This window comes from Cyclopterus lumpus, chromosome 19 (genome assembly GCF_009769545.1).
Source record: "Cyclopterus lumpus isolate fCycLum1 chromosome 19, fCycLum1.pri, whole genome shotgun sequence".
Classification (NCBI taxonomy): Eukaryota; Metazoa; Chordata; class Actinopteri; order Perciformes; family Cyclopteridae; genus Cyclopterus; species Cyclopterus lumpus.
Genome location: NC_046984.1, coordinates 6,301,058 through 6,434,293, shown reverse-complemented (window position 1 = coordinate 6,434,293; position 133,236 = coordinate 6,301,058). Strand labels below are relative to the sequence as shown.

Here is a 133,236-nt window from a genome sequence, read left to right as displayed (position 1 = left end):
TTTGGAAATTCACCAGAATATTTGTATAATTTTATCTTAATCTTATGCCACAAGTTTTTATTTTTGCTTCATCCACCATTGAGCAACTTTCACAGAACTGAAAGGAAGCCCCACCTCCAACACAGTTTCCACTTCTCTTTTATAAGTCATGGTTGCAGCCCACATGCACATCAGTCCAACAGCCATTTGGATTTGAGTCTCTGCACCTCAGTGGATCTGCTACTAGGAGAACACACCATAATCTATTATTATTATTATGATTATACAATACATGTGCTTTGATTTGTACCAAACTGCAGAATACATTTTCCATATTTGTGGCCCATTTGTTTGCACATAAGTGGGTCATCATTCAATACATGCTGAAAGGTCTGAGGTCCCTTGAAGCTTTTATTAATTATGTGATAAACTCTTTGGACCAGATCCTCTTCCCTGTGTGCCGATACAGTCTAATTCTCTGACTCTGTCCAAGGTCCCCTGCAAAGACACACACACACACACACACACACACACACAAACACGCCGACACTTGAGGGTGTGTTGTGTTATTTGACTAGAGGAGTGTGTGTGTGTGTGTGTGTGTGTATGTGTGTGTGTGTGTGTGTGTACAAGAGATACCAGAGCAGTGTGTTTAAATAATGAAAGTGGGAAGATGGCTGCATCATAATCACACGCTTGGCCGCCCCTCAACCTGGCAGAATGAATACAGTCACCCAGCCAGACTACAAAGTTATTCCCTCTCTCTGTATGTGTGCAGGTCTGTCTTGTGTTTCGATGTTTTTTTTTTCAAAGACGTGCTGGAGATGAAAGCCAAAATTAAGGATAAGCGAGAGAGAAACTTTTGAAAGAGGATTCGGCTGTGCGGCCATCTCGGTCTTCGCTTCCCTTTCTCTTCAGATGTAAACACCAGCTGTCCACATGCACACCATTACCACACGTACACGGCCAACACACACACATGCCAGTGGTGTGGCGGTGATGATAAAGGAGGTGTCGCAGAGTTCTCCCCCCACGGCCGCTTCCTACAGGAAATGAAGCAGATTCCCTTTTCCAATCTTGAAGCTGCTGCAAGTGTGTCCGCTAGGTTGGGTGAATGCTGCCATCTTGACATCTTGACACTGCTGTGCAGTGGAGTGTGTGTGGCAACAGGACGAGCAGCGCGACATGGCCCCAGTATGATGTGATGATGGCAGTAAACGGGGTCTCCGGGCCACTCTTGTCTCATCCAGACCATCCATCCCCAGGCCTTTTATTCAAATGACACAACAAAAAACTACTTTTTAAACCACGTGAATGAAAATGCAAACGGGTATCAATAACGTGTCACGTGTTAGTATGTTGCACAGCGATGCTGCTCTGTTCAGTGTATCTCTGCGTCACACACAAAGCAGGGCATTGTTTTCTGGGTCGCTGGATACTGTGGACACAACACAGCCCACCCCCATTACACCTGTCTCTGTGTACATGTGTACACACACACTGTAGGTCACTCGGGGTTCACCACTGGTCCGTTGGTTTGACCTTAATTTAGACGTTAACTCTTTTCAGTAAACAAAGGAGACGACACTTGAGAAGATTTCAAGCCCCTTTGAACTTTTAAAACTAACGCCATTTTTAAGATACCGGACTAGATTTGATCAAATCGGTGCACAAATAATATAACTTAACAAAAAACAAAACAAATTCCCATAAAGGTATAAAGGTACCCTGTGGAGCTTTTGAGCACAAGTTTAGTCTTCATGGAGCGCTACTCATGGTATTCTGTTGACTGGAGCGCGGCACAAAGCAGTGAAGAAGAAGACTGCTAGCAAGCAAACATGGACATAAACAATGCATTATTTCAAACATTTTAAAGGATTATTTTTTTTTTAAATGGCAACGATTGTCCACATATATTTACATTTTAAAGCTCAAGCTAAGCGCAAAGAAAGCCGGGCAGGTGTACGTTGAAAAGAGGCTCGTGTGGCGGCCTAAGAGCTAATAAAGTGTGTTGTTGATGAATGCAAACAAAAGTAACATGACATCATCTTTGTTGAGAAAAATAATGAGGAACTCAAATGTGTCCATTAAGCCAATATTATGTTCCAGCTTTCCAGACAGGCCGAGGCTATAGAGAGCAGATGCATGTTTAAACACTGTGTGATGTATTGTTGGTCCCATTACAGCCTCCAAGTGTAAATAGATGCTCCCGTTTGGACTTATTCATCATTTTCAACGCTTACAAGTAGGTGTCCCCGGCATGAGGCCACACAATGTTTATTTATAGGCATTACATTAGCGGGTACACTGTTCAACACCACTGTAGAAATGTACAGGGGGCGTGTAAAGTATGCAGGGGAGGACAGAGGACACTGCACACCGTGTGGAGGTGGCCAGGGGAGCGGAACGGACAAGGTGACATTGGGTGTGTTTGTAACCCGGCACCTCAACTTCCCTCCTGTTCTCTCTACAGGTGGAGGCTGCGTCCCAACAGCGGACAAGTGGGGAGGAAGGTGAAAGGGAGACGTTAAGGGGGAGAGACTGAGGAAAGGTTAAGTGAGGAAGGAAACAGTCGGTGTATATAATGGAAGTCAACCAAATGAAGGTTTCCTATCCATAGTGGACGACATTGTTACCTGGAAGGCACCAGGTGATGTTTTAAAGGGATTTGTGTCTTCTCAAAAGTAACACAAAAAAAGGAAAATATTGAGAAAACAGAGATAGAAAAAAGGAAAACCTGTCTTTTACTTGTCAGTTGGAAGGTTGTTGGACATGAGACATGAGAATAAATAAGAAAAAGCCCCAAAATGCAGCGAGAGTACGATGCATCGTGTCCGGTCAGCGGCAGTCAGAGCGAGTAGAAACATTCTCGGAAAAAGAGCATCTGTGTGAGAATGATGCCGCATCACAGTTCTGTCTCTGGACTCTCGTTTGATCCATCTGGGACAAATATATGCTATCAATTAGGGAATTATTGGATTTTAAGGTCATCTTTAAACTAAATCTCTGCTCACATGTGCCTTCTGTCATTGAACATGATCAGCATAAAGCCTAAATGTGCTTCATGTGGCATTCTGTAAGCACACAGGACATTATTATTATGTCCTGTATTATTATTATATTACTATAAAGTTAGCCATCGTGAAAAGATAACTCTGGTTACGATGAATAATGTACATTTATTGGCCTTCGGCCCCCTCCACCTCACTCACTGGCTACTTCGCCGGGAAGAGAGAGGGCGGGACTTCCCCGGACGGGTCAGCGAGTTCCACCGGTTCCAGCCAGACGTGATGCATGACTGACTGACAAGTGCACCGAGGTCGCTCCTTATTCTTCGCTCCGTTTTATGGAGTTAAGGCCTGGGTAATCTTTAAGAAAACCCACTGACGGAAAAATAAATAAATAAGGAAACCCCGTTAGAACACAGAAGAGCTCAGGCCAATTTAAAGCATGATTACATCTTATTTGTGCACACGTTTTTCCATTGAAGTGTACCTTAACATCACTCGCCATCATTTGTAGTAATTCTAACCATTTTGGGGCAGTGCCGTCCAATAAGCGTCCGTGTCATTCGACCACGAATGAATGCTAATGGCGTTTGGTGCTGTCGGGCTCACTAACACATGTTTAAGGTTCATTTATTGTCATTGTACAACACAGGGTTGCGTAGATTGTCTCATTTTGCTCCATAAGAAAAACAATTGTCTTTTAACTTTTCGCAGGCACCAATAACACAGACACTAGGCAGACGTTCAGGAGAGCCCTCCTGGCCTCGGCCGTGCATTAAGCACGCCAGATGTACGTGTTGCCGCATCAACTTCAGAGGGTGATCCAATGTTTTACTCTGCGTTTACAGCCTGTTCCTCAATCTGCCTTCAATTGGCCCAAAATCGTTGCAGCTTTAACCATCATAGAATAGCAGTCTTTGTATTTTCTTTTATCCTTCACATTTCCTGTGAAGGACGACACAATGGCCGCCAGTCAGTTGGGATCAATGGTCTTGTTTGTTTACAGTAATCATCTCAATGCCTCAAAAATAATATTGCAATGAGTCACCGATGTTAAACAGTGTTGCAATTGCACCTTTTATATCTGTGGCTTCAGCCAGTGTTGTTGTCACCAGCACTGTGTGTGTGTGTGTGCGTGTGCGTGTGCGTGTGCACGTGTGTGTGCATGGCCGCAGTGAACCTGTGACAATGGCTGTGTGCCATTTCAGCCACTCTGTAGCCGAGAGCCTGAGTGTGGCACAAAGCCGGCTTTATCTTTGCTCTCACTGTTGTATCAGTGCTGCCTGGCTGGACGCATTAGCACCGGACTTAGCAGCCATACTCACACACACACACACACACACACACACACACACACACACACACAGAGCGGTACTAAAACAATACATTACACCTATACTGGAAGCAGGGGGAGTTATATATATATATATATATATATATATATATATATATATATATATATATATATATATATATATATATATATGTGTGTGTGTGTAGACACTGTGTGCACCTCAATGTACCATCACTGTGTCCTATCGCTGTGTGTGTGCGTGTGTGTGTGTGTGTGTGTGGACTGCCTGATTCGGGTCAGAATGGCCTGGTGAAATCGTTATGCATCAAAGTGTTCCTCTCTGTATCTTTCTTTTTTTTTCAGCTTGGAATGTGGAGAAAAGAGATTTTTCAAAAGACACAGAGGGATAATCGGGCCATAAAACCCGTTTACAGGTGAATTAGCGTGTTGTTACACTCCAGGACGCCACAGGCACGAACAATGGAGGTGGCGCTTAACCCTTTGTGTTTCAGATCTATTCCATCGCTGTTCTGCTGCCTGGTAAATGGACACAATGGCATATGTCCCTGTGATTCCCTGACCGTTTATACACATGTGTGTGACTCAGTCTGAGCTTATCGCTGTCTGCTTTACTTCAAACACGATGTCCAGACTCCTGCTCCGCAGCTCTGCGCTGGTGTCTTGACGCTGAGCCGCTCGGTGGTGACAGCAGGAGTTCGATTAGATGAGATGAAACATTAATGATCCCTGTGGGGAATCGGGCCATTGCAGACAGTGTACATCAAAGGGAAATAGGTGTATGCAAACATGCAGCTAACAACTCCAGCACTTAGACATATGAATATATAATAACAATGCATCAGCAGTGGAATGAGAAGGAGCATACATTACTAAAATGTCCCTCCTTACACAGCTTTCATTGTGTGTGCCATCGTATGTATTCTGTGTGAGCACATATGTTTCATGTTTACACCCCAAATCACTTTATACCTTTCCCCTAATTTCCTGACTCACATCAGTAGGCCAACATGGAGGAGTGTAACAGACAGGCAAGGGAAGTTGGAAAGTATTGAGAAATGGACTACAATACTGTCTGCTTTTGATTTGTGTTGACCAGTGGGAACAAGACTAAGTCATGTGCTTTGTGTTTGAGCTTCAGGCTAATGCTCACGAGGACGGCGCTAACATGCTGACGTTGAGCAGGTATAATGTTCACCACGGTCTCAATCTTCGTGTGATGTGCCAGCATGCCATCGTTAATGATGAGTTCATAATAATAATGATCATTAAACACAAAGGCTGTGGAAAGCGTTGGGCAATTTTGACCCGATAATGGCGCGAGACGAATTGATCGCCGACGATTTTTTTACAATCCATCCCGAGAGGGACATGAACGTTTGTACCAAACTTCATGGCAATCCATCCAATAGTTGCTTCACTAAAAAGCCATTCGTCATACGGGAACCAAGAAGGTCCGTACAAGAAATCTGCTCGACGTTGAGATATCGCCTAATCAGTAGCAGTGCTGCTAGCATGGCTAAAGATATGAAATGGTGGCAGCACATTATCACTGGAAGAACAGAGCCCTTTGTAACCAAATGGAAACCAAACATGTCAGTGATAGCCTTAAAGGGGTTCACGCTGGGGTCACGCCGGGGGTCACACTCGGTGGGAAACCCCGTGTGCGTTGTCCCCGCGTGTTTATCTTTGTCGTGCTGCGTTCGAGGCACAACAATGACGTTTTAATCTCTGATTTTTCACAGCAGAGTGATGCTGCGTGGAGATTTTGAGGGAAGCTCCATTACACAACCCTCTTGTTCCCGACGGATGATTTAGAGCGGCGATATACGCGTGCAGAGAGGCGTCTATGGGGAAAAGGATGGAGCGTCTCTGATGCAGAACTGGATCCATCCTCTCTCGCCTGTCGCTGTGGCTGCAGACATCGTTTTTCATATTAGACCTGCATGCTGGCATCGTGCCTGACGCCCTCCCTCCTCTTCTTTTCTCCTCCCCTCCTCTCTCACCTACTTGTCCCCTTACACAAACACACTTACACTCATCGCTCTCTCTCTCTCTCTCTCCATCAGCCTGAATGGTGCAGGGATCTCGCTCGACTGCCCTGCCAAGCCCAACAAACTGTCCCAGTTTGATGACATCATGGCTGCCACTGGTGTTCGAGAGCACGAGTGGCAGCCACTGCCGTGAGTGTGAGAGTGCGTTTGTGTTTGTGAATTCAAAATTCTCCTCCGATTAGTCACCACGAGAGTCCAGCTGCAAGCTGCTGCACAGGAAGTGGTTCAAACAAAGGTTTTGTTCAGACGAGGGGAACCGGAACATCCACACACACACACACACACGGTCACAGCCCAGTTAGTGAGTGTGACGACATTCATCACAGGCACCCGTATTATCTCAACCCGATGCTAATCTTGAGCCTCAACACAAGTCATCGTCCTAAAGTAATGTGCTACTGAAATGAAGAACAAGACGAGACATTGTTGTAAAAATATATATTTAAAAGTACAATTTGAAAGACATCCCAGACACACGAGTTCGGTCCTCATAAGTACAGGAACACATCAACACACACACACTAATCCAGGCATGACGCAATCCGTTCAGTATGTCATCATCAGCGAGCCAGGACAACATGTTGCCTCATGGACACACTGGACAGCAGAGTGTGTGTAGAGTAGAGCATCTGTGAGCTATTGCAGTATTGTTCTGGTGAAAGATGACATTGTTATGTAACAGCCCGGTGCCATGCTTGGGAGTCACACTGGGATGTTCTCAAGGTTTCTAACATCAGTGTTGTGTCATTTACCAACTTACAGTATTCAGACCGTACGCATTTTGAACTCCACGTTTCTGTTCAAAATATGTACACGCCCTGTCAGTTAGCTTGACTGTTCTGAAAGCACAATATTGACATATTTCACCCACAGATATCATCTGACATGTTGAACAGGTTAGTGTGACGTCATTCCCGTGTAAGCAGGAGACAAAAGAATCAGCTCGCTCTGAGCTTGTCGAAACACAGCACACCATGTGTATAAACTTATGATAAATAGGCCTCAGGATGTTAAAAGATATCAGTACATTTAAAAAAGACATTTTTAGCATTGAATGTGAGTGTTTATAAGAAGTGGGAAAATGTATTTGTAGCTATCTGTGCAACTCAAACCTGCAATAATGTGGATACTCTGGCATATATAAGCCGGCATATATATCTCATAAAATGTATCGGCTTTTTTACATTACCAACAGTTAAACCGACATTAGCATTTATTTTGAGTTGTGCACCTGAAGAACATAAGTCTAATATTCACTTCATTTCTAGCTCCGTTTTGGTCTCCACCAATGTTTTAAAAACACATCTGTCTTTTTAGCTGCTAAGTGCTACACTATGTTCTCTGCTTAGTGCTGGGCAGATGAACTCATTAAAACTCTGTACGCTCTGTAAGGTCAAGGTGGTAACACTATTCTAAGTGTGAAACATTTACTCTATTACGGGAACACTTTTGTCTGAAGACGACGTGAGAAGTTTTTGTTGCTTAATAATAAATCTCTTTGACGATCAATGGGTGTGTGTATCCTGTGTGTGACTAATGCCCTGACAGGTGGTACTCACACATACTTTGCTGTTATTTGATCTGTGAGCATCTAAAACACACACACACACACACACTCATACACACACCGTTAAATAAGCAGAGTAATTAGGTAAGTGTGTGTGTGTGTGGGTGGAGATATATTGCAGTGTGTGGGGTGGTTCCATCAGCTGGAAGGAGAGGAAGAAAGACAAACATTAAGCTTGTGCACAGCTCCTATATTTCAGTTTGTAGACGCACTGAGGGATGAATGAAGGAATAGATGGAGGTCTTCTACTGCAGGACTGGTGACGTCAGCACTGTAAACTAAGGAGATAGACTGACATCTAGTGGTAAAATGCTGAAACAACACACACACTTTCAGTTTTGCTTCCTCCCTCAGACATTAAACGCATCATTTATTGTTTACCTCTTTGTGTCTGTGTTTATTCACACATAAATAACCAGATAACCTTCCCGGTGACCTTGAAATGTTGATGCCAACACCTTATCAAACTGTTAAATGGTATAAACTAATTTAAAAAAGACACATTGAAAGTGAAATAAGGTCAACGATAAGGCTCATGAGATTCACTCCTTATCTGTGTGGATGTAATCATTGACTGTTTGTTGGTGTTTTCACTGTTGGTGATTCTGTGTGTGGAATATGGGTCAGACATCATGTGTGTGTGGATGTTACAAACTGGCTCCGGCTTTATTGATGCTCCGGTGGCTGGCCGCTCTCGCACGGGGCCAACTGCCACATTTCACAGTCGAACACGTCGGTACGCTGTGTGCTACAAAACACCTCAAGGGTTATGTTATTATTAGATCAATAATCGATGAGCCTCGATGTGAGGATTGGCTATGACCTTTGAACTCAGCTTTTTCAGCATAACACCTAAATTCTTATCAGAGGATTCTGATGGCCTGGAAAAAAAACATAATTACGTCACATTATGGATATCCGATGTTAGGCTTAAAGTCCCGTTGAAGTACTCTTGGTATCTACTCTTTTTGCTCCACTGACTTTATTACAAGGTCTTAAAGCTGCACTGATGAACTCACACATAGCTATCATCCAACTCTACAGAGAAGCGTTAGCATCGTTAAGCTTTTAGCATCTTTAAGCTCACAACTTAATTGTCTTGTTTTGGTTGCGTTGCTTAATTTGGTTTATTTAGTTATATCGTTTAATATTATAGTTTGAATACAGACATGCTGTATAATTAATCAACCCAAGCTCCAAGTCTTCAATTAATACAAACAAGACTCTGGAGTTGAACTAAGCTGGACTTTGACCCTTTTGTTTAAGTCAACTCAGCTTCCACTGCTGCACTGTGTTGGAATTTTACAAACACAGTTGAAAAACACCTTGCCAAACAGAAATGTGATCAACTGTGGCAAAAAATACAAGTTATGATATTAAGATGGTATGATAGCCCTGCTTAAAAAGTACTTTGCCACACATTGTTAAATGCAGTCTGATGCTGTCTCCATGGTAAAGTCAGCAACTGTTCATTGTCCTGCTTGTGCTCCACGTTGTCAACATTTGCATGTTTTACAACCTCATCTGTGTGTCCACGAAGCCTTGAAAGCCAAACCTTCCCCAGAAGGACGTGAGCCTGCAGTCGGACTCTGGTTTTGATCCATTTTGACACCTGTTCGGGTCTCTGAGACAGGATGTCCCGGGTCAAGGTGGCTCTCCAGACTTCAGGGGGAATACAGAACTTTGAGATAAACCCAGGCGCTAGTTTAGAGCAGCAGGATGGCTCTGGGCCCGAGACCCAGTATGAATCCAACCACAGGACACCAGAGCCCCGGTCCGGACCCCTCACGCAGGCCCACATCGAGTTCCGCATTAAGGAGCTTCACAACAGGCGTTTCCTTCTGCTGAAGATGCAGCGCTTCAGGGAGAAGATCGAGGAAAATGTTGTCGGCAGCACAGAAGGAAGTGAGTCAATGTCCACTTAGATAATAATTCAGTGTTCTCAACAGGTCCATTGTATTCAATAAAAAAAATTGAGAAAAAAAAACCATCCCTGATTTATACTCTATTTACATTTCCAGGTTGAGAACTATGGAGCTCCAAATACACGCTATGTTATATGTTAAAATAAATATTATAATAATACTTTGAATTTCGCTTTTCTAGTCACTCAAAGACGCTTTAAGATAACGCTTTGTACTTTTCTATATATATATATATATATATATATATATATATATATATATATATATATATATATATATATATATATATCCAACACAGTTAGCTAAGTTGAACAAAAACAAAGTGTTTTCCCCTTTACCACCATTCAGTTGATGACATTAATTGATTGATTGATTTTACTCGTGTTTATACTTTACTTGTTCATTTTGTTTTTCAACAGAAAACAAAGTTAGGTCACATAGAAGCCTATTATTTATTTTCCATCTCTTTACCATGAAGGCTAATCATTAGTAAAAAGGGAAATGTAGTGTGGGGACAACATGGAATAAATGATTAATTATAATGTTAAGAACTAAGAAATACAAAAACCATGAAGGAACAAATTAACTGGAGTTCAAGAGAGGCCAATAGAGGAGTAAAATAAATTGAAGAGCTCTTTTCCCACTCCATTTTAGTCATTTACCTGACAATAGACATCATATTTCTAACTTGCCTAATCACTTTTTGCCACATTTGGTCAGTTTCGGGTCTCCATGAAGAACTGCTGCGATAGTTCAAAATGAGTCACAGGTGCGGTCGCATGCTTGTTAACGTGCTCTCGCTGTGCGTCAGTGACCTGCGTGGACCGCGACCAGCTGTGTGAGCTGGAGGCGATCCAGGAGGAGCTGCAGGAGCTGCTGCGGAGAAAGGAGGAGATGGAGAGAAACCGCTTCAAACTCAGAGCAAACAAAGGCACGTTTCCCTTTTTGTATCCTCATAATAGAGAGTCTGACTCCGTAAACGGGAGATGTACTTGAACATTGTTACGTTTAAAGTGCAGCATCACGCAACGTGACATCGTTTGGTAACGGCCCCGCTGACCTTTTAAGATGTTGCTTATTAATGTGTCTATGAAGGTCATGCTCATGTTTTAAATCAGGTCCACAAGGCTCCCATCCCACTGTTTATAAAACCGAAGCACCCCGTGGGGGCGTCTACATGCTGCCGCCTCCCCAGCTGGAGGAGGAGGACTTCACCCTGGAGCCGAGAGGGAAGAGGAGGCCTGGAGCAGGAACACCCATGGGATTAGTCATTCCAGGTGAGGCACACACATGTACAAACATGTACAAACATGTGTGTACACACACGTAAAAACATGTGTGTACACACACGTACAAACATGTGTACACACACACGTACAAACATGTGTACACACACCCCCACACACACATATGTACACGCTTATGTGCACATGCACACACACATATGTGCACACACACACACACATATGTGCACACACACGCACACATATGTGCACACGCACGCACGCACACATATGTACACACACACGTACACACACATGTACACACACACACACACACACATATATGTACACACACACACATGTACACACCCACACACATATGTACACACACACACACACATGTACACACCCACACACATATGTACACACACACACACACACACACACACGTACACACCCACACACACACGTACAACATATGAATCTCTCTCTCTCTCTCTCTCAAGTGGACTTTCTCGGTCCAACGGCAGCCGTCACCAAGTGTCCGTTCTGTGAAGAGGTCGTCGTCACGGAAACCCACAGCAGAGTGGGCGTGGCGACGTGGACCATCTCCTTCTTGTGCGTCTTGACAGGGTGCGTCTGTTTGTTCCAAAGTCATTTAGTTAGTATTGAAGACACGCTAGATGTGGGGGAAGAGTTCAATGACACCTCCCTTCCTCCCTTCCTCAGGTGTGTTGCAGGCTGCTGTCTCATCCCTTTCTGCATGAGCCGTCTGAATAACGTCCACCACCAGTGTCCCGAGTGCCGAGCCATCGTACACACCTACCGCCCATTGTGACAGGGAGGCTACTCACCAACAGCCCCGGGGCGACGAGTCGAGTACGATCCACCGGCTTCGATACTCGAGTGACCACTTCCTGCCGCCTCGGAGCCGTCTGGACTCAGCTCGGCTTGGTACCATCTGCACGAAGGCCCCGATGACCTAAAGATCTCGTGTGTAGTGATCGAGCGGCGAGGTTGCAGATTGCAACTGACTGAAACTTCTCCCGCGAGCCATACTTCTTAATATTATTTGACATTTCTGCCAATTGATCCCCCTTGAAACCTTTATCTTTAAGGAAAATCAACCGTTTGAAGTGAAAGACGTGCTCGGTCATCTGCACAACATGGCCCTCCTTAACACAAACAGGACTGACTTCATTAAATAATGTCTAGACTAGTTTGAGTGTCAGATACTAATAACTCAATTTGAAAGGATCAAGGCTGATATTAGGATGCAGCTTTTCGTCAACCCTGGAATGACCTTTATGAACGCATTCTTAGGTATTGAGGCAATATATCTGGGACCATCCGTTATCTCAAGAGGGAAATGCAAATACTAAACATATGCAAATACGGGCCTGTAAACCGTCATGTCTGACAAAGAACGATTTACATACACGGAAAGCAACAACACAATTAAAATGTTGTGCCAACTACTGTAAATATTGCAAGAAATGTGTATTATTCTGTAGAGGTGTTCACAGTACACCACATTTATTGACACGGAAAAGGCATACAGTACTTATATACATCTTTTTGAGTATTTACATTATAGAGACCCCATGGATGTTACACATGTAGAAAAATATGCATTACATCTATATAAATATGTACACAATGTGCAAAACATATGGCATACAAAGGACAAGAGGCGTAGCGTGGGTGGCGGAGATCTACAATGGAGGATGGAAATGTTCCCGAAAGACATCGACGGAAATGAAACGTCTCGTCTGCGCTTAAGTTCCACTTCTCAACCGGCAAATGTTCCACGTCTACACGATGATACCACAGACCACACACCTCTAAACTTTAGAAGGTTATTCAAACCACTCGGTTCTTAAGTGCTTTCCAACTTATAGACTGTATTATTCTAAAGGTTCTACGAACAATACAAACTTGAAGCTGGACCGGGTGTGTGTGTGTGTGTGTGTGTGTGTAACAGACACCTTGAAGCGGTCCCGGTCCGGCCGACGGTAAGTGGTGTAACATCGAGCTCTTGTCACATACGTGCGAGTAGAGTTACCGCAGCCAAGTCTGATATGGGAAATAAAATAAAAACAACTCCGCTAACCTGAATTATACACTTGAAAATCCTTTTTTACAGATTTTTTTTTACACAGGCATGAAAGCAAGATTAAATGTTTAGTGTTTTTTTTTTCCTTTTACAATTTTCACCCTACAAAACAAAGTGAAAAAAATACAAAAACATGGAAAAACAACATGTGATAATATGTTCGACTGCCTTATTCAGGTAACAAAATATCAAATGTGTCAGCCTTAAAGCTGAAAATCATCTCTTATAGGAAACACAGGAATCAATAAGTGATTGTTATCCTCGGGGGTAGTCGGGGTCCCAGCACCCCGACTCAACGGAACCAAAAGGTGCACCAACCAGCGGGGAACGACAATGAGGTCCTCATACAATTCTCTTCGTAGGAGAAAAAAACAAACTCAAATACAACAGAGCCCAGGAGCATGTCTGTGAAGTACTTGCCGGAGCTCCTTCAGGTGGTCCGATGTTTGGGCCCATCCATCTGATACTGCAGCAGTAAGAGCACCACACACACAAAGAGGGCTCTTAATCCGTCACCCACCAAATGTTTGCCGATAAGCAGCAAATCAGTAATTACACAGTCGTAAAAAAACAAAACACAAAAAAACATTGGATTTAAAATGCAAGAAAAAAACCGGCTCATTTCAACGTTTTCGTGCTAGAAATGCCCCTAAACATGTGCCACAGCAGAAGAAAGGCAGCGCCCTCTAGTGTCCACGGACGCAATGACAGATTCAAGTTAAAAATGCGATTTCGCTGGACATGACTGAAAAAAAGAAAAGATTTTTAAAAAAGCCATCTTATTTCAAAGTGCCATACGGTGAGACTGCATCAAACCCAAAATAATATCCTCGACCGAGACACTGAATCAGTGACTCGAGGTTTAGCTTTGAAGCAATCTGCTAAAAACGGGTGATCTAGAATTCAGGGCGGCTTTAAGAGTAGCCACGCCCACTTCACTGCGTATCGCGCCGCGTGACCAACAGATACAAACAGGAAACAGCCATCAGAAGCCTTTTTGAAGAGCTTTGTTTTGAATAATGTCAACCGAATGATTTGATCTCGTAGATATTGGTACATTTCTTCAGACAACAAGAGCTCGAGGCGGCCCGTGATTTCACACAAATACAATCATGCACACAGAGTCACAGGTGCACATGCAAAAGACAGGGAAGACAAATCGACATGCGCACGCGCACACACACACACACACACACACACACACACACACACACACACACACACACACACACACACACACACACACACACACACACACACTTCTCTCACACTCGGTCAGACACCAACTGATGCGTCACGATTGAGACTATTTCCTCTGCCGAAAAATCACATTAGAATAGTGCTGGAATTAATATCTTTGAGGTTTTAAACGTCTGTCGTCATATCATAAGGAGAAACGATGAATAACAGGATTGTTTTGTCATTGTGGTTATGTATAAATGTGAGTTTTAGATTGCTGCCAGACCGCCTCATTAACACAGGTGCGTCCGGGAGAGTAAATTGTTTTAGACCACAGTGAAAATGTTTCATCTTGTTTTTTGTGTTATTGCATTCATCTTCTTTTTCCCAAAAAATGTTTCTTGTTTAATAAACGTTTTTCTGACTTTACAATGCTGTCTGGATCACACGACTAGGAAACAATCCCATACAGCCACCAGTGGAGTCTCATTCTACACATAGCAGACCATAATACTAATAATGTTAGCGCAGCCTAATCTTTGAAATACAGCTGCAAGAATTTGAATGTCGACATTATGAATTAAACTTGAAACTATTTGGCACAGCCCAACTGAAGAGTATTCTGATTCATCCAAATGACGGTTGGTCACTCCATCAATGGGCTGTGTCTGTCATACACACACACACACACACACACACACACACACACACACACACACACGCACACACGCACGCACGCACACACACACACACACACACACGCCTCCTCCAAAGACATTGTCATTCTTTGATATACATTGCAGTTCAAAATTATTCTGGATATGTGTCTGCAAGTCTTAATAAACCGATATTTGTTCCCTTTCCACCGTTTTATGTCAGTTTACTATCACAAAAAGAACAAAAAGAAAAGCTGCCAACCTTTGTTGGGAGTGAAGTCCCATTATTTTTCTAAAATTACATTCAAAGTAAGATACTTGGACAACTGCAGCATCTGTGGAGCAATTGGCCACACGATCTTGAAGTTGATCACAATCATATTGATCCCTTCATAGTAATGATCCCCTTGGATATGCACAGTGTGCATTCCCTTTGTTCCGAGGTGAGTGAGGTGCATAGCTCTCACGTAGAGGAGCTCCCCCCTCTCGTCATGGGACCGAAGTCGAGTCTTTGTTCTTTAGAGTCATTGGTTCGTCGGCCTGAAAAGGTCACCAAAGGTCAGAAGAAAACAGTCGCGCCTGATACAACATGCCAGATAGGTCAGCACACATGTGATGTACAGTACGTGGTACAGTGTGAACGGAGGCTTGACCTCCTCTCAGTTACCTTTGAAACGCTGTGCAGTGGCCGACTGAGCTTGTGTGGCTTCCAATCATAAAAGGGAACAAGCACCTCAGACTGAAACTACTTTAGTCTGAGCGTTGGCCCGGGGGAAAGGCCAGTAGTTGACGTCCCAGGCCAAGCCTCATATGTATTGTGTTGAGAATATAAATCCCTATCAATGTGCAGACTACATCTGCAGCGACACATTTATTGTGCTGCAATGACCAGCGTTTATAAGCTAGAACGCGCTCCAGTGGAACACACGTCCCACCACCCGCCACCCTTTTACAACCCGTTACTGCGCTTGCACGGTAAAATAGATGCAGTGCTCACGCTGAAAGACCGCCAGTCGAGGCTCTCGGCCGTTAACGCCGTTCTTCATTCAAGTGAAGTCGTTTCAGTGTGGTTTAAAGAGTATTTACAAACAGTCCATGCTACTAGGATTCATTCGGCTCCATCTCTTGTCTCTTTAACGCTGTCGGACGTTTTTTTAGATCTGATATGATCGGCCATGTTGCCTTCGTGATGATGTTATTCTGGCTGTTCGGCCATATGAGGCCCTATTCTCTCTTTTAAAACTGTGCAAACTCCTGCGTGTAGTTCAACTTGAATCAGTGCCTGCAGCATTTCTAACTGTAGTAAAGTGGGAATATTACAGAGGGTGAGGATGTAGTAGTGAGAGTGGTTTGGCACAAAATGCCACATTTTCTCCTAATTAAAAATGTTGAAACTCAACCTCTTTGCAAGGCTGTCGATTCCTTTCCTCTTCTCTTCCTTCCTTCATCCATCCATCCGTCAATGTCTCCCTCCTGGCTCTGCTGCTCTCCCTGGACATCCACCCCTCCGTCAGTCCCAGTGCAGCTGCAGGTCTTGTGAATCCAGGAAGTCTGTCGGGATTCCCAGAGGTGTGAGTGCCCCAGCAGGACCCGGTGGCAAGGAGAGGTCCATCCACTCCATGTTGTCCAGGCCCGGGTCAGACAGGCCCATGTTGAGCGAGGAGGGCGATGAAGAATCACAGAAGGACAAGTCGGACGTGTCCATGGGCGAATAGGGTTGCTGTTCCATCAGCTGGGCCTGCAGCTCCTCCATCAGGCCCCGTGTGCGCGGGTCTGACGCTGGTGCCGCGTCGGCCAGGGTGCCCTCCAGAAAGGCCTCCAGCTGATTGTCCGTGGCAAGCGAGGAGAGGCTGGACAGGCCGAGGCCGATGAGGGGGCTCAGGGTGGGCGGAGGGGCCGACTGGATCTGTGGAGGCGGCCTGGAGAGCGCCGTGTTGACCGACAGGGTAGAGATGTTTGCCGTGACTGGGAGGGTCTTATTGTGAGACACATGAGCGTCCTGCTGGATAAAAGGAGTGATTTCTGGAGGAGGGGGATAACAAAGCATGGATTATTAAGAGTGTTCAACCACTGAGGGACTGGCACCGGTAACGACAGAGACTTTAAAATTGTTTTATAAATTATTATAGAACTTTTCCTCACAGTGGGAGACTTTTAGTTTTCTAGTGTCACCATATCCTTCATGCTCCAAGAAATTAATTGAAACAGAAACTAAGTGAACTTGATACCGACACTATTAATTATATCAAAGGTAATATTGTTACAATAATGTTTTTCATGTAATGGTTTACATTTGTACGATGTTTATGGTTAGGCTTCTAAAAGGCTTATCTCATCCATAATCAATTATGTTAACATAATCTGCAATGTCACCAAACTCAGAATGTTCCGTCGGCGTCTTTACCTCCACTCTCTATGAGGATGTCGAACAAGTCATCCATTTGCTGGCTGGTTGCCGTGGGAACCTGAAAAAGACAGTGGACAAGGTTAAGGGACTGAAGGCTGCTCATCAAGAGGAAAGCGGAACAAGAAACACTGAACATCGTGCGTGTTGTGTATTTGTGTTTGTATTCTGTGGCTGGTGCGTATCGAACCTGTGACACACTGTTGACGTGCAGGTTGCGGCTCTGCTTGATAGCCTCTTCGTAGCGGGGAGGCTCTCTCGTCTTGGGAGGCCGAGTAACAAGGGAGGTGGGTTGAAGGATGAAGGTGGGCTGGGGAGAAGGACACTGGAAGAAAAAGAGAGAGAAGAGAGAGAGAAGGAAAATATGGGCAGAATTAAGGAAATTGTTCAAATTAAATAGTAAATGATCTCTTCCTGAAGGTAGCTTAATTAATCTGAATGTCGGATAGGGATATATAGGCACTACAATTCTGCCTATGCCTTTTCTGTCTTATTGTATACTAGATTGTAAATAAGTTATACTTATTGTGTTGTGTGCGATAGCTGAATTAAAACACGACTCCTACAAACACTACTTCCATCTCCCGTTAAGCAGGATGGACTGAACCAAACCGGACCCCACTCCCCTCCAGTTTGAACTCAGCACTGATACCTTATTGAGGGGTCCGTTGGAGATGCGATGGTTGGGTGAAGCTCGTGGAGAGACCCTGTTCTCCGGGCTATGTCTCAGGAAACACTGTGGATTCATCTCAGGCCGAGTCTGGTTCTCCAAACCAGCGGTGTTATTGCACAGAGTCAGAGTCTGTCGAGGCACAAGGCAGATTCAGACACATCAGCGTTTTTTAAGAGGGAACTGGAAACATGAGGGACATGCACCCTCTCACTAGGCGTGAGACCATATGAAAATGTCTAGTCAGAATTATCACGGCCAAAATCATTTTGGTTCACAATATTATGCAAATAATCTTCTTAAGAAAAAAGGTACTAAAACATACTGGAATCACTTGACACTTGTGTTAATAGGACACGTCTTTCTTTAGTGAACATAATTCTTTGTGTGAAAAACAATGAAATACTCTTAAATAAGGTTACCATAGCTCATAAGGACCCAGCCCCCTCATGGAAGGGAGGGGCCGTCACAGCATACATCAAGGATCCATTTAGAAATAGCAACATTGTGGGAGTCTGTTCTTTCATAAATGATTTGCCTGTGTTTCCTTCTGCCTTTTTAACTGACTCTATTTTCCACTTCTCGACCACGATAGTTTGTTCGACAGCTTTTTTAGGTCACTATTGAGGATATTCACGATTATCCTGATAATGGAAATTCAGCACAGTCAATCAATTTATTGTGTTTATTTATCACGATCTGCAATAAACTCCAATATTGTTCCATCCTTAGCTCTCACAGACAATTATCTTGTGGTGCAACCGACCCACTGGATTTCTGTTAAGCTAAATCTGAAATGAAATACATTTTGACCAGAAGAGGAGTCATACAAAATAACCTCATACAGGTTAACAACACTAGTGCAACAAAACAGCATTACATGTGGACTCCAAATGCTACAGGCTCACTGAGAATGACACTAGACTCGATAGCCCCACTGAAGAAAAAGACAGTGAGGCAAAAGGAGGTTTGCGCGCTGGGAGATGTTTTATGTTTTAGGATACACTGAGCTCCTCTCTCCTCTTCTCACATTGAATTGAATTAAACAATAAATCAATTTGATAACAAAGTTGTACATGGAGGCCCTGTGCACATCATCTACAGCAGTACTTCTCCAGTTAACATAATTTCAGGGCACATACGCATTATTGTTTTAGGCAAGGCAAAAAGTCCTTGGCACGTTTCTCAGAAATTCAACTAACTACGGGGCGTGGCTGACCTGAAGCAGTGGGTTGTGGTTGGATAACTGCTGGTTGGGTGCGGTCTCCTTAGTGGTTTGTCGCTGAGGAACTGAGGCTTGGACCAGGCCTGGATTTGAGACTGTGGCTTGAAGGACAGGCTGAGATAAGGGGAAAGGGTGTAAGAACATAATTGTGAGTCTATACATGCAGTTTTCTAATTAGTAAGCCTCTTAAGCAAGCTCCATCACCTCTCGAACAGACACTACAACATATGATGTCACTCTCCTTTTTAGCAATCTTACCTGCAGGCTGACATTGGTGTTTGGCAGCTGGATTGCTGTAGCGCTGTTGGGTAGCGAGACTGGGAGGAGGATCCTCCCAGTCTGGCCTGTGGTGGTTAACAAGGTCTGAGGCTGACCCAGCACCTGGGATACCCTGCCAGTGTGGCTGATGAAGAACTGCTGCAGGCTTGGGGCTGCAGGTTGGGACTGGGGCTGGGTCTGGAGTTTGGGACTTCTCTGTGACTGGGAGAGGAGGTGAGGGCTGTTGATTATTTGGGGCTGAGCCTGGATCTTGGTAATAATCTGGGTTTGGGTCTGGAGCTGAATCGGCTTGCCAGAAGAAACAGTCACATCCTCCAACTTGACTACTGTTGGCAGGGGGGAGAGAGCCTGGGATCCAAACATAGAGTTGGGGATTGTACCAGCAGAGGATGAACAGTTTGACAGGACTGAACCCTCCATTTTGACTACATTTGAGCTTAGGGCAGTAAGAACAGGGTTGATGGTAGGTACAGAATTTAATTTTGGAGATGCAGAGTCAGTGGTGCAGCCCCCCTGGCCTCTCTTCTCCACCTCCAGCTGCATCTTCAGCTCCTCCACCAACCTCTGCTCCTGCTCCAGCTTCTTCATCAACTCCACGATCTGCTGCTCCTTTTCATGGAGCCGCCGGTCCTTTTCCTCCGGGACTCTGAAAGACGAGAGAGGGGAGGACTGCGAACCTGCCCAGCCAGAGCTCAACATTTGTGTTTCAGACATGCCTAGATCCTGCTGGAGAGTTGAGCGGTCACTGGTAATGGGTGAGACCGGCGGTGTCGGGTTCATGTTCTCTGGAGCCACCTGCTGGACTGGAAGGACTATGGCGGGGCTGCTAGTGGTGGTGACATCCATGGACATGGAGGAGAGGGTGGTGACGGGAATGGTGGTAGGGGCCGAGGTGCAGTGGTTGTCCTGGAAAGGCTTCAGTCTTTCTATCAGATCAGTCTTTGTCCCCGACACAGGGAGACCACGCAGCTTTAGCTCCAGTTTTAGTTCAGCCACCTAGACAAAGACAAACATGATCACATAAACCAGGTTGGACTAGAGCTGCAGGAGGCGTGCAGCTGATGCCGATCAGCTTTGCACAAAGACTGGAAGCAGGGACCATTAGTTGAGCAACCATCACCAACAAGACAAGTAAAATATATACACCACAACGTTTACACTTTCTGCACGAATTACACAGCAAGATACTGTATATGTCTGTATAATTAATGTGTGTTAAATAGTGAGCTTTAGAAGTGCTGCTAGGCAGACTTAACTACCTTTGGACAGAGCAGGGCCAGCTGCTTCTCCTGCTTTCCCCTGATTATTTTGTTTAATACAATGCAACTTTGAGAAAAAGAGATTTGAAGTTGAACAATATATTAAGTCTGTGCCCTCAAGTTATCTTTGTTTTATCAAACTTCCCAAATGACTAAACCTTGTTTGAACTTATCAAGAGGATATACAGTCCTACTACTGGCTGTGGAATAATATCTCAACACAGATCAATTTCAAGTTGTTTCGAGTCAGCCTAAGAACACAACAACAATCATAACTTCAGAGCTGCTGGGGTCTGCTTTTCCAAGCTACAAGGGCGAGCGGTTTGCTGGTACCAGTGAGTTTCCAAATACCTTCATCTCCTCCAGATTGGCAGGCAAGACTCCTGGCTTGCGGTTTGAGAGCGAGTTGCTTGGACGAGTCAGAGCTGGAGTTGCAGAGGGAGGTGGAGGTGCAGTGGGCAAAGACACCATAATGGAGGTCGGCAGGCTCCCAGCGCTGCCGCTCTGACCCTCAGTTACAGGCCTTCAGTGAGAATGAGACACAAAAACATGAGGTCATTGTTGTATCCCAAAATAATTCACAATACTTGCATATCACATAAATGAGAAACAGAAAAGAGGAAGGGGAGGTGGGAGAAAGAGGGGAGGTGGACAAAGGAGTATTAATGGAGATCTCAGAGAAGAGAAAGAAATAGGCAGGAAAAAGAGAGAGAGAGGCAATCTGTTCCTAGTATGAACAGAGCATCCATCCTGTGCCCTGCACCTCACTAACAAAGCCAGTCAACCAAACCACAGTGCAGTAGTTCAAAGGGGAGCTTGGTCATGCCGCGGCTGTGGGACATTTGTGGCGACAGCAGCTGGTGAAGCAACATCTTGGTAGTTATTAATATGATTAGATGCAGAGTTGTTATTGGAAACCAGCTAATGGCCCTCTGGGTCTTTGAATACGTGGCTTGTTTTTCAGATACGTGTTATGCAGACAAGCCAAAAAACAAAATGAAACAATGCAATTACTGTATTGCTATTGCGAGTTCCAATGTTTTATAAATACGTACTTGAGTGGTGCCGGTAATATAGTCTGGTAGTTGTAATGCTGCTGTTGCTGGCTCAGGATCTGCAGCTGGAGGAACAGCTGCTGTTGCTGCAGCAGTCGGGCGTAAGAGGAGTCCATGGGGGCTTCACTGGCCTCCAGCTTCTGGTCTGGGGGAACATACTGGTGGTACTTGAGCTTTTTCACCCGGGACTTGGGCTCTTTGCCCTTCTTACTGCGACTCTTCTCTGAGGGTGACTTCGGCTGACTTTGCTGTTGTGGGAGGAGACAAAAGAAGAAGAATTGCCATTTTGTATTCAAATATTACAAAAATATATGACATTTAGCGGAGGAAATAAATGCTCTTACTTTCACCAGCGTCGGGCCTGGTTTTAAAAGAGCAGATGTGGTGAACGGCTGTACAGGAGTGACAGCTGGGCGGCTGGCAGGTTGTTCAATCACAGAGATCACTTTCACAAAGTCTGTTGCTGCTTGTGTAGCAACTGGGAAGGCCTGAGGAAGCAGAACAACAACAAAAAGACCAATAACTGCAAAGCAAACACTAATCTTCTAATAAACACTTATGTTTGAAGACCTGGGGCAGCCATACACAAACACTTGTTTTACTAGTCCAGTATCTGACCTGCAGCAGGGTGTTGGGTGTTGGTGGTGCTGGGACTAGAGAAGGCGTCTCTGGCACTTTGCTCTCCGCTGGAGAGGCGACACAGCTCTGGGGCTCCTGGCTGGCTGGGTGCTCTGGGGACAGAGCATCGCAGCTGTCTTCATCCAACACCTTCGGATAATTCACCTGACCCACTGACAAGACAACGAAAAACAAGCCCAGCACTCAATCACTCGCCGTTTTTTGCACAACGTGCCTTCTTCTTTCCACGAGGCTCTAAAATGTCTAATATGGCAACATTAAAAGTTTAATCTTCACCGTTTCTCTGCCCCTCACCGATGATCGCCTTTTTAACGCTGGAGTCCACAGGCAGGATGTTTTTCTCCACCAGCTCCATGGGGCCGGGCCTCTGGGCGAGCTTCTCGTTCAGGTTGTCGGCCAGCCGCGCCCTCTTCAGTTTCATCTGGGTGGCCTGTAATGAGGGTTCTGCTCCGGTCTCTGAGGAACAGAAACGATGTCACTGCAAGAATTGTCAGCTTGAAGATTTCTTAAATATTGGTTTGTTTATAGCATCATGTCTGGTGCCAATTGGGATTCTACGATGCTTCAAAAAACAAAGTCCACAAGGAAGACTAGATAATACAATACGGTGTTTGTAGTGAGAAGCAGAGACTCGCCAGTACCTTGCAGGATGTGCATCCTGACCAGCTCTGCTCTCTCTGGACGACTACGGATCTTGTGCTTGAGGAAATTTTCAGTCTACAGAGACAGACAGGCAGTCAGTTAATTGTCTAAATGTTCACACCACACAACAGACCCGGAGAGTGTCTCCTCTGCTCCTCCAGTCCACAGTTAGCACTTTATTTCCAACATACCCTGGCTCTCTCCAAGCTGCGAATCTGCCCATGGAAAGCTGCCGGGCTCTTCAGAGCTGCAACATAATACATTTTCATAAATGCACAAGTCTGAGCACAATTTTAAAAAAGACAAACAATCTGGAAAAGGGCAATCGTGTTTATGATCTCAACCATCTGGATCCAAGTTTGCTATCATGCATCTGTACACAGTGAGTGGCGGACGACTCACGCGGCATGATGCCCTGGTCCACCAGCTGCTCCCGGGTTCGCCTTTGCTGAAGCCTCAACTGCAGGACTGCAAATAAATTAAATATTATAAAAGAAAAACAGAGGGATTTTGGATTGCAATATAAGTTTGATAAGTAGAAAAACACGAGAAGAAAAATGAGCAAAGTAGAACAATAGAGGAGGTATTGTGCCGAATAAAAAGGGAAAATAAAACAGGAAAGTAAATGACATTAAGCTGATAAGGTAGCCACTTACTAACCGCTCCCCACCCCCTGATACATCACCCACATCCTGTTTGTTAGTCATTAGGTTCACAATATATATTAACATAATGATATGGGCGCCATTTTGCATTCAGGACATAAGTTACCCTGCCAGTCGACCACATTTCTATAAACATTGGTTGCAATCATAAGTGCATGGTAGTGTGGCCAAACTATACCAGCTATTCCGGTGCCGGCAATAAAAGCCTGAAGAGGAGACTTCAGGCAGTCTTATCCTGTGGGATTTTACAGAATTTCACCCCTGAGGGCGTCCTAGTGCAAGTCCTCAGTAGCCGTTTCAGGACGTGATGTTGTTTCATTCCGTTTCCCCATAAGCCCGTTTACCAGGGTATGACATTTCACATGCCGTGTACGTGTGGACCAACGCTACACCACAATCAGAACAACGGCACAAGAAGCAAAGACGGATAGCCGGCATCCAAATATTAGATATGGTTTCATTATTATTTAGTTCATCCTTTTTAGTTCCATCCGTTAACAAAAAGGTGGACATTTAAGTGATCATTTTGACTAACGCCTACTCGAGTGGAGGAATTAGCATGAGAACAACAAAGAAGAGGAGTGCTCACCTGCTCTGAACCTAGTGCAGCGGTCACTGGGGGTCTCTACCTCCATATAGGCCATTGTCTGAGGCTGAGAGTCCTGGCCTGTAGGGCAGTCCAAAATACAATGAGTGATTAAGCCATTTGATCCCAAGCCTTGTACTAAAGCCTAAAATATGTAACTCTTCGTCATATCCTCTCGCAGCCGCGGTACAACATGATCAGCCGAATGGTTGGAATCCACAGCTTCTAAGAATTAGAGAAGCAGCATTTGCCCCCGTCCTGCACTCCTCCCCAATTTTCTTTCTTTTACAGCAGGGACACAAGCCCCTCCTACCAGCCTACTCTTACTTCCCTCTCTCACTCAGCCAGTTTGGGATGCCTTGTTTTCTGACTGTACGTGATCCCAACACACACTGGTTCCTCGTAACTTTTGAGGACCAGTCAAGAGTCCGAGTCAGCACTGACTACGAACATGTTGTATAGCTTTAGTGTTGCTTTGTTAGCGGGGCCTACAACACGTGGATGCGTCACATTAGGTAGGAGGGGTTGTAGATTAGCACAAATAAATAAAGTCCATTCACAGGAAGGGATGCGTCAAAACTCACAGGGAAACACTCGCTCTCTCGGTCCAACAGGAAACAGGTGGAGAACCCAACATCACATTTTCAATCTCCCCCATCTCTTTGGCGATAAACATAAACATGGGTGCAACTCTCCCAGGGTCCGCCCCTGACCATGGATTGCATCACCTTGAGGGCTATGCAAAACTGCCATGCATCAATATGTCATAACCTTTTGCATACATGGCTAGGACTGAGGTTAAACAATTACAGAAAGAGTTAACAGATAATCAACTCTAGCTCCGGCTGTACAGACATTTTGCAGGGCTTGTTCGAAAGGGGCTTTACATCTCTGAAAGAAATTATCAATTCAGACTAGGGTGGGGCGATCGTTTCTATTTTCACAACGACCAACGGTGGTTACATAAAATTGCTGATTGGCGGCGATTCGAGAGATTATATCAGTTCTGATGGTGACATGTCGTTGTTGATTTCCTTCATCCACATAGGAAAAACAAACTAACAACCATCCCTTAAATTGTCGATATACCACTCGGCAAAGAGTTAGAGAAAGACATGCAGAGGAGGCACGTTAGCCTAAGGTGATATTTATAGACTTCCAGTCAGTGGCATTGTCCTACATTGCTACAGGAAATGCTGCTCGGCCTGACAAGCACATGTTGACCTGTGAACTAAGCAGACGGAGGAGAGAGGTGGATGACATGACTGAGCTGTGGACGCACACAGGGACAGGCACGCAGTCAGCAGGGCATCACAGGCCATCATGAACATGGGTCCGTTTCAACAAGGGAACTGTTCATTTAAGTCTAGAGGTAGATTCAGAGGGTTTAATAATATATAACTTAGACACAAGGAAAAACATAGCTGATGATGTGTGGGAAACAAGTGGCATAAAAATAAACAAAAATGACATGTACATTGACATGAAGCATTAATAGATGTGAGATAGGAAGATGGACACCGCTTTCACATCTGTCTGGTCAATGTGAAGGACAGACCAGCCTTCACGTGGACTTTGCACCATTTTTGTCTTTATTTGTCGTCCTTCCTCTTTATTTCTCTAGCGCTAATGCCATATGACAGAATACAACATTTATTATCGGCAGATTTTTTATTTTTACGACGGTCCTCGAACACACCATGTGTGAGGAACGCTGACGTCAGAAAAAGCAACCGCAACTAAGCTTAAAATTGTGATATTTAACATTTCATTATACGTGTCTCGTTTTAAAATCTCGCCACAAATAACTTTCTTTAATTACAGACAACATTCGTTATTTATGAACTTCTCCAAATGCTGCGGATGTAAAGTCGGCCTCCCACTTTGAGAAGTAGCTCGTAATCATTTGGAGATCCTATTTTAGTCAAAAACCTTTCCGCTATCTTTTTTGCAGTGCACTTCTTTATCCTCGTAGCCCATTATGTGAAATCAATATTATTATTGATGACAGCTAAAACCTGCTATCTCTTTCTGGCCAGACTCTCATTCCCTGTCACAACAAACCCCTAACCCAGAGTCTTCTCTCCTGACAGAGCAGGTGTCCCCTCCCTCCCTCCAGACTCCCTGAGCTACAGCTGTACACAACTGGAGTGGCCTTAGACACTCAGACCAGTCACCATGGTAGAGGGATTAACACCTGCATGTTAAAACCAATATGTGAGAGGGGGTACTCTGCGGTTGGCTCAGAGGGGTGGAAAGTATGAGGTGTGTGTTCTCACTGGAAGGGAAATGACAGAAAGCCAAAATGATGAGCGGGTGCCGCTACTGTTGACATTCCACAGAAATGTTCCACCGTGGAGTCGTTTTCATTGTGCTCTCCTGCAGACGGCAGCAGCAGCCGGCGTGCACGAAAGCACAAAATCCCACAATTATCCCCAAAGGGTTTAATCCCCGGCTCTGCAATTTGGGGACTGTATCTTGACAAACGAGATTTGTAGAAGCACGGTGAGCAATATCACGGCGACTGCACTGAACCGATCTCCGTAAACCGTCGATACCGCGATTAGGAACTGGCAAAGGCAGCAGTGGCTCTACACCACTCCTCAAGCTGGGTAATCGCATATCCATCCATCAGTGTCTGAGTCAGTCCCATGTGGCTGCCAGAACACCGCCAACGTCGAGAGTTTAATGAGAAGCCAACATGCCGGCCGGCTCACATCACGAAGATAATTTGTTGTAGAAATAATGCACAAAAGAAAAAAGCTGATGGAAGTTTCACTCACTTTTATTGCCCAATTTGAACTTAACAGTTGATTAATGCAGTACGTGTCTGTGTGTCTCTGTACATGCATTAACAGTGTGTGGGCCATATAAGTATTGAGGCTATTTAAGGATAGTACGGGGCTGCCATAAGTGCCACCATGCAGAAGGAGTTGCAACACAGGCAAGGTCACAACATAATGTTATGTATATATATACATATATACATATATATATATATATATATATATATATATATATATATATATATATATATATATATTTTAGCAGTCAAGTTTGCGTTTGACGTATGTGGAATTCAATTTCAGTGGATGCGTTTCGAGAGACAGTTCCTTTTTACCCCGAGTCACTATGTTTTTGGACTATTTTGGTGGCCTGCTTGATGTATCTTTGGTCTTAGCATGCCGTGACGGGCTTGTTCGGAAGTATTTCCTCACCATTTTTGCGTTTATTCAGCGGAGGCAGAGGCTGCAGCGACAGCTCCTCCATCTCGTGGGTGACCGCCTCGCTCTGGGGACTGGGCAACAGCAGACTCGACATCTCGCAATCCCCCTCTGCTCCCAGCTGCCCGTAAGACGCCTGGAGCTCCATGTTGCCTCTGGAGGGGGAGGAAAGCAACAGTGGGGTGGGGGGCGTTATGGATCACTGCCCCTTTGGTTATGTTTCGCTGCTACCTGTGTGGATACAAGAAACAAGAAGGGAGAAGGAGTTTGAGGGAAGTCTAGTAACGCCGTTGCTCCTCTCACTGAACAACTCGACGGGACGACTACACCAGGATATTGTGTGGGCTCCTCATCAGTACTTCATAATAATAACAATCATCATTCTGTCGGTACGATAACTTCACTCAACTGGTGAAATGCGAAGGGTGGCATTTCATTTGGGCCATCTGGAAGAGCTCAGTCACACTCGCAGCCCAAATCCATCATTAAAACAGCCGGGCTGGCCATTACACTGAATAATCGCTTCAAACCGCTGCTAGAGAGAAACAACGCCAGTTCGTCCATGAATGTTCTCTCTGTTCAGACATAATCTGCAATATGACGTCGTCGTGGCGGTTTCAAACAGGGGGAACGGAAACATTTCGGGGAGCAAAACAAACAGTTTAGTATCCATGGCTTCCCAACAGCCTCTTTTTAAGCCGACGACAGACTGCGCAGTCTGGACGTGAATGCTATTTATCGCTCTTCAGCAGCATCCACAGGACCTCAGCACTCTGCACTAACCAGCCTGATGTGTTGCTCTTGGCTGAGAAGCACTTTGTTCCTATGGCTGCTTTCGTTTCTCCCCGGAGGTCCTCAAAGTGCCAAAGACATTAGACGGCAGAGGGAGACTACGGGTTGGTACCGAACTGGACTCAGACACATTTGGTCTGAGTGTTGTCCATTCTGGTGGCTGAATGCTGATGCCACAAGTCCCAAAGCCCATGTTTGATCATCTCATGTTATGCTTTGAAAGATTGTATGATAATCTATAAACGATTCAATAAATTGTGATGTCGGCGAGTGCAAGAAACATACTCTTTGCCATAAGCTCTTTGATTTTCCGCTGTAGGGATTTTCTCTGACTATTGATTGCTGCTGTTTACACTGAACATGGTCTTTCTCAATGAAAGTTTATAATATCTCTGTGGTAATAAAAAGTAAAAACATTACAACCAAATGAGCTGCTAGATTTCCTTAAAGTGAAAGGAAGAGTTTTTACACTGCAGATAGTATTTTCTCAAAAATGAATTTGTTATTTTCACTATTTATTTTAACACCAATGACAATCAAACATATTTGTTTTAATCTATACATAATTTACCCTAGCGATACATGAATGTACATGTCACAAGTAAGTGCATAAAACTTCAAACTTGTATTAACTAGAGACCATCTTACAATGGTTCATACCAGACAGACGCAACTCCAAATAGGGCCAAGAGCATTAAGTTGAGGCGCCCCCTCCCAACGTCCTCCCCCCTCTTCTTCCGCAGCCCTTAACTCGGACCACACACACACACACACATCTTCAAACTCAAATGTCAACGTCAACTACACACCTGCAGAGATTTGTGACTCCAAATCGAGGCCACAGAGTGGAGGGGGCAATGGCCCGGTTGCCCCCCTTTCTCAGACCACGCCTAACTTCATTTTGATCTCAACTACACACCTGTAAGGTTTCGTGACTGCATGCTGTCCGCAGGCAGAAATATAAACACGGTCCCAGATGGACTTTACATGATGAACTGGATTATTTCACAGTCAGTTTCAGGTGCGACGCACCTGTCTTAAGGACTTTCTGGTGTACTTTGTAGTTTCAGACCAACCAATCAGACATCGAGTCTTGACATGAGGGTCGAACACAGTTCACTTGGCATCGACTGGCAATCTGAATTGGTTCATGTTGGATCTGGCGACCACTGCAGAACTTCCCTAAAACTTGGTTTCTGACCTGCAACCACTTTCTGGCACCTTAATGATGAAGTGCCACTGACACACTGAGCTTCAGACATTACTCGGGCCTTGATGGTCAACCTCAGTTGTTCTCTGTGACTGAACTGCAGCAACAGATCTCCAGTGACCAACCAGAGACCTGCTCTGTAGCATGTACTTCCTTCAGATAACAATCAAAGGATGCATCCTGTGCTCTGAGGCCTTTTGCTTAGACTTTTCTAGGCCAAAGCCATTAGAAGGGGACTCTGCGTGCATCAGCTCTGGTCAAGAGTCCTCTCTCTCAGGCTGTCTTTCCGTGGAGGTCATTAATGAAATGCATCAACCGTTCAGATACTGGATTTCAATCTTCACCGCAGAATCATCTTCCTTCAGTTTCTCTAACAAAGGAGGTGGAACAAGAACTGTGATGGAAAGATAAATAGCACTTGATTTCCCTCTAGGTTTCTGGCCCTTCATGCAGAACTAATATCCTTGGTTAAAAGTCTGCGTCGTCCACATTTTTATTGTGATCTAATACCAACTTTGATGTTTGATGCGATGGGATGAACTGTACCTGGCTTCACTCACATTTACAGATTTTGAGTCCAACCTAGTAGGACAGAGAGAAAGGATTGTACCTCTATATGTATGTTCAGTCGTGTAATGTCTTAATTTTCTGTAAAATATATCCATAAAATATATTTTACAGAGTACAAAAGGAGGGCCGACTACAAGAAACTGATGTGATATTACACTAACCACTTAATAAATAGTGAGATAATAATAATAATACACACAGTGCCGAACCAGACACCACTGTGTCTGAAGATAAGTGGAGAATAAAACAGATGATAAGTAACACTAAAAGATGCCTGAATAAAACTGGCTGACACTCAAGACTGCATCAAGGTCGGAAAATTGATGTTCACGAGGTTTCTAGGAAAACCTGCAGCGGTCTCTATGACAATGGAAGTGGATCGTCCATGCAGAGACAATGGAAACTCTTAGTACTGATGACTAAAGAGCTGTAATACAGCAGCACACTGCAGTGAGGGAGAGACTCTCAGAATAACATTTTAAAACATCCATCAACTGCGCACACAGAAGCTTTCAGGACTCTTGAAATGTGGTTAAAAATAAATGCATTATGGTTTTATTGATGTGTCAATTTACTGACACTCAGGGTGGATAATGGTCCTGTACTACATATCTATGTATTTATTTGTTTATGAAGGCTCTTCTTTGACCACATCATAAATAGTGTGTTAAAAAAAATTCTCCGGAAGCTGTTTTCGAACATTCCCTGAAGAAATACACTATTATCACCAGTAAAACACATCTTGGGCTGGGGGTGGGGAGGGGAGGTTGACTCCTTGCAGGTTGATTGTATGGAAGTAGAGCAAAATTATCACATATTGACCGAAAAAGTGTGTATTACTGAGTGCCAAATACAAAAACCACATCAGTCGAATTAATTTCAATTGGTGGGAATGAAAGACGAGAAAAGTCCGGCAGGTTCCAACAGTCAGAGCCCGACATGCTGTGTCTATATGCGTTGGGGGGAACGAGGGAGAGGGAGAGAGAGAGAGAGAGAGAGAGAGAGAGAGAGAGAGAGAGAGAGAGAGAGAGAGAGAGAGCGCGAGAGAGAGCGCGAGAGAGAGCGCGAGAGAGAGCGCGAGAGCGAGAGAAGGAACAAACAACTGTCACGGCTGACGGGGCGTCGAGGGATAAACGGCAGAGCTTGCCCAGCAGAATCAAAGAGCAGATCCAGATGGCAGTAGAGGGTCGAGGGTTTGCGTAGGTCAGCGCAGCACGATATATTGTTCTGCTGCGAGGCAGCGCGGCCCTTTTCTGTTTGGTATTTCAAACCCGACACAGGTGATCAAATGATCAACATTAGACTGTGCAACCACAAACCAACAGACCCATCCCTTTCCTGTCGGCACATAGTCTGCATTCTTGCTCAAATGTGTTGTCAACAACCCTCGACATGCCATTTAGACACACAACAGGAAGAAAGTGACCCACGTTGCTTTTATTATTCTTGAAACAAGACAACACTGGAAGGAGATGACAGCGCCACACAGACAATGATTGTCAAAAGGCAAACAAACGTTAATCTTCAATCAGTATTTGAACAGCGAGCGAGGAGGCTGGAGTATCGGTCAAATAGGACCTGCTACACACTCAACCAGAGGAGGCAACAAACTGACTAGCCAACCCATCTTCTTATCCCCGCACAGTCACTGCTATAGCTAAAAATACTTTCCCGTTGACACTGCCATGATCCAGACTTCAGTTTGCTGGCGGTTTGAAGGTATTCCTCCTCATTACCGATGCTCATTGCGGAGCTCAATGGAACGCTAGAGTCTCAGACTGTGCCAAATTAACCGGGGTGGATTCAAGGATCAACTGAAAACAAAAACGGGTTAATATCTGCACTGTTTTTTCTGCTGCACTAGAGGATCAGAGTTCAACTAGGTAATGATTTGAGTTACCACGATGACAGTATCTGGTTGTGTTTACCCCCTGAGGCTGTTCTGTCTCTCTCAAAACCATATAAAGGGCTTGGCTTAAGTCATATGAAGTGCACGCGAAAGGTTTTATGACCTTCTACTGCAGTGCGAACATCCACCTGATTGTCTTAAGGCTGACGGGATTCAAAGAAAAACATATAACCTCATATGTGGGTGTGGATTCAGGATGTAAAACAATACTCAAAGTCAAACCAGTATTTTATCGTTTCTGTTTGTACCATGCAAAAGTGCATTTGAGTACCTTTTAAAGTGCTATGCAAATAAAATGTATATTACTATTATTAATATTTCACAATCCTGTTTTCAGAAAAACAATCATTGAATAATTTTGAAGCCAAATCAATGGAATAGATAGTATGCATCTCAGTAAGAAAAACACGGAGATACGACCCCGTCTCTGCAGACTACGAGATGGGTCAACTTTACTGCAAAGAGGCCGGGCTTTGAAGCCTTTACGTGATAAAGTACTAGGGCTGCACAATTAGTCAAATATTAACCGTGATCACGATTTTCACAAATTAAGCACTTCCTAAAGTAACAGGAAGCCACCAGGTGGGCAATTGAGATCTTTTAGCTTCACTTTTGGGGAGCTGTCGTGCCGTTGTGTGTGCACTCTTCGTATTAACCTGTAAAGAGCGTTCCTGACTGCTGCAAAGAAGAAGAGTAATGTACAATAGACTACTTGTTTCGCCAAATGAATTTGTGTGAAGGAGAATCTTATTTCAAGTGTCATTTTGAAACAAATACATGTTAATTAGCAGGAATGTAGCGCAAAGCAAAAGTGAAATCAGTGCTCTGTTGAGTTTAATTATTAAGAGAAAACAGGTTTTACAATTTGATTCTGCTTCTAGGAGAGGCACCGTAAAACACAGCAGGAGATAACTGAAAACTGCTGCCTTGGTCCAAGAGTTAATAAATCATAAAGCACCATGAGGTCTGGTTTTGGTAAAAATGTAACGTACCACTGACAACCGTCTATGGAAAAAAAAAAACGTGATGAAACCCTAACACAGCACATTTTAAAAAGACAATTAGGCCTACCTTCTTAAAAAGGCAAAACTTGTGTCTAAAAACAACATATTATGACGGGGAATCTTCTTAGAAAAGAAAGTATAAGATAAATATAACTTGCCTTATTAAACGTGTTATTATTAACTAACCCTATAAGCCATTCATTCTGTAATTAAGGGAGAAATGCGAAACAAATGTACCACAAACACACGCACGAGAGCCACTCCGTGCCAAACTACAGCTCGAGTGCAGTGTTCTGGGCCTTAAATAGACCACGTCTGGTTCCAACAAAAATGTCCTCTTTTATCCCCGAGATAAGACAGAAATGATGTCATCACTGTTCTACTCTGTTCCCACAGACACACGTGTGGTGTCGTTTCCTTCGCGGCTGTATTTGTGGACTGAACTGAACAGATATCTTCTAAAAAGCAGAACAAAAGAACAGCAATGGCTGGAAGCCAAACCCCATGGGACAGTCTCATCCAAGAAAGGAAGCTACATGACCAAACTTCCACAGTGAGTGCAGCCTGCAATGAAGAGTTATGCAAGTTTGATCATGTAAAGTAGTTTCTGGGAGCGTAAACAAATCCGAAATGAACTGCGGGGTGGCAATTGCTTTTATGGGTGGAAGTAACTCAAGCATGACATTGCTATTAACTGCAACTCAGTCCAGTCCGATTGACCACAATCACTGCAGAGGGAAGGAGAAAAGATAAGTTGCAACATCCTAAAATAAGTGGGCAAAAATAAAATGTTTATTTACTTTTTCATTTAATTCGCCACGGGGAGAGACGTGGAAACTCTAGTCTGAAGTGATCCGAGAGGACAGTCCTGCAAACTAACATCGCACCCGGGGACATATTGCTTACAGCCTCGGGCATAATTAACTCACCATCCGACTATAAGCACAGGGCTTAAATTAAATAATAATTCACACGTTTTCAGTGACAGGCTTTGCCAGCATGGGCCCGCCTCTGAGGCCACCACATCCCGGCTTGACTCACACGGACCGCGACCCGTTAGGATTTGCTGCAGGGCCACACCACCTCGCTCCAATCGATCGGGAAGGGCAATAAGAGATCACGTCACGAGCGCCAGACGAGCCTCGGGACACAGCGCGCGCGTGGCGGATGGTTTCTCTCGAGTTAACGCGGCTGCCAACTCGCGCGCTCCACCTGTAATGCCGCAGCGTCCAGAGGAGCATCCCGGCTTTAAGAGGAAGATGTCCGCAGTAAAAACACACAAACACCGCACACGCGAATAGTAACTTGACAACAAGCTTGAACACGTTTCCCCGTCGGGAGGGAAAGTTATTATTGACCGACATGGCCGTTCGGCTCCAGCACAGCCACCGTTCCCACGGTGGTGGAGGTGGGTGCGGGGAGAGGCTAACGACTGCTAGCTAACATCACTTTAAATCTGACAGGTTAGTGAGTTGCGGACAGTATCGCTACCTGTCATAAATGACGACGATGACGTCTCTCCTCGGGGCTAAAAAGGAGGTGCGACCCTCAAACCCTTGTTGTCCACGCGCCCCCGTGCAGCCTCGTCTGCAATGCGCGAACAATTCTTCAACAACAACCTCCTCACAGTTCCGCCAGTTAGCTCGGTTTAGCTCCCGTGGGCTAACATACTAACAACATGACCGCGCCGCGGACTGTCATCTTACCGAATTGCGAAGACTTGAAGCCCAGATATGTCCGCGCTCTGGTTCACACCGGACTATCCATTGGTGCCAGCGGGAGTTATCTTCTGTGTGTTGTTTTGTTCCCCCCCCTAGCTGTGAGATTGAAGTTTATTTCGCGGAGTAAAATGGCTGCGACTGGTCTAGGTTCGGCTGCGGAGTGACGTGTTGACGCTGACGTTCAGGGAAAAAAACTAAAGCGATCCCCAGCCGAGTCACTAACTACAAGTTGGCATTTTGAAATGGACACCTGGTATTTCCCTGCTATTTAAACAAATGTTACTAGTGTTAGTTTACTTAAAGAATGTAAATGTACGAGGTAGAGCCAGATTACTCCTGTGTGCTTCACTAACGGACTATTTTCTGAAGGGAAAGTACTTCAAACTGAAGAGCACTGCCATGCTCTGGAATGGGAGATGTCAATAGTTCAGCACTTCAGGAAGAAATCCTTTTAACATGACTACTTTAGCAAATACTCACAAGCAATGGTAAAAGTAGGCAAGTAAATTAAAACAGTTTGTAAAATACAATTAAGATCCAGTATGAAGCACCGGTTTGTGTGGGTCCATAAAGTCAAACTGTTATGGTTCGTGGACAGCCACCAGTTATATAAACCAATTACAAAATATGTAGACATTTATATATTTATTTTTGCAAAGTAAAAAAATAAACTTCTAATAAATATCATTCCAGAGTAGTTTACAAAATACAATAGAAAAAAAACAGCATTATTTCAATTCATTCTGTACAATAATATAAAACACATTTCACTTTTGCTGACAAATGTTAAGATGTGAATTCAGTCTACAACGTTCAACATCAACGCCATCGTCCTCTAGCTTTACAATACGAAACTATTCCTGACAACAGGAAAAATATATTTATAATCATAAGTCGGATGCTTCAGAAGAAGAAAGCATGCTATATAAATCCCCCATAGGGAAATTCATGTCGGTTTGGCCTTCTGCACAGGAGCAGGGACATCAGCGACATTGTGCAGAAACTCATACAGCAACTTAGCGTTGTGAGCATTCCCTAGGATTTCTGCTAGCTTGTCCTGGCTAAGTTTGCACATATCTGCCAGGCTGTCTGCATTTTTTATGACAGCCCTGTAGTTTTTTATATTGACCCCAGGCATTTTCAACAGGAAGTCATAAGGTCCGGGGTTGTAGAGTCCTGCCGATTCAGCCACCATGTCTGACTCGGCTGTAACAGCCTGAGCTGCTGCGGCATCGGGTTCGGAGCGACCTTGCTTCAGATCCAGGAAGAGCTCCGCTGTGGCGTGTGGGGAGGGGCACCAGAGGATACGGAGCCGGGGGAAATGCAAGGTGAGTAAGGTGAGTTTTGAAGAAACATCAGTCGACGATATCTCATGACGGAAATCGGATCGGGCCATTAGGGAAAACGGTTTTGCTGGGTCAAACTCGATGAGGAGCACAGGCTTCTTGTAGTACCGGGTCATGGAAAGACACTGGGTGTATAGGCGCCCGCTCTGCAACGAGCCAATCAGGTCACTGACGCTCTTGCGTTCCACGCATGTGTCCGGGGTCAGGATGTAGTCACCTACGTCTAAGGTGACGGGCTCGATGTCCAGCCCACGACGGTGCAACAAGGAGGGCAATTCACTGCGGAACTCCCGCATGTCCACAATGACTCGTGAGGGCTCCTTGGGCTGCTCCTGGCCTCCTGGTTAATGGACAGGACATTGGAAATACAAAACAATGAGACACTTATTCAAGAAAACTTGGGACTCTCTTTTCTAAAAGGATAAATACAGGAAACTGTTCAGGAAATATAAAGACAGACATGCCTGCTTTGCGGGTGTTGGTGGTGGCATTGGCAGGCTCTAAATTTCTAGCAAGGTCTAGGTTGGTGTCTCCTCGCCCCTCCCTCTCCTCTGGGATGACCATGGTAGCCTTTTCCCTGCAGAGAAACACACATAAGGACCCAGGAGAAGCAGACACTTCAACAAAACCCACATCAATAGATACTCTCAAGGTGCAGGAGGAGAAAGAAATCTGACCTGATCAGGTGTTCGAAGGCTCTCTTTTCCCTGGAGAGCGCCGTCAGGTACTTCTGTTCTTCTGTCGAGCCTCCATAGATAAGGAAATACACTCGGAGCGTCTTTCCGGGCCGACTAGCTTTGTAGATCTCCAGCTGGCGGACAAAACTGATTTCAGCGTCGTACAGCACCACAAAACTGGGCTCTACCTCATGCAGTACCCGTGTCAAGCTGTGGGGGTCAGTGAGACCTTTAAGTGGATGAATGACAGTTAGCGGCTCCTTTAGGAGACCATAGTAGGCGTCCGATGACAAATCCAGCTTTAGCTGTTCTCCCTCCCCTCCTTCCTCCTCATCATCCATTGGGTCACCATCATCTCCACTGCTGCCCATCACCGCTGCCTCATCCATCTCTTCATTCCCCATCATCTGGGTCAGGGTCAAGGATGGCCTTTTTTTGCTCTTTGTGGACTTTTTCTTCTGTGCAGGCTCCTTTCCCTTGGCTCCATTTTTTGGCCAGCCGTGGCCCTTTTTGTGCGACTTAAGGTCCATTGCAGCGGCCGCGGCAGAGTCCCGTTTGCCGATTGTGCGGATATATAGTCGGTTGAGCATCCAGACAGAGCCGTGCCTGATGTACTGCTGAAGCTGGGCACACGTCCTGTCATCACTGGCACAGATCAGCACACGACCTGGGGGACAGCATGGCAGTTAGACAGATAGGGTTAGGGTTAAGGCGAGTGTGTGTGCGTGCGTCCTTTTGTTAACGAATAGTGAATCATCATCATCATATATGGAGAATGGTGGATATTGGGACTCACACGTATATGTTCAGGTTTTACAACTGAATCAGTATGTGGATATATTCCGTTAAATTGTGATCTCTATTTATTTCAGATTACTTTTTAAAATACTCCACAATCTTTCTGTGTCCCCTTTGGAGTACAAGAACTGTACCCCTGGTTCAGAATCACTGGCTGACTGGCACACTTAAATAATGGAACGCAGCAATCATTCATAATTGTAATTTCTTTTTTTATCTGGGGAGAAGAAAGCTGTAATCCATTTTTATTCCGATTCCAGTATTTATTTTTCAAAACTAGTTTGCCTTCACTTAGTATACTGCAAGCACGGTGTGCACGTGTAACATGAGTATGATGAAGTCTACAAAGCAGTAAACCAGGACGAACTTTAAAATTGGATTCAAATTGGAGATTAAATGCTTTTTCTATGTACGTTGTGTATATTGAGGACATTTACAATGAACAAAACCACCTTTTAGAAACTAAAAGCTAGTTTTTATGAGACTCCGTTACTATAGTTCATTATATTAAATCAATAGAATAGAGATGACATTCACTGTTGACACAAGGGACTCTTAAAGCGCTTTAACAGAACTGAACTCTAACCTGGTTCATGCTGAGAGCTCTTGTTCTCCCTCTCAATCTCCTGCAGTACCTCCGTCAGAGCCTCCCACTTGGGGCTCTTTTCCAGCACCAGTTCCCGCTTCACCTCTGAAACACACACACACACACACACACACACACACACACTCAGCTTGAGTCATTCCCACATCAATACAGATACAAGCAGGTACCGTTGTGGATATCTACTCTGAAGAACTTGTTGTCAGAGATGTGTTCGTTGGCCAGTTACCTAAGGCAGAGGATGACTTTGGTTTCTCCGCCTCCGCTCCCACTTTGAGTTTCTTCTTGCTCTCAGGGATGCAGTACACTCTACCCCTGGCATTCATAAACATGGAGGTACTGGAGTCGAGGAACAACCACCCTGATGGTTACAACACCAGGTGGATGCAATCAAACATGGATAAAGGTGATTAATCACAATACTACTTTCACCCCAAGTACTTCCGAGTAAGTTCAAGTTTACCTGAATTGGATCCAAAGTTCTTTTGGCTGGAGCGCAGCGACTCGAGCAGATTGAGGAATGTGACACAGTCGTATTGTGTGAGGTAGAGCAGGAGAACCCTCAGCACTTTCAGGTCCTGGACCAGGGCCTTGGTCTTTGCTCCCAGCTGGTGCCACAAGGGGTCCAGGTAGTGACGAATGGTCTGGGTGGGAGTAAGAAAAATCCACTTTAAAAATGAACTCCACCACAGTTGTTGGACACCAGCAAAATGTGTGTTGTTAAAAGTCTCATTTAGTCCGAGCATTACTGTTATTTTTATTATTTGTATAGTCATTAGTGACAGACCTTTTCGAAGGCGTTGCCCAGCGTGTTCTCCACTGACAGGTCCTCAGCCTCCAGAGTGGGGTTGTAGCGTTTCAGCTCCTTCAGACAGGCGCTCATGATATCCAGGATGGAGCTCTGGATGGCCCTCATTGCAGGCGTCAATGGCACATGGAGCTCTACGACCTCCGGCTTGTGCTTGTCCAGTGCTGCGTTTACTGATACTTGAAACCTGTTGAATGAAGCAGGTTAAGAAAGTAAAAGTAAAGTAGGATGAGGGAAGAATCCAGTCTTTAATTACACATGAGCTTTTCCTGCTACGACGTGTCTAAATGGCTGCAGTGGAAATGGTCTACTATGTTCGGTCATACCTGGGCCAAAGGTAGAGCTTCTTGACAAAGAGGTTTCTCATAACGCGTTCCACCTGGCAGAAGCCAGAGGAGAAGGACGTGGCCTTGTCAGTGAAGGCCTTTATGAAGCCTGTCTTATTCTTCTGTCTGAAAAGACGAAGGATAAAGGCCTCCTGACACGACTCGATGATTTTATGAGCACGATACACCAGGATGCCTGAGAGGGAAGTATGGAAAGACAATCTGGGTTATTGTTTGGTACTGAAAATGTAATGCAGTGCAACAGCCATCAATAAATACTACACTTAAAAGTTTTTGATGTAAATGGATTTATTGTTTAATTTTCAATCCTGCGTTAAGGCCATTAAAAAAAGATATTAGTAAGCAGGCATATACCAATTTATAATAACTGACATACCAAAGTAAGTACACAAACAACTCGCAAAGTGTGAAAATCAAACTGCTCTTTTTTTAGCCATGATCGGGCAGTGGTGTGACCTGATATGAGATGAGCAGGGACGCGGTCGGTGAGGAAGTCGACCACCAGGATTCTGCTGGTGACGAACAGCACCCCTCCCTCAGTGTAAACATTATAGCGCTCGGTGCTGTTGACATCGCTGGTCACCGTCCTGGGCAGGTGGGTCACGCCCTCCACCCGCAACTGCTCCGTGAAATACTCCTTGGGAAGACAGAAACAAGAAAGAGTTTGTTAAATCTGCTCCAAGTACTTTTGACACATGGAATGCTGTAAGATGTACCTGTACAACTCTGATATATATGATATTGTGTCTCTGTAAAGTCATCTTGCCTATTGTTGCTAGTCCATCACAAATACAAAGTGGGTGTCAAAAAAGGGCAAAGCATGTGGGGCTACAACTTAACTGGGTGCATTTATTAAATGGAAATTGTACAATAGATCACAAGCTGCGCCCTCTGATACAGAAATGTATAAAAAAGGAGTTGGACACACTAAGACAGCCCAAATGAAATGTACTGAAAGCAGTGCGACACTAATGTCGACTCTCATAAAGTGACCTTGCAAGATTTTATGGCTGATTTAAGACAGTAGATCACGTTCAGAGAGAAATGCTAATTTTATAAAACATGTCAATATTAACCCCAGCATTGAAGTATTCCATCACATGTTGCACACAGTCTCATCTTTTAGTTTATAGCTTAAAACATCATGACAATGTGATGCTCTATTATAGATCCCTTTCACGACATAAGCAGGAAAAGCACAGTATAATAACATGAACCACAGCTCCATTACGGTAGGTTATGTGTGTCCCAGTCACGAGTCCGTCACAGAGACACATGCACGTGTCTTTTTAACCAGTTTCTCACAACCATACCACCTAAAAAGCTCTGCTTTACCACCTCGAGTCACGGTGTATTTACATTATCCATATGAGCCAACCTATGACGCCTCCATAAAGAGGCCCGTGAGCTCGCGCTGACCACGCGCCGCATGCGTTCTTCACCTGTTCAGGTGTGGTCGTGTTGAGCAGGAGGACCAGGCTGCCTTGCTCCGAGCAAACCCGCATGAACTGCAGCAGGATGCGGTCTATCCCCATCCCCTCCGCCGCCACCAGCAGCCCGTCACATTCAAACAGGCTCAGAAACATCTCGGTCTCGAACTCGAGCAGCGGCCCCGCCATGGCGGCGGCGAAAAGAAGTTTAAAAACACCAACGCAACCACGTTTTCTCTTACTCGTGCTTATTAAAGTTAGCTAAAAGTGACAGAAAATCGTTTGTTTGTTGGCCGCTCGCACCCGCAGTCCAACCGATGTTTTGAAGTTGCATATCCGGTCACGTGACACTTAAAAACAAACGAGACCGTGACGGAGAGCGTGACATTTAGGATCAACAGCGCCGCTTACCGGCATGGAGGACTGTAAGCAGGCAAAACAGCGCATTAAAACCTGCCTGTTAAGGTGACGCTGATGGTTTATTACGTATGTCATCGATGCGGATGTGCGCTAAGTCTCTTTCGTGCGTTTGTTTCGTTTTGAATATACTGTATATTTTTCACATACTCATAAAATGTCACCAGTTTGTAAACTCTTCCTCATTGATCATTTTTGTGAGATTTGAAATGTGCGTGTAATCCTCATGTGAATACACCAGTTATGATGGAAAGCATGCTCTGCTCTCTAATGTATTCAAACAGAAGGATACTGTCACAATATTTTAAGAACATAATGGAATTTACAAATTAGGAACATATTTGGCAAAATTCATTTGGTTAAAGCATGAACAGCCTTTTTGTCTGAATTTCTTCCTGACACAAAAATAATCAATGAGACCTTGAATTGTTTCGGCGTCAAACACCTCATTTAAAGTTATTTAATATCATCAATGGATGTGAGCTGTCACAACAGCTAGCATGTCAGATGCATCAATGTGATGTTATCAGACTTGCAGTCAAACACTAATCAACTTTCAAACAATAAAATGTGCCCAGAATCGAAAGGGACTGTCACCAATAGCTGTTCTGGTGACAGTATTATGGGTTTTTGGGTGGATTACTCCTTTAAAGCACCGACAGGAACAGGGCTGTAGTGTGCTTGCATAACAAAGACTGCCAGCTGGGTTTTGTAAAACTCACTGCTGTGTCAGCCCACATTTCTCCACTGTAAGAGAGGAGGGGACGAGAATAGGTCTGTGCTCATGAACGACAACAGAGGAGTAGGACGATGCACACACCGACCCCTCTTCACACACACACACACACACACACACACACACACACACACACACACACACACACTCAAACAAACAAACTCACAGAGGTTTTGCTACGCAGAGGCACGGACATGACTCACCATAGTTGGGATTTGAAACTTGAGGCTTGAATTTAGCCACTTTGATGTACAGACTCTGTGTGGAGCCAGATTATAAACAACACCCCTAAGTGGGACTTATTATAATGAGATATCCAGATAATATGTTATTATTATTCTTTCCTTCCTTTCTGTCCTACTATGCAAAGTTAGTTTAAGTTATCCTTGAAGTGACACAGGAGATTGTGTGTGTGTGTGTGTGTGTGTGGGTGTGTGGGGGTGTGTGTGTCTGTGTGTGTGTGTCGTTTAAATCTGTCAAGAAAAAATATTTATTTCAGTATCCCAAATTTGAGTAAATGAGGGGTGAAGGACTGTTGCAATACATTAATTAAAACTCACATTTCAGCGACTCTTCCATGACTAATGAGTTTCATTAACGCCAAGTGAAGTAAGACTAATATGGAAAGTCTTATGTCGCAGAATATAACATGGCAAAAGATATGTGGCCTGCCCGTCACCTTAACCCCATCCAACATCTTTTACTGTATATCACTGGACCCTCTGTGGGAGTGGACGACGCCATCATACCTGCTGCAACGAGCTCAGTCGCACCTGGATGGAACCGGTGGCTCTGTGAGAATCACTTTCTTTGACTTCTCCATTCAACACCATCCAACCACTGCTGCTGAGTGAGAAGCTGCGGGTGGTGGGGGTCAACGCGTCCACCGTCTCCTGGATTACTGACTACCTCACAGGCAGACCACAGTATGTCAGACTGGGCCGTGTGCTGTCTGTGATGGTGGTCAGTGATGTTGGAGCCCCACAGGGAACTGTTCTGTCTCCCTTCCTGTTCACCCTGTACACCAGTGACTTCCAGTACAACTCGGGGTCATGCCATCTGCAGAAGTTCTCTGATGACTCTGCAGTGGTCGGGTGTATAAAGGAGGACGATGTTTACGTGGTGGAGGAGTAGGTGGACATGGTGGAGGAGGATGTGGACATGGTGAAGGAGTACAGGTTCCCGAGTGTCTCCATCGACAACAGACTGAACTGGAACATCAACATCAACGCTGTGTACAAGAAGGGGAGGAGTCAACTCTTTTTCTTGAGGAAACTTCGATCCTTCGATGTGTGCAGCAAGATGTTGGAGATGTTCTACCAGTCTGTTGGACCAGTGCTCTGAGATGTTGGAGATGTTCTACCAGTCTGTTGGACCAGTGCTCTGAGATGTTGGAGATGTTCTACCAGTCTGTTGGACCAGTGCTCTGTACTTCTCCGTAGTCTGCTGGGGAGCAGCATTGGAGCTGGAGACACCAACACACTCACTAAACTGGTGAGGAAGGCCGGCTCCATCATTGGCTGCAAACTGGACTATCCAGAAAAAGTGGTGGAGAGGAGGACACTGAAGAAAGTATTTTCCATATTGGAGAACCCGGACCACCCTCTCCACCTATACTGCAGGGACAGCGGAGCATGTTCTCCAACAGACTGCTTCAGCTCCGCTGTCACAAAGACAGATACAGGAGAACATTTCCAGATACAGGAGAACCTTTCCTGATACAGGAGAACATTCCTGCCCACTGCAATAAGACTGTATAATAAATAAGATATACTGTATACACTTTAATTTTAATTACTTTTTCATTTCCTTTATTATTTAATTCTTAAATGTAATATGTCCTGCTCTGCTATTTTATTTTAATGTTATTGTATTGTATATATGTAAACATTTTTGATGCTGCTTCAAGAAATTTTCCCCTGGGGATGAATAAAGTAATATCTTATCTAGTATATATATGTAGTTTCAAGGTACTTATACTGTACTTCAGTCCATCCATGCTATTATATCATTCTAATCTACTAAATTTAGAAGGAAATATTGTGCTTTTTAGAACATGTATTTGACAACTATACAATACAATGGTTAAATGGGTGATTTCCAACCTTTTTGGTTCACAATCCCCCCCAAAAGAAAGCAATAAGGCCCCGTTGTCACGTTTATGACTTCGATTGTTTCATCAAATACACACTTACCATCTAAACTTCACTTATAGTAAATAAATGATTGAGTGTTTCACAAACAAAGAAAAGAAAAGATGAATACAAAATTAATACACACATTGTGTGCAGCAGAACCTTTAAATTTCTTCCCGTAACCATCTCACGACCCCTCAGATTTATTTTGTGGGCCATTGGAGGGGCCTGCCCTTAAGTTGGTATATGGACGTACATAAATAGTTCCACCTTGATACATCTTCCACCACCGTTGACAGCACCAATGCTCCCATTGATGAAGTTTCTGCAACCAGATTCCCAAATCTTGTAGAAGTACTTGTAGTGTGCCCACATGTGTGGACTGTAATAGTCCTAGGCCAGTCCACACATATGATCTCACTGTGAAATGTCTCACAAACTGCAGGCTTACTGCAAACAAGAGGGCAGTGGTACGTGGGTTTTCAGTCAAGTCTAAAATCCCAAGAAAGGCAGGAAAAGTTACGCAGAAAACACGTTGAAACGTGCATCTCCAAACTGTCTTTTACAGTCACGTTAACATGTGTGTCTTTAGCTTGAAAACCATGTTTCTGATTCAATCCTGTTGATTTTGAAAGTGATACATGAGAAAAAATAAGTTTCTCTGACCGCAAGGGCTTTTTCACAGCTAAACAAACTGAGTGTCAGGCACAGGAGTTCTTCCTGGAGGATTGAAGTGATGCACCGTCAGGATCAAACCTATAGAGAGCAGTGGAGCGCTGTGTTCTACCAACACACTTCAGACGGTTTACCTCTGGGGAGATCTGTGTGTGTGTGTGTGTGTGTGTGTGTCAGTCCAGCCTCTTCTGCAGCTCAATGTAAGGAGGAAAACCTGAAGCAGGCGGTTGGGATGGAGTGGTAACACGTCAGCATTACGACTGACGAGAGAGAAAAGAAAACAATTTCATTGATTCCTGCTTTTATTACAGTTTTATGGTACATAAAATTGAATCAAATTATGCACAAGTGTGCTTGAAGGAACCAACATGATTCCCACAGAGGGAACGTCAGGTTCTTTGGCACATGTGAAGGATTGCGGGTAAAACTCTGTTTTTCTTAGCACCAAGCGAGAGATGATTAAACGATTTGGCAGCTGATGAGCGTCCCCCTGTCATGGATGGGGTGGCGTTATGGTGGCGTTATTGTAAACGAGAGGAGAAACAGCTTGACATCGATGGCAAGCTGGAGGATAAAATAAGAAGAGATATTTAACACTTCCTGCCTGCCTGTGGTGTAGGAGGGAAAAAGTGAGAGCGGGAGAAGATAAAACAGCTGAAGGCCCGATACATCCTTCCAGCCCTCATTAGAAAAGGAGAGAAGCAGCAGGGTTTTGTTGTAAATGGAGGGCTACGCCTGAGAGCCAACTCGGCTCTAAGGGACAAACTCAACGCCTCTGGAGGTTAAGAGCCATGCAAGTTATTCAGTCACCTAGAGCAGGTTACATGAAAGGCTAGCATTCCTGACACACACACACACACACACACACACACACACACACACACACACACACACACACACACACACACACATATACACTTATTCGCTTAGTTAGATTAGAAGGTTGATGCCACTCTCATGTTTGTACGTGGAATATGAATCTACAGCCGGCAGCCAGTTAGCTTAGCTTAGCTTAGCACGCACACTGGAAACAGATAGCGTGGCGCTGACCAAAGGTAACAAAGTCCACCTACCAGCATTTAGCTCACTAATGAACATGTGTATAGCACAACCTGTGGTTTTATGGGTGGTTTGGTGCCGGACTATATTTACTCAACTATAAGCTAGCTAGTCAGTATATAAGTCCGGCATGTAACTCTCTGTAAAACCACACCATGAAGTTAATACTCATCAGTTTTTGTATGGATTAAATACATATAGGACAATAGGCCTACTGCTTAACATGTTACTTTGAGCATCAGAGGTGCAGGCCCGTGGGTTTTTGTCATTTTCTGTCCAAAACCAGGCTAGCTGCCTCCTCCTTCTATTACCAGCTAACTGGCTGCTTGCAGTAGCTTCATATTTACTGTACAGATATCACAGTGATAGTAATCTTTTCAATAACAGCAAGAATGCAAATTCAGGTATTTCCCAAAATATCAAACCCTAGATGAATCCACCTGCTGATTTATGTGTTGTGCACTCTGGTTAAGACACTTTTGCGGCGACGGCAGAATAAAACTGAACACATTCACTGTCAGTCGATGAAAGAACGGATCCATGGATCAGTTGCTCCCTTGGATGGATTAATTAATGCAAACAAGACATATTTATGTTCTTGGTTTGTGTCCAACCTCCTAGCAATAAAGACCAGCTGATGCTATTTGCCGGTTTGAATATAAATTATTATATTACTTGCATTACTATGATTTATTGCTTGTAATAATTAGAAATTCACTTCATTTCATAATAAAAAACTGAAACACATGAAATTGTAAATTAAATTTCAGCAAGGCAAGGTGAAAGGTGAAAAGGCTTTTGGAAAGATTTGGTAAGGAATGTGACTACTTCTTCAAATAATATCAGATGTGTTCAAAGATGCAAGGGTCCAAACTCTTAGACATCTCCTCAGGTTGAATCATCCAACTCAAGGTCAGATTCTGAAAAGTATGACTCACTGAAAGCCTTTTAGTGGTAAGAGCACAAATCACAATTTTAGAAAACGAGCGCAGCCAAGTTTCAGTGGAAGTAAAAGTACTCCAGCAGCACAGAAGATGGCTGCTGCAGGCTCTACATGTGTCGCATTTCAGGTAATCGTGACCTCAGTGGAATGTGACTACGGATTGCAGTGCTTGGAAACGGCAGAGTGGTCCCTGCAATGTTCACAAATTGGGATTATTACGGAACGCCCTCAGTGCACTGAAATATGGATGAGAGAGAGGAGCATTTTGGCTCTCAGAGCCGGGGTCAAGCAGCACCAGTCAAGCAGCCGCTGTAATGTTCAACCATCATGACACGCAGAAGTCATTTCTTTGTTTACCTAACGGTGGGAGCTGATTACTACAAGCAAAGAGACCTTTTTCCAGGGCTGCAATTTGCATATATTAAAAGTGACAAACATTAAATCAGTGTAGAAACAACATGGCATGCAAAAGAAGCAGAAGGAATGAAAAAAAGGAGGGAAAAAAAAATATCGAAGCGAATGTATGGCTTTAGTAAAATGCATGAACCAGACTCGCCGCCTGTCTCATCCAATTGAGCAAATCACCGTGACAGCGGATGCCAATAAACGGGAGGGGAATGTGGCATTTGTGAGGAAAAAGATGAGAACAGAGGAAAAGACAATAACAGGAAGTGAAGGAGTGAGACGCATAGAGACAGAAAAACAAATCATTCTTGCCTGTAATGTTTGGCGAACCAGCACAACGGCTGGCTTTGTCAAATAGGCATATTAGATGAATAATTCAAGGCGGCTGGCAGGCTGGAGGTTTAGAGGAGGGTGTGGGGAGGTGACAGGGGAGACACGTTATAGGCTGGACTGGATGTCGGTGATGCATTAGTGGGGACGATGTTTTGGTGAGAATATGAGAAACGGAGACGGAGCGCAGAAAGCATTGAGTGTTTGTGAGAAAGCAGGCACTAACAGAGAAATATCCACACTGCAGAGGGACCGTTTTCAGGAACCGTTAGCATATCTCACTCAGTCCCTCTGATGAGCGATCATGGGAGAACCGCAAACTGTTCTCATGGTATTTCTCCCCAGCATAGAGCGGAGGCTCTCTGTTTGATGTCACGGACACACAGTCCCTCTGTCTATAAACCAATAAACTCAAAATCCCGACAGGATCCGAGGCCCGTTATCAACCGGCGGACCTCAAATCTACAATGCTGAGGTACCCGGACCAGAGATAGAGAGGCGGGGAAGAACAAGAAGGGAACCAAAGGAGAAAAGCAGAGATCAAGGCAGCTCAAAGGCTGATTTGATCTCTACCAGCGATGTCCTGGAGAGGCGAACCTCCAAGCTCTCTGTGGTGGTAGAGGAGGTGTGAGGCTGAGAGTGTGTCGCTATTGGATTTGAAACCTTGGTATAGGTCGTTTTCTCACATTAATGGCATCTTAACATTGAGGGCTACAATATTGAACTTCTTGCCTTGAAGCAGGTAACTGCATCACCCTCCTCCACCTCAGGTGAAAACTCCCATATTGCTGTCTTGAGAGGATTGATAACATGTCAACTCTGCTCACCTCGAAACAACACCTGGACGTGTTTCGCTCCGTTTAGCAGGGACACTGAAGAACATTTAGTTTCATACTTAGTCTTTGTCTTTCATTGTTACCTCAGAACTGACATATTAGCTAACACATTAGCGTATTTGCCTGCAGTATATGGTATATGCATGTTTTATGGGATTAAGACTCGGGTTTAGGTGTTTGATGTCAGAGTCCCATAGGAGATGAAAGACTGGGTCAAAGGTCAGATAGAAAACATCTTCAGGATCTCAGCTAAGGAGTACGAAAAGAAGGGCAGCCGGGAGAGTGAAGCGAGTCCTGGATGATGCCACTGCGCCTTTTACCGAGAGGTTTATGTGGCACGTTTGTGCGGCGTAAACACTCATTCAGATGCACACACACACACACACACACACACACACACACACACACACACACACACAAAGAAACCCCCCCACACACACACCTCTCCTTATAAAAAGCCAGATAGCTGTCAAGCGCCTGATGCAGTAGGCAAAGGAGGATTTATAACATTAGCATTCCTCCATAATTCCTCCTAATCCAAACACTAACATAACAGTAGGAAGTTCAGTCTAATTGAGGAGGGGATGAAAGCCAAGGATATCCTGTGTGGGAAAAGATATCTGGATTAATTAGTATTGTTGTGCGTGTGTGCGTTCACTTGGACAGCCACTTTGTAAGTGTGTGCCAGAAATCTCCCTGCGTAACGGTGAATGTGCGCGGACGTGCGTTTGTGCATTTGACAGTACGCGATAGGGTAATTGTTGGCGCATTATATCCTATATGTGGAGCCGCCACCTCATCAGTGGATGTTCACTGACATAAGAAGCATGTGTGATTGGATTTCACGTTTTAATCACTCTGCCTCTATTTTTGCTTATGTTGTCGGGGGCCTGTCTAATTACAAGGACGGATTAAATTTCAATATCAACATGTTAAAGGCATGCAATCACGGCGGTAAACACACGGAGGGGAATCTGGAGGCATCGCTCTAAACGAATCAACCACGTGCGGGTGCTTGAGTGTGTACTTGTATCCTTGTGAGGACCCTGTTCATATGAGCGCATGGATATCAACATGTGCTTCTGACGGACCCAAAACAAAACCTTGAGGAACGCCTTCCTGAACTGGACTCGAACGTCACGCTTGTACACAAGTTGCTGCTGAGTAATGTTCCGGCCCACTAAAGAGGAGGAGTGTGGTTGTACATTAAGCCAGGGCTTTCCTCCTTCTCTGGGAAACTAAAGGCTATTAATATTAAGAACCATTGTTGCATTACTTCGCCCCAGCTCGTTGGTTTAGTGTGTTGTTAGACTGCATCTCGGGTGCTACTGTTCCCATACAGCTTATTACTTGGTAAAATGGCTCCATGAGCCTCGGAAAAAACCCGCAGTAATGGCATGCAGATGGGCCGTCACACGCTAAAGCAAGTTAAGAGTTGTGTGAAGGAATGTTGACTGACAGGCAGGGAGGCAACATGTCGACCTGCCTCTACTCCGTGTGTGTGTGTGTGTGTGTGTGTACCATCATTGCCAGCCTCTGTATGTGCAAGTATGTGTGTGCAGCCATCACACATGTGCACGTGAGTGTCTCAGAGTGTGTGTGCGCTCTTTGTGGGGTGTTTGTAGGCGAGTATGTGTGTGCACATGCATTAGAGAGAGAATAAGTGTGTGTTTGTGTGTGTCCAGTGTCCTCTCAGGGGACGGCAGGGGCCTTAGAGACAGTGCACTTCCATTCAGCTGTTACACTCTGCTGCTCCTCGGGGGTCTTATAGAAGCGACGCAGCAGTGAGGGGAGAGCCGTGTGATGACGGTGGGAAATGGCTGCGATGCCACACGACAGATATCGCTCCGCTGGCTAAAAGCAACTTCTGAGTCGGTTCGCGTTGGCCCGCGGGAACTCTGAACTTTTCCAACTCAGTGGGCATATTCTAACGACCACTATGTGATACATGACTCCGCTGTGGCTGCATGTTGATAAAAGGAGACAGAAAGATGGCACTCACACATTTCTGGCTAATGATGCCATACCCAGGGACAAATGTGGATATGGCTTTATATAAGAGAGCATAGCATAAACTGCTATATCTGTCCCATGGATGTTTACACGTGTCGATAATCACAGATACTTGTTGTAGATATGTAGATATGTGATATGGAACAGGCAGTAGCCTAGAGGTTTGATAACATATCCCTAAGGGAAACCATCTTCAGGTTTATCATAATGGTACATGAGCAGTTGCTGTTTACAGAAATAGCTCACAAAAAGCTTCCTTTGTTCAAGTTATATCAAACACTGTTTTGTGTAAAAATACTGACATATTTAACACCAATAGCTCTTCAGTAAATGGCCTTCCTGGCAAATGAGCTAACTTCAACATGTATGTTGTGATCACAGGAATCACAGGAGACGATGTTACGTTTACACATCAGATGGACGCAAATTACGCAAAACTGTTGTATACTGGAGCAGCATTAGATTCACCGAGCCAACAAAAGACTTTCATAAAAGGTGTTGATTTCTGGTGTTCAAATTGGAAGAAGAAGAAGGAAAAAAATAAAAGAAATAGTTGAGTACAGCACGCATATGCAGCAATTATTATGTTTCTCATTTTGGGGAGTCATCCAGCACACACATACACACACACAAACAAACAAACACACACGTACTCTGCTGTGTGGCTATCGGTGGGCGCAGGTGCTCCTTGTTGTCCTGATGAACAACTGCTGTCTCTCTCCGCCTCTCAGCCACTACATTCATATCCTGTGTGCTGGTAAATAACAGCATTCAGACATTTTTAGTCAGCAGGTGGCTGGTTGATGGGGAGGTTGTGTTCTCCGTCCAGACAAACTGTTGAAACAATCTTCCATCTTCACTTTGAGAGAGTGGGAGTCCAGTTGGTGGTGGTGTGAAGAACAGTATTGTGGGTAAATGTCACAGAGAGCCTTCTGTTCCATATTTGACTAAGTGAACAAGGGAGAGAAAAAAGCACCCATGGGCAGATCCACTACTTTGTCTGCTGTAAAAAGAACAAGACACAAGAACAGTAGGACGTCTGTCTTCTAATGTCAGTGATGACTGTCGCTGACATCCTTTTAGTACAAAGACACATATGCAACTGCTGTGCAACGATTACAATTATCTTTCAAGAAAAAAAAAAGCCACATTTATCAGAAAAACGACTTTGGCTTCTTATACACTGTACAGTACATCTCTGTTTAAACGACACACAGGCACATTAAAGATCTTCCTCAGCCTCTTTCTACATACAGTATATTTTGTCATATGGGATCTTTCTCAGAAATGGAAACATTCCTATTTTCTGAAGTTACTTTACAGAACGCTTGTAGATTAAAGGTTAGTAGTTTAACCTTTGAGAAACAATTACATTTCATTTACCTGACGTTTTTATCCAAAGAGACTTACAATAAGTGCATTCAACCATGAGTACAAACTCAGAACAACAAGAATCAAGAAAGTACAATTTGTTCAAGAAAGCCAAACTACAAAGTGCTCTAAGTAAGTGCCATGTAACTGCTATACATATATATATATATATATATATATATATATATATATATATATATATATATATATATATATATATATAGGGGCGGCCACCGGTAACCAGTGAAGGGAGCGGAGTAGTGTGGGTGATTTTTGGGAGGTCAGTTGGGTGTCATCAGCATAGCTATGGTAGGAGAAGCCATGCAAGTGAATGACAGAGCCGAGATAATTAATGCACAGAGAAAAGAGGAGGGGACCCAGGACAGAGCCTTGAGGGACCCCAGTAGTGAGAGGGTAAGGCTCAGACACAGATCATCTCCACGTTACCCGGTAAGTGCGGTCGTTGAGGTAGGACTCTACTACTACTCTTAAAGCAATATGTTAATTACATCTAGGTTTGATCACATTTAAAAGCAGACTTTGGCCGAGTAAATAGGAGCTTCACAAAAGCAAAGTTGCCCTCACAACGTGGACATGAGCATTTACGAGTTGGACACAGGTAATTATAGTAATTCTGATGACACAAATGAGTCAGTTACTGAGTAACATGTGACAATGTTTGTGAACGTGGTTGATGAAAATAGTACTATAACTACTACATATAAATAAATGCTCCAAGTAGCACTAAAAACTAAATATGTCTCAGCTCTCATACATTTTACTAAAATGTTAATAGCTGTAGTGTCAGCAGGCTGTTCTCCTGGAGGTCAACGGCTGGCCACAGAAACAGCACCCTTAGACGTGTCCAACAGAGGGGCAGCATGATGTCATACATGTTTAAACACCCTTCCTCTTCGGGGATGCTCTGCTCTCTGCTTTGAGCGTGACATTTTAGATAAAAACTTTTCTCTGCAATTGAAATGAGAGAGAGAGGAAAAAAAAGAAAGAAAGAAGAAGCTTCTCCTTGAAGCAGGAAGACAATTATCATTTAAATTTACTCATGATACCCGGTCTCCACCTCTTAATTATTATCCAGTGAACTCACTAAGTTATGTGCCGGTACTTTTCTGTCAACCACGATTAACCCAGCCGAAGGGGTACTTGAACTCTCTTACATGTCATGTCTCCTTGCGATCGTTGCCGCCTCACCCCTCCACAAGAAGTGCCCCCCCCCCCAAATCCTGACTATTTCATATATCATCTCGTAATAGACAGTGAAAAAAAAAGGAGATACAAGATACAAATTGATATGAAAATGTGACGGATTATTTACAGCCTTAATGCAACAGTTGGGACACATCTGCGACCAGTCAGACCACGTGGCTGACACTAATCCGTCACATTAAATAAAATGACTCATGCACAATTTTGACCCCGCTGAATGGTAGAATCATCAAAACATGCTCCGTCTTGGCAAGCGAGCGCCGATCCCCGCCAGCTCTCCCAGTCTGTCTTGCTGGCTGCAGGCCTAGAGGGCAGGGCGCAGGGATGGATGGGCCTGTCGGCGGCTCTCTGTTGCCCAGATGGCTCGCTCCGTCAGCGGGCTCACCACCAGGAGGGGTGGCACCCTGACGTCAGGCCATGATTGGATATGCCAACTTTCATTTTCTCCCCCCCCCCCCCCCTCTCCGACACACACACACACACACACACACCTGTGGACTGCATGGCGAAATGAAGGGGTGGTGGTACTGGAGCCTGTCCGAGTGTGCGTGCATGTTCTCGTGCTTCTATCTTTTTTTGTGAGCCAATTTAAGTTTAATACTCGCAGTGTGAGAAAATTCATTGGATACCGATGGCCATTTTGGCTGAGATTTTTGACCTTGGGAAAAGGAAGTTGACGAAACAATATCAGCAAAACGTCCATTTAGAAGCATTTCTTGAGATTCTTATCATTTTCCTCAGGAGTTTGCTCAGTTGTCATGAAATGATGCAGTTTGTTTTAGCGTCTTTCAGCTCAGTGTTTTGGTTTGACACCCACAATTGTTCAGAACTATGTCTCAGGCAGCAGTTTAGGGGAAAAGCTCAACAACTGACTATAACCCATACCTGCAGTACCAAATGGCAAACCGACAAAGTTAGGAACTAGATGGTGGACATTGAGCCCTTTCACACCTGCCTCCTTTGGTACGGACTTTCTGACTTTCCAGTTTGATCCAAACATAAATGACCCTGGTTCGCTTTGAGTGTGTTCTAGTGTTAGGACTTTTGGACCAATTACAGGAAACAGTTCTTTCGTACGCTTTCATAATTGCAATGTGAAACCAACAAAGTGTACAATGTAAAGGAAAAGCAAACCTCGGTTTGTACTTTCAGTTGTGAAAAGACAAATAGACGAGCATTCTTCTAAAGAGACATTAGTCGTGTCCAAAATAGAGCAAAAAGGAGAATATTGCTTCTACTTTTAACTCCCCATGATTGACAAGATCAAATCATTTTATGCTTATTAAATTGGTTTTAAGCGGGTGCACTACAGACCCGATATGAATCCGAATTTTGGGAGTACAGAATAAAGCAAATTCATTGCGTGACTTAATGGATGTAAATTCAGGGTTTGTCATATAAGCCACATCAAGGCATTATCAATAATTTTAGCAGTCATAGATTTCCAAGTTATGAATAAAAGAAAAAGAGTGATGATCATTTCAAAGAAAACACATAAATCCACAGTAACAGCTCTTTGGCGCTGCTGTGAAGGTTGTTTTTCAATGACATCCCCGACAGTCAAAGTCAATGCAGATGATAGAACAGAGCTCCAGCAATGTCATGGCACTGTATTTAGGTGGCTGTAAATGGGAGATTTGTGCTGTAAAGAGTGAGAACTTAATCAAAATGTGTACCCAAACATAGAATTGCTTTTCAAAACAGATTTGTGTAGTTATGGCATAATTTCCTGATAATTCTGCAATATGATTATCAGCTTATGTAGAGGGGTTTACTTTAATTGAATGTCTGCTCTGGTTCCAAACAGGGAAAGAGCTGTGTCTTAGGCCCTATATAAATATATATCTTATTTATATATATATACTGTATATATAAATCTTTACTTTTAAAACCCAGTTTGTCCAAGTTTCCAGACACCTGCTCACATGGCTAAGAGCATGTAGCCAAAAATATCTGACGGCCAAATTGATCGAGCCACCGTGTAACGATAACTTCTCGGACTCCATTAGGAACCAAAACGCTCAGACGAACATGAAACAAGCTCCGTTTTGTGTCTCCGGTGGAAAACTTCCCTCAAGCTATCATTTCTAAGCCTTTCGTGTACAGCAGGTGACCTTTGACCCGAGTCCCCTACATGTAATGATGAAATAACACTGTATTATGGACTCTACACCCGGGCAGCTGATGAGAGATGTGTGTGTCTTTTATATATGCGTTTAGTGTGTCCATGTGTATGCCTGCATTTATTTTTTTTACGGGGGAAGGGTTAGATCAATAAACAGGGACTAGCTTTTATCTGTCACAGTGGAATAAATCTCCTGCAGGAGCGGGGCTGAGAGCCAAGGCCACGCCGCTGACCTCATGTCTGTCCAGAAAGCTGCCATCTTATGAGGACTTCTTTTGAAATGACGGAGGTTTTTGAAAAATCATCACATTTTTTTGAGCAGGAAAGTAAACCTCTAATTTCTGAGCAGAACAGCTGTAAATATGTATGTACGCCCTGGTGTGTTTGGTTCTCTGAATGAATTACTGTCCTGTAAGCAGTCAGTGGCACATTCAATCTCTTCCGTAGTGTCCCATAACAGCCATTTGTTCGACTCCAGCAAACCATCCCCACCTGCTCACTCCCCCTCAGCTAATCTTTGATTTAACGCAGAGGGAGTGGAAACATATGAATACAATATGCGAGTTGGATTCAGTTGAAGATGAAGGTGTTGATACTCTTGTGTTAAACTGCCACATTTTTATCAGCGGCCTCGGTGTGTTTTGCATCTTCTGATTTGGCCTGGCGGTGCGTCGCTTACAGACTTGAGAGGACGGACGCATGTAAGAACCATCATCATGCACGAAAGGAAGCAGAATCGAGGCCGCGCGTGGTTCTGCTTTCTGAGGAGGATACGCAGACTTTCTCGCATGAATAATAAATCAAATGGAGAGAAAGCCACCCCCCCCCCCCCAAAAAAAAGAAAATGGATTGATTGCGGTTCATCCTGAGGGGTGTTTCATAAAAGGTGGCGCAGAAAAAAAAAGCAGGGCTGTAATAAAAGGCAAAAATGGCAGAAATAATCCAGCAAAAAAGAAAAGAAAAGCAGGGCCTATTGCGACAAGACTGGCTTGAATGAGACCAAGGTGGCTTTACATTGTGTCCAGCATACAAAACACTCCTTAGTCATCTCAAAGATATGAGATATTGGTTTCACTCAATTAGTGTCCAAACTTTGAGTTTGACACACTGCAGGTTTACTGTTCGCGGTGAAAACACGCCTTTCAGTTCAAGTTACCATGGGAGGTCCGACTCATTCAAACCTCCTTTATGGAACAGAACTTCTTGAAAATAAGCCGGATATACTGAAGAAATGGAATATAATATTAATAAGTATGTTTTCTTTAGTTTATGATGATCTGTCTTCAGGGAGCCGGCTGCCTCGTTTCTACGGTGGCCCAGAACGGACAAACCAAACACTCTCGATATGGCCATTCGCCTTCATAACGTCAGCCCACTATAGTTCTCCTCAGTGCACGTTAATGTTGTAATTTCTGAGTCGTGAAGTTCAGAGAGTATCAAGACAATGGGAGTTATGTCTCGCTGCCGTTTAGAAACACATGCCTCAAAAGAACTGAGACTGACACAACACACACGTCAACACCCTGCAATCATTAGATAAAATCATTTATTTATTATATAAAAATACCACCAATAATGTCACAGTCAGGGTCATTCATTAGAATTCAACAAAGGGAACAAGTCAAAGCGTGCGATGTTCCCCGATTCATAGAGCAAATGTGCTCAAAACAGAATTCACGCACACAAAAAAGAAAAGATAAAGAACAATGTGATTGAGCTCGGCTACCATGAGGATATAAAAATAGATAAAGGACATAAGGCTCCTTCTCAGACAGGAAATGAAGGAGATGGACTGAGTCGTCTTTCACACATCACACTCATTATCCATTCCTCTCAGACGCCCTCCATCCCTCCTCCTGCGCATGCTGACTTTTTGGAGGAGAGACAGAATCCGTCGGTGTGAAATGAGGTCAGCGATGGCGTAAATCACCAACAGTTGACCTCCAGACCACGGACGGCATGCACACACAGCCGGGGAGTACGTCCTCTTTCTCTCCTGCAGTCACACACTCACACACACACACACACACACACACACAGATGTGTTGCTCAAGGGTTGCCATGACAACTCTTTTAAATTCTGCGTCGGTCAGAGCGAGTGTGTGTAGTGTGTAGTAGTGTAATTGAGTAGAGTAATTTAGGGCTCACAGGCAAAGTCATTTGGTTGCAGAAATTTCCATTTTAAAGACAATTTAAAAAACCGGTGAGCGTCTGAATAATCCTGCGGCTCGTAGGCCTCAACACGGCGAGGTCGTCTCAGCTGTGACCCCGCAGACAGGAAGTACTGTGCTTCTCCTCCCATTATCGCTACGTAGCATCCGCCTGACTCCAGTCCTTCAGCTCGCCATTTAACGACCCAATCACAGCAGCTCTTAAAGTGGTGAGGTACATCATGGTTATGGGTTTGGGCACACCTATAGTCTGCTGTCCAACAAAGGATCAGACATTCAAGAGAGAGATTCTCTGTACATACAACTCCATTCTTTTATTATTATTATTATTATTAATTGGCCCATTTTTTTCCTTCTCTTTATATAATAATGTGCCTTGTTAGTGGCGGCGTTCGCTTCTAACAAGCGCTGGCTTTGATTTCCCTTCAATCGCACAGGGGATTCACATGAAATCTAGTTATGTAATTCAGCCTCACTGTTTTATCTGATTGATGTCCGCCCCGCTGTTTACTGCCCTCACTTTGCATTTGTAATGTGGCAAAAGATGGGGCGGATTGTATTTTAAAATAGTCAGGAAAGGCAGGACTAAAGTTTTAAGCATCACAACTTTAAAATCACATTAATTTATGTTATAATTGATATAGATTAAGAATAACCTCTGAAACCAACATCTATTAAAAAACAAAAAACAAAATAATTCAGTTACTACCCATTACCTGCAAAGGCAGTGTAAGAGGCTCTAAACAGACAGCTCAGTCTGATCAGAGGTCAGCTGCACATGTTAAACACCGTACCACATTAATATGTTTACACACACATATATATTGCATAGGACAGCCAAGGAGGCATTGAACCGCAAACAGCAAACAAACAGTAGGAGTGGCTACGACAGCTGGATATATTAGGATCATTAAAAAGAGAAACTCCACCCTTTAATACTCTTTAATACTCACACTGTTAGATATGAACCTGCAGCATATAGTCATTGATATAGCTTAGTAATTTTCTACATTTCCCATTGGTCAACTTCAACACTATTGATGAGACTGGTTGATCATATAGCTAGGAATGAAGGAATGGTTTTAATAACTCAACCCTACCTGCGGACATGACCACTGCTATAGTCTACAAATACCTTCCTGTGTGCCTCTAAGAACGGGCAATCAAAAAAAACAAAGAAACAAATCACACAAAGAAAAACAACATTTTCCCTCCTTCGGCCTTCAGACCTCCAGGAGCTTCCTCAGGTCCTCGTCCATGCCTTCCGCACTCAACTGCTCGAGGCTGTGGTAGCGGTGGATGATGCTGTCGGCGGTCACTACCACCACCCTGAGGCCGTGGGTGTCCTCGCCGAGCTGGCACCCGATGGCCGAGCTTACGACCATGTCCAGGCCGTCGTGGCAACCGCCGGCGTTCCGGTGATAATGGCCGGAGAACACCGCTTTCACCCCTGTGGCAACGAGACAGGTGTCAGAGAGCGGAGTTTCATCAATGAAGAAATCAAAGCATTAAAACAGTGGAACACAAAAAGCTTTCTTTTTCTTAGTGGCCTGACTTTGTCTCTGTTGACGTCACCGCACTAAACTGGGATGCTACTGCGAATAGGCATCGGGCTCTTTTTAATGCCATGTAATTCATGTAATTCACGTCTGACCCCTCCGTTCCTCATGTAGCCCAAATAAGAGGTACATGAAAATGATCAACGTTCACTCCACCGGGAGATTTCTGTCTCTCAACAACAACAACAACAACCTGCTGCTGAACGTCTTGATTCACGATAGATGCACGTCAGTTTTAGTTATACAGTAGCATCATCATACAAGTGTGCAGTGTAATCTGTAAGAATATCCTCTCCATTGACAGAATGGACATCGAACTGTTCGCCGAGGTCAAAGGACTTGACTTGGTCAAAAGAAAATGGCGTTTGTCGTGCGAGTTGTTATGGCGACAATACGAACCAGTGGGTTCGTAAAGAGCGACGCACTGAGGAGTTGGAGAACCCGGTATTGGTCTACCGTCCACATCAAGCCAGCGTCCGTCTCTAGTTGATGCTCAACCTGCATCAGTCCTAAAGTCCTCGTGTACGACCCTCTTCATGATTCACACTCTTTACTTCAAAGCCTCCCTCGGTTGGTTTACGGAGGTTAAGCCACTGCGAAGGAAACGATGCACGCAACAACAACAACAACAACAACAACAAGAGGGCCGCTGCTCTGACCACCCTCTGAAAAACCGAGAAAATAGAAAGAAAAGAGATGAGGAAGGAAAGCAAGAGAGACATGAACATAGAAATTAGTAAGGAGAAAGATGGCAGGGAAAATAAAGGAAGGGAGAAAGGAAGGGGGAAGACAGATAGGAAGAAAGAAAGAAAAGTGGGAGAGAGACAAACAGAGAAATTGGAAAATGAGAGAGATGAGCGGAAGGAATGAAGGAAGGAAGGAAAGGAAGAAAGTGAAGGAGATACTCTGGAGCCCTCCACTTGTAGCATACCTTGAAAACGTTCATTAAGGGAGCCACGATTTTCAATTTCTTTTCGATTACACACAACATCATTAATAGAACGGGCCAGTGATGCCGTGTCACGACAGTGGAAATGACTGCACACTTAAAGCGGCACCGGGATGGAGGGCCAGGAAATGAGTTGTTTCCCTGCGTGTGAAGGTCGCACTTGTCCGCCTGTGTGAATGGGTTTCTGTAGGTTGGAGTGAACCAATTTGACTTTCGGGCAACTTGGTCATTTATGGCCAATTTTCACTTGAACGAGGGGTAAACATAATGTTTGGATTAGAGAAAAAGATTGTGTCCGGGGTTTTATGCTTTCGGATTAGAATAGATGAACCCATGCGATACATGGGTGTATTATAACGATGTGGGAGCTGCTCTATTTAACAGCAAGTGTTTCCACGGAGGGGAGTCATGCTGGTCGCTGCTTCGTCTTCAGAGACACACTCAGCCTCAAAACAAAGTCATTGGAAAACTGGCAAAAAAAGAGGATAAATTGCAGTTTTTGCATGAGAACGACATCGGTCTGTCCCAGAGATCTGCACAACGAAGACGAGGAGGATCCCCTCCAAGAAAATAAATAACTAAAACCTATGTACCCGCCGCTGATACTCCTTCGATGTCAGCATCGTGAAATTGCGCTGAATCATCAAGTCCGCCACGCTGCAAAATCAAACAGCACTGGAATACAAATGTGACCTAAATTTGTATTCATATTCGGAGCTATGGGAGGATAGTGGTTGCACACGCCGGACCATTAAATAATTAATCTGCCAATGATGGAAATTGATGGTTTAAGCCTGTACTTCTGGACTAAATTAATTTACAACCAAAAATGTATGTACAACCCACGCGATGTGTGGACGGGCCTCCAGCTATACCTTACGGACCCTTTTCACGGTTTTGTGTATAGTGTGTGTGTGTGTGTGTGTGTGTGTGAAGAATGCTAGCCTTTCATTTTTCCTTGCCACTGCTCTAGGTGACTGAATAACTTGCATTGCTCTAGTCACAAATGTGTGTCCTTGATGTTATTTCTAGATGAGGGCCACAAATGCCCTCGGACAAAAACATGGACTCATTATTCTGTGTGTGTGTGTGTGTGTGTGTGTGTGTGTGTGTTTTGGGGGGAGGGGGGGGGATGCGTGTGCTTCTTAGTCCCCCTACGATGATCCACACTTAACTGTTTGCATCTGTCCTACGAGGGTTCACACAGCTCGTCTGCACTTATTCAAACCCTGCGAACATTGGATGGATCACCTGATGTTGGATTTGAAGAGGGCTGTGCCCTTTCCCACCACCTTCGGAGAGATGAGGCGATAGGAGGAAGAGCGTAAGATAGCAATAGTAAAGAAGCGATAGACAGGAATTTATCCTGTAATAATGACGACTAAACCGGCAAAAAGAAAAAAGAAAAACCTTTTTGAAGCGGAAATGTGTGCGTTTTTTTATCTGAATCTCCTCTAAAACTCCCAAAGATGCCCATGATTAGTCACGCCGCCGAATAAAGTGTGTGGGAGCGTGTAAGTGTGCATATGTATACATGTGTCGGTGCGTCTGAGTTCTGTCGCCACGTCTGTGATGATCCACGTCCCACGCAAACACCGCATGACACCACCACGCAGCAGCAGTGAGCTTCCCTTATATGTATGGGACACGTTTGTGAGGCCTCCACGGAGCTGTATGTTTGTGGCTTGTAGCCTTCAAATAAATTAAAAAGGGAGAACTAAGTCAGAAGAGGTCCCGCTGTGCAGCACTTTTGGAACCTTCACAGATGGAGGCGCCGTTAGAAATGAAAGGAAGCGTTCAATCTTGTCATCTAACTCTCCACAAGCAAAGTGTTCTTCAATAAACTGCTGTGAAAAGGTGATAGATCACACTGCATCTCTACATGGTATAAATTAAATCAGTATCTTGAATGTAAGTATATGTCACTCACACTTACTACAAAATTAAGTACATAGGGCGATTGTGGCTCAATCAGAGGATCGGCGGTTCGATCCCCGGCTCCGCTAGCCCATGTCCTCGGGCAAGACACTTAACCACAAAATTGCTCCCGTAGCTGTGCCTACGCTGTGTGAATGTTATTTAGTGGCTCCTCCCATCAGGGTGTGAATGATGGCATGAAGTGTTAAAGCGCTTTGAGTGGTCGGAAGACTAGAAAAGTGCTCCACAAGCACAGGTCCATTTAACATTTACCATTCGGTAGAAGTCTCTGAACATCTCTCAGCCCCTTTTCTTCACAAAAGGTCCTGGGAGAGTCGCTGACCGGTCTAATGTCCGTCAGGCAGAACCGGATCCCCGTTAGGTCGCCACAGCGCACTGCGCGTGTTCCTCCAAGTCCTTCAGTAAAGCTGACAACTGAAGTGGACTGAACCAATAGACAATTTGTATGTAGTGGGAATGAATCGCCGCCCTCCGCTGGCTTGTCCCGCTGGCTCTTACCGAGCAAAAACGATTTCATAGAAACAATTTAGCAGAAGCTCAGCGATAACACCCTGACCTGAATTCATTAGAGCGCGGCCCTTTTCAGAGCGCCGTCATTACGCGGGCTTCGGAAGTCAAGCTACTCCACCTGAGCTCTTGTCTGCTTTGAGGAAAAAAAAAAGATAGCCCGTCAGAGAAAGAAAAAAAAACGTTTTCAATCTCCAAAAGATTTTCGGTATGAATAAAAGATAAACAATTGAAAAAAAAAAGAAAGAAAAAGAAATGGAATGAAGAAGTTGAAAAAACCCTTTGCAATGCAGTCACAAGATGAAGCTGACCTCTGAAATTGTCTGCCAGAAAACAAATGTGGAGAAAGCAGTCTAGAGGCTGAGATTGCCTGCATGCAACAGAAAAATACCACTAAATAAAAAGCCTAAAAAAACCCCAATTTAAAACCCCCAAAAATACCTCAGCATTGTTCCAAAGACCGGGTGGGTCAGACAGCAACAGAAAAACCAGTCAAATGTATGCATACGCATACGCATACGCATACGCATACGCATACGCATACACATACAAGGCCAATAAAGTCGATTCTGAAATCACGTGGCAATCCATCTGAGAAAATGGTTCCGCACATGACGCAGTACGGAACACGACTCTTTTCTGTACATTTATCATCAAAAGTGCAATCAGCGTGGGTGTCCCTCGGTGCCGTGGCGAGCACAAAAAAAAAAGTGAACTTCTGACAATACGAAACTAAACCCATTCATCCCAATAGAGGATGGAACACATAACCATGCCGAGTGCGAGTGTCTCGTCTCGGTCTCTGCGGGAATCCCATTTACTCGTCAGCCTTGGAACAGTTCTCGCTCTTTTGTGCTTTTCTCTGCGATAAAGATTCCCATCTGGGGACTGGCCTTTGCTGTGACGGACAGAAGTGGGGAGGGGTGGGAAGGAGGGGAGGGGGCCGTTAGAGAGTGATGGAAACGGATTGAATGCTAACGGAGGAAAATTACCCAGTCAAATTGAATTCTGGTCGGAGTTGCATAAAAATGCACAGTGAGGAGACGGGAGTCCCCTCCGATATGCCAACGCGTTTTGTTACTATTATGATTTTCATACGCTGCGGCCATTCGAGCCACGTTCGCCTTAATTGCCGGATGCGTTTTGAATATTCCGAAAACGCCTTCTCCATTTAAATGGTAATGATGGCCGCAAAATAAAAGGAAAAGAAGAATTAAGAAACGTCCGTCCCCATCTCATCGCGTTTGATGTTTGTGCTCCTTCCCTCAGTCTTCCCTCCCCTCCATCATCTACCTTTCATCTCGTGGTCACTGATTTTGCAGGCCACAAGATTGGATGCACGGATTTGCCAGCTATCCTTGCCCGTTACCCATCTTGCCACTAAACCGCTGCCGATCAGTGATTACCTCCAGGAGAAGCCATTTCCCTCCAGACCTCTGCTCCCGTTCCTTCCACGACACAAACGCCTAACGCGGTTCAGAACGAGGCCGTCATCTGCACGTCTGTGCGAGCGGGCTGTGTAGGAGTCGACATCGAAGGGCGCTTGTCATTAAAGTGCAGGTCTGGGAAATAATTCATTGTGTAATGGTGAAAATAAGACGTTGATAATTTGCATGACAGAAGGATACAAAATGATGTAGCGGTGAGGCATCTTGTCGCCCCGACTTCCCATAAATCACTCATATATATATATAAACACGCACACAATTAGAGCTGGGAAATGAAAGTAGTCAGCATGTAATATAACCCTCTGAGAGCTTACATGCCTTTTGGCTATTTGGAACCCAATGTAGTACCTAATCATCCTCAATTCTGCAAGCTATAAGCCTTATGTTTCTCAAAAGGACACCAGGGGCCGAAGTGAAGGGAACTGTGGCGCTAAACACCCAGGGGCCCAACCTGGTGAGGGCCCTCAAAAAGCATGATTTTAAAGTGTATTTTTATCTGCAAATTGGACAGCATAACAAGTAAACTATTACAGCACATGTTCATGTCACTTACTTAATAGTGACAGTATCGTGGACCTCGCTTTCCTCCAGAGCGTAGAACACCGGAGGCGCAGCAGGAGCAGCGTCTCAGGAGAGCAGCTTCACTCCTCAGACAGTGTCTACAAAGGAGGCGTTCAGGAACGGTGGTGAGCGTAGGTCAACCACGTTTTGGCACCGCTCACAGCTCACAACATTAAACCGCGGCTTAAACCCGAAGCATATGCGAGGCAAGCGGAGGGCAGCACTTTGAGGGAGTCTGGGAAGTTGCATCAGCTCAGAAGTAAAACTAAAACTTACAGGCAACATTTAATAAGACGGCACTATTCAACCTTTCAAACAGTAAGCCAGTGAATACCTCATTCTTAAAGGAGAAAGTTGAGGTACTTGTAGTTCCATCTTCTCACACTTTAAACGGTGAATGGTATCTGTACTTGTAAAGCGCTTTAACACCGCAGGTCATCATTCACACATTCATACACTGATGGCAGGGGCCGCCATGCGAGGTGCCACCTGCCCATCAGGACTATCCACCCATTCATACCCCGGCAAATCGGGGTTAAGTGGTCTTGCGGAGCCGGGAATCGAACCACCGATACTTTGATTGAAGGGCGACCCTGCTTATACCACTAAGCTACAGTCGCCTTTTTAGACCAGGGGTTACTCATAGATACATTTTCACAGAGCGCTTCTGCCCAGCCTTTCCAGCCCTCGTTCGGCGGTTTAGGAAACACACCGACCAATTACACGCCTTGTAAACCATCTCACGTGATGCTACTCAGCCAATCAAATACATGTATTACGATAAACGTCGCAACTCCAGCGACATGTACACATACAAATGGGAGTCAGAGAAGTTATTTCAGATGGCGTTCTCCAAGAAGAGAAATCTTACACCTGCATTTCAAAGCCACTGTGTCTCATGCTCAGAGGCCGTGGCGATTATTGAAAGCGGCAGTGTGACGCACCACTTTGTCTTGGAGCCAACGCACCCACTCGAATCAGAAATGACGCCAGAAAAAATAAACGATCTCAGAGCCCCATATGATCAGAATCCTAATGGAGTCATTCACTGCCCAACAATGATGTTAGCAGAGAGGAACAGAGCAGAAACCAATGGTTTCCAGAACCACAGATATTGTCTCTTTTTTGAAGATGAGAATAAAATGGAAATAGTGGCATTTTTTTAATTGACCACTTCACACCTGAATGAACTGAATTTAAATCTGCAGGGCAATTCAGTTCAATGTGTTTTATCCAGCCAATATTTGACTTATTTATTATTAGGGGACACATTATGTAGAATCCACCCAGTTCATGGGATTAAATCACAGCACAAGTTAGACATTATTTTGATTTTCTTTTCTTGAAGACATTCTCCTTAACTGGACCTCGCTGAACTTGAATTGAATACTGCTTTAGAGGAAGATATTCTACTTTTTATTTCACAATCATTTATTTGACAATGACAGTTAGTTACCGTGCAGATTAAGATTAACTTTGTCGTTCGTGCTGTTTGTTTGTTATGTGTATGCGTGTGTAACTTTAGAGATGGCTCTTTGTAGGTCATCGTCGGGCCAGATTGAGATTCCACAGAATGTCCTAAATACTTTGACGGAGTTGTCAACACTTAAATATGTTGTGTCTCCTCAGCCACTACAAAGCCTGATAGAAATATCCCGACCAGTGTCAAGCATGGCAAAACTTTGGGGTATTCCTGAGAGCACGATAATGGCCTTTCCAGTCCCCTCACTGATGAACAACTAAACAATTTTTGTGAGGTCAGTGAAAGCCAGGACACCACAAGTAGGGTACAGAAAGATGAAAGGAATCCTGCCGGCCAGGGGCCACCGTGTCCAGTGGAACAGAGTGTCTCCATCTGTGCGGTATTAGACAAAGAACATGTTCCTTTCAGGGTCCTCTGCACTTCCTACACATCGACACAAATCAGAACTCCTCAGGTTGGTCATACATTTTACGTTTAGTTTGCTGTATTTTTTTAAAGTTCAAGAGCAGAACTTTTTGGTTTCAGTTTCATTTTATTTCCTTCAAATTATCAAAACTATTGGCCTGGATTTGGCTCCATAATTGTAACTCCTATTTACTCCTTGGGTTGTTCAGTACAAACAATGTATTTGCATTGAACTCGATCTGTAAACACAATGATAAAAACATCAAATGAACATAAAGTGTTGAGGATGTCGTCCACTCCCAACAGTCCTGCTCGTTTCCAGCATGGCGACGTGATGGATGGGTACACGAAGGCTGTGCTTAGACACTTTAAAACGTGTGTGGAATAAGGAACAAAGAGAAAAGAACAGAGAGTGAGACAAAGAGAAGAGAATAATAAGAGAAAGCATTATTCAGCCTCATCATTAAAACAATGGGGTTAAAGGCTTAACCGTGGCCTCTTATCAAATCCCCAGTGGGTGATAAACGTGTCTTCCCTTTTGAACAGAGTAGGACCCTTAGCTGATAAGGACAACCAGTGGCAAGAGAGAGAGAGTGAGAGACGGAGAGGCTTATCTTCGCAGCTAATTAGCTACTCTATGAACAACTCTACAGCCGCGAGCAATGTTGGGAATCCCAAAGAGTTTCTGGGCTGCACTCTTGTTCTGTTTTTTTCTGTACATACACAGGAGGCAGAGTGGAAGTGTGCATCTGTCTTTATATTAGCGTGTGCGTTCATTCGGCCGCGGAACTGTGTGCGCTGAAGGTATCCTATATGTAGAAAATTAACCTCAGAGGAGGAGGAGGAGGAGGAGGAGGAGGTGGTAAGAAATCTAATTACAGTACTCCATCTATGAGGAGAGGAGAGGTTGAGAGCACTGCTGGGATTTCTGCTACTCTCCTCGCCTCTCGGAAAGGAGACACCGGTCTCCAGCAACGGGAATTCAATCTTCTCTGAGGAGATTCTGGCTGTGCGTAAAACATTCCCTCTCTAAATTCAACATCCGCAACGAGCAGGCGGCCTGCATGTCTTTCTTCCTCTTAGCTTTCAGCAACTCACTGCCGGCTGCACTCATGCAGTGAAAAGATGGGCGTAGGTAGGGGCAAGGAGAGCGTTATTTACTACGATTACGGGTATGACAGTGACGAGGTAGCACAGATGTATCCATAATAAGAGCAAAGAACATCCTCCAGGCGGTTTAGGGCTTCGCGTTACCAACAAACTGACTGTGTTGTACTGACCGAAAAGTCTTCGACAAAAGAAGAAAATGGCACAAATAAAGCCAGGAACAAGTTGCCTTGTTATGTTGTTGAACTGGTTGTTATAACGGTTAGCAAAGAGAACAACAACTCAAAGACTTACGTTATTTGAGCGTTTGAAAACGCGTCCTAATCAGGTGCATGGTTTCAACTTAAAAAGATATTAAACCACTATTTAATATCAAGCGCATCACCGTCAGATCAGAAACCATAGTAATTGCTTGTGCAATTTAAAAAAGAAAAGAAAAAGGGGAAAGCACGATACTTTAGTTGCCCGAGAGGGCGGTGATCACGCGGAGACAGTGTGCCATTTATATGAGCTGGAACGCAGTCAACATTTCCCTGGGTGGAACCGCTCGCTCTGATGAGCCACAGGAAGAGTAATTGGTGTTGCACCTTTCCCCATGTGCGGCTGTGCTGCCGAGATAACATATAGATACTTACTGGGGAATATATTAGGCATAAATAAATAAAAAATGCACCAATGCACAGCGATTTATATGCAAAATGGATATGCACACAAAATAAACACAATTACTCAAACATCTCCCGACACATATCCTGTGAGAAGAAGGTGTAAGGAGAGAAATGGAAAATATACCTTAGCGAGGAAGAAAATCAATTAACTGTATTTCTTTGTCTGCGGGAGACTTTATTCTCTATTTTCATTATACTGTCTGTCCCTGGAGGAGTAGTAATGTGTGTGTGTGTGTGTGTGTGTGTGTGTGTGTTCGTGTGTGTGTGTGTGTGTGTGTGTGTGTGTGTGGGGAGGGCGGAGCCAAATCCCCCGCTGCTGCGAGTCAACTGACACCACAAGAAGACACCTTTGGAGTGGTCGGAGAACTCCCGTACACGTCACATAGCAATAGCAGCGAGTGCTTACGCACGAGGGATTGATTTAATGCCAGAGACACTCAGCGATTCCATTTCAAGGCCACGATTTTTGGAAAACCAGACAAAGAATGAGGAAAGCTGTCCAATTTCACATCTTTGTTCTCGCCAGTCTGCCGTTTTGCTTTCGCTCAAATAACAACCGTAAGAACCTTGAGGCAGCAAACTAAAGAGAATATCCTTGAAGAGTGTTTTTGAACAACGTCCATGTCTTACTGGTAGAAAGAGAAACACTTTTAAAAGTATCCTAAAGAGCTTTCCAGCGTTCCTTTAAGGGATTTTGAAACAATTACATTTTTTTTGTCCACACGAAAACACGTAATCCTTCAACTGTTGATTTAACTGCATTTGTCTTCCAAGGGGAAGCTGGCAGCACAAACACAGCTAGAGACTTATCGCCGTCAACGGATGAACGGATGAAAATCTCAGCAGAAAAATGGCTTTTTTCAAAAGGTTTTATCTGTGCCAATGCTGAACTGCTCCGGTGTGAACTTTCATCATTTTGAGAGCAAGACTGGAAACAGAAGTGTGTGTGCGTGTGTGTGTGAGAGAGAGAGAGGTTAATGATGCTGCCCTTTGCTGTAATGACAGTAGTGATCACCAGAGCACATCTGGAGGCCTCGAATCACACGGTACAGCGGTGTGGACAGACCAACGATGGAGGGACATGATGCATTAATAACACAATGCAAAGAGGGAAAAAGAAATTCCCATAGTATGTCCAGAAGAGACAGGATTTACCACGGATGACAGGAGACTCAGCCCCTCAAAGCACAGACTGAAAGACAAACAACACACTTGACCTGGTGCAGATTTCTTTTTTTCTCTTCAATATGCAGTAAATTACATGTTCTTCAAATCCTTCTCCTTTAAAAAAAAAAAAAAGAGAGAGAGAGACCAATATCTGGTACGAACATACAGTAGCAGCTCCATCATAAACTGACAAAGAGCACACCAATGATTACAGTCGAGCGTGCCTCCAGGACAACTGAAGTAGATTCAGAGTACAGACGTTACGGCATCAGACACTCCGAGGAGATGAAGGAGAGCCGAAGGGGCATGAAAGAGAAACCGGGGGATCAGTGCAGAGCAGAAAGAACAAAGAGACCAAGGCTGTACAATTCAACAATTACTGGTTTGATTCCTATTGTCAAGTCATCACTTTTGTATTTTTACATATAGCTCACTTATCAAGAGCTCCTTCCGTGACTAAGCCGCGCTGATTTTCATCGCTTATCGTTGTTATTCTCATACGGAAACCTTGAATTCCTATGATACTAAAATCGCTACAAAATGGGGGGGGGGGGGGGGGGGGGGCAGACATGTGGTGAGCAGAAAGCGACATGACGTGACAAACCGCAGGCCGCAACCGAATCACAGTCCTTCTCTCTCGCAGAAGTAGCACAATATGTTCATACGAACACGTGAGAGTCATTACAGCGAGCGGCCGCATTTCTGTCATCAATTATTAACAACCATGTACGTATGTACTTCAATCGGTACATGCCCGGTATATAGTCTGAATTGGCATGCCCTTTAAATCTTAAAGCGGTGTTCCCTGAGAGGAGAAACAAATTATAAGGCTAGAGGGGTCGGCGGACCAACACGGTTAAATACTTGTTGGACTAATGGCCGCATAACTAAATTAATAGACGGTCACCTTGATGCATGTTCGAGTAGCATGACACGTGTCCGTGTGAGTGGTCCTGTCAATCAGTGGTGCAGAAGTGGCCGGATAGTGTAACGTGTGTGTGTGTGTGTGTGTGTGTGTTCTTAAAGACGTATTGTCCTTGTGAGAGTCTGCCGGCCAGATACCCTTGTATCAGACTCTTATAAGCCGATGACAATGGATCTGATTATGGAATTATTATTCGTAAAAAAAAGGAAGTGAATGCATTCATTAATTCAATTACGGCCGTGTTGTGTATGCGCGCCAGGAGCTCCTCCTGTGATTCTGGCTAATGGCATACAAACCCTCTGGGCTGGGATCTTAACTGTGCTTCGGTTAGATATGCTCCAAAGGAACAGGTTTAACGGGAATATCAGCTCAGAGGTATTAAGAAAAGAAATGTAAGTGACTCAAATCCATTATTACGGAAAACACTGCTGATATTTAAGCGTTTTCGGAAGCCGCTTGACTTTCTGAACAATACGGCTATGCTTCATCTCTTTTGTGACTTCGAACTCAAGACTTTGAGGGATAAATGATGTACACAAATCTGGAGCGACAAGGCAGAGTATTTAGAAGAGCCAGGCACGCTGTCTGTTATGTCAAAGTGCCCTTGTGCTGGACACAAACTTGAGTCACTGTGAGTTGGTCTGCATAAAAACAGTGACTGGAGAATAAAAGGGAGAAATGAGCCCTGCTGTCTCACCTGCCTTCTTGAACCTGTCCAGCAGGTTTTGTCGGACTACCCTTTGCAGGTTGAAGTAGTCGTCCTCCTCATCTGGGCTCTTTAGGTACAGAGGAATGTGCTGGAACACCAGGACGTGTTTGGGTCTGGGTTCCTGAACAGAGACACATGTGAGGGGATAGGTTCATCACCAATCCAGGGACAAAAATCAATCATTGTGTCCAACGACCGCAATTATCCAAACTGCCCAGACGCAGCAAAGGAGGACGTTATCTAGCTGAACGTCTTCGTGAATCGGACAAGAATAGAGTCATGCCAGTGATGCCGTTCTACCGTTGAGGAGGAGGCTCTGCTCAGCTGCTCCTCCAGCCACGTCTCCTGGGCCTCCATCAGCTGAGGGCAAGCCGAGGCGTCATAGAACAACTGGGAGTTCAGCACCAGGCAGAGGACTCCACCCACCTGAGACAACAGGAGAAAGACGAGAGGTTACCTCCGGCTCATTCATTCTTCAAAGTTCTTTACTGAGGACTACTTTGTGTAGGTCAACATTGAGCATATATCTGTCCCCAGGGCCCTAATGAGCCACTCAAGCCCCTCTTACTGGCTATACCAGGGCTCAGCAACCTTTCCTATCCAAAGAGCCATTTGGCCCCATTTTCCACCAAATAAAATGTGTCCGGAGCCGCAAAAGCTATTTGATATCATAGCTTATAAAGTTTTATATACAACATATATATATATATATATATATATATATATATATATATATATATATATATATATATATATTTATTTATACACACACACAGTATATATAAAAACTATAGTTTGTTGTATTTATGTAATTATAAAACCAGAATAAAGACAATTGTTGACATTGTATTGCTATTTTACCGGTTATGACAAAATCTAACTCTTATGAAGAGTAGGAAAAACAATACACTGGTCAATTAATCAGACAACTATGTAGGTCCTGAATACGTCCACACAGAATTAAACTCTCTATTTTTCTCTGTGACTTTTCTTTTTAAGACGCTCGACAGCGACATAATAGGATGTGACACACATTTTAGTTAAACAAATATTACATTTTTTTCCATTTTCAGTGACACAGTAATAGCTCAAACTCAAAGATAAGGTGTCCCATTTGAATGATTGTCCACTGGGCAAAACATATATATATATATATATATATATATATATATATATATATATATATATATATATATATATATATATATATATATATATCATTTTTTTGTCAAAGCCTCAGGGAGCCGCAACAGAGGGGGCTAAAGAGCCGCATGCGGCTCCGGAGCCGCGGGTTGCCGACCCCTGGGCTATACCAACACCACTGCTACTAATTAAACATATTTAGGTCTCTGCTTACCCAGAAGCTGAAATAGTCGTTCCCCCAAGCACTACAATACTGCTCCATTGTCCTGGGGGTGGGGGTGTTGCCCAGGTCGTGGTTCCCACTGACAAACACCAGTGGGATAGAGGGATCTGTCCCCTTCAAGGCTGCCTTCAGGTCTCGCTCCTGACCTTCTCTGAATGGGGTGTCTGAGGGGCAAAGGAGAACTCATGGTCACAAGGTGAAAAACAGCTCGATGTCCTTGTGACCATCTTGGTGATGGTCACAGACATCCACTTAAAAAAACAACAACAAAAAAACAGCGTTGACTTGAAATGTATGCTTGATTATTAATATTGATAACAACATGTAACCTGGAGAAGATCAAATGAGTCAACCGGGGAGCAATTGATATGGAAGTTGAGACAAACTGTCAGCTGGGAGTTTGAAGGGTGAGACAGGTGAGAGTAGCCTCGGGGAAGGGGGATTATTTGGATGATAATGATGACAGCTCCGAGAATGATCAATAGTCTGTGCAGCTAGTATTTATATCACCATGGTTACTGGCATGATAAGCAGTGTTCTGCTGCAAAAACCTCTCAAGCGCACACGGCAAACCCAACCTTCATGCCGAGCCGAGCGCTCGGAGGAGCACTTGGCAGATTCGCTGGTCCAAGACACGTGTGGCGATTGGTTTCGCAACATCTTTATGAAGCGTTCATTTGTTCGTTGGGGTAAAACCAGGGGTACGAGGCTAAAAGAGGGGCGTACAGACCTCAGTCCCAGCCCGGTAAAGGACTGTGGGTGGGTGAGAATCAAGCCTATTTATAATTAGGAAATAATATCAAATCAGCCATTTATCTTAAGTATTCCTTAATCTCTTCTCTTCTCTTCTTCCCTTTCATTCATCTGAGTAACTATTGTGCCGGCCTACTTCTGGAGCGAACGTTTCCTTGGATGTATGAATAGGACTCGTTTCTAACACGTCTCTCTTTTATAATTAAGCCGGCCTGTCAGCATTCAAATTGTCAATACGACACACAAACAAAATGCAAAATACAAAAAGGAGACACGAAGGCTCTGTATTGTTTTGTAAAACAGACTGTGTGACACCTTTCATGTGCAGGTTTGGGGAATTGCAGCTTCTGTGTAATCTTATACAGTACCGGTAAGTGAATTATTTTCCTCACGTGTAACAGGTTGATGAACAACATGATTAATTCATAGATTACCTTTAGCAAGTTTCTTATATTTATTACTAGGGAAGGAAATATGTACAAGAGATTAGAATTGCAATACACTGAAAAAAAAAAAAAAACACATATATTTGTTTTGTTTATGCATTAGGAAGACCCCGTACTTATTAATTCAAACAGATCCGGGATCAGAGCAATGCTTTCCAGCGGTGCAGTGCAGCTTGAGAACTACTAAGCATGGAGTTTAGTCTCTGGGGAGTTGACGATGAGCTGATGAAAACGATGGCAGCTGAGGCCACAAACTGGTGGACTCATTATTCCACAAACACAATATCTGACCCCTGCCACAATGATATACAGCACAAACACACTAATGAAGCTGGAATGGATAGAAGGGGCAGCAAAAGGTTGTCATTTGAAATGCTCAGGCACTTGTTGCAGCTGCCAGCTCTCAACTAACCCTGCTGTCCAACTGGATCTCCACAAATGTTCTTCATCTATTCACAAGAGGAGACTTTGAGTTGTTTTTATTTCTAAGGTCAGTTAGAACTCAACAAGCTTGGATGACTCCAGAAGGGACCTTGTCACCTGCTCCAGTGAAGCTGGTCGGTAGTGAAACACGGGAAAAAATAAAACATGTTACATGTTAGACACCATCCGAGTGGCAGTGAGTGTAATGGAGTGAGTGGGAAGCGGGGTGGGGCTCCACAAGCCCATGTAGCCATATTTTACTTTCTTTGGATACACAAATGGGAAGAAAAAAACAGCACTGGCGGCCGCAGAGAGCGACAGGGACGCTGTCTCTGCTCCCTCACACCTGCGGCCGCCTGCCCTTAATGACGGCGAAGTCCATGAACCCTTCGGCGCCACACAGCATCGACCGATCCTCAGCCATCAATCTGTATTCAAGACACCTTGCTTTAGATGAATGGGGAGTGGTTATGGGCATGACATCATGTACATACTAGTCGGTTGTTTTTATAAATATATCTGCCTATTCATTCATACTTATCCGGTTACATTCGTCAGTTGGCATGTTCTCCTTCGCTTCCCCTTAATAATCGTTGCCGTACAACATTGTGCAAACAAACACTTGCTTGGCAAAGGGTACAAGCGGTGGGGGTGGAGGGGGGCGTACAGGATTTGTGATGAGAACCCATTTCCTGAAGTGTGACCAGGGAATAATGAAGTTATTTTCTGTAAGAGGAATTTTTTTTTCTTTTGTAATAAGCAATACACATACCGAGCAGGGTGTACGGAAATACAAACACCTCTCTCTCTCTCTCTCTCTCTCTAGCGCTGACTGAGAGGCCTTGTTCATTTAATGAGATTGCAACACTGCGAGTGACAAACCTTGACAGGAGACTTTGGCAAGTCCTCGTTGAGCCAGTCCAACAATGTAAGCACTTGAGATTGCACACAGGCATTGGTGCGTGTGTGTGTGTGTGTGTGTGTGTGTGTGCATTGTGGGGGTCTTGCTGTCACATACATTTTCTTCACTGAAACAACTGTGTTTATGGTGTGCATTTGTGACTAACTGGAGCGTGAACCGACGCTGACAGGTGGTGCCGATGTGGCACTGGCCTGCAGCTTATGACAAGGTGGTAGCAAAGGATGGAGTCTATTAAATGTATCCCACAACCTTTCAATCCTGTGAATGATGAAATGCACCGCGAGCACTGTAACCCCCTGATGTCCTAAAGTGAACTGTCCCCATAGGACTAGAGATGTCGCCACCTGATAGATCCTAAGGATTGGTAACCTTTGAGATATTTCCTTTCTTTATTGTACTTTATTGTAACATTTTGTGTGAAAATTACAATGTGTGAATCTGAATGCATCTGAATATTTTTGAACTAGTAGCTTGTGAAAAATGTAAGGTGTCAGATAAATATTTAATTAAATCAAATCAGACCGGGACTTGGCAGAAACCAAATGTTACAGTACTTGGACCGGGATTAGGTTTTTGAAACAAAAGAAATGTAACGGGACATCTCCTTGGAAGTACGTAAATGGCAACAGCGAGACATTTCTAAAATTCTACCCCCCCTGGCGGTCCCGAACTCCATGGGAAAGCTATCACTGCACACGCCTCTGGACGATCCCATTAGATAAACACACGGAGAACATCCCTGATCACCCACCCCTCCAAAAAAAGATCCCAAGAAGCTTGTCCCTAAAGCAAATTCAAACCCTCCTCTGCTTCAGAATCGCACGGAGGGACAATTAAACAGGTTTCCAGTTACAGAGAGGGGACAGGGTGGTCCCAAGGTGACCTCTACTTCACCTTTATGAGTTTAACTCACATGCAGATGCGCACACATACTCCCCCCCGATGCAATATCCCTCACGAAACCCCAGAGACAAAGCTTGGATCCTTTGTAGTGCTCATTAGGAGGGTGTTATGTCCAGCATGTTTCTCTAATCTAATCAGCTCTCCATCTCACCCACAGCCGCCACCCGCCTCCCTGCTCTTTATGCTCTTTATGCTCTTCATTTGTCAGCTTTGAAAATAAGTGAGGGAAAGACATGAGAGGGACGAGGGAAAGACATGAGAGGGACGAGGTAAAGACATGAGAGGGACGAGGTAAAGACATGAGAGGGACGAGGGAAAGACATGAGAGGGACGAGGGAAAGACATGAGAGGGATGAGGGAAAGACATGAGAGGGACGAGGTAAAGACATGAGAGGGACGAGAGAAAGACATGAGAGAGGGACGAGGGAAAGACATGAGAGGGACGAGGGAAAGACATGAGAGGGACGAGGTAAAGACATGAGAGGGACGAGGGAAAGACATGAGAGGGACGAGGGAAAGACATGAGAGGGACGAGGTAAAGACATGAGAGGGACGAGGTAAAGACATGAGAGAGGGACGAGGGAAAGACATGAGAGGGACGAGGGAAAGACATGAGAGGGACGAGGGAAAGACATGAGAGGGACGAGGTAAAGACATGAGAGAGGGACGAGGGAAAGACATGAGAGGGACGAGGGAAAGACATGAGAGGGACGAGGGAAAGACATGAGAGGGACGAGGGAAAGACATGAGAGAGGGACGAGGGAAAGACATGAGAGAGGGATGAAGGAAAGACATGAAAGAGGGACGAGGGAAAGACATGAGGGACGAGGGAAAGACATGAGAGAGGGACGAGGGAAAGACATGAGAGAGGGACGAGGGAAAGACATGAGAGGGACGAGGGAAAGACATGAGAGGGACAAGGGAAAGACATGGGAGAGGGATGAGGGAAAGACATGAGAGAGGGACGAGGGAAAGACATGAGAGGGACGAGGGAAAGACATGAGAGAGGGACGAGGGAAAGACATGAGAGAGGGACGAGGGAAAGACATGAGAGGGACGAGGGAAAGACATGAGAGAGGGATGAGGGAAAGACATGAGAGAGGGATGAGGGAAAGACATATGAGAGGGATGAGGGAAAGACATGAGGGACGAGGGAAAGACATGAGGGACGAGGGAAAGACATGAGAGAGGGATGAGGGAAAGACATGAGAGGGATGAGGGAAAGACATGAGAGAGGGATGAAGGAAAGACATGAAAGAGGGACGAGGGAAAGACATGAGAGGGATGAGCGAAAGAGAGGGATGAGGGAAAGACATGAGAGAGGGAAAGTGAGTGAGGGAAAGTCAAGATTGAAGGAAGTCCTTGAGATGAGAAAGCGTCTCTCGGGGGATTCGCTTGGATTGGAGAGGAGATGGGAACTGGGATGGGGAAAAATTTGATTAGTTAAGGTCAGAAAGGACGCGATGCTGTGGGAGCAAATGCTGGCCAACATTTCATCAGGAACCAAGTCTCCCAAGTCTTCTTTTGTTTGGGCAAGTCCAATTCGAGTCTCAAGTCTTATGGCAAGTCAACACTGTTATGGTTGTAATGAACACACTATGATCTGCTGCATGACCTCCGGTCTGCTTAGAGCAGCTTCAGTATATCTAAGGAATTCAAAGCGTGTTCGGTAGCATTACTCCTTCATCTATCCGCATACACGATCATCATTGATTAGCTGTGTGCTGCATGATCACTTCAGACAGGCTGTTTGCAATAAATTACGAAAAAAGAAAACAAACCCGTTAAAGTAAATGATTGTATTTTCGCCCTAAAACTGGATATTAACATAACTCACAGTAACAGTACAATATTGCTGCTTTCATTAGGCATGCAATAATAGTTCATTACTGTATAATTGCACTCGGTCTCAAACTAATATCATCTACTGTAACTTAACACATCCCTCTAGCCTCTTAAACCCAGATATTCACTGTGTGACTTAAGTGTGACTTGGGTCAGAGTCCCCTTCTCTGCCCAATGAAAGCCTCCAGGGTTCAAATCAGAGCAATTACAACGGCAAACAGAAGTTCTTGATTCCGCCACATTAGATTTCATTCGCACGGGAGGTTCCGAGTAGATTCATCAGAGGCCAGAATAAATGTGTTTGTGTACGGTGACAGACTTGCAAACGAAGGATGTCAAAAATAAGGTATGAGCCATGAGACCGCAGCTGTTTGCTAAGGAGAACAGACAGACGGCAGAGAAAGACGGATAGAAGAGCGAAGGAGAGGAGAGATAGGGAGTGAAATCCGTGGGAACAGAAATACAGTTGCCAATTTCCTGTCGCCGACAGGCAGCAGTGTTGATATTGCCGGTTGACAGCCAGCTTCCCCTGGCCGCCACCCATTCATTCTGTATTGTAAATAAACAGTTTAAGGGGAAATGTCAGCCGGGAGACGGAAGTAGCAGCTCCGGCTAGAATATCTCTTCCCTCCTCCCTGACTGACGGCGCAGCCCAGTTGCCAGGCAAGTGACGGACGTGGCGAGTAATGAGGATGGCACACACAACCTGTTGTGCTGGGGTTGACGGTAACGAGGGCGGACGCCGCGGCGTTTAAAAAGGTCCCCAAGGCCTCGCAGTTTAAACCCCCGTGCTTACACTGTATCCACTGTCCCACTGTGCGTGGGAAACGGATCTCGCCGCGACCTATAAACGGGCCTTAATCAGAGGGATACGGGGGCGAGCTGTGGTTCAAATGGTGCAGTCATGGAGACGATGAGAACACGTGGACGCCTACAGCACGGCTCCTGGATGATGGGATGGGGGGGGTGCTCATGGCTGCTAAAATTGCTGGTTGTTATGACCCAAAAAACAGAGAACAGGGGAGGCGAGAGTTGCCCTGTGACTAAGCCAAGCTAAATCTGTAGTTTGCCTTGAGTCAGACTTTTAGAAACAGGGGCCAAGGACAATTTACAGATGACATAGTGCACCACGTATAACTAAAATACTCTGCTAAATACGTCTTCAAATCAGAATCAAGGCCAGGTTGTTGGGTTTTTTTTTTCATCACAAGCCACTCAAACCTGTAAAACAGACGCACAGAGACACACTGACATGCAGAGATGGAGAAGGGAGGAGAGGCAGGTCCGCCCGCTGACTCCTTTTCCCTCCCCGGGCCATTCGTCTCTAGGCTGGCGCCTCACGCTACTCCCTAATTGTCATGCAAAGGTAGTTTGCATCAGTTGGCGGCTTCTGGCCCTTCTTTGCTCAACGTTAGCCCCCGCCGGGCCATTCCTCTTATCCGGTTATCAAATCAGGCAGCTGGACATCGAGAAAACACGCACGGCACGCTGTATTCACTTCATTACCGTCACTTCAATGAAAAGCTTTGCCACTACTGCCTGCCAAGCTGCACAGTGAATGCCTTCTCCTGACAAATACAAGGGTATTGTCTCCAGCTTAACAACAGGCTTTGACTTTACAGGTGGAATTAGTTGGCTTATGTTGACAGGTTAGCATTAATCATCATATCTCTGCCTGAAACAGAGACACGGGCAGACAGAAGGGAGCACAATTGAACACAGCGCGAGTCAAGCGCAGCGTGTCAGTTCCTAACAAGGTGGGAAATGAGCAGCGACGTTATTATTTGCTTTACTCGACCAGCCGTTTCTGGAGGTAACCAACTATTTCCAAACCCCCTGTTCTACTGTGAAAAATCTGTTTGTCTGGCTGGACGGCGAAAGCATCTGGTGAATTGGGGAAACCAGCTGCCAACGAATGGCAGAATACGTGGGCTCGCTGTCCCGGTTCCAAGACATCTAGCGTGTCTAACTCCCCCGCATTAGATTGATGGAGGGGGACCAACGTCGCGCTTGCCGTTTTAAATTATTCACAAATGATTGAATAGACACCGCGCCTCGTGTTCTCCACCTGCAACCGTTTCATGAAGCAACATATCGCCTTCAGACAAACGGCAACCAGGTGCTCTGTGCAAATAGGTATATCATATATAAGAGGTCTGGGCGTTTACAAAGTAGACTTCACAAACACAGCAGATTATTATAATTTAAAAAAACAACAGTCGCTATCTTGCATAGATTTTTAGAATTGGATAGGAATTCAAAGTGCGTCTGGTTGAATCAATTGTCGAAATCCTCATCAGCGCATGAACTAAAGTTGCGTGAGAATAACCCGCAGGCCTCACAGATAAATATCAGCTGTGTCATTGGGGAGTTCAGTGTTTGGCTGGTTGGGAAACAGCTAATGTTCAAACCTACCTCAATGAGTAATATTCTGTAGTTCTTCACAGAGTGCATTAATTAGATCAGGATGCTCTCAGAGGGCAGCAGAAGAGCCCTCGTTTTCTGCCAAGAACGTATAGGAGAATGCAGACGGCCGCAGTATCACGAAAGGTTTGAAACGTTCTATATATTCACAAAGCCAGATCTGTAAATATGAACTCAGCATAACAAAACCCCACGTCCAGCGTACGCATCCTTTCTGCTAAGTGTTTCGGTCAAATGCCATCGACTATTTCCAGAGGTGCATACGTGCGGGTTTTGTTGCAGGTCATCACAAAAGCCTCTGCGACCAGCTGCAAATAAACAATTCTGCCCGAGGCTCCAAAAAAAAAAAAAAAAAAAAAAAAACTAAATAATGACATCGCAATGAGAGTCAGATTCCGCTACGCGTGCCTATGTGACGGAGCAAAGGCGTGACATTTTAATGGTTTCAGGCATAAAACATTCCTGTCACATTCTGCAGTTATGACAAATGTATTTGACATGGGCATAATAGCTGCTTTCACAGCAGCTTTTCCGCCTAATCGGAAAGTCATCTCATGCTGGGCAGGTGAAACACTCACAACCCACAGTGGAAACAGAGCGAGCGGAGGCAGGCTTAACACCGCTGATCAGTCTGACCTATCTGCACGTCAGTATATAACACAAGGTTGAAGCACCAAAAGCCCGATGGAGCACAGATCTGTGTATGCAATAAATGACCAATCGGCTCAAACTGAATAACATTTCAGCCTGCAAAATCCGGCAGCAAGTGTAAGCACTCAGAAACAGCAACATGGTCGGGCGGTTGTGCATTATGAGCTTGCAGTGCACGAGTGAATACAGTGAGCATCGGCTATGGAGGATGTATAGGTCTGTGTTACGGCTTAGCGACGGAGCTGACATGCCAAAAAATCCCCCCCCCCAAAAAAAGAGGCTGTATGTCTGGACTACAGTGGCCACAGAGATACCACACAGAGGCGGCAGGAGCTGCGATTGGTCAGCTCGGGGGGCACTGTGCAGAGTTCACATTAGAGACGACGCTGATGAACCCAAACAATTTGGCCACAATCAAGCAAACTTGGTGCATAATCACCTGAAACTAAGAATCATTGCGTTTTCTTTAGCTTAGAATAAGCCCTTCATATCTAGGAGCGGGTCATGAAGTAACGTGGGCGTTTCCATGGTAGGGTTGGCGACTCACTGCAGTCTTGGAAAGGGAGGAGGGGTGACCGGAGGGGTATTCGGTACTCCACTTTGCCATCAAATCCTACCCACTGTCCCTTTAATGTTCTTGGCTTGATCGACACCAGAAATTTAATTTCTCCAGATTCAGATCACTTTATGTAACAGAAGTATGTGTGTGTATGATGGCAGGACACAGCCTCATTGTTCACTGGCCACACACCTCAAAAGGTCAGCAAGTGTTATAGAGAGAATAAAAGATAGGACTTGGTTTGATGGTTGATAATACATAATTTGAAAGGGTTTGGCTGGTGGTTGTTGATCATTTCTAACGTTGCTCACAACCATCTTTTGATCTCTCTGACGAAAAACAAGATCTCCGCTTCGGGGCGCTGAATCTGTCAGCGCGCAGCTTTCGGGAGTGCCGAAACACAAACGAGAAATAAAACAAGCTGATTGGTGAAACGGCGCGTCGCGCGTGACATCACAGCTTGCGTTTCTAAATAGTTTGCCGTTATCTGTAATTTGGGAGCGCCATTTCGCACACTTTGCGATAAGTGCGGAGTTCGCACGGGTCGGGGTGATGCACCAGATGCCATGAGATGACGCTTGCGGGACCACTGCTGTGTCATTTGGTCGCACTAAAAGAGTTTAAACTCGCGCCGCCGGCATCTGCGAGTTCACATGATGTCCTCCGACATTAGGCGGCTAATTGGCAGCTACACTGGTTGCTGCCAGTAGCTGGTTTGTCCGTGGGAACCTCTCTTCCCGGCTGGGGCTTGTGCTGCTGTCGTTTCTTTACAGCCCTCAGAACTCAGCATGCATTTATCGCTCGAGAATTTTAATGTTAAGCAAAAAAAAAAAAGAAAAGCTACTTCAAAAACAGCGTGTCGTCACAACGCAACAGCAGGATCCACAGAAGAATATGTTAATTCTCAAAAACTACAACATTTTGGAAAGGTTTTCAAGTGCATGTGCTTTATGTGCTTCATGGGCTCTATCCCTACCTGGCATGGCATGGACCAGGTCGCCACAGAGCACGATGAACCTCGGCCTGGGTCTGAGCTGGTTGACGGCCTCCACGGCCTGCTTGGTGAGCTCGATCTCCTCGGCCCATTCGTCTCCTCCACCTTCGCAGTCGCCGTCCCTCCAGGCCTTCATCAGCCCTAGCTGGGGGTCCGCGGCCTGGATGAAGCAAAACGGTCCCGTCCACTCACGCTCGGCATCTGAAGAAGAGACAAGAATGGAAAGCCACGGGTTACTACCGAGAGTATAATGACATAAAACTTAATTTAAAGCTTCATCAGGCAAAATGGTTAAGCTATTTTGATTATCCAATAATCGTTACAGTAATTCTTTTGTGCAGAAATGACAGAAAACACCATTCTCATCCTCTCAAATACGGAGAATTAACCTGAATATCTTTTGGGTTTTGGAACGACAAAAATAAGACATTCAGGCATCCTCTCAGACTTTGAGACACTGGGATGAACATAATGTACTTTTGTTAAACATGCACATGCTCGCTCCATGGGAAACCCATGCTAAATAATTCACAAACAGCTACATGTTAGAGCATCGAATGCCAAAGAACCAAGTGTTTTACATAATCCTGATATTGCGTAACAGAAGGACCCTGTTCATTAAAAAAGGCAAACTGTTCCTCACACTCAGCAGGGACGAGTATGTTCAGCGGCCTTGTGTTTAACATGCTCTCCATGGGTCGCTCCCAAATGAGTTCATGAATTCGATCCTCCAGAGAAACTGGAACAACGACGGGCGAAAGACAGCGCGACAACGGGCGTCTTGCCTCCGGGGAATCAGGAGAGTAAAACAGTGATTCCCCCTCCTCAATGATCCCATCTGAGCAAGGGAAACAGATTCTACTTTTATGAATATCATCATCATCTCTTTAACCGAATTACATTAAGGTGCTTCAGTCCAAACTCGCCTGGCCTTGATCTTCACCGATATACCCTCCTACCCAGTGAGGGCTGAGGATGAATTATGAATTTGAGCCGCTACCGTGACCACTGAAGTATAAGGTTTCCTGCTTTGTCTCAGAAGTCCATGACAGTCCATCAGCGTTTACTTGTTCAGAGACCAGATCTGTCTTCTAAGTAGATCAAAAACTCTTGTCAGCACATCTTGAACTCCCCTTAGCTCGCCTCATGTGTTCACGTCCTAACCAGTGCTTCTTTTTATTTTTAAATCACACATATAATATGTATTATGCATGTACAGCCCCCGTGCATGTTGGTCCCAGTCCTGATCTGTTAGCCATCTTCTTTGTGAGGGTCCTGAACAACAAACACCATCTGCAAAGGTTGTTACGAGGCTGCAGGTCCCACTCACATACAAATCCTGCAAGCTTTTATGTGTTACTTCACAGCACAATGTCTCTCTCTGGAGTCAGGCGTGTGAACTATTTCACAGAAAAATGAAAAAGACATTTAAAAAAAACAACAACAACACCAGGACTTGCAGAAAGGGCTCCCGTGACAGGAGATAAAAGGCAAGCGGCCCTGTGTGGCTACGCTGGTTGAGCACAACTTCAAACATAAATCGCACAGATTTCTCAGGTGGCAGATTGTGCACTCCAAACAAAAATTAATCATCATCTGACATGAGCGCACAAGGGGGGCCTGCATTTGCAAGCAAATGATAAAACTGTGAACATTTTTAAATGTCTTTCCCCTCGAGTTCTTTTAAACTAACTGGTTCCCTCCTGTAGGTGCTGAAGACATAAACACAGGTAGGGAGGGAAGGAAGAAGAAGTGAGCACGTTAATGTGATTACTGGTTGGGTTCGACTGCAGGGACAACCACTTTAGTAATTAAACATTTCAGACTAATGCAATCAACTCAAATGACGTCGACCACGTTGACAGTGACAACAAGTTGTTCTCCCACTCTTCCAAAATAAATAAATAATAATAATAATAATGAGAGCTCCTCGTGATTCAAAGTAGTGGACACGACAACATTATTGTTCTCCAAAGTTTAAACATTAGCTCACACCACCAGCTATGTATGGCCATTTATAGTAAGCTATAACACTTCTCAACAACAACAACAACAACACACAACACTTCTAAACAACAGCGCTGGTCAAACGGAGCCCAACTCTCACGTTAGCCACTCGTCCGCTTTATTTTGTAAACACAAAGTAGCTCCGCTGTGTCCCCACGAAGCTACACGAAGCTACACGAAGCTACACGACAGCCGTCAAACGGTTCACCGACAACAACTTGTGTAACAGCCGGTTAGAGAGAGCGCGCGCTAGCTAGCTAGCCGACGCATTAACAGGCACGGCGGATAACCGGCGGGGCTCAGCGGGCTGACGACAGTCGCTACCTTCGGTCAGTCCGCTGAAAGTCCGATGTTTCGCTCTGAGGAAGAGGTCCTCGCGCTCAGCCATGAGATGCGAACGTCAGAGTGGCCCAAGCAAACTAGTTAGTTGTGCGACTTGTGAGCCGCCAGCGAGCCTTCCGGTTGGTTCGTGTAGCTAAGTGTCGGGTCGCTGCCCCGGGCGACTCTCGGTGATCGACTACTTTTGCCTGTTGGCGAGTCTGTGTGACTTTTCTGTGCAGCGGCCCCCGGTGTGGCTCCTCAGGTCCGGCGTAAAGAGCGCTTTTATGAGGGCCACTCTGACAGTTTCAAAAATGTATATTTTGAATGAGAGTTATTTGTCTTCCAATACATCCAGACAGTTCAAATAACCTTGGCGGCCCCTTAGGTCTGCTTTTCAGCAGCACAAATAACCGAGTTAGTCCACGTTAGTTACAGCTTAAAACATATGTTTTATCAGTAGTGACAAGCTCAACTCAGAAATCCAAACATGAATTGTTCCTCTCTCTCTCGCATGGACTTGTTTGACAAACAACTGTCATCACTTGTAAAAACGTACTTATGTGAAGTGTTTTGCTTATAAGGTTTCTAAGGTGTAATGTTTGCTATAAAGCCAGACATGTTCCAATCGGACACCATATGGGAAAGAGATTGTTCACCCATCTGAAAAAAGGATTTACCATTATTTGATATAGATCCCTGCCTAAAACCCCTTTACCATTTTCCAAAAAAAGTCGACAGGGACCTAATGAAAAGGCTCTTTTTCTATATGCCCTTCTTTAGACGGTATATGCAGCACATTACGCTACTTGTGAAAACAATGGCAACCTATACTGAAAATAAATAAAGTGGGAAAAGGGGGGGGGGGGCTCCCACTCCTTTCCCCGACAGCAAAACCGAATACTGAAGTGCGTATTCCGGGGCTTTTATCATAATAATATTTAACGATAAAGTCTCTCTCTCTCTCTCTCTCTCTCTCTCTCTTTCTCTCTCTCCCTCTCTCTCTCTCCTCAGCCCTCGCAGTCTCACTCCCTCCCCATGTGTTCCTCCTCCTCTCCTTTTGCGCACCAGACTCTCCCACCCTCGCCTCTTCCATTCGCTCACTGCGCTCCCATCCTCCGCGCGGCTCGTGTCTCTGCCTCCTCCAGTGCGTAAGAGCGCACCCGACGGATATGCAAAGAGATGCACTCCTGAAAACGCCAAAACTGCGCCTGCCAATGCCTGCGTGAAAGACGTCAGATTAAGTTCATTCCACGGAGATTGTCTTTTTATTCTGCGCGTTTTTTCTTCTTCTTCTTCTTCTTCTTCTTCTTCTCTCTCTTGGATGATGATATGTTCATAAAGATGCTCGTCGTCGCGGATGACGGTGCGTTGCTAATTGGATGTGTGTTCCTCGACTTTTCTGCATATCATGACCGCGCGCCCTTTCCCCTCTCTCCAAGTCTGTTCGTGTCCGCGTGAAGTTGAACGGTGGAGGAATCACGATGAGAGGGAAATACTTTCTCCTCGGCTTCTTGTTGCTCAAACTTATGGCTCTCGTGTGCAAGGCTGACGGGGAGCCGGGACTGCTCGGGGGATTCGTAATGATCGCCACCTCCAACGGCTCCAGGGAGGAGGAGAGCGTGTCCGAGGAGACCCCGCACACGGAGGACAGGTGTCGGGGTTACTACGACGTGATGGGCCAGTGGGACCCGCCGTTCATCTGCAAGACGGGCAACTATCTGTACTGCTGCGGCACCTGTGGCTTCCGCTTCTGCTGCTCCTACAAGCACTCGCGGCTGGACCAGAGCACCTGTAAAAATTATGACACTCCGATGTGGATGAAGACCGGACAGACGCCCTACAAAAAAATGAACAAGATACAGGACAGCACCAAAGACAAGACGAACCTAATTGTTTACATCATATGTGGAGTAGTGGCCATCATGGCCCTCGTGGGGATTTTCACCAAATTGGGTCTGGAGAAGGCGCACCGGCCTCAGAGAGAGAACATGTCCAGGTAAGTGTCTCTCTCCCTCTCCCTCTCCCTCTCCCCTTCTGTCTCTCGCGCTGTCTGCCTGCCTGCTTCTCTCAGTGCGCTTGTTTACAAAGAGACTTGCAGTAGTAGCCTACGCACGCACGCACGCACGCACGCAGAGATCGCGCATGATGCACATCAGAAGTATCATATGGAATCAATGAGAACATAATGCATCGGGAAAACATAATGTCTCTCACACAGGCTGTGGTTTCATGGCAACCAGAGCATCATGACAGCTCCTGTGTGTCTGGGGGGTGGGGGTGGGGGGGGGGGGGGGGGGGCGGGGGGACGGACGGACAGACAAAGTGGATGCTGTATGCTCTCTCCACTCCAGTCATCCGCTGTGGTGTAGAATAACGTTACGTGAGCGACTCTTCTCTCATCAGGCGGGGGCGGCTTTCTCTCTCTAGTGTAAAGGCTTTGTGTGAGATTTGAGATAAGTGAAAACACTTTTCTCCACCTTTCAATAGGCACACGTGCTGCAGAAACTGCACGATTTAAAACAAACAATATTTATCATTCATCAGGGGAATCACTTTTCTTTTTTTTGGGGGGGGGGGGGGGGGGGGTGCAAATCACAGTTCAATAAACAAATTTAAAAAAAGATTCTGTGCAGCCCAACTGAATAATGAAATGAGCATGCATGTTATGAACAGTTTCTCGTGTCTGCGTCCCTTACCGCCTCTCTCTCTCTCCTGTCTGACAGGGCCGTCGCCAGTGTGCTGCAGGGCGGGTGTCCAGGTGAGCAGTATCGCGGGGAGGAGGCCCTAGGGATGCATTCGCAGCACTATGTTTCCAGGCCCACAAACCTCCGTGAGTGTTGTTGTTGTTGTTGTTGTTGTTGTTGTTGTTGTTTGGACAGCTGTGTACTGGGTTTTGTGAACTGTGTGTATAGAACATAGAGCGGAATATAGCGGTGTGGGTGGGGAGAGTGTGTGTGTGTGTGTGTCAGCAAAAAGATGGGTGTCAGAGGCCCTCATGAAGTCATCTGGAGTGATAGGATGCAAGAGTCATTCAACCCAGCTGGACTCGACTGTTTCACAACCACGCTCATATCTCGTACTGATGGTGAGCACTCAGAAAATCCTCAAATATACAGCATACACACATGCCTGCAGGCGTGTTCCTATTTTGTTTGAAATGCATTGGGTTTTGTTTCATACCCATTTCACACCGGCGGTAGAAAGAGGATGTCTGCCATGCCTTTTCTGCAGCCTTTCAAATCCAACCCTTTATTCACCGTTTTATTTTTGGTTCATGCCTACATGATATAATGAGAAAGAGAGAGAGAGAGAGAGAGAGAGAGCGAGAGACAGAAAAAAAAGTAGTGTGAGTCGGTGAGGAAGTAAGTGGTGATGGATGTGTGTTTGCGTGTAGGGGTATTGGGGGGGGGGGGGCTGGAGTTTGAAGGGTGGTGGTGGTAGAATACAGAGCTGTATGAATGCCATCTATTTCTGTTGCGTCCCGTGGGCTACAGTACCAAGCTTCTGTGTGTTTTAACACCAAGATCAAACAGATGAATCCACACACACACACACACACACACACACACACACACGCACACACACACACACACATACACACACGCTCAAATGTGTGCAGACCCGAGCATACAGTACAGATGCATCATAAACACATGGTATGATGTTAGCATAGCATTTAAATCTTCTAAAAGTTGCATCATATTTCTTGTGCCAAAACAAAAAGCAGACCTGCATGAGATGAATCTGTTTGAGATAAATATCGATGTGGAGATCTTTCTGTGCAATTCCATCTGACTGCTGTTGAAATCTCAGTCAAAAATAAATTGCAGATCCCAAACGACATGCATCTTTTCTTTGTCATTGCATTTCAACCCGTTGGTGCGCAGCAAATAAAAATAAAAAATCCATTTCACTCAATCGATTAAAATGGTGTTGAATTTTAAAGTCGTAGATTTAGGAAAAATAGAAAGACGTGCCAGTCGGACAAACTAATTTGTTCAAGTTTCCAATTTTTATCATATTTGGCACCTGTGTTGGGAGTAGAACTATTTATTTCTCTAAATGCAAGATTAAAACGTTCTTTCTTTCATGCCAAATTTGCCAGTTCCTAATTTTGTAAAAGAACCACATCTTTATTTTCCCCCTGTGCGAGCTACAGGATATGTTCGGAAACGTTTGACGCAGTTGAGTTTAAAAAGCAAGTCCGCAAGAAATCCTGGGATTTCTGTTGAGTGCGATAATGGACAGGGGGACAGGAAGTGTGTGTGTGTGTGTAGGTGTGTGTGTGTGTGTGTGTGTGTGTGTGTGTGTGTGTGTGTGTGTGTGTAGGTGTGTGTGTGTGTGGGTGGTTGGGGGTTGAGTAACTTCTATTCGTGAGAATGAGATAAATATGTAATCCTACAGCAGCTCCCTGGGCTAACGACAAGCTGACATAACCCTACTCACCATGAAGCGCTACGCCCACAGACACCATCAACATCATGATGAGAGCACATCTCATGGAAAAGGTTGCATTCATTAAAATGGTTTGGTTTTAGGGAAGGGGGGGGGGGCTGGGGGTCTCAGTCTCACGACAATGCTGCCGTGAAAAGAGATGAATAACCCTTTCAGTAGGTGTTGGGGGTCCACTGGTCTTTTTTAATTTATTCCATCCTCCTCACTGTGGGAGAGAGGAGATAGCGTGGCGGCCTTACAGCTGAGTGGCCAGGACGAACACTGCTGTGAAATAGCGATTCTTATTTGCAACCTGCTCCCCTGCACCTTCTAATCCTCCGGGGTTGTGTGTAATCATGCCGAATGTTATTAACCTCCGTGATCTGGCGGGATCCTCCCCTACGGCCACTTGATCGGTTTACGGGACGAGGACGACGATTCATCACTGGGGGCATTAGATATGGATTTTCATGGATATGACCGTGTTATTCTTGTTTTAAGTGATTAACGAAAGATAAATAGACAGAAAAGGGCAAGAGGATTTTTCAATTGAGAGAGCCGCTGTGAATGAACAGACGGAAGGAGAAGACGACGGAGGAGAGAGGCCAATGTAAAGACGATTGCTTGGGTTCAAAAGTATGCGCACGAAGATATAGAGCAGGTTTGTGCTGGAAAAAACAATGTTTAGTACTAAATACATATCGATTACAGCTTAGATGCTTACAGATTGCCTTATTATGACATCAATGAATCTGGTCAGGCAGGTCCCGGCTGCTTGTATAGGAGGAGAAAATAATCCCTTCCGTCAGTCACAGAATGCTGTTTGTCTGTAAAGGAATCACCGGCGACCTCGGCCGCTTTATCATTTATGTGGTTTCCCCCCTCAAGCACTTAATTAAATCAATACATTTGTCAACAGATGTAGAGAAAAACAAGCAGACCCCTTTCCCCAATACGCCCTTTGCTGCGTCTCGATCTTTCGTAATCATTACCACACGTACACCACGAGTCAGAAAGCATCAATTAGTAATGCAAAAGCCCACCGGCCAGGACCACCGATGCCCAGGTGGGGCCGGCCGGCAGCACTTTCATGTCTTCTCCAAACCCACTTTGTTTGAATCTTTTAAAAAGGTTGAACATCCCACGTCTCTTCACTTCCAGCATCAAAGAGCTGAGGAAACCAAGAAGGGAGGGTTAAGGAAAGGAAGAAGGGAGAGCGGTGGAAGGAGAGGGAACAGCGCAGGGCGAGGAGTCAAGAGATCTCCGAGGCAACGCCCAGACTGACGGTTGCCCTTTCTGAAACTCTGAAGGACTCTGTCTCTGTCTCCGGCTTGGATCGCTGCTCGGACCAGTCTGACAACTGAGTTCAGGGTGACTTTCGCAGCGGTTGAAGGCACCAGAGAGTCTCTTCAGTGTAAATGACAAGCAGCCGAAGCTAATCTCTTTGTTTACGACACTCACCGTATAATCTAATAAAGAAGTCAGTGGTGATGTTTCATTGTAAAACAGTATTTATCCTCGGGAATTATTACACGGAACAATTCCTCCAGACCAATATTGTACTTCTTAGTCCTGTAATTGTCATTTTGGGTACCACGCTAAGGAGCTTCAGGTGGGCCCAACACACACACACACACACACACACACACACACACACACACACACACACTCACAGTACTCTGTATTCACAACTCAATTCACCATTTGAAGGCTTAATTACCTCCCCAGCAGTTATAATCTTGCCCTAAACATTCTGATGTGGAAAGGATGAAATTTGAATACGTAATTGCTTCTGAGATTGCACAGGCACGAGGAAAGGCCCTGTCTGCAAAATAGTCCTGTGTGTGTGTGTGTGTGTGTGTGTGTGTGTGTGTGTGCGTGCGCCCTGTCAAAAGGAGCAGTGCATGTCCTTCGTTAAAAGTAGGTGACTGTGTGACCTTGTCTTCCCAGCTGTCATCCGAGCCCTCAGTGTGTCACATGTGATTGCAGAGTGTCAGAGCGGAAAGAGGAGCTCCGGCTCGTGTACCCACACACCGCTGTGCCGTTCCGTATAGAAACAAGCGAAGGGAGGCCGCGCGAGAGAAAATGACAGGGCTGGAGGTGGTTATCTGGGAGGCGTCACTCCGGCAACAGTGACGCTTGAAGCTCGGCTTCTGTCCTCGTGTTCAAACAGGAAAGGCAGCAGGTTAAGTCGGGGCTACACAGTTTCCGCTATGCAGCTATGGTAGTTTTATTTCATCCCGACCATTCAGGAAAATGAAGGGTTTGTTTTTTTGTCTTTCTGTTTTCTTACTGATTTACATTAGAGAAGTGAAGTTAACTCTGGCAAATGGCCATGAGAGACATAAGTAGTAAAAAGGCAAGAAGATGTCACTTCACATATTGTAACGTTAGCCCCACATAATATACTTGCCTGCACTCTTTGGCACAATTCACCATTTAGTTTGTTTGAATAGAGTGTCACTTGCTGCAGTTATTTGCTGCCACACCGCTGTTGTTCCTACCATGAAAATACACTAAAGGAGCAGATCAGGCTAGAGTAAGCAACAAGGGGGAAAAAGTCATTAAGTCACAGGTTTAGATCCTCAGAAAGAGCAGAAGTGTCTCCTCTTCCTCTCCTGGGCCTCGTCCCTGCACCCTCTCTCTGCCTAATTATTTTAATGTGAGGCCCCCTCAGCCGCCCTGGGACCCCATTAGATTCCTGTTTATTGGGGCTCTGGGGCCGCACAGCCGGCAGGCATCGACCAACGACAGACATCCGCTCAGCTTAGGCACAGAGAGCGGCCGGCCAGGCAGGTGTCGACGTAGCCTGGGGAGGGAGACTGAGCTTGGAGGACTGCAACGGAGAACGGAAGCAAAACAACTTCTAGAAAAATAGAAATAATAGCCGACTCCGCGCTGCATCACGCTCCCGCTACTGAGCAATCTCATGTGGAAGGTAATGTAAATTGGAACAAGCACTCATTTTGTGGACATTTAAAGGAATCAGAAGAGGGAGCGTCCTTTTACTGTCCTCAGTGTTTCGCATCACCCGGCGTGTCATTTGCCATCTTCATCGTCATTGTGGTGCTGTAATAAAAGAAGCAATAGGGGAATATCTTAATATCTAATCAGCCAAACCCCGACTCCCCCACACCCCACCCTCCTCACGAATATTAATCACTTAATTTACTCCCAGGAAGTCACATCTTGCGTTTGACAGGTAATTACATCTGCGAGTGTGTGTGCGCACGCTCGAGTCCATGTTCACTGACGTGCTCATCATACATGCCCGCGCATATATGCGCATAACCTGTGGTGTGCTTTTGGTAAAACCCTGAGTGGGATGAGCAGCGTTCCGTCCATCTAACTTCATCTGTTTCAGACTCATTTACATTTGGCAGACAGACTTCCCATCTGTATGTTTGAACAGGTGGTTATCACCACTGGTTTCTAATTAACTGCTACATTGGCTCTCCTTAATCGACTATTCAAATGAGTGAGTCAAGCCTTTCGCAAATATTAGAATTATTTTCTGTGTGAATATGAATTCACGCAAAAGAAAAAAAATAATTATGAAGCAAGATGTTTTTAGGTCGAGGGTTTTGCTTGTGTTTAAAAGTTTAGATTTCAAGAGGCACTTGGCTCCGAAGCGTGCATCCTTTGTCATTGCAGGAGGGGAGTTATTGAGGAAACACTTAGGTCCCTTTTAGCAGAAACAAGCTCCGTGTCTGTCAGACATACGTTGAAGCGAGCTGAGTCTCAGCATTGTAAATCTATTAAGGCCCCCTAATGTGGAGCTGTGTTATGCTGCGTGGAATCCTCTGTAATCTGCTGCTGTTATAACACACTTTTCCCCTCGTACGGTTTCTAAGGAAAATAGAGCTTTAATCTTCTGGAGGGCTGACAGTAATAGTATATACATTCCTGCCACTTCCCCAGAGGGTTCTGATGGTATTCACAGTGGAAGCTCTCCTCTCGTGGGGTTTCATAGTGATTCCAATCCCAATAGGGGTACTCGCCCCCCCCCCCCCCCCCCCCCCCCCCCCCCCCCCCCCCCAGGGGGGGTTAGTTCCTCAGTTCCCGGGAAGTACGTGGAACGATTGGGTAGTAGCTCAACAAGTAACGGGAAAAAAAATAGAAGTCATGATTTGATTTAAAACTATACAGCCTGCATCCACATGCTAATGCTCATACAGCCTTTCGTAATACCTGAACATCAAGGGTTGCAATTGCGATTGCGTGGAAACTAGCCATCAAGCAAGCCGATGAGTATGTAATGGGTACGAGCGTTCAATCGCTATCTAAAAGGAACGTTACCCAAAAGTAACAGATGGTGAAATAGCTGAAAGTAAATGGTTAAAATTGACAGCTAAAATTAACGGATAAACTATAAGTAATGGATGAATGGTTGAAATGGTAAATAGTTCAAATAGATAGCCACCAAATAATGGATATAGTTTATAGTTTAAATGGTGAGCTAAAATTAGGGCTGCAACAATCTTTATAATCAATTAATTCGAAATGATTACTTCGATCAATCGATTTTTAATCAAACACTTTTAATTTCTTCCAGTTATTCATTACAAAAGAAAAGATTTAACCAATTAGTTGTTGCAGTATGTCACAAGTAGAACCAAACCATTCTAAATATTGAAAGTTCAATTTTATGAAAAGATTGAACAATGTTCACTTTTCAATAGTTTAAAATCAGTTTGGGTAAATACCGTTCATCCGACAGGGCTGATCCGGTTGGGGGAACACTGGAGTACATACATGTCATCACACAGTGTTATTATCTCCATGGGTGTGCATTTTGAAAGTCTTGGCTTCGAGAGAGAACCGTCTGTTTTGGATGAATTGGCCAAAGCAACAGACCACTTCCCATGTCCCCAAGGTGCTGAGGCCTCTTTATCCTCCGTATGCACACACGTGCATTCACACACACACACACACACACACATATATATGGACAGCAAAAGGCACCCATGCGTGTACAATATCCGTATACACATACTTACATCTCCAGGCCTGTGTTTCACACGGCCCGGGGGCAAGCTGACTGATGCCACCAGCGATGTTAAGTCACAGGCGGGGAAAACTCCTGCTGGGGCCCCATTTGTGAACCCCCCCCAGCACCCCGTCGACATGTGCCATCCGAGCCACCCCTCCCCATACACCCCACCAACTCCACCTCTTTCTCTCTCTTTTGGCCTGCGGGCTTCAGTATGGCCTGGCTCGCTCACCAGCCTGCCCCGAAGGAGGTAGGGGCACACTGGCAGCCTTCCCGCCGCTCGCCCTCCCATCCTCGCACATACATATGGACACACACAAACACTGGAACACACAAGCTCATGGACAGGCTTACAGCCCCCCGCCCACACCACCCCCCATCCTGCTGGGCACTGGCCCATGGATAGGGGACATGTGGCTGGGCGAAATGCGTCACGATGCTGGGCTCTCGCTCTGACAGATCGTGTGCCTGTCTGCGTGCCTGCAAATCACCAGCCTGGAACGACTCACAAAAACAGAGAGGGAGTTTTGTTTTCCACCCTTCAGAGTGCAGCAATCGCCCTGCTCTCAGCTCCCCCTCGGCTTCTGGCCACTGGTGCCTTTTCTCTTGGTGTCTCTTGCCCCTTATGGCAGGAGTTGGTTACAGAATGTGTTCTTCTTTCACCTCCCGGTGCTGTTTTTCTTGCTGATTTTAGATGACATTCTCCCCATTTTCCCCCAGAGAGAAGCAGAGGTGTGTTTCTTTCTGTAGCCATTTACAGTATGAGCATGCAACCGGGTTTAGAAGGCACCGATGTTCAGATTGCAACACAACCTATATTTTGTGCTGCAACAGTGGGAGTGAGTCTTCAATTGAACAACAAATCTCTTTCCTTGGAGGATTTAAACCAGGAGATCAACTGGGGTTGTTTTTGTCTTTTTGGTTTCTGGAGCTTTTCCTTCAGGAAAGGTCACGCTGTTTGTATTTATGTTGCTCACATATAATCTGACACTGATTTTGGAAGCTTCACACAGCTAGAACCACCTCGGTGTACAAGGAGGGAGTCAAGGAGAACACACTCATTGAATACATCATCAGTGTGACTTTCAAAATCTTTCAAAGGACCGAGCCACCAAAAACCTAAATAGTTTTTTGAGTATGAAAGGTGGCTTTGAAAGCTTGTAGCCTACTCCTATGGAAGGCAGGAATATAGCTGTAGTCATCTTCCAATTGGAAAATGGTGACAACATTTAATGGCATGAAATAATATCTTGACATGTTACAAAATAAGCTCATTTGCTTTCTTGCTGACAGTTTAATGACTGTCCATACTGTATGTTAAATATGACACCAGAGCAAGGAGGTGGTTTGCTAAGGCGGGAATAAAGGGGAACTAGCTAGTGGTCGCCTGGCAACCTCAAGGCAAAGACAAAGATAGTCAACAGCTCTCAGCAAAGAGTTTAGCACCCTTAGAGGTGGACATGTTCCGAATAGAACCTCCAGAGAGTTTCCTGTGTGGAACCATGACAGCATAGAATGGTTCTCACCTCTCATGGCTCCAGATGGCTCCAGTTATAACCCTTTATGTAAGGTTCTAGGTAGAAGCCTCTGAAAGGGTTCCAAGTGAGAACCAAAAAGGGCTCCGCTATGAGGACAATCTAGAGAGCCCCATATGTGGTTCTTGTTAGCACCTTTATTTCAAACAATGTAAAGACATGACAGTGGTATCTATCTGCTCATCTAACTCTTGGCAAGAAAGAAAATAATGTTTATTTATTGTTATATGTTATTATTTAATAATATACATTTTGGGAAATATCTTCTTAAACTCCTGCAGTACAATCTACCTTTCCTCTTTATGGTTAGTATGTTCCAAATACTGACAAGTCCAAACCCTTTCCTGCCAAAAGCACACTTTTACCTTATTGGAAAATCAGAGAGTACATTAATATCGGTGGCTGCCCAGTAATATATAGTACACAGTAATATGCCTGTGATTATGCAGCTTTTATGCAGCTCTTTTATTGTGTGTTGAGCACCTGCATGCAGATTCAAAACTTATTTTAAGTGTCTAGCCACACCACAAATCTGCACGACTTTGCACATATAATAAACATCTACAACCACACAAGAAAGTTACTTTTTTCACTTAAGAGAGATGGCAATTGAATGGATTGCTGCAGCGAGTTGAGGAATAGTAATTATAGAGGAGTATAAGAGACAGGCCTCCAGTAGGAGAAGTACTTTTAGATGTCACTGTCAACCTCACCAGCAGGCAACGATTGAATCAGCCCCCCTCAGGAATCTTGGGAAATGGAAACAGGGGGCATCTGAAAGCGCCTCTTTTCCCTCCTATTCTGATACACAGAGCCTGCCAGAGAATAGTCGTACATGCCAAGTCTGAAAGATAGGGACTGAGTAGAGAAATAATGTAAGGGAACAGAAAAACGAGACGGGTAGAGTGCAAGAGGAGGACCCAAAATGAGAGGAGAGAGATTGTGGAAAAAGAAAAACAGAGCCCACGGAGGGGAGGCGAAGAGTGTATGGCAAAAGATTGAGTGGGGAGATCTATCCCGAGACCATCCATCCTTCAGGCCTCTCCTGATATATAAGTTGGGAGGACACGGAGCAGATAGGATTCGGACAGAGCTCCCCGTTGCGTTTCGCCTTCAAGCTCACAATGGCAGCATTCCACTGTTGCGGCGTTGTGGGCTTCGGTGCTTTGACAATAATTCATTCCTGAATTGGTCAGTATTGATGTGAATGTGGCAGGTCTATCAGTCTAGCATAGTCAACGGGTAGAAGATAAAAGACATTGATTTGTTGTTTTTGCCGGGAGACAATGAGAAGGCAGTAGATGGGAGGATTTGAACAATGGGGTTTGGAGCGTGTACAGAACATTGTATGCTCACACAAATGGGTGTGAATTGTGTGTAGGTAGAGGTAGTTGGTACACACATGCTTGTAAGAAATTGGAAAATGGTGAATAGACTTCATTTCGCACCTTTCTAGTTTTCAGACCACTCAAAGCTTTTTACAACATTCACCCATTCATACACACCTGAACCTCATTCACATCCCAATGCCACAGTCTTCTCACATCTCAACTTTCTGTTTCTGACGGCTTGTTTATAGGGTATTTCTGCTCTACTGCCGAGTTCTTGTTTGCATGGCGTTGGCTTTTATTCTTGATGGTAATAATAACATTGTACTAACCAAGATAACCGAGCTGGGAATATGGCCACAGAATCACAGATCAGGATTCAAAGAAACTCTCTGGTTGGCTTAATTTATTTGGAAAAAAAACAAAAACAAAGTTGACCCAGATCCACACAACCTTCTTAGCAGGGTTTGACCATGAAGTGACACAATAAAGTCAGTATGCATACTTAAGAGGTGTGCTGTTAACATATATTTCTCTTCAACAATCTACAAAGGAAATGGAAGAGCTGCTCGAAGCTGTAAAAAACTAGATTACACAAAAGAAACCTGACAAGCTGCATTGGCATTCTGAAGACAAAGGTTGATCGCTGTTTTTACAATGCAACTATTGTGTCAAGTTGAGTTCTTGGAATGGCTAATCTTCAAAAACAGTATACTATAAAGATAACTAACATAGTAGTATCCTGTGTACAAATAACATGTAGTATTTCTATCCTCCTAATAAGGTGGATCCTCATCTTTTTACCTGAGTTTCAACTTAAATCCATGTCTTCTGGTCTACAACGTCGGTTTCTGCTCATCTCGTTATGTATGTTCATGTGCATGCTTGCGTTCAAGATTGTGTTATGTCTGTGTGCTTTTTGTACAGTAGGTAGGCCTAAATGTGGCATTCTGCATGCACGGCCATGAGTCCAAACATTTCACTTGGCTGCTCCTCATGTTATTTAACATCATATTGAACTCCATCTTCCAAATAATAAATATTTATTTTAATATAAATATTAATTAATAATATATATTTAAATAATGACCTGAGTCCTTTACTCCAGCTGTTTGTTTGTATTGATTTTAATCTGCAACCTGAATACATCCCAACCGTCGGCCACTTCCTCTACGCCCATCCCATTCTTCTTTCTCATCGCCTCCTCCTCTCTGATTGTGTACATTGTCCCTCCAGGCTCCGCTCTGTTAGATGCTATAAATGTTGTATCATTAATTCCACGCAGCCATGACTGCACACCAGATTGGATTAATGTATGACTGCCCCCCCTGACCCACAACATCTATCTCAAGGTGCCTTGTTACATTATAATGCGTCCCGCACAGTTATTTTCTGAATGCGAAAATAAGATACTTTTCTCTTTGTTGGTAAAAAGATTCAGTCGAGCGGAGGTCTCCGTGCAGCCCTGTCTAGTTTAGGAATTTAATCAGTTGACTAGCGTGATTAGCTACTCACAGCATTTAGCATTTCACAATCAATATATCTTTGTTAAATTAAATGTGATACCTTCAAAGTCAAGCTTTAGATTTCTCTCCACATTGGCATTGAAACAGTTTGGAAGGTGGTGCCTTTTTAAGCTCTTACCTGGTCTTCTGTTCTAGAAAACTAAGTAAAGAATTGTAGAGCCTCTCTCAACAGTGTTTCGCATGGCTCGCTTTACGTGTTAAGATGAGGACGGTAGTTTTTTTTAATAACAATCCACTTCTCTAACATTTATGTTTATAGCAGCTTGTAAAGAAAATTACCAAAGACAGTGCATTGATTGGTCCTCACCCTCACCTGGGAGCTAATGTTAGCTAAATTAGCTGGCTAGCAACAGCTGATCAAATCTACCAGCGACAGTTGTCATTTCAGAAGGAAATAATTGATGGTTGCAGACCAGAAATGACACGCCGTTTTTTTGTCGAAATCAAGCACTCAATGTTTGAAAAGAGAATAATACTCTGAATTTCGAGTGGTAAGTCTGGTGCAGCAAATGTCATGTCAATCGCACCCATTTCTCAAATTACTAACATGTTTCAATCAATTTGAATGCTTTTCTAAAATCATTCCTCTTCTCTTTAATTAACTCTTGGACTTTCACTTCTACCAGTTAGCAGTGCTATAAAAGCTCATGCGTTGTAAAGCCATTTCCCTGTGCCACACACGTAGGCCGTCGAAGTAATCATCTCTTTGTTTATGACGCGTTTGCGTTAATGGTTTATTGATGTTAGAGTGCCACACATCTCTTTGCCAGTAATAGTGCAGTTTGCAGCTTTCATACATGCAGTGTTTGTAAAGAAGATTATCATCATTATCTTCAGAGACACATGTTTGCAGTGCACATCTGCAACCTGCCTGACATGTAGCAATATGAGTTCTGAGAAGAAAATCAAGTATCCTTCACTGGCTCCCACTCTACAGCTGCAGTGACCCTGGATTGAAGGTTTTCATATCAAGTGGTTGACTTCTGATTAAATTTGCAACAGGTCTTAATATTTTATAGAATACTATTAATTTGAATATCAAAATACAGTCATGAAGCTGCAGCCACAAACTGTGCTTCGCCAACCACCACTCTGGCCAGAACCACCATTACCATCCCCAGCATTAGCCTCCTCCTGAATTATTCATTGTTTTCTGATTGCTAACTGACATCTCAGGTTTCTCCATCGCCACGTCCGCACACCTACACCGTCTGCCAATCTGTGGTTGATGGTACTCCAAGACCACTTTATCCACGAGCACGGCCCCCGCTGCAACATTTGTTTATAGCGCTGCTTATTTATTTTCCGGGATGATTTGCTAACAGCAGGCACAGGGCACACAGGTTGTTGGAGGTAATGAGCATGGAGGAGAGAAAGGAAGGAGGAGACAAGAGAGGAGAGGGAGAAACGGAGAGGGATGCTAGCTAAACAGTGTTTTTATGGAGGATAATTTTCCTCCCCAGAAGGCAGTGATTGGCATTAATTACCTAACAGGTGCTAACAGCGATGAATCTCATAATTAACCAGTTTAGATTTTGTTCATTTGGGAAGACATGAGTATGAGGCGGTGGGTGCAGAAGTGTGCGTGAGCATGTGTTTGGTTTGCGTGTGCACGCAAAGGAGAAAACAGAAGAGAGGGAGAAACATAATGTCACACAGACACCATGTATGTACAGTAATTATGCCGGCAAATGTGTGTTTTTTTGTTTCTGTATTGGATCCATAGGCCATTTTTTAGCTGGGATTCTCCAGACTAAGATCTTTTTTTTGTTTTTGTCACAATGACCCCTCTTGTGGTCTGGATAACACGTTTTCAGCTATTGGAGCTCAGAGTTTGTACAAAGATATGTGTATCTGCATCTCATTTGGCCTTTAGAGGATGACATAATGTGACAACATCATCGGAACATTGGGTCGTAGGTTACAAGTCATATGTTGCCTGGAATCGGTTGATATCTAACTGTGCATGCCACTGAAGCTACGGCAGGAGTCCCTCGGTGACATCCTCCACGGTGGGTTTTCATGCCGAAAGGATCCATCAAAGTGTGACTAAACTGGAGCGAAGGAGACTAAACTTGGTGAGCAACAATAATCTGATACGCCGTCTTTCTCAAACCTGTAGTGTTGAAACCAAAGAACACACCAGCATGATGCGTATGCCATCTCGTTCTAGTTTTCTGCAAACAACATCGGCAACCAGCATTGTTTTAGTGCACTGATCTGAGACCAGCATTGTTTTAGTGCACTGATCTGAGACCAGCATTGTTTTAGTGCACTGATCTGAGACCAGCATTGTTTTAGTGCACTGATCTGAGATGACTGTGAGTTTGGATGTGATTCGCCTGGTTTTGGCCTGACTTGTTTTACAGGATTGTTGGCAATCTTCTTTCGCCCCTTTGATTCACACACAATCTGATCAGGGATCTGTGGTTTTTGCTCACACCATTCTATGTAGATAATTGACAAATCCCGAAAAACAACAATCAAGTTGGGTGATGGTAGAATCAGCGGGCCAATCAACAACGATCTTGTCTTACCTAAAACTATTCCAAAATGATGTTACACCAACTCATATAATTGCTAAGGCTAACACTAACTGATGCAAAACATGCTGGTCATGTGACATTTGACTTAGAATGTGCTATCTGAGTCAGAGCAGAGATTTCTCCTTATAAACTGGCACCTCCCTGCTTGTCGCTGGTAGTAGTGTTTGTCCCCTGCAGGCTTCTCGCTCTGGGTTAGTTTATGGTGGGCTACTGGCAGTGCAGGCAGCGCCCAGCAGGGTAGGGTGTGGGGGGTCGTCCATATGGGGATTTCCTTATGTTATGACCCACTTCTTAGTCCCCATGCTGTCGCTAAGAATCCATATCTCGCCTGCCTCCCCGTTCTGCATAATTCGTTAAGCAGAAAGGGGGGGGGGGGCTTTGCCCACTCACATTGCTTCCCCCACACTCACTGTTGCTGAGACATGAAGCCATGAAGCCTTTCTCTGGCACTCTGCAGGAGACCGCAGGGACACAGCGCCTCAGTTCCCGTCCCGCAACAGAGTGGGAAACAATGCATCGCTCTCCGTTAAAAGGGGCCTCCTCGCCACTTTGGTTTACTAGCCAACAACAGAAGTATGATGCGTGACAGACGTCACATTAATGCTACCTGGATTTTGATACAGTATTTCTGTCATACGGATGAACTGTCAGTTTTTGGCTTAGACACGTTAGACAGAAGCAAGATGTTTAAAACATTTAACCTATTCATAACTTTTAGCAAACTATTTCAACCAATTATAGCCTACATTACTTTCAGCTTACCAATTCAACCAATTATCCACATTTTCTAGCTAACCATGTATCCATTTTATCTGTTACTTATTAGCTAAGAACTTTAACCATTGACTTTTAGCTATCTCACCATTTATCCATCTAGACGTGCTTGCTTGCCAATGTTTTGTTTTGCAACTTGAGGTGTAATATCTCAACTAATCCTTCCATCTACCCACTGGCAACTGCAGAACTACCCTCTGGGGTGCAAGTACCCATCATTGGGAATCCCTAATTCTAAAGTAGTCCACTAAGGTGACTTTTTTGCGCAACAGACCTCACATAAATGCTACCACATACCAACAAAGGCACATGGACAAAGATAATGCATTCACAGGGGAAACACCGCAGATGGACAATGGGTGCAAACATGTGCACCCACACGTGTGCAGTCGGACAGTTTGTATACTCCCATGCATCAATGTATGCTTCTGTTTCTGTTGTTCTCTGTGCAATTCTTATTAGTCACTTTTACGGACACACAGGCACATCTACACACACACAAAACAGAATGGCACACACACACACACACTGTACACTTTGGCTTGTGTTCTCCTGCTTACAAATGGAGCGAGGCAGACGGTCTTTCTTCAGTAACCTACTTTTTCCTCTCCCCTCTGCCTTTTTTTCTTCTCCCCCCATTGGCATCCCTAACACTCCAAGGGAGTATGGATGTCTGGCTGGAGTCCCTTCCTGCAGCGCCGGGCCATCAACAAGCGCCACGTTTAGTTCATATTGCTAATAATAGAGCGTCACCGAGGCATCTTTTGTGGACGAATAGACAGGTCCTGCAGCATATTGTGGGATTCACTCGCAAGGCTAATCTGTCGCTCTTAGTGCGGAGATCCCTCGGGGCCACGTCAAGGGTTTCTGAAAGATTATTCGTCTCCCTTCAAATTGTACATCATTCATGAGTTGGGCGAAAGCAAGGGGGATGGGCATCGAGTGCCCTGATGTTTTACGTGTTTGCATGTAAAATGCAGTGGAAGTGAACTGACCTGCTTCCCTCTGTAGAGAGACAGATAAATACTCAGGATCCTTCTGACAACAGATGGACTGAGGAGGCAGGGGATTGAGTGAGAGGAGGAGGCACGGAGGGAAAGACAAGATGGGGTGAACAGGTACACAAATAACACACGGATAAGAGCGTGTCGCTTACCATGTGCTGATATCGGACAGGCATATGGCAGTAACGCAAAGGCAGAGGGAGAGGGAGAGGAGAGATCACCCTGAACACCAAGCCTCTCAACCTGGCCCCTCGGTAATCTTTCTCCCCATTAGTAAACCGGCAGTGTGCTTTGTCTTATTAGCCGTTAGCTCTGTTCGCTGTATTAGCCCCGTTAGCTATTAGCTCAGTTTAGCTAAACATACCATAAGACTCCCATCGCGAATTGAGAAAACACGCTGGTTAAGAGTAGTGATGAGTCAGCAGTAAATGACTGTATGACAGAGTCAATAATGTGTGCTTTCAAAAAGTGTAAATCACAATAACCTCAAGAGGTCCTTGACCATGCAGTCGTAAATGAGCACAAATACAATGGTTGGCCGATGGGTTCAGCAGTATGCAAGATCAGCCATGGACAGAAAGACATGGAGACACACACACACACACACACACACACGCTCACTCACATAACCGAAAAAACATAATCTCCTGGCAGATATAATAAGAAAGCGCTTCATCGCATTCAGTTGAAGCAAATTACCGCTTGCCTTTAACTCACAAATTTGACCGAATTCGACAATTATTGTCATACATTCCTTCTCCCGCTGCTGAGGGATGAGCATGAGAAATCTGCCTACTGCCCTGTCTTGTCTTAGCAGGCCAAGAAAAGCCCCTCACAGCTGTGCTCCAACACTTACACCTGCCAGGGATTCAGCCCGGGGGCCAGGTGCAGCAGACTAAAGCTTTTACACGTAAAGCTTCTCGCCAGTGGAGCCAGAGAAGCAGGCTGTCGGTCACAGACAGCAGGGGAATGAATTCTGAGGTTACGCTTAATTAAACCGTATCAGCTATCAGAATCCTGCCTTCAACACATCGGCGTTGTTATAATAGAGGCTGTTGGATTATATCAGTTTTTTGATAAAAAGCACACACTGTCATTACCTATTGCTGGTGTTGTATATAGAAATGTTACGGTTAAGTAAATAAAAACGTAATATCAGCACAGCCTAATTCCAACAATGACAGTACTCACATACTGATGTTTAGCGGGTTCAATGTTAGGTATAAAAGCACCAAAATCTTAGTTAACCTACATTTTGTAATAAGCAGTGAGCACAAAGTACAACTGATGGAACTGATTGGCTTTGCTGGTATTTGGTCATAAACCAAAGTATTGAGTGTTGCAGGCATGATGTACTTTGGCATGACAACCTGCATTGCAGTGGTGCCTTTGGATATTTGATTATTGCAGAGAATTGGCTATGTGGCAAACACTTAGTACAAGTTTTGTTCAGCAAAATAGTCTTCACTAATAAACACCACTTTTATGATTTTTGAAGCTTAAATGGTTAATCTGCTAGAAGTTAAAATGTGAAAAGCGTTAGGCTATATAAACAAACTACACATTACTCACGTCACGTAGAGTCAGAGTAGTGTTCGCCTTAAAGTTGTGTAGCCTCATTTAGCTACTTATTAGAAACCGCCTTTTTAAAAGCTTCAAAATGAACAAGGATATTTACCAACGTTAAAATATTCAAAACTTGTGTGAACCACAGACATTATTCCAGTTATCTAGCAAAGAAAATGAAATAAAAACATGAAATTCGAGACAAGGAAAGTGACATTTTGACTTGATGGTGTCACTGGATGAAGAAAATCAAAAGTTGGTCAAACTCAAGGGATTGCCATAGTCATAGGGTTCATCATCCGGGAACCATGACTTATTGATAAGATATTTTAGTGTGGACCAACAGACCGCTCAAATTCAAGTACATTTATGTTATGCACAACATAACACCGTTTCATGGCCTTTTTGCAAAAACAAATGATAGCGGTCACTTAATATCGTATGCTCTCAATTTGAATCACATATGTTCTGCTTTACCGTTGTCATAATATACACCATAAATAACTACCTGACAGGCTCTCAGAAGCAACCCTTGGAAAGCATTGTCCTGCCTGACTCTCCGGTGGGGTCGGTCCTGCTAACATGTTGTCAGAGGTGTCAGCCGCCCTGCGGAGTTCTCATTATCATCACAATCTCCCACTGCCTCCCTTCCTCGATATGTCGGTGTCTCTTTGTCTGGAGCAGCATGTTGCTCTCAGTCGATGGAACGGCCGCCCCGCTGCTGACTCATAACACTGAGGGGAAACGGTACAGGCCGGTAAGTCAGGGTGGTACTGCAGTGGTAGCATCCTGCCCATCAGAAGCACTCAAACCAGCTCTTGAAAACAGACTCATGGAAGGAGAAAACATGTTTGACAAACATAAAGGACACTTTTTCCCCTTTATCTGGGAAACATTAGTAATCGGCCCAAGACTTAAAAATGGACAAACAATAGGCCCAGATGTTAATGCGGATGCTCTGTTGCTTTGAGTGGTGCTTCATTATCATGACGAATACGGGCTCCTCTTTGTCAATCATGTGCTTTAGTGGAGCAGTTATTTCCCTGTCTGTCTCTCTGCCTGTCTCTTTCTGGCCTGGTGACTGATGAGCCCCGTCATGGGGAAGAACACCCGGTCTGCAGCCACCGGAGATAACTACCCGAGGCACATATGAGATAAAACCACGCAACACAAATCTGACTGATGATATTTTGGAATACCAAAACAGGGAAATTCTTTGACACCTTATTGGAGTCAGGTGAGTGTGTGGAGAACCACATGGCCGTGATGAAAATAATGTGGTGAGGGGAGATTAAACGTTTGCTTTCAGAGCGGTTATCTTCCCCCGACTTCAACATCTACATTCCTCACTCCATGGAACTCATTGGGATCAACATGTGGGAAGGGATTGCCGTGGCAAATGAAAGGAATGGAATATCTCAAATAAATGTCACGGATAATGACCACACCTTTATAAAGACATAGACAGAGAAACTGTATTCAGTGTGGATCCGTCACATCAGGGCCGATACCCAATCCTCCCAGTATGAAGTCAGTATTGGGGCCGATGCCGATCGAGCGAATCACTAATAATCGTTTGTGCTGTTCAATGTCACACAAACAGTTAATTAGATCTTACTTGGGACCTAATATGCCAGATCGGTATTGGGGTCGATTCTTACTTAATTAGGCAGATCAGGATTAGGCCAGGTTCGACTAATCCATATTAAATACAGTTCCTTTGTCAATGTCCTTCAGCCAATCGGTTGCATACGTTATATCACAGTTTTCACAGTAACTTGACAGAAATTTAGTTCCAGTAGTAGCAGTTTAAATTTAGGAAAAAGTGAGCAATAGTGTTGGATTGGGAATTGGTATCTGCAAATACATTATATTTATTATTCCTCAGATGATGACTACTTCCTGAGCATTGCTCTTGAATGGTCATTACAGCATCACAGCTATAGCAATACTATATATTAGCATTGGTTGTCTGTCATGCTTCTAATCTATTAATTAAAGCGTATTCAACAGTCACACTAGAGACGAGGCCAATGTCGTGGGATTTTGTTTGTGATATTTAATTGCAGTTATTAGACAGAATTCAGCAGCTTTTCTTTCCAAGCGACCTTTTGCACATTCTGTTTTCTACCTGGTTCTCCCACACATCTGTCAGCACTCTGCAGCGCAGAGAACTTATGGTTTTAAGCATCTGATAAACAGGTCTTGTTATCCGGAGGTGTTATTTGGCATTTTGTTTGCTCGAACGCCCTTCACGTGTGAGTTGTTTTCATCCACTCGTGCAGTTTAGATGCCACAAGGTAGATTATTTTCCCGTTAAAATGTGAGTGTGAAGTCAGCTGCAATGACACGTTATGATGCCGTTACAAATGGATGACCCCATCTGCTATGCTTTTGCGGTTGGATACAGATAATAATCAAAGGTATACAGAATGTGTGGGAAAAAAATGGAAAGGGAAAAAAGGAACATTATGGAATATGTTCCAATGAAGCAGCTCAAGGGACAGTAATGGTTATTATCAGCATTGTTTTGACACGGGTTGCGTATTATTTTTTTGCTCCCACACAGCTTACTTTTAAAACCCACTCTTTATAGATGATATTTGACTATTGATTTCGTCTCTAGCTTTAACAATGTCCCCTGAGACTCCAGTCAACGCATTGTCCTGTGACTAAACAACACAAGATGGTTGTTGAATCCTGTTGCAAAGGGTCCTCTGTGAATAGGAGAGAGAGAGAGAGAGAAAAAGAGCAGCAATAGAAATCGATAGCACTTCAAAATGAGGAAGGTATGACAGAAGGCTCTAATCATGAAAGGGTGCATTGTGTTTTCAGAGGCTCAGAGAGGAACAATTAAAGGAAGATAAGCTATTCTCCCTCCTATCATTCCCCGCCGCCATTTTCCATGGCAGACTTTTCAATAATATGGTTTCTCTGAATCACACTCCTATCTGCTTAATGGTCAGCCCTCATGAGAATTGCTCAGAGATATGTGATCGCTTTTGGAATAGAGTTGGCTGCACATATTTCCCTTTGGCCCATTTCTCTGCATCTCTCAGGCATTTCACGACACAATCCCCCCCCCCCCCCCCCCCCTTCTCGTAAGCTCCCTCTCACTATCTCTTCCTAAATGGGAGTGTGCCGATGCGCTAATGAGCAAAGACAAAGTTCGCAGCATATGGTGATGATAATGAGATAAACAATGTTTGGAAAACAGGGCCATATATAAGAATTAGGATCTGACACATTGCTTTGGCGAAGACAGAGAAGACAGTGTTGTGCACTGAAGGCCATACAACAGCCTTAAGGCTACATGATATGTTATTCATGGGTGGGAATGGTTGTGTGAACTGAATGTTGTTTAACTCTATTATAGAAGTGGATATTGCTACAGTATTTATTTCCTACTGATGAACTGTCTGTTGTGTGACGGAAGCAAGATGTTTAAAACATTTAACCTATTCATAACTTTCAGCAAACCATTTCAACCAGTTATCCATATTTTCTAGCTAACCATGTATCAATTTGAGCTATTTCAACTCCTTATCTGCTACTTATTAGCTCAACCATTGACTTTTAGCTAGTTCACCATTTATCCACTGTTATCCTTTTCAGCTGTGTAATCATTACTTTGAGAGTATGTTTTAGACTTGCTTGCTTGCCAACTAGTTTTCCCAAATGTTTTGTGTTGCAACTTGAAGTGTCCAGCTGTAATATCTAAACTAATCCTTCCATCTACCCACTGGCAACTGCAGAACTACCCTCTGGGATGCAAGTACCCATCATTGGGAATAGTCCACTAGGTGACTTTTGAAGCACCTCTGAAGGTTATATGCAGTTTGACTTTCCTAAAGTTGTCTTTCTTTCAGGCTGTAAGCATCAGTGTCAAATAGTTACTATCTGTGAGCTCTTTGGCCCTTACTCTTCAAACGTGCCCCCCCCCCCCCCCCCCCCCCCCCCACACTGCTGACAGTGCCAGCAGGTAGCAAGACCCACAGACATCTGTTCTGTTCTCGCTGTCTGTCTCTCTCTCATTCTAAGAAACTTCCTTAATATATATATATGTTTTTTTTATATATAAATAAAGGATTGGATGAACTTTCTCTGCCATGCCCACCAATCATGTAGATGTGACCTGCCCAAACACGTCTTCTCTGCTCAAGCCTCCACATGAACCCGCCCACCTTAACGGCCACCATACGAAGGGGATTTTACACCCGAAATTCACGCGAACTCGGCGAACTCGCTGTCCTCCATGCTGCAGGAGAGATATGGGCCGAAGGGATGAGGTCAAGACAGATGCCGTACTTCTTATGTGCTGTAAACAGACATGAGGGGGGGGCAAAATAAAGAAGGGAGCTCTCGACTCCCGCCTTACGCCGTCTCACACATAACCTGCTTAGCATTTTCAGTGTGACTAAATATGCATATGCAGAGAAACAGAGAGGACCCCACACACTCATACTCATGGGATGCGTGCACACTGTCACATCGGGAGGGGGGGGGGGGGGGGGGGGGGGGGGGGGGTGATTTGGACCAGTCAAGCGCTCTCAAAGCTACATTATAAATACAGACAGCTTCACACATTAGAGAATGTCTGTTTGTGGTCACATGGTGCATTTCTTGGGCACCAGCTAATATGACAAAGATGTCTACTGTTGCTCCCAGTTCCACAAAACAGTGCAGGCAGCAGCCGCTTTGGACAACTTCACACGACTCATCTTTCATTTCGAGGCTGTATTTACACCGTTTTTCAGTGTCGGCGCAGACTTTTGTGTCAACATCTTTTCGACGTCAAAATGCTTCGCTCGGTTATATGACTCATAAAAATGCCCTTTTTTTTTCTTCTTCTTCTTCTTTTTTTTTCTCCACCAAACTAGAGCAAGTCTTTCAATAAAACATGCATGCTTTTTTTGACAATGCCTGACAAAGCCGTTGTGGATGTGACCTAGAACGAGCTCAGAGGAGGCAAGCAGACACGTGAAGAATAAGTGGAGGGGGATGAATAGACAGACCGACGGAGCAGCAGGCAGCATAACATAGGTTGCATAACAATGACTTTTTCAGTACAGTACAGCCGGCCTGCCTGTTGATATGTGGGCGCGGGTGACTGCGGGACAATGCGTACTCGCCGTGTGCTGCAGAGCAAATACTACACGAGAGAATACTGTTGCCATGACAAGAGGGAGAGATGGAGAGGGGTTGAGTAGTGACAGAGAGGCAGTTTTGCAGCTGAAGAAAAGAAGAGGGTTTATCCATTCGCAGTGTGAGGAGAAAGAGGGAATAATAGATGAGTCAGCTGCTTACAAATTTTCAGCGGCGAATCAAACAAGCAGGGAAATTACACTGTACAGCCAGTAGCAATGGAGTCAGGCCAAGCATGAGATAGAAACACTCCTACATGCATGTGCTCTGGCTTTCTTTTGATGTCCCTCTTGTGCTTTTTTCCTTCTTCGTTTTCTCTCGCACACACAACTACACAGCACATATCAAGGGATGAATGTGTTGTCGACCCTATTTCCACCCCTTCGGTGTGTGTAGCAGAACAGAATATATTCTTGTCTGGGACATGAGAAAAGTACAGATACCACATGTCGGCCTCGGGAGGATTGCCTCACCGCTCCACGCTGGATGTCTGGCTTCCCACGAGAAAGACGTCGCGGCTTTGAAATCGCTCCATGTTCTGGTGTATGACTCGGCCTCCGCAGCGCACACTCATGTCGTGCATTACTGTCTGTTACCTGCCGGTCATAAGCTCATCATCCACACGCTGTCTCATCAGTGCGGTCACACTTACAGTAATCCTGACATTTCCGCGCCTTCGCCCTGCAGGGTGAATTCATGCAAATGTCTCTTTATTTAAGGTAACAAAATTAATTTAAAAAAGGTTCAAACGGTGGCACATATGTGAAACAAAATGCATGATTAAATCCACTCCTTTTCCCATCAATTCCTTGAGTACTACCCTGCGACGGCTTCATTTAAATAAATTCCCAGATTTCTCCCGTCCGTGATTGATATAACATAGCAATGATTCAGCCAATTTACAGACACTTTTACAATGTATTTTTACAAGTTGATAGATATGAATCTATAACACTGGGCAAAAGCCAGACATCCATCTTGTTTATCTTGAGGTAAACCATAGTATCTGACTGTGGCAGTGGGGTGTGGTTAGACTCAGCTGTAGAGTGGGTGGAGCGGGGGTGTGGTTCAGGGAACAGTGCCGGAATGATGTCTAATCAGCCTCAGCTGGGGCTGAGGGTTAATCAGCCTCAGCTGGGGTTAATCTGGCTGTCTCTCCCCAAATAAGAGCAGGAGGGACTGAGAGGGGAGAAGCAGAAGCAGTCACGGAGCCTGTATTTGTTTGTTGCGAATAAAAGAGCATTTGGAACGACCTCAAGCTGTGTTGCTGCCTCTGTTCAAGTCCGCGACTCACCGGGTAACAGGGAAACCTGTTACACTGACCTTTGGAAGTCTTGCAGCTGTGAGATGAAAAAACCTGCCTATTGAAACCTGGTGATTCTGGATGAACGGACTTAATTTTAAGGCAGAGGATTTCCTACTTCAGTGGGAAAATATAAAACTGTTCTTTAATGGGCGTTTCTGCTTATTCTCTCAAAACTGACATTGCATTTATTGAACGTGACACCTTCACAGCTCGGGGCAAATATAACTTTAAAAGAATTTGTGAATCTTTCACACCAGACAGGCGAGCAAGGCATGAAACAGCCGTTGTTTTCAATGGAGAGCTTGGCTTCACTTGGCTTAACAACTGCATAGGTACCCACTACCTTTTTACCCACCTACGTTTTTGCAATACATCCTCATTGATATGATTGGGGAAATTTAATTTAATTTTGTAGGCACTGAGAGAGACCCAACAGCAGTTTATCCTAAATTTAATTAGAATTAAATATTTAGGATCAGGCAGTTGTAACCTGCTGTACCTCCAGCAAAACATGCAGTTTATGTGATCATGACATGTGATGTTACGTGCAGGTTTTCAAATCCTATTGCGATTTCCTAATGATGGATTGATAACTTTTCTCTTCAGATTCTGCATTCTCAGATTTCTTTCTTTCTTAACTTAATACAGAGTGTTTTTTCGATGAGCTCTGACTCGGCCATTTTGATTGCTACACATTTCCTGTCCAGACATATTTTGGTGGTGCCAGTTATACTCCAAGATTGTTGAAATGCTCAGTAAAAACCTTGCAAGAGCGTGTGTGTGAGGAAGGCATTCTGTAGCTGACATGAGAAATGTTTGATTCAGGGTTTAAAGTTTTGTCTTGAGTTTGACCCAATACCTAAAAACACAATGGACTTGTAATTAATTACCACTGCTTGTCAAACTGTATCCAACTTATTTCCCTTTTTTGTAGTTCGCTGCAGTCCTAATCTTGGGGAAATATTCCAGTAGCAGGAATACAATCTGGCAGTCACTGGAGATAGTTAAAAGACCAGGGTGAGAATCAGTGTGTTTATGTGCAGCTTAGTGACGCACTGTGACCACACCAGCAGACTCCCACTGCTTCCCTTTCATCATCCTGAAGGGGCGTCCTGCTGACAGCTGTCAGTCATCCTGCTGAATGGGTTCATGTGATGTCATCGTGGTTCTGCGTTTGTTTTCCCTCTGTGTGTGATTCTTTTCACCAAGATCAAAACGCAGGGATGATAGGAAGACACATCCTGGAGCAGATGTAGCAGAATAGTGAGATGTATTTTGTTTCACTCTGAAGCAAAAGTGTATTAATGTAGTGGAGAAAACTGCAGGACAGTGTGATTCACGGAGCGCTGCAGTACACAGCATCAATCCCTGCCACAGATCTTATGCATAAGCAGTAGAGATACATGGGTTAAGAATGCTTCTTTGGAGAAAATTAGCAGCCAGTTTTATAGACTGCATAGCTTAAAATGGTATAATGTGATAAACTGCAAGTAAATTAAGACCCAAATCTGCAATGAAACTCTGGTTTTTATGCTCCTGTAATAATTTGTTATTTCAATACTTCACACCATAATGGCAAAGTTGGAGCAACAGATGATTCAAACTATTCTGCGAGCATAATGAAGAGTGGAAATATTTAATGTTTGTCTTTGAAAGTTTACGTTGCTCTAGTTCCTGCATGCATTTAAAGTAATAGTTTAAAATTTTCGGAGATGTGCTTCATTTTCTGGTAGCGAGTTAGCCAAACTGGAGCTACAGCCTACCCAACGAGACAGTTAGCTTAGCTTAGCGTAAAGACTGGAAAGTCTAGCTGTATCCCCTTGTTTCCAGTCTATGTGCTAAGCTAAGCTAACCTGTGTCTGGCCCCAGATACATACTTGAAAGTGGTTTAAATTAGGGTTTCCCCACGTTGGCCGATTAGTCAACTCATTGATCCTTTAGGATGTTTCCAATTTTTAGTCATTATTTTATGCATTTTTCATGTCAAGTTACTTATTTCCATGAAACATGAACACATCTCTGGTACTAATTGATTTTTCAATCCACTTGTATGGCTGTTAGTTGAGTCAAGTTTAATTCCTTGTGTATGTAGTCTCTCTATATAAATATTATCAAACCAGATTTGTACTTATCAACATAAAGCCTTAAAAGTAAGGTGGTCTCTTTTTTGGAGGACTGCCATTTCCATGACAGTTCATGTATTCACTGTGAGCCAGTTCATGGCTTTCCTTATCTAATACAAAACAAAATGATCCTTCTTTTCCACTCGTTTAAAGCACCCCAGGATATTGCTTGCGTTTTGCACGCTAGATCTATACGCCAGATATCATAGAGTAATAATAAATCATATTCAACCATCTTTGTTTGCTAACATTTTAAGCTAGCTTCGCGCCAAAAAAAGTATTGATCTTCGATGGATTTAGCTTCCTCACTATTAAATCCAGCCACGACATCCCTCCTGTTGCATCTTTGACTTTGGGAAGGTGAAAAATCCAATACTCTCCTTTTAACTTTGAGGATATCTGCTTCTGTTTCCACACAAACCGCTGAAAGCAGGCCTCCTGCGACTAGTTACCGTTGCTAATGAAGGGTTGGACAGTAGCTGTTCTCCAGAGAGTCATAGCCAAGGGTCAATTGTGCTCTGCAGCTGGGCAAAATGCATTAGGAAAGGAGAAAACTGGTGAACTCACACCAGAGAACTGTCTTTCATTGCGACTGGAGTGGCTGTTTGTTTTTTGAGGGTTTCTTTCAGCCGCACGAGAGAGAAAACCTTCGGCATCACCGTGAATGAATGCCTTCAGCTGGTTCCATTCACAAAGCCTTTAGTAAACCAGATGTCCAAATGAAATCATGTCACTCGTGTCTTTTCCTGTTCACCCAGCACCACGGGACATTTCATCACACTGGGGAGTCTCTTGTTCCTTCCACCACACCAAACTCACGCCGTCTCGACACTCCGATGCTCTTTTTAATTGTCTCTACTCTCTCTCCACCTTGTCAGTGATTTGAGGCAGCTCCCGGGATAAGTGATTAATTAGTAACACGACTTGCTTTGCTTGACAGTTGGACTAAGCAGGTGCGAGCGCACCTCGTGCACCACTGACAGGGAGGAAATCAATATAGTCGGGTTTTAGCCACAATGACTTCCCTTTCTGATTGCTGTGGAGAAACAAAGGTTCCGTCTGTATGAGCAGCTATAACAGGGCAGTGAGCAGTAGGAGGGGAGGGAGCATGCGTATGCATTTAAAGGGCTGTGTTGAGATAGTTCTTTTACTGTCCGTCTTTATTCTTGCGCTTTCTGCCTGAATGATTGTGTCCAGCTCCCTCTGAGCCGCCTTTGTCTCTCCACTTGTTCTCCTCACTCTCTTCATTCCTTATGCATCCTCATCCCTCTCCCTTTTCTCCTCGTTCACTGCTCTCCCTCTCGCTCTCCGTCTCTTACCTCGTTCTCGCTCCTCAAATTATCAAGTGGCAGTATTTGGGGCTTTTAACAGAGTGTATTCACTTAGCAAACGTGCCTTCGTCTTCAGGAACAGGAATTTGAAATTATTCGTCAGACTCAGCACAGCGAGAGAGCAATGCTGGAGAGTGTCCTCTGAATTCCCACACATATTTTAACATTCGGCTGTGCTTTAAAGTCAGCCTGTGCAGTTCTGCTACACTTCCCCACTGCGCTCGTGTAACTTTGTCAAACTGCCGGCGCCGCCCTTCATAACCATCTGTAGCCTTCATATCATGCCATCTGGTTTCTGAGTCTTCCAGAGGAGGTGCAGCTTTGGGTTCACTTCAGTTCTTGAGGATGTGATCCATTCACTAATCAAATATGGCCATGGCTGAGAGGGCTACTTTAAAAATGTGCTGGGGCATGGAGGACACAATAAGAACATAAAGCCTTCTGGATCTTGTAAGGCATCAACTCAAGATTTACTGTGACTTAGAGGGACCAATGTGAAGCCGCTGGACTATTTCTAATTGCATGTGCTGCATATTTGCCGGAGAGCAGAGTCTTATTGTTGAACAAACCTTTTGTATTTGAATGATCACTCGTGGAATACATCAGCACATTTTGCAACCAGTATACTGGATTTATTACGCAACATCTGTTACTTCCTACGCCATGAGCAGGTGGAAAAAAAGACACGAAACTTCACATAATAATAGAAAGTAATCGTGGAAAGAAACGATGAAAGATTGTACGTAGATCTTTTTCGTCCCGTAACATCAGTGGGTATTTTAACACAAACAACAATCTTTTCATAAATCTAACCCTGTAGTTGTGTTGCCTAAACCGGACGGAGTTGTTTCCTGTGAAGACGGAAGTATATTTTGAAAAGATCGTATGCATGTAACGAGCAGAATTGAAAGTGTTTTTGGAAACCTTCATCATACAAACTGTTGTATAAGAATACATTAGTTGAATGTTGAATAAAGGACTAATTGTGGAATTAGTTAGCGACAAGTAATCGATAAACTGTTGAAATAGTTTTTTAATATTATGGATGATGGATAATATATTCAACAGAATCAATAGAATATAGGCCCTACAATACATTGTACATTAAACCATATAGTTAAACTCCCAGTATTTAAGAACATTGCATCAGCATTTCACCCAAAGCCATATTCTTCCAATTCATTTTCATTTAAAAATAGCAGTTCAACTTTGTAGTGAAATATCGTTTGTGAACGAAGCAGAGCACAGAATCTGTAAACCATGCAGACGGCTCAACAAGTAGCTCAATCAGGAATGCAGACTTTCATCCCCAACACGAGCAGCAGGGCCGAATGCAAATCATTCAATATTTGGAGCATTGAGCGCAAAAGATCTTCCGAACGGGTACAACTACATCAGAACAATGATCCTGTTGAGACGGCTGCACGTGACCATCAGAATGATCCTAAGGTCAGCACTATAAATATGGTCAGACAGAACTAGATATGCTGAAAAACTAATCAAATGATTATATCATTATGTTACAAACGGGATAAAAAATCTAATTACAACAAATTCAATTTTTTTATTTTTATGGTGAGAAATGCTGGGCATACTGACACCCTAATTTAGGATGTGTCTGAAGCACTTTAAATAAACAGCACACACGCTCTTTGCTGAAGTTCAACTTCCACATTGAGGCGGACGAGTCAAATGTACATAAAGAAATAACAGCTCAGCAATATACTTGAATCTGTATTCTGATACTCGAGTATTCCAGCAAAGATACGGACATAAATGCATTGGTGAGCGACTGCAGCTGAAGGATGATGCCAAGAGTCCATCAGCTGATGGTACCGGCATGAATGGATGCTAATGTTTCCTCCCAATGGTGGAGCATGGACACCATTAAGGAAGCAGATCATAGAGTATAAAACAAAAGTGGATGCTATAAACTGTCAACGCTCCCACACACCCGGGCTCAACCTGATTCTAACCTTGTCCCCTCATGTGACCTTTCCTACAGAGGGTGGCCAGATCAACAACAACGTGGGACCGGGCTCCAACATGGGCCAGCAGCACCCTTACCCTGCCCTCGGCCAGCTGGCTCATGTCTACGAACAGCAGCAGCAGCAGCAGCAGCAGCAGCAGCAGCAGATTCACCACCAGCAGCAGCACCACCAGCAGCAGCAGCAGCAGCAGCAGCAGCAGCAGCAGCACCACCAGCAGCTGCAGCAGCAGCAGCAAAACAAGGACCTTAACAAGTACGCCTCCCTGAAGGCTGTGGGTGAGTGTCTGTCAAGTTCTCTCATTATCTGTCAATTGTAAGACGGACTGAGGAACAGTAGCCGTTTAAGATAGGCGGCGTACTGCGGGCTGGTTTTATCAGTCGCTAGCTGCTGGCGCAGGGTTTGGAGAGGGTGCATCATCGTCACGGTGAATATCGGGGGCTTCCCTCATTCTTGTCAGCGGAGTCACCATCTGATGCATCTTGAGTTGGCAGCGAATCTCAAGGCTTTTATTTTTTGCAATTACTTGCTTTGTTTCTTTTTTTGCGAACGTTTTGCGATCCCAAAACAAAGGGTGATATTTCCAGAGGTCTCTGAAGGTAGATCCAGCAGGTGTTATTGAAGGCCAAACTGGACACGCTGTAAAAACAGAAGCAGGGTGCTCGCCAAGCTGTTTGACAGCTTAATGCAGGCCAGCGCAGCGCGGCCGAGCGGCATCACTATTTCATAAGCTGAATTAATTTAAAATGGACTTGTGAATATTTCAGCATGTGTCTGTCATTTTGTTGATGCTAGACAGGTTCCCCGGCCATCACTCCAATTCAGCCCACTCGGGCCAGATATCCACAAACACATTTTGATATCCGTATAAACAGCTGCAAAAATGCTATTTGTCTGCAGTTATTAGAAAGCAATCAGCTTGTCTTTGAGAAGCCGTCATCTGCACGCCGAGCAGCAGAAAGTTAAATATGTGATTCCGATGACAAATGTAGGTGTGAACTTTCTCTGTATTGTAAATCAAAAGGATATTCCCTATGCCACGCTGCATGCAGAGGGACGTGACTCATCCCCAGACATGTTACAGTAATACATCATTATGCTTGTCTATGGTGAGCTCTGGTTTGTTGACAGTGTTGTGGAAGGTATCAGTTTATAGGGCCTAGCCAAAGTATTAACCCCCCACCTCCACACACACACATACACACACCAATTACCTTCAGAAGTCACATAATTAGTTAAATAAAGTCCACCTGTGTGCAATCTAAGTGTCCAATGGTCTGACGGGACACCATTAAATCCATTAATAAAGAAATGTCAAGAATATGGCACCAAAACAAAGCTGCCAGGAGAGGACCAATGAACACGGCCCAGGCAAGGAGGACATTAATCAGAGAGGCGACAAAGAGACCAACGATCACCCTGACGGAGGTGGAAAGCTCCACAGCCGAGATCGGAGCGCCTGTCCACAGGACCGTTTATAAATGGTGTCTTGTGGTGCCCTATTCTCTCCGTTTGGTAATGATGGATTTAATGGTGCTCCGTTAGATCATGTGACACTTAGATTAGCTTTAAATATATAATTATGTGTCTTCCTGAAGATTCTTTTTATTTTTTTATTTATTTATATTATTATTTGTATTTCACTTGATTTGACTATTTGGGGTAAGTTAATTATTTATTTATTTATTCCAGATTGGAATGCAACAAAAAAAGGAAAATAACTAAGGCGGGTGAATGAATACCTTTGCAAGGCACTATAAATAACTGACAGCATTATTGAAAACAGAGAAACAGATGAATATTAATCGTGATAAGTGGACGACTTCCTGTTTGAGCTTAAAGGAAAAGCCACACGGCACGAACATCAGTAAAAATGCTGAATAACACTGTCCTCTATCCTCAGTCTTTGACCCTGGCATCTGCTGTCATATTATTTGTTGGTGTATTTCTGTTCATTGCCAGATAACACGCCAAATATAGACATCACACAATATATATTTTCAGCTACAACTGTGTTTGATTGCAGAAATGTGTTCAGTTATCTCAAATGCCAACAGAAGGCGCCTTGGTGTCAGTCCCCAAGGATCAGAGAACAAAGGGATTTTTTTCTCAACTCAATATTCTTGCACCAATATTCAACCAGGAGAGAATGAATCCATCATAGGAGAGATGCCAATTTATCCACTGACAGGAGCTTCAATAGACCAGAATGCAGCATAGCCGCAATTTGAGGAAGGGCTGTTTCCCGACTGGAAAACGGTCCTCTCTGATGTTAGGCTACAGCTTTCCTTTCATCTCAACCACACATAAAAGCAACAGATGGAGACAGCACACGCTCTGGGGATAGACGGATGGCATTTTGGGAAACCTCTGACTGTAGGGGGAAACAGATGAGGCAGGCTGATGGAAAGGAAGGTCCAGGGAAAAGGACAATTCCAGCAGAAATACTGGAATATTTACATATATTTTGAAATATTACAAATTGAGAATGTACTCTATACAATATCCGTATTCAAATAATCCGTTCTTCAATATGTTCTTTCAAAACATTTAGTGTCAATCAAACCTGAAGAGACAAACATGAAGCAAACGGACCAGTTCTGAAAAGTCAAATGTTAGTTCCTGTTGCATTTCTTCATGCATTCAAAATGTTCAAGATCCCTTCCTGACATGTTTCAAGCTATATATAAAAACTACCATTGTTTCTACTACTTCTCCCTTATTAATAAAATCAGAATGTATAAATATGCAAATATATATGTAAATATTCGACTGGAAATGCCATCTACAGTGCATATTTGCTGGAGGCTTCCAGTTTCCACATCATACTAATGTAAGTCACATGTAGGTTACACAACTGTCTCCAGGCCAGCTCTCCTGCTTAAAGCACAGAGAGATGAACGTGAAAGTGAGATGTTGAACTCTGCACACACTGGTCTTTGGTTTGATTAATATTGAATTAATATTAGAACACAGACCGACCAACACACACTGCGACTCCTACAAAAAACGTAGAGGCAAGAGTCCAAAGAAAATCGGCCCACAGTCTGTTTCTGTGCAAACACACACACCCTTTCTTTACTTCATTTGTGTCTTTCAGAAAACACATTTAGCTATAAGCGACATTTCGTGATGGTCAATGAATTACACTTCATTATTTTCACACAGGCAGAAGACGTTCTAGATAAAGAAGCTGCATACTCCCACACACTTTACGTTGCTTCTTTCTCTGTTGCAGTGACCTTCGTCAAGACCATTTAACTTAATACCTGCCACGTCTCATATTGCATTTCCGCGGTCTACAAACACATGAATGTTTTGGCACACCTGGTGCTCTGAAAGTAAGAGCCTCACAATAGGTTGCCCCCTTTTGAAATCACAAATTTAATCTCAACCAAATTGTGACCGTAAGAATGGAAATTGAGAGATTTCGAAATATTCCTTACCGGCCAGTAACAATCATCTGATTTGACGGGGATTTTAACGGCAGCTGTTTAAAACACCAAACACGAGTGTTTAAATGTTCAACATGAACACATGAAACAATTACTCAGAAATATCCTTTGGCGTGACTGAGTGTTCACTGTGATTGATTACAACTCGGAGGCCGCATTAACTCTGCAAGTTGACTTTTATATGACGCACTGACACCCTCTGAGAGCATTGACGATCAATCGAGAACGCTGCGGTAGATTTATGAAAAGGGTTGGAAGTCATATGAAGTGTACAGTATTACAAATGTGCAACATCTAAATTAGGCACCGATGTAGAAATGACAGTCAAACCTTTCAGTGCGTCTCAATTCTCTTCTCGTCCTCCTCTTCAACTCCTTTCCGGTCCACTTCTTCTCTGTCTGCTTCTTCATATCTAAAATGGCCCTCATCTTCCCGTCATCGCTTCTCCTGGACCATTTTCCCTCTCGTTTGCTCTTCTGACCTTTAATGTCTTGGCTTGTTTTTTCCTCTCTCTCACTTTCCCCCCCCTCCTCCACCTCCACCTCTCTCCCTCCTTGTCCCCTTCATTTCCTCTCTCCTATTCTTTTCTGCTCCCTTCCTCCCACCTCTCTCCATTTCCCACCGGCACCTTTATCATCCGCCTCCTGCCCTATCTCTGCATTTTCCCCCTCACCTTTTTTGGTTTCCTTTGTCTCTCTCTCTCTCTCTCTTTCTCCCACCCCTCTCTTACTCTCTCAATCCATCAAGCTCCATATCGCTCCTTAAAGAATCACTTGGGCGCTTATGTCAACCCCCCCTTATAGCAGCTCCTATCTGATTCCATTTCTGTAATTGAAGGGTGGCCTCCCTCCCCACTTGACTGACAGTTTTCCATTCCACAAGTGGTATTCAAAGCGGCTCCTATGAAGTGATTGGAAACCTGTCCAGAGATATGCAGCCTTCCTTGAGGCAAGCTGCCGGTCCAATGATGGGAACGTCACACACAAGCTGTGTGGAGTGAGCGAGGGAGAGGACAGAGAGGGACACAATTCCAGCGGTGGCTCTTTCAGAAGTCACCTTTGTGTGAGCTCCGCTAATCTTGAACAACATAAATGGACTTTTCTTTTCTTCTCCTTTGCTACACAGTCTAGTGCTCTCGCCGCCTGTTGACCCCATGAGAAATGGAACCAGGGCCCTATTCCACGTACTTGGCTAACGTAGTTAGCTGGATAATTGTAAAGATTACAGAAGTCGGGCTTTTCGGTTATACACAAAGCAAGTTTGGCAAAATCTCCATAGCAACACATCCACAAATTTTAACCTCCTCCAACGCAGGCTAACTTAAGTTAGCTGGATAAGCTTGCAGCTCCCGTCCTCATAGATCCCATTGATGAAGGAGCTCCATTAGTTAGATTAACGTTTCATAGGGAGAGAGTTCTTCGAGATCGCCGAGATCCGTTATCACGTCATGATGACTTCCGATACGAGCGCTATCACAAGGAATCATTTATTAAAGACCTTCTCGAGCCAATTGAATAGCCCTCTGCCCCAAACGAGCCAGATGTTGTCAATTGAAAAGGCTTTCACAGCATTAATGTGCAGGTACTTATGGCATAATCTTCCTATAAAAACAATCAGATGTCTTTGACAATAGGGGTCATGGACCTTGCAATGCCTGCTGGAGGCTAATCATGTAGTGTACAATACCCATGTACTGTACAATACTCATGTAGTGTACAATACTCATGTAGTGTACACCCATGTAGTGTACAATACTCATGTAGTGTACAATACCCATGTACTGTACAATACTCATGTACTGTACAATACTCATGTAGTGTACAATACCCATGTACTGTACAATACTCATGTCAATACAATAGTCGGGCGAATAAACTCACGCAAGAAAAGCGTTGGGAATATTCGTGTGAGCGCAGCATTACGTATTTAAATTGTCTGATATGTTGCCATGCTTCTTATCTAGGCCTCGCAGCGGTGGCGGTGTTAGATGTTGCCATGATTATGGTCTGGAATTCCTCATATGCGTTCATGATCATCTCCTGCTCCTCAGCAGAGAAAAAAGAGGCTCTTCCTTTGAGTTTATTTGCCTTTGTGCTGTTGGAGAATCATGGTTTCTGTGATCGACGCTTCCCCCTTTTGAAGTAGGACGGGCACGCACAACTATCCTGTGAACTGAGGTCTGGCTCAAATTAACGAGATAGTGTGGATCAGCCTTTGAGAAACCGAGATAGCCTAATTTCAATCATCGGGTTAATTTAAGCTGGATAATAGGACATTTGATCGACTTAGTTGAACAACGTATGAGAAATAGGGCCCTGGTCTAAATCTAACATCAACACCATTTCCCGAATTCCCTCCAACCACCTTTTTTCCCCCCTCTTTTCATTAATTGCCTCTGCCATTTTCCCAATGGTCTACCATCCAGCTGATAAGCCACACTTCTGTCAATCAATAGCCGTCTTGGCTGTCTCCCTGTGCATCTATATAAGGTAGCTTTATCGAACTCCAACTGCAGCCAAGGCAAAAACCAACTAATAAAGGTCCCTGGATGCAGAGCAGTAACTTAGCCCATTGATGGCATTGATCAGGGCTTATGGCTAGTTGGTAGACTTAGCCTGTGCATTAGACGTGGGCCGTGATTGGTCGTTTGTACTTTTAGATCAATGCCATCAATGGGATGACATATTCCTACATGCCTGTTAGTACGATGTTCACGGGTAGTCTGCAAATTAAATTGTCAGTATCTCTAACTGGAAGTTGCCCATGCACAGAAGAGAGTATTAAAATATCACACAACAAGCCGCAAGCGTTCTTTTATGGACTTAACCCCACCTGCCGCTACAGTATCTATTGCAGTGTTTTATATGCATGACTCGAACCGTAAAAGATCATTATCGGTGGGAAATTACTAAGAAAATTTAATATTTTTGAGAACATGTAAATTATAAATGACATATCATCACACCTCAGCTATCATTAAATCTCCTTGAATCTCTTTATGTGCAAATGAGTTTAAAAAATGAAAGTTTCCGCCTTTTTGATTTGGTGCAACAAGGAGAAGGGATATCATAACAACAGCGCTTTGAGCTTAATTAATGTTAATGCCAGCATGGCAACAGGCTCACAATGACAACATGCTGATGTTTGGCAAGTATAATGTTTTCCATTTTCACTATCTTAGATGCACAGACTTCTGCTAATTCAGGGGATCACTAAAGTCATTAGGATTCGAAAACAAAATGTTAAGGGATCACAAAAGTCAGTAGGATTAATCTTTTGGGCGACAATAAAGTTTGAACACAATTCCATGGCAAACCATCCAATGATTGATGAGATATTTCAGGTTAGACCAAGACAGACTGAAACCGAGACAGTGTCATTGTTAGAGCCTCAGAGGCTAAAATGTTGATGACCATAAGATGTCACATTTTTTAGAATTTTCTAACAAAGCACAGGCAGTTTATTGTGTCTACAACAGATCCATTTATTGTCCACAATTGGCCGTAGCTCACCTTCTTGGCTTGGCGTTAATGTATTTCCACTGCCGGGAAAGCAGCTGATGTTCTACAGATCACCAGTTCTGGTTCCATTGCACATCCTGAACAACATTTAATATCTTTATATTACACTATTTTCCTGCCAAAGACAGTACAACCATTCAGATGTAAGGAATATCTCCCAGACAACATTTACTTCATCTTTAGACAGACAAATGTTTTTGGTACGGTAACGGCACTATGAGGTCCACCCATTTACACTAAATATAAATAATATATAAATAATCTGTACATAAAACCTTTGTATATATAAATATATATATATATATATAATTAGCAAAAAACATACTATGTTTTAAGACTTAAAAGTCTTAAAACACTCTCTCACCTTGGCAGTAGACACTCCAACTGGTAGATAAGAAGAAGCAGATTGACATACTGATCTTACCCTAATGAGGTCCTTATGTTATTGGCACTTAGGGACTTCAGAGAAACAGTGCTTGATTTTCTGATGCACAATGCCCGTCGGTCTTTGGGCTGCAGGCCTTGTCCCATGCAGATGCATGCGGAGCCCACACTGCGTAACAGCTGTGTTTTCCATTTTGTAGCGGTCTACGCCCCCCCCCCCCCCCCCCCCCCTCAAAAACACCTCTGCTATCCCTCTACTATGTTTCTCCTCCCGTCCGCAGAGCGATAAAGTAGATTTATAGTAACAGCGGCAAAGCAAACTCCCTGAGTGTGTTAACTTTATCTTCAGGGACGTAGAGGCAACATGGGCTAAAGAGTAGGGACTTGTCTGTGAACGCGTATTCGAAGGGGAGAAGAAGAAAAAAGGTCATATTTCGCAGCGATAAGAGAGACTGTAGCTCGTTGACAGTGACTGACAGAGGGAGGAATACATGTGAGGTAATAAACCTGACTGCTCCAAGGCTAAAGAGACACAAGCACACACGTACACACAGAAGATATGTAAAGATGCTTACACCAAGAGCACACTGAGTTTTGGTAGATAGATACACGTACATGTCTGTTGGTTGAGACTTTGTATGTGCATGCATGTGTGTTTATCCTGTAGATATGTAGATATTTTTTACCCCTTAAATATATAATCGGTCACAATAACTGCGTTTCTTTCTGCCACTTTCTGTGCCGTGCGTGCAAGTTAAGCAACTCCTTAAGTCTGTGTTGTGTTGTGTGGAGGAACGATGGACATGAGGCCTGTGTCTATTTCTGTGGTGCAATTCACTGTCTGCATCGGAACAGATTATATGTGCTGGTAAAGAATACTTTAGCTATAAGTGTTCGCTTGTTTGCCAAATCTAGCACTTTAAATGCATTACATATACTTTTTACACTTTGCGGTGGTATTCCAATAAGTCACAAAGCTTATTTTTTAATAAGCCCACAGTGCGAAAAATTCTTCTCATTTAACCCCTCCTTAGTTATGAAGGAGCAGTGGGCTGCAGTAAAGCGCCGGGGGAGCAGTGTCTTGCGGGGGTCGAACTGGCTACCTTGTGGTTACAGGACGACCACTCTGCCCATGAGCTACAGATAAAAATACAATCTGTAATTTAAATGCTCCACAGGGTCTTGAAGTGTGGACAGGTAAATGATGTCCTTTCACTTTTAAGCTGCAGGTAGTTAGTTACATGTGCACCACTCTAGTCTGTTGGCGATTTAATTTAAAAAATAGGGGCAACAGGAATTTTCTCAGCAATTAGCGAACCGCCAACCCACTCAATAATAATTCTGTCTGCTTCTTCAGCACCATGGACAGCACCATGGATTCATCAATACACAGCACAGTTAGGCGACTGATATTTCAGAGCCACGGTCGGGCCATAGATTCTAACTTGTACAAACCTCAGTCAGATAGAGGATCAATAATTCAGGCTGATAAGACATATGCACCAATTACGAAATTCTGGGACAATGTTATTGCTGTCCCTTTTGTGCCATGAAAATAACTTGTTAAAGTCATTCAGCTTGTCATTACATTGTCTTTCAATGAGCACAAGTTCAATCCCACAAATGTATAAACAACCTTTATTATTGCATTGCCTTCATCCACATGAAAAAGATTCATTTTTCGAAAAAGAGCTGCTCCAAAAGCCACTCCTCTGCGTACTCAACGAGAAGAATGATTCAATAAACTCAGCCCAATTAAAATATTAATTTAGAGAAAGATGAATTAAATGTAAATAGAATTCGAAAACATAAGCAGTAGACTTTAGTCTACATTAATGGCCTCCCCTATATATGGCGACATATTTTAGCATTTATCCGTTCTAGAGAACAATGCTCTCCGCCATCAATTAATTGCACTGCCCTTCATTTCCTCCCCAGAAAGAGCAGTCTACTTGGTCTTCTTGAAATCTTTTCTAGTTATTATATGTCAAAAGGGGGTAAAAGCATTCACCATGGTACTTTTATTTTAATCACAGTGAACACCTTCCCACTACACAGAAATGAGATGTTTTCTTGGCTTAATAAGGAGGAAGAGGCGAGGTGGTGGAGACATCTGGGCTTTCCTTTTGATTTCACTCCCCCGGTGGCAGGACGGGCCTCTTTATGCAGGCGTTTACAGTAGCCGTGACACCCCGCTTGCTCCAGTTGCAGTAGATGAGGGTAGGCTGACTAACAAAGGTAAAGTACATGGGTTTTGTTATAAGACCTTTTCAGATTGTGGGAGTAAAAAGGGATGAGATGTTTTCTATCCAACCTTCTGCCTATGTGTGTTTGTGTGTGTGTGTGTGTGTGTGTGTGTGTGTGTGTGTGTGTGTGTGTGTGTGTGTGTGTGTGTGTGTGTGTGTGTGTGTGTGTGTGCGTGTGCTCACATGTGCATGTCTTAGTGTGCAGCTTATCTGCAAACTGCTGAAAGTCTTATTTTATGAGTCAATCTATGTAACAGTTTTATTTGTGTTCCACAGTGGCAAAACAGACCACCTGGGATATTGTTTTGTTCACAAATGGCAGTCTAAAAAGAGCAAGCAATTTAAACGGAGGAAATTCATTTAGATTGCCGATACACAAAGATTTCAGCTGCTCCACTTTTTAATTAGCCCTCTGTTTCTCTTTTCTCTCTCTCTCTCTCTCTCTCTCTCTCTCTTCTTTCAGCTGCCAAGTACAACGGTGAAGTCTACAACAAGCGTCGGCTTATGGTGGAGCTGCCGACGAAGGGCGGGCTTCCTCTACAGCCGATGGGCAACTCCAGACCCTCCATGGGCAACATGTCATCAATGACTCCTCCGATGACTACCAACCCCATGGCCTCGAACCAAATGGCCTCCAATCCCATGAACCCCACCATCACACAGATGACCTCTATGACCCCGATGACATCTATGATGCCCATGACCTCGATGACACCCATGACGTCCCTCGTCCAGATGACCTCCATGACCCCTATGACCTCCATTACCCCTATGACCTCCCTGGGTCCACTGACTCCGGAGCCAGTGGCCACCTATGTCACTGAGATGCCCAGCATCTCTTCCATCTCAACCCTCCCCACAGAACGGCACATGGCCGGTATCGGGGGACTCAAGTTGAATGGCCATAAACTCAAAGGCAGCCATGGTCACGTGGGCCACAGCTCTCACAGCTCTCACATCTCTCACAGCTCTCACACTCACAGTCATGGTCACAGCCACAGTAGCAAGCCGCCAGGACTTGGGGCAACCTCCATGGCACACATGGCAGGGACCATGCCAGGTGGCATGTCCCTGGGTATCTCCAGAGCCGCAGAGACAGCCATTGGCTCGAGCTCAGCGACAATGGGTCGCCCAATGGCGTACAGTTCCAACACAATCGCGGCTGGGCATTCGATGGGGCTGGGGCTGAAGGCCTGGGACGGGACTGAGACGGTGGGCCGGAGGAAGACCTACGGGCACAAGAGACCTCAGTGTACCGTGCTTGAGCCCAACCAGCTTCACAGCACCAGAGGCCAAAGCCACAGCCAACACTTCCTCCCCACACAGCCCTACTTTGTGACCAACAGCAAGACAGAGGTGACTGTGTGAGAGAGGAAGACCGGGAGAAAGAGAGGGGGAAAGGATGCATGTGGAGTGATGGCACAAGTAATCACTGAGTGGAGACACCAACCCCCGCGTTGGTCAACAGTGCAGATCTATGTGTGTGTTTGTGGCTCGTTGGTATACTGGTGAATGTGGTGGGACAGTGTTTCAGAGTGGTCCTCGTTTCACAAACGGAGTTCACCGATCAAATCACCAAACAGACGTTTGTTGCCAAGAGGATGGCGTCCCAGTTGGGGGCATCTGTAACCATGACTTCAAAGAGCCTACAGAGCAGGGCCGTGTGTACACTTGTGGTGATATTAGAGTGTTGTCTCACAGCTAATATCTACTTTGTAATGAAAACAACAATCTGAGCATTACAGTACAACACGCAGATTATTAAGTGAGAAACTGCTGTTAAAAAGAAAAAAGGATTGGTTTCACGAACCAAAGCTGAGAAGCAATATAAGGGATTAAAGTACCAGAGTTGGAAAGAAGAACACAGCATGTTTACCCACAAACCTCGCAACAACAAAGCAGCATCTGTCCAACAAAGCGTTGAATTGCTTGGAAGAAATAACATTCCCTTATGATTCACCTCCTCCCCCCCAAATCTCCCCAGGGCTCTTAAACAGGCACACATGATGAGTGCTGGGCTTTGGACTGCAGACACGAAGGGCTTTGTACTGTGGCTATTCAGAAGCGCCTTCATAAGATCTGCAGCTGAAGGTCGCCCCTTTTCCTGAAGGCTCCAGCACAGAGGCTGTCACACTGTGTGGTGACAGCCAGCCCAGAGGAGGGATAAGGAGGCAGCGAGGCGACATCTGGAGGATGCTGCAGCTAGCAGAGGCTCCACCGGAGCAGGATTCTCGTGCACGCACATACATTCACGCACATGCAGAAACATATTTTTACTCAAACGGATAAATAAACATACACTGTAGAAATGCCGCACACCGGGGTATGACCAACATGGCTTCTCAAAGGATGATACCAATAATTTGATTGGATTACGGACGGCTGACATTTAGTTCAATTTGTGCGTATTTGTCGACATTAAATTTGTACTGTTTGCATTTCAAAAACTCAGTTCAGTGTTTCCCCAAACTGGTGAATTTGGACCGCCACAGGACTCTAAAACTCTTGAATGACCCTCCGTATCCATTCAAGGACAAGGCACAGAAACCCATTTACAACAGGGTTCCACCATTAAAGGAATCATTTTGAGAAAGACTTGGATGAGAAGATTGATACCACTTATGTCTGCATGTTCAATATGAACCCACAGCCAGTAGTATCCGGGGGGGAACAGCAAGCCTGGTTCTGTCCAAAAGTATAATAACAACATCTGCATAAAAGCATCTCAAAAGCTCACTAATTTATATGTTATATCTAGTTTAAAAAAAAAATAATATCTGAACAAAGACCAAACTGTACCAAAAGAAAGTGCTCTGTGGTTTATGTGCCAGACTATTTCTTTGCTGGACACAGTCGTTTCCTAGAGTCTTATTGTCATTAAAGGTTGTCAGGCAACTAAATAAAGTATTTCTTTGAAAGAATAAATAAATTGTGCAAAACAAATAAAGCAATGTTAATGTATCTCTGGTCAGGAATGGCCTTCATCATTGGACAAAAGTGGACAAAATGTCCTATTAAATGAAAATATGTTTTATATATGTATTAGTTTAATCAAACACAGACAGAATATGGATCAGTTGAGCACCGACTGTAGAATATGTGGCTCGGTAGACCAAATGATCAACATTTTAGTTCTGCATAGGATGTTATACTTCTCAAAGGCAAGAAACTATCGTGAAAAGTGGATGTAACAGGAATGAAAAATACTTCTTTTTTTTCGCTGGTGATAGAAGTCACTGCCACAAGAAACATGGATTGATTAGATCACTCACCTTCCTCGAGTTCTAGCTGGAAAAAAAAAAGAAACATCACAAGCGGCAGAAAAATCTGGGTTACACGACTCGAACATAAAAATAAATCCTAAAGTCTGACAAATAGGCCAAATCTTCTGTTTGCTTGTTGTGTAATGACGTGAGATGTATTAACAGCTGCAGCCACAGTTTTCATATTGGCCTTGTTATCTCAATTGCTGTTTCCACCTCTAAGACCATCTTTACACTTGAGATTTAGGCGCATTTTAAGCGATCAGATTGTAATCAGAACAAACGCTTGGCCACGCTCAAATAGAATAAAAGACTGCAAGGATGAAATACTCATCCAAATCATCACCGAAGCTGGTCCGAGAACCATTTGGCTTAACACCGAATGCAGTTTGGTTATAAATGTGTGTGCAGATCCAACACATGCACAAAATGCACAAGCAAAGTCCATTTTAAAGCATGTAAATGCAAGAGAGGTGCACAGGATAATCTGTTGAGAAAAGAAACAATGGATGTGTGACAGTGCTACATTCAGTTTAGGTACACAGTGTATCCAGAAATGTAGATCTGAGATACAAAGGGATCTAACACTACAGCTTCTAAATGAAAAGATGAAACGGCTGAAGCAGTTGAGTCTAAGAGGAGGGGGGCCTACAGGAGGGGAATGTGTGTTTTCTCCTCGCACCGTGGAACCCCCTGCTGCCTCCAGGGTCACATGACTGCTAACCGGGGACCAAATTGAAAGCATGAAACAGGATTTACGAAGTCGTCAGAGCATTAACATGTGTCACCTTTACACCAACAACTAAAAACACACACACGCGTGCACACACACACACACACACACACACACACAGGATACATTACGGGGTGGACTCTGCTTTCCCTCTGCTCCCACAATGCCGAGCGGCAGGCGTCGTCACAGCTGGGAGACAAAAGAGTCAGTACTGTTACGGCTCCTGTTGTATATGAAAGACTGTGAAACTCCAGACCATGGCCCTTTGTAGCGATACCTTATTATGCTTTATACATAGCCTCGCCCTCAATCTCTTGCTTTTTGTCTTTTCTTCACTTCTTTTTCCCCCCTTTTTCTTCTTTGCTTCCTCAATGTCTGACTTGAGAAATATCTGCGAGAAACAAAAAACAGGGCTGTGTTGAATCTTTTCTGTGACAGTGGAGTACACGTCATGAATAACAATAATTCACCCCGCACCTTGAAAGGCATGATTGGTTTAACCCCCATGTGCATTGTTCGATCAGGAAATGTACGTGATTGATTCTGTGTGCCAAACAAAATGTAATTCAGTTTGCTGTTTTGTACCATTGTGTGCCCTCTTGAACACTGCGCACATTTCACTCTTTATATCTTTTTTTTCTGTGTGTGCGAGTGTGGATCCAACTTTGGCATATGATTATTGTCTCAAACAAACAAGCCAAACAAATGAATCGTATATAATTGGAGTTCACAATCCCATAAACCTCTTTGCTTCCGATGACAATCCTTTGCACATTTGTTTTATTTTATTCTCTCCTCCACCTTGTGTTCATTCACGCCTTTTCTTGCCAGCTGGTGTTTTTGTTTGTGACAGAGTTGAGAAGCAGGTCAATGTTTTGCTGAGGATGTGCATTATCAGACCCAATTGACTTAATCCAGCGAGGCGGAAATGTGGAAATATGATCCCTGCCACTGGAACAATTGGTAAGTAGGCAGGGTAGTTGGTAAACAAAACAACAACAACAACAAAACACCTCATCCCTCATGGTAACATCCACAATAAACCCCGATGGAAAGTGGGGAATTGGTTGCGCTTGCTGGGTCGCGATTGATAGGGTCGGGGCCACAGATGAGTGGGTTCAGGAAGCAGTCATGTCTGACATTTTTCATCAGACGAGTCAGTCAGACAAAAAAAAATGCCACAGCAGAGACTAAAGGACACGGGTAGTCTGCCGGCTCAAAGCAGCCAGCTCAGTAACAAAGCCAGTGGGAGCTCTGGAGCAGCGACTGTTCATCACTCATTGTGAGATTCGCTTTTTTTCCTCCAGTTTGAGAACATCATTTGGTGATAAAATGTCGTCTTTGTACTTATTATCGGTACTGGTTCAACATACTTTAATAATAAATATATTCAGTGGCTAATAACTGTGAAACTTGCCAAGTCCAAAGAAACAGGGACAAATGTGCATCATTTATTGTATGGTTTGGGTAAATGCATTGGCTGCAGGGTGTCCATTAATTCCTGATGACGGACACCTACTAAGTAGTTCTGGCTAAAAAAAAAAAATCAAAATATCCTATTTACAACACTGAGGGAATGTGAATTTGTGCCGTTGCAAGCCCTTAAAGCTGAGGTAAAAAAAAACGTGGAGAGCTACGGTGACTGTTCGAGGCTGGAACATTTTCGAGGAGCCATTACGTCATCAAGCATCGAGCACCATGCGGATGATTTTTCGCCGTGGCACATTCTGGTTTGACCTTTTAGTCAAACTACTCCCTCCACCCAGCTGGCCTCCCTATAGGAACTGACATCATGCAATATGGTGTCAGTGATCACCTTCACCTCTTAGTGACTTACCTACCGCGACAATGCCGAACGAGTTCCAAAATTAGGGTCGACCTCTCAGTGTGAACTCATTGCTCCAAACCATTCAGGCCCCCGATTGCCCGGTGGGTGCGCTGGCTGCCACAGAGCCAAGGTCACTGTAGTCATTGTAGTCATTGTAGTCAAATAAAGGAGCGGTGGTTTAAGTGTAGTAATCAGACCCGAGTCAGAGGGGCGCAGCGGTTCACCGGCACATTGATCAGCAACAGAGGCGGGAGTCGAACACGCGGCCTGAAGTTATGTGGAGTTAACGCCTCGGCCACGTTTGCTGTGTCCTCGCGACCTGGAGTTAATGACTCATAGCATATTGTGTTTTTCCATGGATGCAATATTTTTTGACTCATTTTATTTTTTTCCCACCCACCTTGTCATTATTAAATCGGAGTTAATCAAGTGAGACCTATCTATCTGCTAAATCTGGCGACGACACTTCCAAAAATAAGTGACGCACTGAAACACAAACGGCATGGAGTGCGATGCTCAGCCGTTTGCTATGAAGCGACCGGCTACCATGGTGACACAAGCTAGCGAGCTTAAGCTACGTGCAGTTTGTTGATTTCAATGATTTCTTTTACTGTACATTTTGTTCTTTGGCATGGTCCACACTGCTGACCCTTACTGACAGTCATACGTGTCCTCCGACACACTCTTCTTCTTTTTCACCCAACAGTAAAGCGCTTTACCTGAAATGACTCTGGCAGGTGAGAGAGAGCGAGTGTTTGACTTTCATGAAATGTCTCGAAACAAGACAGGAGGGCAACCGCTGAACAAACTCACCCACCTAGACCTAGAAAATACACATTAACAAGAACTAGCAACGACAGGACTGAGGATTACAAACACGTACACTCCCGCTAGCTCCACTGAGAGGTAGAGCGTGGCAGGTGAGATGTGAATGGGATTTGAAAACGTCTCCCTTGCTTTAGCAGAGAAAGAGGCCTATTAATAGGAAAAAAAGCAACCCCATTAGACTAGTACTGAAATCAAGCCTCTCTTGTTCAGCAGACAGCCGCTGTGACAAAGAAGAAAAAAAACACAGTTGAATATCTACAAGGAATATTCAATAAGAGACAGAAAAGGAGCTGTACTGGGACCAGTGGCCATGGGGGGCTTTACGAGTTTTCACTGTGGTCTTTAATCACCGAAACCCAGAGTGGGGAGAGCTTTGGTGTCGCGACGGGGACTCAGTCCACAGTGGCACACAAAGACAGAAAAGGGACCTAATGTCAACACTAAATAGGGGTGAGAAGCTTTGAATTATTGATATCGCAAAATATTGGTGGTGCACGGCACGTGAGCCCTAACAGCTCCATTTGCAAAGCTGTGAATCAGAGATGACTGTTGAATCACACACACACACACACACACTTTATGTTGTGACAGTATTGTTACAGACTCTCAAGACTTGTTTTGATTATTAATGCTGCGGCTCTATAGATTCCCTAAATAAATCCCCCAGACAGATTGTCCAACATGTATTTGTCCTTTTGAGTGTTTTGTTTACACCGTATTGATGTTGATATTGATGCTAAAGATGTGAAGCATAGATTGTTCTCCCCTTAATCACAACAGATAAAATGCAAACACTCTTAAGTCTCCTCGCTTCATTAAAGAAAAGAGGGAGCAGCGTTCCAATGATCACAAAGTGGGGTATGTACATCTCAAGGGCTCAAACACAAGTTACATTTTTTACCAGGTTTTCCTCCACTCGTTTCTTTCCCATCCTTTCAGCGTCGCCGTTTGCTGGACTTGATCGCATCGTAAACATTTACAGCCGACGAGGCGCAGCATCTGTACCGTCAAAAATA

General features: G+C 44.3%; 4 protein-coding genes across 9 annotated transcripts; 1 reads left to right on the top strand and 3 right to left on the bottom strand.

Annotated features, from left to right (window-relative positions):
* Positions 1 to 12,577: 12,577 nt before the first annotated feature.
* Positions 12,578 to 35,026, bottom strand: mrtfba (myocardin related transcription factor Ba). 6 transcript variants are annotated; one of them, XR_004611613.1, is made up of 18 exons: positions 34,859 to 35,026; positions 27,662 to 27,898; positions 24,447 to 24,524; positions 23,595 to 23,660; positions 23,384 to 23,439; positions 23,192 to 23,267; positions 22,827 to 23,006; positions 22,530 to 22,702; positions 22,256 to 22,399; positions 21,912 to 22,159; positions 21,208 to 21,379; positions 19,577 to 20,593; positions 19,313 to 19,432; positions 18,076 to 18,225; positions 17,614 to 17,748; positions 17,424 to 17,484; positions 16,420 to 17,041; positions 12,578 to 15,559 (listed from the first exon to the last, which is right to left on the bottom strand). XR_004611613.1 is itself a non-coding variant. In XM_034558503.1 (17 exons), exons 2-17 carry the CDS (start codon positions 27,813 to 27,815, stop codon positions 16,530 to 16,532), a joined length of 3,342 nt encoding a protein of 1,113 aa, XP_034414394.1. In that variant the 5' UTR covers positions 27,816 to 27,898; positions 34,859 to 35,026; the 3' UTR covers positions 12,578 to 16,529. The 6 variants fall into 6 exon arrangements, 5 of the variants coding, with proteins under 5 accessions (XP_034414394.1, XP_034414397.1, XP_034414396.1 ...); XM_034558503.1 differs by having other exon boundaries at positions 12,578 to 17,041; XM_034558506.1 differs by having other exon boundaries at positions 12,578 to 17,041; positions 22,845 to 23,006.
* A 477-nt stretch (positions 35,027 to 35,503) lies between these two features.
* On the bottom strand, positions 35,504 to 41,242 carry ercc4 (excision repair cross-complementation group 4). The gene is made up of 10 exons (XM_034559402.1): positions 40,896 to 41,242; positions 39,910 to 40,090; positions 39,433 to 39,628; positions 39,086 to 39,293; positions 38,762 to 38,942; positions 38,528 to 38,659; positions 38,281 to 38,385; positions 36,897 to 37,563; positions 36,684 to 36,796; positions 35,504 to 36,559 (listed from the first exon to the last, which is right to left on the bottom strand). The coding sequence occupies exons 1-10, from the start codon at positions 41,070 to 41,072 to the stop codon at positions 35,820 to 35,822; spliced, it is 2,700 nt and encodes an 899-aa protein (XP_034415293.1). The 5' UTR covers positions 41,073 to 41,242; the 3' UTR covers positions 35,504 to 35,819.
* A 15,439-nt stretch (positions 41,243 to 56,681) lies between these two features.
* cpped1 (calcineurin-like phosphoesterase domain containing 1) lies at positions 56,682 to 84,615 on the bottom strand. The gene is made up of 6 exons (XM_034558964.1): positions 84,367 to 84,615; positions 82,018 to 82,236; positions 72,107 to 72,279; positions 71,050 to 71,175; positions 70,738 to 70,870; positions 56,682 to 58,773 (listed from the first exon to the last, which is right to left on the bottom strand). The coding sequence occupies exons 1-6, from the start codon at positions 84,428 to 84,430 to the stop codon at positions 58,547 to 58,549; spliced, it is 942 nt and encodes a 313-aa protein (XP_034414855.1). The 5' UTR covers positions 84,431 to 84,615; the 3' UTR covers positions 56,682 to 58,546.
* Positions 84,616 to 85,844: 1,229 nt separating this feature from the next.
* shisa9a (shisa family member 9a) lies at positions 85,845 to 127,323 on the top strand. The gene is made up of 5 exons (XM_034559039.1): positions 85,845 to 86,359; positions 87,087 to 87,193; positions 115,980 to 116,110; positions 116,174 to 116,240; positions 126,032 to 127,323. The coding sequence occupies exons 1-5, from the start codon at positions 85,845 to 85,847 to the stop codon at positions 126,934 to 126,936; spliced, it is 1,725 nt and encodes a 574-aa protein (XP_034414930.1). The 3' UTR covers positions 126,937 to 127,323.
* Positions 127,324 to 133,236: the final 5,913 nt, after the last annotated feature.

Coding starts and splice junctions, on each gene's coding strand:
- cpped1 (XM_034558964.1), bottom strand. CDS start 84,430: ATGGCTGAGCGCGAGGACCTCTTCCTCAGAGCGAAACATCGGACTTTC. Junction 71,176..72,106: donor ACGACTATTTCAGCTTCTGG/GTAAGCAGAGAC, acceptor CTGTTGTCTCAG/GTGGGTGGAGTCCTCTGCCT. Junction 70,871..71,049: donor GCAGAGCCTCCTCCTCAACG/GTAGAACGGCAT, acceptor GTCTCTGTTCAG/GAACCCAGACCCAAACACGT.
- ercc4 (XM_034559402.1), bottom strand. CDS start 41,072: ATGGCGGGGCCGCTGCTCGAGTTCGAGACCGAGATGTTTCTGAGCCTG. Junction 38,386..38,527: donor AAAGTCATCCTCTGCCTTAG/GTAACTGGCCAA, acceptor TGTGTGTTTCAG/AGGTGAAGCGGGAACTGGTG. Junction 37,564..38,280: donor GAGCTCTCAGCATGAACCAG/GTTAGAGTTCAG, acceptor GCTGTCCCCCAG/GTCGTGTGCTGATCTGTGCC.
- mrtfba (XM_034558503.1), bottom strand. CDS start 27,815: ATGGAGCTCCAGGCGTCTTACGGGCAGCTGGGAGCAGAGGGGGATTGC. Junction 22,160..22,255: donor CAGGCCCGACGCTGGTGAAA/GTAAGAGCATTT, acceptor CTCCCACAACAG/CAAAGTCAGCCGAAGTCACC. Junction 21,380..21,911: donor ATATTACCGGCACCACTCAA/GTACGTATTTAT, acceptor TTCTCACTGAAG/GCCTGTAACTGAGGGTCAGA.
- shisa9a (XM_034559039.1), top strand. CDS start 85,845: ATGAGAGGGAAATACTTTCTCCTCGGCTTCTTGTTGCTCAAACTTATG. Junction 86,360..87,086: donor CAGAGAGAGAACATGTCCAG/GTAAGTGTCTCT, acceptor CCTGTCTGACAG/GGCCGTCGCCAGTGTGCTGC. Junction 87,194..115,979: donor TTCCAGGCCCACAAACCTCC/GTGAGTGTTGTT, acceptor CCTTTCCTACAG/AGGGTGGCCAGATCAACAAC.